Consider the following 142,066-nt stretch of genomic DNA (forward strand, 5'->3'; position numbering starts at 1 on the left):
GGTTATGTTATAGTGTGTTTTTTTTACTAACAAATCTCCTTAAGGGTAATATGTGAGCACATAAATTATGTGTAAATAGTAGTTTTTAAAATCTAAACATTCCCCGTCACATGGATCATCATTAGTACACGGAGCTACCAATTTCCGGCGGAGTTTATCCCCGTTACATGCAGAAGTTGAAGCTTTCATTTGGGCAATGTGGTGCATGATTGGGCATGATTTCCGAGATGTGATTTTTCTTACTGACTGTTCAGACTTGGTGAATATGGTGTCTTCCCTTAATAAGTGGCCAGTTTTCGCAACATACCTAGACGACATTCGGATAGACAGGGAGGAGTTTTCTTCTTTTTCTTTAATTCAAGTTTCACGAACCGCAAATGTAAGAGCGGATTTTTTGGCATGCTAAACGCGTGTATCTCTGCATTATGTTTTGTTTGTAAATAATTTCCCTTCTAATTGGCTTGTTTGAACTGATTATTTTGTTTAAAAAAAAAAATCTAAACATTTTAATTTTTTAATGTAATTTTTTTTTCACTCAATACTAATAAAGCATGACACATCACATAGCCACAATTTCATATGTTACGTGGACGTTATTTTCTCGTTCGTTTAGACTCTGATAAGTAAATAGAGACCATCGGTTTGTACTTCTCATATTTGCATATCATTCTTTGGCATCTAAAATATTTATAACCAAAGTATTCGTTTTACGTAATTAAAACAAAAGAACAAATTGCACGAGCTTGGTAAGGTTGATACAAACAAAAGCTAAAAAAAATAAATTGACTGAACGAATATATATAACGTATAATAGGAATCTTATTGGTGGAATGATTTTTAACTGTACGGTTCACAAGTGGTCTGAACAACCGAAGAAGTTTTACAGACACGTGATTCCCAACAAATAACACTCTCTGGTGACACATTAAATTTTACTTTTGTTATCTTTGTTTCTCACAGAAGTAGTAGCACTTAATAGTTTTTGTCTATACCAAAAAAAAAAACAAAAAAAACAAGTTACAGTGTTATTTTATCTTTTAAAATAAAGATGAACAAAAACATATTCGAATTTAACTGGCCGCATTAATAGATAATAAGCCGGATTATAAAATTCTAAAGAAATCATAGTTTTTTTTTCTTGATACAGAAGAAATTATAGTTTGCACACATGAAGTATCAACGTTTCTAGTAAACTAAAAACCCCCATAAAGATGAAATGATGGAGAATATATTAAAATATGTACGCAAGTAATCTAAAAGAACATGTGCCGGTAATAACTCATGGATCGAGCTAAGATCATTTCAAATACTAATATCTTACGATAACAAATGATTAAGATATTAATGCTGCTTAGATCAAAATTCATTTTGAAAGTCTACTCAAACCTCGTGCAAAGTATTGGGTATTATTTACATGGCAGCCTCAGATCAATTATGGCGGTTTGTCTTAGTTACTATAATAAAGATTCAGTTACCAATTATTCAAACATATATTTAAATTATATGTTATCGTAAAAAAAAAGTTGAAAAATCATTTGATGATAGTTTGTATTGTGGGAGGGTTGTTAAAAGGTGGGAACCAGGATTCGAAAAATATCTGGTGCACCAATAACCTACTGGTGGATTTGGATGTAATTTCCTTTTCACGGTGAAAAGTTAGAATCGATGTTCTGTAAAGCCAGTTTGGAATCCATGATGGCGGCTAGTTGGGGGTTAGTGGGATCCACATGACGGGTTGTCACGTAATATAAGTAATATGAGAACTTGTAGAAATATATTCATTGGTAAAAAAAAGAAGTGGTCGAAATTGTAATGAATAATACCCACCAATTATAGTTTTTTTTTGTCATTTATAAACAGTAAACTCATAAGAATTTTCATGAAAATATTAATAACTAAGTGGACTATCAAAATACTTTATGTGGAAATTTTATGTTATCTTATAAGTGGTATCCTTTACATTCTAGAATTCTAGTGTTCTATCAAAGCTCAATAGTAATATATTTATTCTTTGCCAAGATATGTGCTCATCCTACGAAAGATACCGTCAGAGTAGTAAACTACATTAACAATTAACAATTAACAATTTAAATGAAAACATACATTTCCACCAATCACAATAAAGTTATAACATAGCAGACAAAATGTATAAATGAGTACACATCTATATATGTGCGTATACATATAAGTTGGTTACTGGATGATGTGAGGGGCGAAACTTATATATTTACTTTTCTCTTTTTTTTTTTTTTTTTTGATCAAAATATATTTACTTTTCTCACTTATAAATGTTTATTAGGAAAAAAAAAACTATAATATATAACAATAAAAGAGAACATTCATATGATTCGATATGTCCGTTTCTGTTAACTTTCTTCTACGAAATTGATTACGACATTACTGTGCCACGTCAGCCTCCCAATCCAAGTCAATTCGTGTCAATCCACCCAAACAAAATAGTTTCTTACAAATATTGTAATGAATAAGATATATTCATATGATCATATCTAATTATCTTCAATCTTGAGGTGATCAATGATTTTGAAGAAAAAGATTCGAATATTTACACTAACAAGTCAAAATTATGTTGAATAGATCTAAACAACCGTTAAAGATATAGTCAAAATATGAAGAGATCGCATCTAATAATTTAATCATTGTCAATCGGTTATAATTAATTATTACAAAAATAATTACTTCGAATCTCAATCGGAATTATTTGATGCATCTTATATATTTTGATATGTAGATGTGCTGGATATAATAAACAAACAATCGCATTAATGATGAGCAACTTATATCTCTAGACAAACTTATATAAGTTGGAAGAAAATTTAAAGATCATATCTATATGGGAATCTCAAAAAATAACAGAAAAAAAAAGATAGAATTTTAGGATAAAAAGTTTTTGTGGTTTGCTTGGAGGCATTGCCAACTAAACAATATCTGTCTCTATATGTATGAATTATGATGTATCCCTATTCATATACTCATAGTCTCATATGCATGCACATGTTACATACACATACATACATATATATACTCTATGTATATCTTTAAGATTATTATATAAAATTGTGTTTCATTAAATTGGCAACGTAACGTGACTTCGATGCAAGAATGCGTCTTCTTGTTTCCAACCTTCCAATGATATTAGACAGCTCTATCTCTATCTTAACGACTCATTTCCTTTCTTTGGATTGTATCACACTCTATCCACACAAATGACACAACTCACTTCTCATCTAATCATATTTTATTTTTTCATGTTTTTTTCTTTCTATAGATAATTCTTACAAAAATGAAAGTATAAAAAATCATATACATGTGGGTTAGTTTAGTTATCACCGGACGCACTCGGTGTGAACTTTGGTCTCTCTCTAGTATAAACCAGTGTTCAAGAAAGCGCTAGGCGGTATCTGGACGGTGATCCAGCGTCTAGCGTCTAAAACGCTTAGTTGGAGCCTAGACGGTTTTTAGGCGGTTTAGACGTTTACAACATAAAACATTAAATATATAAAATTATACAAAAATTTATGTTATATATAAAAATAAAATAAAATATAAATTATAAACAAAAGTAAAAAAAAATATATTTATTTAAGTTATATTAACAACATATAAATGTTTATAATTACGTATATAGATATAAAACATAATAATTTAAACTGGTATAAACACTAAACAGGACCGGTCCAATCAAAATTGTATTATACCAGTCGATTTTTTTTTGTTCCTTCTATGATAAAATAATTTTAAACCTTTAAATTAAATGTTTGTAAACAACAACTTCTTAATTAAAAGAGTTTGTTTTCTTGGATAATCTGCAATGATTGATTACTAGAAACAAAACGTAGTCTAATTTTTGTTAGCTTAACCCGCTTGTCTTTTGAACCGAACATGTCTATAAATTATTTTATGTCTTTTTCAACTTTAATTTATATATTAGCAAGCTGGAAGTTTATAGTTTAATACAATTGTGGAGAAGAAAAAACTGAAAACAAACGAGGATAAGGCCAAGGCTGGGCCCAAACCGAACCTAATTTGATAACAAATCTAAATTTGATCCATTCCATAAGACTTCTGAAACTTTTGCCGTCCGGGTAACATCAGTTGGAGGAGGGTCATGCTATCACACACAAACCCGATCCGAAGTTATATTCTTGGGTTAATTAGGAGAATACCACAATTTTGAAAGTTATTTAAGAGAATACCACAACAACATTTTTTCATTGGAAAATACCATAGGATCCACGTTTTTTTTTGGAGTGAAAAGACTTAATCACCCTTTTCTGTTTTAGTGTTAGATAGAAAGAGTGAAATATTTGGTGTGATTTTTTAAAATAGCATGTAATATTTATATTTTACATGTTATATTGAACTAAATAACGTTTAATTGTAAACCCAAACCGACAAATAATCTCGTTTTAATTGTAAAATCTAAATCATAACCATCTAATTTCGTTTTAATTGTAAAATCTAAACCCTAACCATCTCATTTGTGAACCCAAACCGACATATAATTTCGTTTTAATTGTAAAATCTAAACCCTAACCATCTTATTTGTGAACCCAAACCGACATATAATTTCGTTTTAATTGTAAAATCTAAACCCTAACCATCTTATTTGTGAACCCAAACCGACATATAATTTCGTTCTAATTGTAAAATCTAAACCCTAACCATCTTATTTGTGAACGAAACCGACATATAATTTCGTTCTAATTGTAAAATATAAACCCTAACCATTTCATTTGTGGACCCAAACCGACATATAATTTCGTTCTAATTGTAAACTCTAAACACTAATCATCTCATTTATGAACCCAAACCGACATATAATTTCGTTCTAATTGTAAAATTTAAATCCTAACCATTTCATTTGTGAACCCAAATCGATATATAATTTCGTTCACAAAACAAAAATTACATGATATTTAAACAAATAACATGTAATATATGTAATGGGTATAAAAGTAATTGTATATGAAGAGAGAGAATGCACTGTGGGTCCTATGATAGTTTCTTAAATACTTTTGAAAATTATGGTATCTAGTGCATATTCCCTATATTCTTTTACACGTTACGTCATACGTTTGAAATTAAATTGCTTTATATAATAATTTCAAGATTATTATATAAGTTATCAAGAACATTTCATAATCCACACAAAGTAAATCTTGATGCATGCACTCATATCATATACTCATATATCCTCCAAATGAATCATAGTGCACTACTGCACTTTATATTCTCCCTTTTCTTTGCAACAACACAAGAAGTCAAGAATTGATCGTGTCATAAACAAACCATGCATGAACGCTCTCATTCAGAAGCGTCATTTTCCCCCGGTTTTACAGAAACTGCACTTCTCAAGACTTTATAAATTCTTTTAAAAGAAGAAACAAATTTTATAATTTTAATAGATTTTGGGATAAACAAAATTTTATCAAATTTGTAACGTAATACAAGTTAATTTTCAAAAAATTGATTAATTTTTTTTTGTAAGGACTAAAATGACTTCATATACTTATTTAATGTTCGAAGATGAATATTTAGAGGTTCTAATCATACGATTAGTTAGAATCTCGAAACCGGTTATGTCTCGGGTTACCATTAACCGTCTATTTTTTTTTTGGGGAAAAAGTCCTATTTCTCACAATAATGTATGTTGATTTTAATATATTTTTTAAAAAACTATCGTCAAGGCATCCCATGGCCTTAAATCATACTCAAGTCTCTCTAGTTTAATCCTTCTTTCCACTTTTGAACTATTCATCAATTCATGTCATTCTACCAAAACCAAAAGGCAATATGTACGTACACGCAGCATACAAACGTAGATGATAAAATAAAGTTATACTACTTGGACGTACTGTCTTCTAAAATTTGAGTCCACAACCAAAAACATTGATATATATATATATATATATATGTCAGTGACTCACTGCCAAAAGATCGTCGGGAACTAAAGGCTCCTTCATTATTTTATTTGAAACTGTGGTTTGAACTCATGATTGTGTATATCGGTCGGTCAGCGAGTCATGACGCGTTCACCTTATCAGAACAGAAACATTACGAGTTCTAGTGCACGTAGAATTCTAGTCGGATGAAGATCTCAGAGAATTATGCTCGATGACTATGAGTATAAGGCTAGCTCGTTAGTGAGTTTCCGAAACGGTAACATGTTGAACTAAAAGGAGTGTACTGTCAGTGTTAGTGTGTTACGCAATTGTTGTTCGTGCTCCTTTAATAAAATCATGACCCCAAGTTATACACAAGAGGGTCCCAAGCACGTATCAAGTTAGATTACAAAATAAATTGTGGAGGTTGCTTGGGGAAGCCTAGCAAAGGCCCAAAACCTTAAACATAAAGCCCAATACGTTATTTTATTATTATTTAATGATATATTCCGTAATTAATCGAAATTTGAATTAATTTTGTTTTTTCTTTTTCTTCTCCAGCGGAAGCAAAAAGACGAGCTTGTGCGCAGCAAAAGAAATAACAGAAACACACAGAGAAGTGAGAGAGAAAGAGAGAGAGAGAAACTAGAGAGAGAAGAAATGTCAAAGTTTCTTGGTTCTTCGTTAGTGGCGGTTACGAGTTTCTGTTGATTTCTCTTCAACCTTAAGAAAACTTCAAAATCTCCCATCTCTATCTACTCCGTTTCGTTCTATATCTCTTCTTTCTTCTTCTTCTTCTTTCTCCAAGAACCCTAAATTTCGCTCCCTCCGACCACCGTACTGAATTCTTCGGCTCGATTCTGGTATCTACAGTGGTGATAGTCAGCTATGGCCACTCCGGTTAACTCCAATTCGATTCAGGTGTGTCTCTTAGCTCTATCTTTGGTTATCTTCTTGTTCGTTAGTTACTCTGCGCGGAGATGTAACTGAGAATTTGAGTGCTCGCGAATCGTGTCTATGCAATGTGTTTGATATATCTTGGTTCAATTGCGAATCAATTCACTACTGGAGTGAGGTTTTTAGAGGATCTGGAAGATGGGATTCACTTGATTTGCGTTCTGTTAGGGTTTGTGTATGAGGATATAATAAATACTATGTTCTTAGGATTTGCGCAGTGAGGACAACTAAGATCTTTAAGATGTTGTACATATAAGATTCAAGACTTGATTTCCAATTCGTATAAGTCCATGGACGTTGACATTGGTATTACAAAGAATGGTTATATTAATCATTTACTTGCAATAGTTATGTTCTCCTAACGCTGTTGTATATTATGCTTGTCATTATTGTTCAGCGAGTGAAGGTTTATCGTTTGAATGAGGATGGTCAATGGGAGGATCGAGGAACTGGATACGTTACTATGGACTATATGGAGGTTTGCTCTAATTCCTGGATCCCTCCTGCGGCCAAATATTCTGCAGTGCGCATTCTGGAAATAACTTGTAGCTAAATGGAAACGCTAAAACATGCAGCGATCGGAAGAACTCGGCCTAAATGTCATTGATGAAGATGATAATGCGACATTGCTTGAACACCGCATAAGCACTGAGAATCTCTACAAGCAGCAAGATGGTACGCTTTGTGTATTGTGTTTTTATTAACTATTGTATCTTCGGTTGTAGAGTTTGTTTGCCTAACTGGGTATCTGTATCAATGTACAGACACAATCATCTCATGGAGTGACCAAGAGCTTTCAGCAGAGTTGGCTTTGAGCTTTCTAGAGACTGCCGGATGCACTTACGTATGGTGAGTACAATAAAAGTTCTATTGTCTCCTTTTGGAGGAGCCTCCATTCTACAGATCATTCCCCTGACTACAAAAATGGTGCTTCGTCCTATTCAGGAATCTAATATCCAGTATGCAACAAGTTCTACATTTCAATGCTCTGAACGGTAAGAGATTTTTCCTGACCAAAGTATTTGTTCAACTTTCATATCAGTCTGATTTTCTGCTTATATTTAACTCTTATATTTTCATTTTCTTATTATATGATCAATTTGTCATAGGGCTCGGTTTGAGGTTTGCATTTTAATATTTCTGTAACTGTAGTTCAAGGGGTTACCTAGATAGAGTTATGGATTTGTGTGGCCAGTTCTCATTCACCATCTGTGAACAGTTAGACTTCCGAATAGTTGACAAGAAATAATTTGTTTCAGAACTTTCACAGTGATGAAACTTTTGATCAATTTCTAGCACTAATTATATTAATATTGAATCTTGTATTGAAATATAATCATAATGATGACTGCAACTTTTTGTTTCAGCACTTTCATGATAATTATATTAATATTTTCTATGTAATGGTCACAAATTTTGTATTTGACAACATAATCATCTTTACTTGAGCAGGCGAAACGTTTGACAACGTGATCAGTGAGTTAGAGAAGCTTCCTGATGTCAACCGTTCTAATCTTCCCCTAATACTCAAGGTTCTAAGATAAGAGTGATTGTGTGCTTTCTTTGCTTGTGGTTAACTGAAAGCTATACCCTTCTTTATAGTATCTGTTGTAGTTGAGACTTTAAGACTGTTTTTCTCTCGATTACTTTTGGATACCTACTTTTTTTTTTTTTATTACTTTCATTTGTCTTTTCATCGTCTGGAGTATTACCCATTTTTCAAAGTTTCTTATGATAATTTGTATCTCCCAGAACTACGATTGTATGTTCTCATCTTTATTTACGCTCTCAGTGCATTTATGTTCAATTGATAAGTGGACATTTCTTGTGTTAAGTAGTGCCCATTATTATCCTGATTTTGCATTCTAGGTCTCTATTTTGTCGAGGATTTGATGTATTTGTTTCTTTCTTCCCTGCAGATTGTTACTAAATATGGCAGCGCCGATAAGATACGATTAATCGATCTTATGTTGAAGGATGTAAGTAATAAGTGCATTCCAAAGTTCTACTGTTTCTTTTTGTATGAAAGAAGTGGGTAGTCATTCTCGTCCTCTCTTCATTATTATCCTTAATTTTGTTCGCCCTGGGTAGTATACTTTTACAAGAAAAGGTTTTTGGTATCTGAGCTATTTCGTCTTCCAGTTATAGCCGAGTTGTAATCTTGTAGTGCTTTCATCACCTTTTTAGGTTTTTATTCTTGTTAATTTTTTCAAGGACTGACACTGAAACCCTCCTTAACCTACTTTCTTTCCTGATATCTTGATGCAGGATGCTTTCTTTCAGAAATTGATGGCTGTATTTGAAGCCTGTGAGATCAAAAACGATGTTGATGGCCTTCACATCATGTTCAATATAGTCAAAGAAATCAGTTATTAATCACATACATCTCAACACCATTTTTTCTTACCAAGCTTCAATATTTTGTGTTATAAGCTGCTATCTTGTTTTTATTTTTATGCAGTTTCGCTCAACAGTTCTCAGATCCTGGAGATTATCTTAGGGGATCAACTCTTGATGAAACTTATTGGGTGCCTTGAGTGTAAGCTTCAAGACTCTGGTTGAACGTTGATGATTATAACTTTCAGACGAAGAAGGGCATGACAAGTAGCATGTAGCTGTTTTGTATTTATGGGATAAATGAGAGCGTTTAATAATATATCATGTGGACTTAAACTGGGAACTTCTCACCCATGGAGAGTGAAATATTTGCGTGCTCTTTGGTGGACTGTTTTTTCCTATCTCCTGTTAATTAACATGTTACCTAGGGTTTGAATTTGGAACCGCAAATGTTATAGGCCAAATTTTTTTTTCGTGCCCTCTTCGTAATCTTTTGAGCTAACGGATTCTAAATGATTTGTTTCTCCTCACAGATAATCCCGATGTTCCCAAGTCTCAACAACACCGGACTTTTCTGAGAGAGGATGTTGTTTTTAAGGAGGTAACATAAAGTTCTCGTATGTTCATGATTCCATGTAATTCTGGACCATATTAGCATGAACTGAGCTTAGGGAACAGATAATTCTGGACCAACATTCTGTGGGATTTTTGTGGAAAACATTGTTATTGAACCTCACTACTGTTTGCAGGTTATACCATTTACGAATCCACTGGTTCTCTCGAAGATACACCGAACATATAGAATTCGTTATCTGAAGGTTCAATCCCATGAAATCTGCTGAACACAGTTTACGAAATTTGTTTTTTTTTTGGGACTTTGGTCTCACCTTTTTCTCAACATTCTGCAGGATGTTGTTTTGAAGAATGCACTAGATGATGCTACATCCGCAAATCTAGATTTAGTAATCAATGCAAACAATGCTGCTGTAAGCCATCTAGATAAACAATCTCAAACTTAACGCATTGAATGCAATACTTATGCACCTCATATGTTGCTTTATTGATGACTATGTTCTGTAGGTTGTTACACTGCTGAAGGATGACATCCAAGAATTATTTGCAAGGCTACAGTCACCTTCTACATCTGATGAATCAAGGAATAATTTGGTATTTCCTGCATCCGTCATATCTAAGATTATGGTCTTTATGTAATTCATTGAGTATTGTATGAAAATGGTTATTTTAGTTGAAATCCATGAATAGCCCTGCCAGTAAGATTCTCTGATTTTAGGCAGGGTCCTGTCATTAAGATTCTTAGATGCAAAAATTCCAAACATTTGTGTCTATTCAAATATTAAGGCATTGAAAGGATACAGCTTAATTCAGAGATTTTTGGGGACAGCAGTGATGTCTCTATCAACAAAATAAAACTAATAGATGCATACTATATATCTTCATCAAAACCATATACAGTTTCTTGGGTGAGTTTGACTGATGTTTTTTTATCCTCCGAAAATAGGTGAACTTTTGGCAAGAATTTTGTCTTTTAACCAAGAGATCACAGAAGGTATCGGTCTTGAGGTACGTTCTTTTCAGAAACTAATTCTGTTGTACTGAGAATTAGTCTTCTGAAATGGATCATGTATGCAGCAGTTATTGCATTATCAATTTTCAGTGCAGAAGAGAGCGTTGTCATATTCTGTATCTTATGTGGCTGCTTGTCTATTTACGTATCTTGTAGGGAACTTATCAATGATGGTCTTTTTGACATCATTGCGGATGTCTTGAAGAGCCCAGATAAGAAACTCGTATTAATTGGGTATATTATTACCTTGAACTAATTATACATGATAAATTGGTTGTGAATTCTTTTAGTTATTATTGTCTTAAGCCCTCAGTCTCATCCGGGTTCTTGAGGAAAAAACAGTTACATAATTTTCTAGTTATATACTTAAGAGAATTATTTTCTGTTGGATGCAGGGCACAAGTCCTTAGTATATTGGTGGCTCAAGATATCACCCTCCTCTGCTCTTATGTTGTTCGACCGGAAACTCCCCTCCTTGGTCTCTTGGTAATTTTCTTTAACTCATTGTTGGATTGTTTTTCTTTTCAGCTGCGAGGTTTTTCCTGTTTCTTTCTATATTAAAATGGAGTAATAACTGATTTTGGTTATGTGCAATAGGTTAAGGGAATGATGGAAGATTTTGGTGATAAATGTGTGGACATTATTCAAAATGTACTGGGATTAGGTGGAGCTCAGGTGCAATTCACCGATGATCAGAAGAAGATGGTATTCTCCTCTTTTTATATGTTCCTGTTGTATAAAAAAGTCACAGTCAAGCAAGGTCATCGAGAAAACGTTGCTATATTTCTTCTGACTTTGCATTTCTGTTCTGATTGGTTATGGTTGCATGTAATAGTTACTAGAGGAGAAATGTTACAAATGGTTTCTGTGAAGTCCACATAGAGTTAGTTTTTTCTTGCCTTCTATTGTTAATTCTTTGACACATATCTGTTATAATGTTGGGTATAAGACCGGTAATTCTCCTTTTTTCTAAACTGCAATATATCTTGATTTCTATTAAATAATCTTTGATAAAATTTCCAATTTTGTAGCAAGGGAACATTTTGGATATTTTCTGTGAGAAGCATCTACCTGAGTTAGCTGATTTCATAATGGCCTCATGTCCTGAAAGACCCGGCGATACAGTTGGCAGCCATCGTGGGGCAAAGAGCGAAGTCCTATTGGCGATTTGTGAATTGATGTGCTCTTGCGTTCAGCTGGATCCATCCAGGAAAAAGTAAACTTTATGATGATTATCATATTATTTCTGTTATATTCTCAGTAGTACGTAGCCTTCTAATATTCTTGTGCACTTTTCTCTTGTCTGCTACATGCAGTTTTCTCCATAACAATGTGACAGAAAAGGTTTTGCTTCTCACACGAAGAAAGGAAACATTCCTAGTGGCTGCGGCGGTGCGATTTGTCAGCAATCTCCTCTCTGTCCATGTAAGTAGTCCTCAATCAGCATTTTTTTCATATAATGACTTTGGCAAGACAAATATTAGTTTATCTGGATTAGCTGAAATTTAAGGCTCAGAGGTCTTTTGTAATTTAAAATAATAATAATTTTAACGGTAGTTCATGATTCTTGTGAACATGTGCTCAAAGTCATCACATAAAATTACTCTGGTAAGGTTCAATTTCAGTGTCACATGTCATATTAAAACTGAGATTTTTTTTTCCACTTGCACGAACATGAGAATAGATTATATAATGGCTACAAAAAGTTCTATGAAGACAATAAGTTATGCAATTTCTAAAATATTGTTCTATTTTCAGAATGATAATGTTCAGAGTTACATTGTCGAGAACAACACGCTGAAACCAATTATAGATGTTTTTGCTGCCGATGGTCACCGAGACAATCTGCTGAGTTCTGCTGTCTTAGCGCTTCTTGTGCACATATACAAGGTTCCTATATTTTCATCCTTTTCTCTTTCAGTTTTTAGGGGTGTTCCCTCTGTACATATTACTGTTTTGCGTGTGCAGTACAATGCAGTGTTGGCCAAATATGTAGTTGGTACATTTTGGGACCAGTTAGCTCCATTTGAGCACCTGACTTCCATCCAGGATTTCAAAACGACATATGTGGGGGTATCATCCTCGATCTAAACTCCTACTTTGAAGTTTTTTCCTACAGTATTCTCTTTATTTAACAATGTGTCATTGTGTGTTCAGCTCATAGAAAGTAGGAGACCAAAGAGCACCAATGAACAATCTGATATGATACAATATGGGAGTGCTCTGGATGAAGAAAAGTCAGCTGAGCCACAAAATTCCAATGTCACTGCTGCAAGGACTGCGATGAAAGAAGCTGAGCCTCATAGTTCCAATGTCATAGCCGCTGCAAGTTCTGGTGCTTCTAGTACACAGATGGAAGAAGCTGAGCCTCATAGTTCCAATGTCATAGCTGCAAGTTCTGCTTGTCAGAGGTATTTCTTTCTATTCTCTCTTGATAGAAATTCATGGAAGGATGAGGTGCATCATAAGCAACAACTAATAATAGTTAATGGATTTGCTTTCTGTTGTCTAATAAATCATAATAGCAAGAGGTCTGGAGGTTTGGTTGATTATGAGGATAGCGAAAGTGATGAAGACTGTAGAGAAATTGATCAGCAAGAGCAGCGTAAAAGACCGAGGCTCTCTCCAACAAGTGAAGAAAATAAGAAGTCCTCCCAAGAACAAGGTGGGGAAGCTAAGGAACCTGGAGAACTCTAGGAGCTAATGACCGATATAGCAGCAATAGTTGTAGATGGAAGAAAATGACAAGACGCAGATGTAAAGAGATGTTGAGGTTAACATCCCCCGACAAACAATAGATAGGATTTTTGGTATATCATCTCTAATTTTTTTGAGTATAGAAAGAAAGCTGTCCACAGAAAGAAGAAAAGAAACTGTGAATATAGATGTTTTGAAGACTATATCGGATGGTCCGTGTAAAAAAACGCAATCTTTTTATTGAAACTGGGGATTTTTACTTGTACTTGGTATCTTTTCCTCCACAAGTGAGAAGATAGAGAGAGGACCCAAAATCTACTTTTGTTTTTTTAAAGTATAGATGTTATCCTTGTGTTGTTTTTCCATAGTTTACGTTGGAGTTGTATAGGTTTCATTGGAAATCATATCATATCTAAAGAAAGCTCACCTAAAATATTTGGAACGTTTTCAATGGAAACTTCGAGGTTAGATAGTAGATTAATATTCACCTTCGTAATTTCTTTTGAAAAAAATATCTGATTATAATTTCTTACATATAAGGTGTTAAAAAAAAAAAATCCTTTATAAAACATATATCAAAGAAATAGAAAAATATCAAGAAAGAATGAATATTATTAGTTGGTTGCTAAATAAAGAGAAAAGGAAGAAAAAAAAGAAAAGGAAAGAGGGTAATTTTGGTAAATAATGTCTCTCTTTGAAAATATAATTAGAAAAAAAAGTTGCGAATACTTTTGTCTCTCTCTCTCTCTATCTCTATCTCTATCTCTCGCTTTCTTCTTCCTCTTCGCTGTACGCCGCCTTCTCACTCTCTCTGTTTCTCTCAGATTGGCTCAATCTTCTCCATCAATTCCCCCCTCCCAAACCAAACGAAGCACGCTCCTTCAAGCCTCATCCTCTTGGTGGTCTCTCGTTTCAAAACAAATTGTAAGTTTCCTTCACTTTCTTTTACAAAGGCTCGTGTAGATCTTGGAAATTGAGAGTAACTAGATCGGTAAAACCTAGTTTCGATTCCTCGGGATACAATCGTAAAGTCTTAGAATTACGAATCAAAATCTTATCGTGATGGTTTAGGTAGCGAACCCCAGTTTTTTTTTTTTTTTTTTTTTTTAAATCCTCGCATCAAGTAGAAACCCTAATTTCGAATCCCTCTGATTAAATTGTTCAAATTCTCACCTTTGGTTGTTTATTTGTCTTGGTATGCAGAGATATGTCTGATGCAAAGAATGAGAATACACAAGTTGCAGCTGATAGAATCAAGGCTGCAACACTCTCTGCTGCTAAAGGTCTGAGTCGTACACAAGCTGAGCGAGCAGCTGCTGCAGCGGCGAGAAACGTTAACGCTTATGGTCAAAAAGAAGAAGGTCCAAGTAGATGGCAGGAGAAAAGGGAACTAAAGAGGCAGATGTATTTGATGAGTACTGAGAAAGCTGTTAGGCTTGGTGAAAGGAAAGACAAGTCCATGTCAGCAGCTTCCGCTGGAAGTGCCTCCACGGCTTCACAGTGCCAGAAATGTTGTCAGACTGGACACTGGACGTATGAGTGCAAGAACGAGAGGGTTTACATCTCGAGGCCTTCCAGAACCCAGCAGCTTAAGAACCCTAAGCTGAGGATGAAGCCTTCTATTGATGATCTTGATGGTAATGATAATGATGATGAAGAAAGGCCTGATGCTGCAACTAACGGGAAAGGAGATGTTGAGAGGCGGTCTAAGAAGAGTAAGAGGAAGCACAGGTCAAAGTCTGATTCTGGAAGTGACAGTGAAGCCTCTGTGTTTGAATCATCTGGAGAGAGTAGTTCAGGATACAGTTCATCTTCTGACTCTGAGGAGGAAAGGAGGAGGAGGAGAAGGAAGGCAAAGAAGAGCAAGAAGAAGCAAAAGCAGAGGAAAGAAAGGCGAAGAAGGTACAGCTCTTCTTCATCTGAGTCATCTGAGTCAGAGTCAGCTTCGGACTCTGAATCTGATGAAGACAGAAGCAGTAGGAAGAAGAAGAGCAAGAGGCACAGCAACAAACGCCGTTGAATTGGTGGTTTTAGGGAATCGAAAAGTGGATGATATTTTCTTAATACCTTTCTTAGAGAATCATTTTGAGCTTCATGAAGAAATACTCAGTGCTATATTATTTCTTTTTCCTCAAGTTCAACTTTTCTTTTTGTCAGCCATTTATGGCTTTGTGTTGTAACAAACTGATGACTCTTAGAATCCCCTTAAGTTTTCAGAGCTTAATAGCTCTTGTAGAAGTTTATAAACCCAAAAGAAAGTTTTCATTAAATATTCTGGTATAGAGACTTGAGAGAGTGTGGGTTTGATTGACATGTTTATACGTACAAGGGTGGAGAAATGTTTGGGTACAAGCAGGATCGATCCATCGTCTTGTTGAAGACACCAACCTAACCCTCAACATAGAGCATCTCTGTCGAAGGAACCATCTATGTAGCCAGATATTTAGGGATTGATCCAAATTATCACTAAATTCAGTAAATTGCACTTACAAAACAAGAAATTGGAAAGTACGTAGTTGGTACAAATAAAAGAGTTAGGCTGAAATATACAAATATGAGTAAAAATGAGGGCTCATTTTCTAAATATCAATAGTTCATGTATCCTTTACATGTTTGTACTCTGTACTGTAGTAAGTAATCTTCTTTGTACTAAGTGCAATCTCTGTCCTTCCTCACAGACTGATCCCTCTTTATTTAGAGACTTGGCTGTTCGGGATTGTACTTAGTGTTCATCTTGTTTGGTTCTTACCTTTTGATAATATCTCTGTGGTTGGTATACCGGAAGTCTCATATTGCACACACAGTGTTCGCTAAAATGCCTAGCTGAGAGACTCGAACTGTAAAAGTTGCATATATATATATATATATATATACCCGGTTTGTTTCTTCAAGATCTTGATTTTTTTTTCAGATAGCGATTCATGAATATAATTACGGGTTTAATCGCATCCATTTCGTTAGTAGTTTTAATCATTTAACAGTTTTGGTTTTTGTCTCTCACCATCGTTATTTGAGTTTTAATATGTTTTTTTTTTTTTTTTTTAATTTCTAGCTGCTGAGAAAACAAAGTGAAGTGATTAGAGTATGTTGCGGAACATGATGATGCCGTGGAACAGAAGCAATCACAATGCAGTTGGATTGTTGATAAGGCATTTCGCAACGAAACCTAAACCCAAGATGAAACCAATCGAGCTGAACACACCACCTGAGCAAACCCAGACGATCACCCGAGTGATCTTTGATATTTTGAAGGATCATGGACCTCTCACCATTGCTGAAACTTGGGATCGTGTCAAGGTACTCTTTTTTTTTTTTTTTTTTTTTTTTTTTACATAGCCAGATGCAATTTCTTAGGCGTTTTGGATTGACTTTAACAAGTAGAATGAATGAGTGTTTCTCAAATCTGTTCCAAAGGGTAGAGAGTGATATCTCAAAACCGATTTGAGAGATATCACTCTTCTAACATTACAACATGCTTTCACTTTCTTTGTTCTTGAGGTTTGAGAGTGAAAATTTTCAATTGGCCAAAGGCAGAAGAGAATGTAAGGTTGATGGGTTCTATATCAAAACCAAGTGGTGATGTCACTCTTTCTCAGTAGGAGATGATCTCATTTTTCATTATTAGAGGTTTAGGACTGGAATTTAAGAGCTATAATGGCTGTTCTTAATCTGTCAACAGTCGAGAATGTGCAGTTTGATTCATTTTTTTTCTTGAAATTTGTGGCGATGTCACTCTTTCACATCAGATGCTTCCATTTTCTTTCTTAGAGGTTTTAGATTGAAACTTTGGTAGCTAGAGGTAGAGTAGAGATTGTGAAGGTTCATAATCATAGTTTCCATCTAGAATAGTTTTTGGTTAGCTTTCAAACGAACTATGAAAGTATCATTCACCGTTGATATTCAACACAAAGTGTAGTTTTCAATCTGATCATTGGTATGGAAAAAAAAATTAAACAGGAGGTGGGATTGAGAGGGCTAACGAGCAAGCGTCACATGAAGATAATACTAAGGTGGATGAGAGAGAGACAGAAGCTGAAGCTGATATGTAACCATGTTGGTCCTCACAAGCAATTCCTGTACACTACTTGGTTCACTAAACACAACCCTTCTATATTCCCTAAGCCGCCGGAAAAACTCACAGGAAAATCCTCTGGCCACCCTAAACTTCCATGAGCTAACACTGTTAATTTGCAAGGCTTTGTTTCTTGAACCTTCGTTTTACTGTAAAGAGTCTGTTTTGACAAGTTTCTCTCAATGTTTCTGCTTCTAAACACTTTTCAAGTTACACCATGTATACAAAAACGCTTTTCAAGTTTCTTAATCTTTACTAAAAAGGTGTAGGAGCGAGGATCACACATCATCATTCATGCCAACATTCTTCTTTGTTCGATTAATAGGAATCTTGTTTTTCCATCGCTGCAATAACCTTGGGTAATAAAATTTGTATCACTTAGTATAAGTTTTGTATCAATTATAATGAGTACACAACCTTTGGTATCAATTCTTTACATTTTTACATTTGGACAATTTTATCTGTTGTACAAAAACAATATTATTCTCAAATTGGATTGGATCAGCCAACGAAGATGATTCTCTGTTTCCCAAAGCACCAAATGTTAATGACCTCTCCAGTTTTTTTTTTACTTACAATTTTAAAAGAAAATTTCTCTCTAACTAACCCTAATCCTAAAATCCACTAACTGAAAAAAAAAAAAAAAAAAAAAAACCTAAAATTCATTCCTGCCGTTAAAACCAGAGTTTTAAAAAAAAATTGCAGAAATTCTAACTAAATATTTGGAAACATGAAAAGAATATCTACATAGGCCGCCACTACTATTAGGATGATAATGCTACAAAGAAGGTAGCGTGCGGTCGAACCAGTTAGAGAGATGTGATATTTTGGCTGCTACGCTTTTATTTCGACCAAAGAAAGTTTCTGCATTCGATAACATAACTGATACGTCATGTCTTAATGCTTCCACACTCCGGTAATAGTTGTTCTCAAGCCTTGATCTGATTACTTCAAGAGACAAAGGAACTGGGAACCTGCAGAAACAAAACAATGTCAGCTTCGGCTCCACCAAGGCCTCATCCAGTGTAGTAGAAAGTAGTTACCTGTTGGTGTAGCTGGAGTTTCCCACGGTCTGGCTCAGTTTTTGGAGGCCATAAGAATCCTGAAACGAATTAGTCGAGATTATTTATGTCATATTGTGATAAGCAACTAAGCAACTAAAACCCGAGTATAAAGAGTGTGATTTATGAACCAACTAAGCTAATATAAACATGGGCCTAAGCTCTTTGGGTGAAGTATGAATTTGGTGGCTAGGATCACATACCCGGGTTCTTTTGTCTGAAGTCTCTAACTTTGTTAAGGCCGAGAGAAGACGGTTTCGTTGCTCATCATCAATGTGAGGCTGCTCCCACTTGGTATCAGCATCAAAAAGCTCCCAGGGACTGTGAAGATGTGTCTCAGTAGGGTCACTCTTGTATTTAACTGTGTACCTCTCCCATGGACTATCAGGAAAATCAGGTGATTTGGGTTTCACAGCTAGAATCCGCCCTTCCCACCAACTACCATCTTCTTCCCCTTCATCTCTCCACCAAACCTTACACTTGTCCCTGCAAGTCCAGTTCCTCTGTATCGCTGCTTCATACCGACTTCTTTCCACAAGAAAATCTGGAAACGTCACCACCTCCTCAGGCAACGTAAGTTTGAAAGCTTTGTTGAACAGTTCGGAGTTTGGATCGATGACTTTAAGTATCATTTTGCAGCAGCTATCCCCAGAACCAGGAAGAGTTGCATATTCAAGACTTTCCACTTTACAAATTTCCACAGCCTTCATATTTTCCCCTTTTATTGAAGTCCAAGGAGCCACTTTCTCCTGTAGGGTGCTAAAGTTCAAGTATTCTTCATGCCCCTGAGAAAGATAAGAATAACAGCCGCAGATAAACGAATTGATACCAAAGGTTGAATAAAAATAACATATAAGATTACCACCAACACTTACCTGTCGCAAATACGCGACTTCATCCCCCATTTGTGGAATATAACGAGAACCCTCTTCATGTATCGATAATGTCAGCCAGGATACATGTTCTATTAACTGCTGAGGCTTCTTTGTTTCAATAGGTTTAGTTTCACTAAAAGGATAAGTAGACTTTCTATTTCTTGTGGATCTCAAACGAAGTGTTGCCCCGGAAGCGGATCTCAGTTCTTCTTGAGAATTTTGGTTTCCACGTGAATCACTTATTTTATCTTGGATGCGTGTCAAACTGCCTTCCGACTTCTCGAATCCATTCAACTGACTTCCATTGAACCCATTAGACGCACCTTCATGGGACTTAGAGCCACTACCTTGATCCTGACTACAAGAACCTGGACTGATTTCTTTAGTAAGAGTAGCATCCCTATCAAAATTGTTCTTATTCTTTCGTCTATAGACAAAATCAAACATCCTTTTAGGATGTGACTGTGACACAGGAACATCATTAGCAATTGAGAGAGCATCACTGATCTGAGGATTTAATTCCCGAACACAATCATTCCGCAGAGATATCTCTGTCCCAACCACACCATCCTTTTGACTATCCAATGCCAAATCACATCTAGCGTCTTCAAAACCATCACTTAATGCATCAGGGCCACCAGTCTCTTGATCTATTGATGAAGGTTTTCCCTCTGGCATCAAAGATGCATCGGAAGCCCTTGAAACTCTCTTGGATCGTATCCTCAAACTCCTAGAGATTGGTGGAAGGCTATCTATTAGATCTTGCCGATGACCGGTTACGTCCTGATAACCATTACAGGTCCCCTCATCAGCCAATCGACTTGGCGACCCATCCAGTTCTGGATATCGTTTCCCACCATTTGGAGTACCATTCGAGATCACCGTGTTAGTGTCAACTGTCATGCCATCTATATCTGTTTTCAATTCCAAACAAGTAGATGCCGTAACACCATTTCCATGGTGATTTGCATCTTTGGTAACATTATTTTCTTTTCCCTCCGGGTCAGAGCCATTAAGTTCATGCGATACTATTGCTTCACCTCTTATTCGCTTTGATGTACGAGCCTTAACCATTCCCCATTTTACTTTACTTACATCTATCCCTTCAACATGATTTGTGTGAATTTCAAGGTTCCCAGGAATCCTTGAGTCTTCAGCACAGCCGTTCCCTAAAGTTGGAGTTGGAACATCCGAAGACGATCCAGGCAGGTTCTCCAGCAAGGTAAGCTTATCTGAATTCCTAACAGGAAACCTAAGAACCAATCTCCTCCTTTCAGGAGGATGAGTTTCTCTGATATCACATTGCTGAGCCCCATCATCTGAATCACATACGAGAATATTCTTCCCTTTTGATTGCTTCCCATGCCCATTTGACAAAACTACATCAAGTTCACTATCCCCAGTGCCTGATTCTTGTGTTGTCGATTCACTTTCTGATGAATGACTCAATTCAGAGACCTCCTCCTCTTCTGCGTCTTTAGATGTACCTGAAATCTTAGAAAACCAAGAGAGGGCATTTCGAGCAGCTGCTCGCCTTGGTCTGGCCGATTTAGATTTTGAAGACTTCTTCTTCGATTCCTTACGACCACTCCTAGATTTCCTCGTTCGTTTTTTGTTGCTTGGAGCTCCCTCGAGCTCATCAAAGTTTCTCTTTTTGACGCGCCTACCCGAAGAAGTCATAATCCCAGCCTGGTAAAGAGGTTAAAAGGGATTAGAACCCTCTTTAGAAGGCGCAAGATCAAAGAAATATATACAAAATACTCACTTCTTTCTTATGTTTTTTCCTTTTGGATCTTCGAAGGCTATTCTGATGATCATCATCCTCATCGCTTTCACCGGAACTGGAACCTGACTCCCCAGAGGTTGAAGAATTTAAACATTCTTTCTCTTTTCCAGATGAATACTCCTCTGGCACATTGTATTCAGAGTCGTTTTCATCACTTAAGATATCGACTTCTGGTTCCCACTCCATTACATCTATAAATTCTGGCAACGGTTCAGCTAAGTCTAGATCTGCCAGAGGTGGCATTTGGTAATCTTGGTCTAAAGTGATATCTGGCCCCACAGCAAGCTTCAAAGAAGATGGTCGCCATTCTTTGCCTAAGGCGCCGAGTCGCCGTTTCTGAAACATGGTCTGATATGGCTCTTCATATGGAATCATCCCTACAATGCAGAACAATAGAGAGTGAATGATATGCCCATCCTCAGTGAAAGGATCCAAAAAGCATTAATAATCATAGTAAAAGAAATTAAAACCTGAATCACAAAGAGGATCCTCCATATTTCGGCGATAAGGTTGAAGTTGAGATTCCTGAATCAAAGTTTCCAAATGCCAATTAGCGATTAAATTATGCCTATAACGAGCACCATTATAAGTAGAACCACTAGAAGGGGAAGAAAACACGATCCCCTTACCTGGTCAAGGACATTACCATATATGTCCTGAATTAATGGCCGATAATCCCCCAGGAAAAACTGCAAGGTATAAGAAAATTATATTTTTGCATAAGCTATTGATAAACAACGCCAGCTCTCTTAGGCGAGGTCATTGGGGCAATTAGAACTAAGATACTTCTATAATGTTTCCTATATTTTATCTAGGTTTTTCTTGGTTTTACCCTATATACAGAGATTTTTACTGTGTATAGAATGTTTTGATCAAAAGGAGATTTCTTTTCTTTTCGATTAACGGAACTAGGACATATGTGAACCTCTAAAAGCAAACTTATCCTGATAAAATCCGATCTAGGTTTCTATCAGAAATGAAGACAGTAGAAGTACAGTAATGAAGCTCTCCCCACGATAAAGTTATATTGGTACCTGGTCATACTTAGCGTCCTTTTGAGAATCCCCTTGGCCTGTACTTAATATGTACAATTGGCCCACATTATCTGAAAGTATAATTGAAGTTCCATCCCTACATTAACAAGATATAGATTAGCAATCAGATGGAGTAGAAGCATAACGAGTACAGCCAAAAAACTATTTGCTTACGGTGAAAACTTCCCATCAACCAACTTGTAGTTTGAAATCTCATATATTTGGATAGGTATGCCTTCCCATATCTAGAAGAATAGAACAAGTGCTTTAGTAATATAGATGCTGAAGAAGAAGGAATTAGACAGTGAGGAAGGTAAAACTTACATCCCACACTATTGTTTTTCCATCATAGCCAGCGCTCATAGCTATACGAGGATTGAAAGGATGGACATCCATAACATATGTCTACAAACAGTAAGTATAACACGTTAAAAAAGGTAAATACAAGGAACAAAGAGGAAATCATGCCTGGAACACTAAAACAAAAAAGCAGACTAACTTCACTAGTCATACTTTTCAGACAATACAAGGCATAAATGAAATTAGGCAGAGTTGGGAGTGTTTTCAGAAAAAGAAAAGAAATTAACTTATGCTCAAATAATGCAGAGCAGGGTCTTCTTAGCAGAAAGATGATTTTGGTATTCGTTATTTTTAGCATGGGCAGCAAATTTCTTGTTATTTTATCTTTTAAGTACACAGGTCAAAAGTCTTTGCAATTCCCAAACTTGCCTTAAGATAGTCTACCGAATATATTAAAGGGATCAGGCACTCACAGACTGTGTGTGACCAGTCAAAGAATGTACCAAGCTACCATCAGAGGCATTCCACACGCATATTCTACAATCTTAAACATAGAAAAAGATTCTGGTTATCAAGAGTGGAGCGCTCTAGAAATCGGCCTGGATAAACTCATAGCCATTAAGAGTGTCAAAATAGTCTTACCCATAATAGCGGCAAGGACAAAACGATTATCTAGACTCCAAGCAATCATGTTAACCCCACGGTGTGTAGGTAGGATCCTTTGACGTGGGCCACCTCTAGGAGGTTGAGGAGGCATGGGCGGAGGTGGAACCTTGAGATGATATGCTCGTGTCCATCGGCTGCTTTTTCCCTGAAAGACATAAATAAATATCTGGTTCTCTGCTCGTATGAAAAAATGTATTGAATGAAGTGCAAAGTCGCAGTCATTTTGGCGAAATTAAATATTACATGCGATCTCCTTGATCTTGGGATCCAAATGATTGCACTACCATCACGAGAGCATGTAACAATGTTATCATGGCAAAACCTAGAAAAGACACCGTGTCAAACACACAAAAAAAAAACTTTGGAAAAAGGTGAAAAGTTAATAGTAATTGCATGATTATCTACTTGGAGCAGAGAACACAAACCAGGAATTCTTAAATTTTGGAACGTTGTCGTCTTTTGAGTAGTCAGTTACAGATATTTTAGATCCTGCAGCACAACCACTGGAAAGCAATACAGCAAATGAATAGGATCAGACAATTAGGATCTCATGAGTAATGTAATTTTAAAAGTAAATAGCCAACCTGAATTGAACATAGTTAACATCATTCTCATGTCCAGCCAGAACATCCATCTCATGATTCGGCTGGTCCGGATCATCGTTATTAATCTTATTAGCACTCCAAACCTGTAACCAAGAAAGAACTTTTGTAATTAAGTGAACCCTATAGAATTTGGTAGAAAAAATGTGGATTTGCAATTTTGAACTCAAACCAACATACAATTAGGAAACATTTTTCATTACCGAGTATACTCTAGCAAAGTGGTCAGAGCTGCCAGTGACAAAGACAGATCCATTAGCATTGAATGCACAGCAAGAGATACTCGTCTGAGTATTACTAGAAGAAGGGCCACTGTTCTTCCCTGGAATAGGAATCCCTAGTCAGGTCTACAGCTTCCAATAAGTCAAAGCAAAAATAATTTAACTAGGAACGTGAACAATCACCATCAGGAGTAGGAGGCTTAGGGACATATATCCGGGGAGAAAATTGGGCACCCCGAGCATCCCATATCCTACATGTACCATCATCGGACGATCTGCAGAGATTTAACAAAGGCTCGTTTAAAAGATGCCAACGAAATAAAAGCACCTTTTTCGAAACACGCAAATAGAACCTCAAGACAACATAAAGGCACGAGTAGTGACATAGTAGAGAAAGATTCCACGGCTTAAATAATAAATTAACATCAAAAATTTCATCTGAGGGAGTATGAATTCCATATAAAGGCACGAGTAGTGACATAGTAGAGAAAGATTCCACGGCTTAAATAATAAATTAAAATCATAAATTCCATCTGAGGGAGTATGAATCAGAATGCATTTAATTTTCCAGCTTCGTGACCAAAGTGGTTATTAGTTGATTCAAATTTTCAAAACAATAGACATAGGCAAACACCAAATCAACAGCATGTAAGAAGATGACAAAGCATAGTAATTTATTAATTATTCTCCAAAAAAAACCGAGAAAATAATGCACCAGATAGCGTACATAATGCCAAAAGAACAATTTGAGAAGAATTCTTACGAGAGAAGCTGGTACGGGGATCCAGGTCTGGGACTAAATGCGATAGCAGTAACAGTTCCGGTATGTCCACGGAGAACAGAAATTGGTAAGCCATCTGGCAATCGCCACTACAAAAAATTCAGATGGGTGAAGTCATGAAGAGGCTAATATTTGGAAGCCATAATGGAATCATATACAGAAAACAATACAAGAAACTTACAATGCGGATCACACAATCATTTGATGCGGATGCTATGAAAATGTTGTTCGAACTCACAGCAAGATCAGTTATGTCACCCTTACAAATGCACCAAAAACACAATTGTTAAGCACCACTTAAATATACAGTAACAAAATGATAGCATTCTCGTAGAGTTCTTGGAACTCACTTCATGCCCTCGACAGCTGGCCAGGCAGTATGCAGTGTCCATTGACCATACTTTTACAAGGCGGTCATCTGAACCAGTGATTACATACCTTCCTGAGCGATCTAATATAGCTGCAGAATTTACAGATAAGTTCAGGTATGCAGTTCATCTAATGGATTAGTCTATTATTTAGAAATGGAACTTGACACTAAGATTCATCCCTAAACCATTAAATATCATACCACAGTACACAGCGTTTCTGTGTCCACGTAGCCTCTTGATGTTTTGCATCTTTTGTACCATTGAAGATGGTTTTGCAATGGCATAACATGCTGCACGTATTGATGGGGCACGATGATGTCTGGCAAAACCACCACCAATCTCCCTCAAACTAATACCACGAACCTGATCAGCATGCATATGAGGCCAACGCATCCCAATAGGTGGTGCTTTGAGATCACTTCCAACTATTTCCTTGTCAGCTGCCAAGCAAAACGAAATAGCATATAGCAAACCAAGATTTTCAAAGAGAATTTAGTACATGATAAATTCTTAAGCCCCAAATAATTTATTAGAGGTATTGATATTATTAAGATGTGATTATATCCGTATGCAAGTATATATACGTATGTTTGTGTGTGTGTGTGTCTGTGCATGTGTATGATTTAAACTCGCCAATAAAACAAGAATTTCCTTTCGAAATCACCTACAGCTCAAAAGGGAGAACGAGCCAGTGCCTAAAAGTGTTGGAGCACCAGCTCCAATCATTTTATTTCCATCACCAACCCCTCGTGAGGGACTAGGCCTATTTGACACAAAGACCAATTGCTTTAGAAGCTCCACCAAGTGATCTTTTTTTACGTGAGAATACCTGAGGGTGCACATACAATGCCAAGAAACAAGTTAAATATTTGGGGTGGGAAGAAACCCCAAACCAGTCATTAACAAATTAGAAAATACAACGATATCATGATTAAGTTATTCACATAAAAATTCATTTCAAATTCACAGAAGTACTACAATAAGTGAGAGCAACACTATAAGTTACCTTTGAGCCAACTCAGTATAGTTTAAAGGAAAGGAATTGCCATCATCACTCTCCTCCCCACTACGCAATCCACTCCTCGAGTACCAAGCATGATATCTTCTAGGAAGAAGCTCATGTTCAAGAAGTTCATGTCGCAACAGTGCATAAGTTCTCTGGCATGGCCCAGATGAAAGTAAGTGGAGCATCAAAAAGTAAATTTCCCGGAGGTCCAAATCAATGTTAGGCGCAACATTTTGAGGAATATCTGGGACTGGAATCTGCACATTCCCTGGCAATTTTCTGGAGATATTCAAAGGCTTCATAGGAAGTGAAACTGAATCGCCTTTTGGAGTATTTTTCCTAAGAGCCATTAGACCCTGTCAATTTGCCCGACACTGACGTCAATCATCAATGCAAACCGAACAGCTAGAACATGAATAGTCAAAGAAAAACAACAAACATATATAATACTTGCAACAAATAAGAAAAAGTAAAATCAGACCCTGGGAGATTTTCTTTTAGTCCTACTATCCGGAAAATTACAGTTGGAGAACACTGGAAATCTAGGGTATTGCAGACAAGATAACACTGAAACCTATGAATCTCCAAAATTTGAGCGTGCTCAACCAAGTATTCCTATTTAATTCTTCGCAGCAAACTCTCTAAACCACTACATGATACATGATAAATAAAAAAAGTGGACAAACCCGGCGTAGTATCAATCCTTGTACAAATGCTTAATACTGTCTACTCCTAATGTTTAAAAATAAAATCTTTGGTGAGTCAAAAGGATCATTATGGGAACCAGAACGAACTTGAAACTACAAAACTCAAGCATCCAAGATCAACAAGTCCATTGAATAACACTTCAGTATCTTAACTAAAATATAAAAAGGTTCCATAAAAAGTCCTGATAACTAAACAATACCCTAAACCCACAACACACATACAAAGCTTTCCATGAACAACGGTACAAGAACTCTACAGCCAATCAAATGCAAATTAACCTACGATATGAATAAGAGGGCTTAGAGCCAAACAAATGCCAAGTTATCTTTGATATGAATAAAAAGGGCTTAGGAAGTGTACCTCCTCTGGTGATGCCGGGTGAGCAGAGGAGAAGTAAGATCACAGAGCAAACGAAACAATCCTCGTAAGAACTCCAAAACCATAACACATTGTCTCTGCAAAAGCAACAATTAACAAAATAAAAATAAAACAAAAACCCTAAATTAGAATCGCCCAATCTCTAACCACCAAAGAATCCAAACGCAAATCAAATCCAAAACAGAATTAAGATTGAATACAGCACATGCACAATGCCAACATCAGTTCCTCTATACAAATTTAAGAACAAACAAAGAATCTCCCCCACAAGTCAAGGAGATTGAAAAAGAGAGAAAAGTTTGGCGAACCTATTGAAGTCTCTTCTCTGTTAGAGAAAAGGCGGCGGTTAGAGAGTCGTCGAAACCTCTAAGTTTCGGTTAGGATTTGGAGGTTGAAGAAGATTGGAGTACCAAAAAAAAAAAAAAAAAAAAACCCAAATACCGAGAAATTGATAATAGGGTATTGTGAAGAGAGAAGAGGATCAAAAATCCAAAAGAAGCAGTTAACGTTTCAAATCTTTTGTAAAGCGTTTAGTAGTTTGCGTTATTCGGTTTTTTAGTGAAAATTTCGGCAGAAGAAGACGAAAGGATTGGGGAGAGAAACGCACTGGATAGACAGAGAGAGAGAGAGCGACGAAACAGAACACAGCACCAGAAACGAACTCGACCCAAAACGCTAAGTTTTCTTGGATTTTATTCATTGGGTCTAGTCCGGTCACGTGCCATGGCCCATTAACAGAACAAAAAAGGTTATATTTTGGTTTAACAGATTTGAGTACCAAAGTGACTGTAGTTTAGTGGTAAGAATTCCACGTTGTGGCCGTGGAGACCTGGGCTCGAATCCCGGCAGCCACATCCTTTTTTGTTTTAATCCCCGGTGCCACATCCTTTTTTGTTTTAATCCCCGGTCAAATATTTCATTCATTACGATAATAGATTACTTGTATCAAAACTATTTATAAATTATTTATTTCAATATTTGGAAAATTTTGTAGTGTTATATTTGGGAATATTTATTTTGATACATATAAATTTTTTTTTTATGTATGTAAGTTTCCAGAGTTCAAGCAACTTGTTATTATTAGCTTAATTATTAATTTCTTATGTTTTAAAAATTAGCTTAATTTTTCTTTTCTTTTTTATTTTAAATACATTATTTACAAAATGAATGAATTGGTAATCTCTTCAAGCTATGTTTAAAACAAATAATATTGTGTTTAAATTCAGCTCTTGGTGGTTAGAGTTAAGACTACATAAATGTGTCACCAGATTCTAAATACATAATATTCACCAGGTTCCAAATACATATTATTACGGAGTAGTTTTTTACAGGGTGGGCAAAAAAACCAAAATCCAAAAAACCAAACCGAACCAAACTGAAATAAATGGTTTGGTTTGGTTATGGTTAAATCTATAAATCCATTTCGTTTTCATTTTAATTAACCATTTGGTTTAGGTTTGGTCTGGTTAAAAGCCGTAAAACCGAATGGTTTTTTGGTTTTTTATAAAAATTTAGGATAACTAGATATAATTACTAATTAGTTTTTCAAGCTTATAAACTTATATTGTATAACAATATCAATAACTTTTTTTTTATTGAGCTTTACTTATTGATCTCCTATTATTCTATTGAATTACAAAACCTTAACCTAAGTCTCTATTCCCTAACCTATATATATATTCATAATTACTTTAATGCTTATTTTTAGTTATGTATCAACTATTTATTTATTAAAAGCACGGAATAACCGTTAAAAACTGGAACCAAACCGAAACCGAACCAAACTGTGATACATGTGGTTTTTATATGGTTTCATTTTTGATGATACCGAAAAAACCGAACCGTAACCAAACCGAATTACATATGGTTTCTTTATGGTTCCATTTTTATAAAACCAAAAAAACCGTAAACCGAAAAAATCGAACCGAAACCAAACCGGAAAACTGAACGCCCACCCCTAGTTTACTTTTTTATTCTCTTCCAAAATTGTGCAATAGACCATGGTGTGGATTGGTTCCTAATTTCATAGTAATATTGGCAGTCTATCATGTATTGAAAGTTCTACTCTACTGAAGTTCAATGGTTAAAAGTAAAATTTGATAAGTAATGTCCACATTGATAAGATCTTAGTTAATGATAAAGTATGTGAACCGTAATGTACGATCAAAACATTGTTCTTACATCTTTTCGTCTATTTTCTATTTTTGATTTGATTTTATGTCGTTATGATTAAAGATTTTAAGACTCGAAATCACCAGAAAAAACAGCGACATAACCCAAATTTTTTGTTTGAAGCAACACCAATGGTTTTTTAAATCAAATTATCATTATAAAAAATTTAGAGTACATTTTTATCTTTTTGTTCAACTTAAAAAGTAATTTTCAATTAGGAATGTATTAAATTTGAAGTTATACCTTTAAAAGATACTACTTATAATTACAAAAAAAAAAATCAAAACAAAGTACAAAACTCTCGATAATGTTTGAGCTACGTCCAATCAGCTTATGCTCAGTTATTTACAAGATAGTCTCCAAAGTACTCTGCAATAGACTTAAGAAGTTTCTCCCTGAAATTGTGTCGGAGACACAAGCTTTTGTCTTTGGTAGGCTTATCTCTGATAATATTGTATTAGCTCATGAGATGGTCCACGCTCTGAGAATTCCCCACTGTGATGAGGATTTTATGGCCATCAAAACGGAAATGTCAAAAGCCTATGATCGAGTGGAGTGGCGATTTCTAGAAGGCCATCAAAATGGACATGTCAAAAGCCTATGATCGAGTGGAGTGGCAATTTCTAGAATTACTCATTCAGTTAGGTTTCCATATCAACTGGGTGCAATGGATTATGAGCTGCGTCACTTCTGTTTCTTACTCAGTGCTTGTCAGTGGATCGTCCTATGGTTATATTAAGCCAGGCAGGGGGATTCGTCAGGGTGATCCTCTATCACCTTTCTTATTCATTTTATTTGCTGAGGCACTAGTACATATAATGAATAAAGTAGAGCTGGAAGGTCGGATAACAGGGATGAAATTTACCCCCGATTGTCCATCAGTCCAACATTTGCTTTTTGCTGATGATAGCTTCTTCTTGTGCCAAGCCACACTGCCTGAATGCGCGAACTTTTTGGATTGTTTGAAGGTGTATGGTGATGTTTCAGGACAGGAGATCAATTTTCAGAAGTCCTCTATCACCTTTGATAAGAAGATTGACCCATATATGAGACGTTTGCTCGGTCTATTCTCTGGTATAGAACAAGAAGGAGGGGATGGAAAATACTTGGGTTTACCTGAGTGTTTCAGCGGTTCTAAAAGGGACCTCCTCAATTACATCACTGACAGATTAAAATCAAGACTTAATGGATGGTATGAGAAAACATTATCTCTGGGAGGCAAGGAAGTTTTGTTAAAAGCAGTGGCAATGGCATTGCCAGTTTATGCTATGTCCTGCTTTCGACTGACTAAGCATCAATGCAAGCAGATTACTAGTGCTATGGCTAAGTTTAGGTGGAATGAGACTGAGGATAAACACAAGATGCATTGGGTTTCATGGGAGAAACTATGTCAAGCTAAACACCGTGGAGGTCTTGGCTTTTGGGATATAGGACGCTTCAACCAAGCACTCCTTGCAAAGCAAGCTTGGCGGATTCTCGATTCCCCAGAGTCATTGTTGGCTAGAGTCTACAAATCCAAATATTTTGTTGGAAAGTGCTTCCTTGAGGCAAGAATTGGATATCGTCCGTCATACGCTTGGAGGAACATTTTGTTTGGACGAGAACTACTAGAGCGTGGTCTTATGAAGTCAGTTGGGGATGGTAAGAACACTTCTGTTTGGTTGGATAAGTGGGTTTTAGACGATGTTCCACGACAACCTTTCAATAAGGAGATGACAATTGACCACAACTTGAGAGTGTCTTCTCTTATAACTCCATTTGGGTCGTGGAATGATCAGTTGCTGCAAGAAATGTTCCCACATGTGATGTTACTCATATCAAATCTTTTCCCCCGGAACAGAGTCTCCAGATCGTAGTACATGGGGTTTTACAAAAGATGGGAGGTACGCTGTTAAGAGTGGTCACTGGTTGCTAATGAGAGAAGTGGAGATTATTAATCCTATTCCATAGGGGGAACTCAACCTAAACCAGCTAAAAACGAGGATATGACGAATCTTTACAGAACCAAAGATACGTATGTTTTTATGGAGAGCTTTGTCTAGAGCGTTAGCAGTTGCGGAGTGCTTGCAGACTCATGGTTTGCAGGTCAATCCGCTTTATCAAGAATGCCACGTTGAGGAGGAGACTATCTCTCATGTGCTTTTTGGTTGTGTTCTGGCAAGGGACGTCTGGTCTGAAGTTCCAGTTCCACTTCCCCAAGCTGGATTCTCAAGTTCGGTTGCAGAGAATATCAAACATGTGTTGGAACAGATGGAACGGTCCTCATTTCCAGAGCATGTTAGGAATGTGATACCGTGGCTTATTTGGGGTATATGGAAAGCTAGGAATGCAGCTATTTTTGCGAACAGAGCTCATGAACACCATATTCTCATTGCTACAGCATTTGCAGATTCAGAAGAATAGATTAAGCAACAACAATTGGTGTCTCAGTCGATGGTGCGTAAAGGCAATCCTAACAGGTTTTCAGTTCACCATTGGGTTAAACCGGCTCCAGGTATGTTAAAATGCAATGTCCACTCTACTTGGCTGACTGATTCATACTATTTTGGTGGACCGTGGATATTATGCGATCATATGAGGAATGTCAAATTTCATACTAGAGATGTTTTTCCCCCAAGAACAAATCGGATATCGGCTGAAGTAATGTGCATCTTATGGTGTCTGCAAAGCTTACATGCGCTGCATATTTCATCATGCGAAGTATGGACGTATTGTTATGCGGTATTAGCAGCGTTAGAGACGTCTTTGGAATGGCCGAAGTACCGCTCAGAGGTGGAGAAGATCATTAGAGTAGTCCGGGTGATGGGGGAGTTTCCTTTAACCTCTCTTCACCGAAAGCCAATGCCTTGGCTAGGGAGATTGCTTCTAGTGTTACACGTGATGGGTGGCTCAAGTCTTATCTTGCTTTAGGAGGTCCGGCCTGGCTTCATGATCGAATTATGGAAGAGCAGAGAGAGTAACTGGAGTTTTGATGACATGTGAATGTCTTATTTTCTCTTTTACAAATTATTTTCATCATCTTATTTCATTATGTCCACTATTCTTAATTTTAATATGAATCAGAGTTAAAAAATAAAAAAGTACAAAACTCGTATCTTTTAAAAACTAGTCGTTGGTGAGAGTCGTACGACTTTTAGAAATATCAAAATCTTACTTAACAGATAAATGGTCTTATGAGTAACATGAGATACTATCTGTTAAATCATGATTTACCAACATTTTTGCTTTGAATTTGTGAGATTTGGTATCAATCCTTTAAAAATAAGAAATTATATAAGTTCAATATTTTAGTTAGTAATTCTTTTAACTAGTACTTTTTTAACTTTAAAATTTATGTTTTATAAAAGTAAAGAGAATTTTAATTTTTTCCTACGTCTTTAGTCTAGGGTTAGGTATCGAATTTTGCGAGGTTAATAAAAAAGACACTCTTTAAAATCTATTATTTTAAACATATACAAAATTAAGCAGACATATTTAAAGATCTTAAACCTAACTTATTGAGAAAAAATATCAAAATATATCTAACTAGTTGATGATACACATATATGACAAGTTCATGTTTGACAAAAAGAAAATAATAATAATATGACAAGTTCATTACTTAGAGCTTTGTCACATGTCAGATTTTAGCAATACCCTTAACTCTCCAATTATACAATAAAAATAGTTTGCCTAACTAAATTTGAGTCATGTAAAGATCACACCATATTCTCTTTTATCCATTTTATGGACGTTGATGTCATCTGCATCCTTATTATATTATGGTAGTGTGGCTTTGTAATATTAATATATATGTCGGTTTGAGTAATAAAAAGTATGCAAAAGTAAAATAATGTTTAACTTTTGTGTTTTGGTAACACAGTTTTTTGTTTTGTTTCAACTAAACATATAATTAGAAAATGACTGCAAAGTTGATTGTCCATCCCGTTGGATAAGAATTTATAAAAGAAGTTTTAGAAATTAAAGTTTTCAAAGAATGAGCAAGATAGTCAGTCTTTACATTTGACGCACACGCGATCCTGATAAAAAAGAAGGAAGGAAAGGATGTTTTGAGCAAACTGAAATCATCCAGCAAATTAGAAAAAGCTAACCATTCGTCAGGAGAATTTAATATAAAGAATTTTGAATAAAATAATGTTTAATTTTCTGTTTTAATAACTCAGTTCTTTTAATACGGAGAATTTAATGCTTGAAAAGAGTAATTTTATCCTCTATGTTTTATAATCGTCCAACTCCCACACGTCACAGCCTCATATTTAATAAGTATATTTCATACTAAGCTTTATTAATTTAATATTGTCAAGATAATTCACTGGGTGGTTTGGGACAAAATGTGTAGAGATAAAACTGATGGAGGTTTCGGGTTTTGTGACCTGGATAAATTCAGTGATGCGTTGTTGGCTAAGCAGTATTGGCGTTTAATTCATTTTCCGGATTCTTTTTTTCTCGGGTGTTTAGGGTCAATATTTTAGAAACAAGTATTCATTGATGGCAAAGAAACCATACTCTCCCTCGTTTGTGTGGAAAAGTATTTTCTCATCTAAAAGTTTAGTAGAAAGAGGTGCACGATGGATGTTATGGTCAGAGTGTAATATTTCGATTTGGTGCGATCCTTGGATTCCTGACCAACATCCCCGACCTGCAAATGGTAGGGGCCGACAATTAAATCCAAATTTAATGGTTAATCATTTGATTAATTCGATGATTAAAGAATGACATTTACCTATTCTCCAGGAATTTATGGATCAGGAGGATATCCAAATTATAAGAAGTTTGCCTGTTAGCAAATCATTTAAACCAGATATTTGATTTGGCATTATACGAAATCTGGAACATACTTAGTAATTTTATTGAAAAATGATAGAATGGCATAAGTAGTTTTATTAATAATTGTTACAATGATTGCATAAATGAATTCCTTTATTTTCTTCTCGCTTATTTCATTTTTAAAATATTTTTTGTGATTTACAGTGTCGGCAAACAAAAGTAGTATGAATTAAGTTTAATTACATTGCCAACACATTTTTCATTAGTTTGTTGTATTTGGTTTCGAATTTAACAAAATTGCATGCAAATCAGTAAACAAAGTTAAATTAGTAAATTAAACAAAAAATTGTAGCAAATATGCTATTAGGTTATTATTTTTAAATTGCTATGTTCTAAATAAAATAACATCATTTGACAATAAGTATTTAATTCAATGCAGCAATTCTATGTTATTATTATTTGATCAATAAGTTTATCAAATTATTTTTTATTATTTTTTAAATTAAAATTTAACTATAATTAAGGAGTAGACATCTTTTTATGTCTTCTTGTTGACGTCAATTTGTAATCCACCTTAAAGAAATCTGTTGCAGACTTCCTCCGGGTTACATCTGTCATTTCGGCTTCTGTTTTTTGCTTGGTTGTAAGGGAGTCAACTGTAATTTCAGTACCTTTAGTGGTTATGTTTCTCAAATATCGAATATGGGATCTACTATTGCATTCAAGACCAAATAAAGGTCTACAAAATGCAATTGTCCCAACATAATAAGACCTATAGAAGAAGAACCTAAAAAGTTTCTAAACTACCCAACCAACGAAACCAAGTCTATATAATTTACTTTTTTTTTTTTTTGGCTCAACATCAACTCTTCATTAACCAAAGGTATACATCCAAATTCAAGATACATAACATTCCCCTCCATAGAATTAGACCAAATGCAATGATTTGATCTAGTATCACCCTGAAACATTAGACGGATCCAACGCTACCTGACCGATAAACTATTGCCTTTTTTAAACCACGATGAGATAGATAACACTCTACAACTCAGAGTGAAATCATCTCTTAAAACCACCTAAAATTAACCCTATGGTACGAAAACAGCTACTAACACAGAGAGTACCAAAATCTATACTGAAGATCAAAAACAATTCCAAGCTATTTGAACCTCATGATATGCGTGTAGAACTTGTTCTAATAGCTTCAACACCCAGAGGCGCAAAATCAGAAAGACTTGGTTTCTCCGGCTTTCATTGTTCCGATCCTAAGCCAATAGCGGACAAAATATCCGACTGACCCGGCCAAGGGACGCGAAACAAAACCAGCAAGATCCGAGACTTCTTCGAACAATCACTTAATGACCAGAATGCTAATCACCTAAGGATAAGAGATTGAAACATAGAATAGCAAATCTTCACCTCACGATGCATTTCCGGATTGGCCACATCACATCTGCATGTTGTCTCACTTCTTAGTCGGACTGAAACAAGAGGTTGAGGAAGCTCTCAAGAACACCAGCTTTGAGGATAACCTCAAATCTCGTCCACCGACATCCAACGAATCCTCCTCAAGAAACCGGTCGACTCTAGGACTCTACTCCACCGAAAGCCTCCGGTTTGCTAGGGTCTCCGGCAAAAGTATGGGGGAGCAGGAGGGCGCAACTCTGGAACCCAGATCCGACGCCCTGAAACTGCAAAGATGGCCGCCTGGAGCAGCTTCGAACCGCCACCAACCTCCCGGAAAAGAGAGACAAGCCGAGATCTCTCTCTGAAAGATCCGCCACCGCACCATAACGACGCAACAGAGGAGTGACTCCTTGCGCTGCCGGAGAAGGGATCGCAACAGGGGAAATCGAGTCCTTTTACCCTACCACTACAAAAGAAAAAAGGAAGAGCAAAACCCTTTCATACTGCCGGCAAAGTCTCGGACGGCAGAGAGACAAACGGAACAAAAAAAAGTGGTGTTCTATAAGATTAGAGTTTTCGACGCTCTTTCGTTTTTTTTTTTGTTTTTCTCGTTAGAATAATGTTTATATAATTTACCTTTAGTACTCTAGAGACAAGACAGTACGTTCACCTATAAGAATATTTTATTTTATATGTTGATAAATAAAAATAATATATAAGTGAGCAGAAGGGATAAGGATGATGCATTTTATACTATATCTATAAATATATCATGGCCATCTTCTAGTGTCTTTGTATTTTCATTTCAAAAGAAAGTACCAAAGTAGGGCTGGCTGAGATAAGACACACGCACAAAAGTAAAAATCAAATGGAACTTTTCTTTTAAAATGGATAATTTTCTTTATTAATATAATTGTCAACCATGTTATAAGCGTAATCTCTATATCCACGACCACGAACCAATTTATAATAGTCGTCATTGCTCCACGTTTAACCTTTCATATTCCTAACGATATAGTTTACGTACGGTTCTTTCTAAATGTGGTACTTTTTTAATCCTATTAGAAATTCACATGGTTTTGTAACTTAAAAAAAAAAAAAAAAACTTAAAAATTTAGGCTTAGTTGGAAACTTTTTTTTCTTTCTTAACATAGCCATTTACTACAAGTCTACAACATTACCCACTGACATGAACTGAACCAGTTTCGTACCTTTTTCCAGGATGTTCTCATATTAGAGAATCATGTTCGATGTTCATTGGATTTGCAAATTTGGACAAGTACACGTAATTAGAAAGTTATAGAATCTTGTTTTCTTGGATATTTCTAGATTTATCGTACGACTGTGACACCTAAAATACACAACGAAACAAATGTTTAAATGCAAAAAATAAAAGAATAGTAATTACTGGTCTACCTGTTAAGGAACAACACCAAACACCTATTTAGCTGTTATGTCCTACTAAAAATAAATAAAATAAAAAAAAAAACCAAAAAATGTAAAAATGTTATGTTTGACCAAAACTATTCTTTCTTCTCCCATTCGTCATATTCGATGAATCTACCCTTCATGAATATATTTCGGATAATCTTTTGTAATGTAAAATATTTAAAATTTTACAAAAGAGAATATATATTTTTATTTTTTATTTTTATTTTTATGAATGTAATCTATAAATAAGAGCAACCTAATAAGAACAACTTCTCCCACTTTCATCTTTTTTCGATCTTATCCTTATCTTCTTCCTTGTTCTATTTCCCTTCTAACTAATCTCTCTCTTAATACCAAACATAATCATAAAGATCCTTCTTGTTTAATTTTGTCCAGATCCTCGTCAATCACAGATTCTTGAAAAAAATATTGAGAGTTCTTGAGTTATGAAATGACAATGGACAGTGTTAAGAAATGAGAAACCTCAACCAATTCTCACGATTACTTGTTTATCATTCCGTATCCGTTGTCATTCTTCATTGGTTTTACGTTATCTCTTGAAGCAGATTTTGATTAGACAACACACAAACATGGCAAACGCAGAGAAGACAACAACAAGTTCAGGTTCCGACATAGACGAGAAGAAAAGAAAACGCAAGCTATCGAACCGCGAGTCAGCCAGGAGATCACGTTTGAAGAAACAGAAGCTAATGGAAGACACGATCCACGAGATCTCGAGTCTTGAACGACGAATCAAAGAGAATAGCGAGAGATGCCGAGTTGTGAAAGATAGGCTTGACTCGGTCGAGACGGAGAACGCGGTTCTTAGGTCGGAGAAAACGTGGCTTTCGAATTACGTTAGCGATTTGGAGAATATGATCGCTAAAACGAGTTTGACGCTGACGCAGAGTGGTGGTGGCGGTGGGGATTGTGATGAGGATCATAACGCAAACGCGGAAATAGCGGTTGGAGATTGTAGACGACGTAGACCGTGGAAGTTGAGCTGTGATTCTCTACAACCAATGGCGTCTTTCAAGACATGATGAGATTTGTGTATTATTAGTGTGTGTGTTTTTAATTTGGTCATTTTTTTCTCGTTTAATTTGTAATCGTTATTTTATATCGAATTGTTTCTTCTCATTACATGATGATGATACAATTGTTTTTTTTTTGTTCTTGTTTTCAACATTTTTTATTTAACATTAAATGATTTTAAGTGGTTGACCAAAAAGAAAAGAAGAGATTTTCCGTGTCATATATGTTTTAATGGGAGAGTTTGTGATAATTGAAGGAAAAATGTGGGCAAGTAATTTGTTCATAATTGAGTAAGATCAGTTGTGGTACTAGACCCGACCGATCGATTAAAATTGCATTGATAACATGATTTGTTGTTTAATGGACAATTCAAAATGACGTAAATAAATGAAAATGTCATCGAATGACAATTATCAGTTTTTTCCTATAAACTTTTATAAGAAGTTTTTTTGACATATAGAATAAATTTAATTCTTTCAAATATGTTTGAGACTGGACTTTTAGCTCTAGGTGATGTGTCGTCAATTCATTTTTTGGAAGGAAAAAAAAAACGTATTAGAAAATATTTCACATTGGTCGATAGGATAGATCTTTGGATATAAGTACGAGGCAATCCTCCTTTTTTAAGTTAGTGTTTGGATGTTGGTTAGGCCCAAAGGCCCCAAACTGATAAAATGTTTCTTTAAAGTGAAACAATCCGTATAGACATGAGGTCTGCACAACAAAATGTTTCTTTAAAATTTTCTAATGCTCAAGTTAGAAACTATGTGCCTCATAAGTCATAAATGATCAGAAAACAAAAGGTCGGGAAGTATGTGATCTTATATACACGTTTACTGGCTTAGTAAAATAAACGAGACCTTTTTTTTTTTTTTTTGTTAAAGGGTATTCAAATTAAGGACAAGGGGGAATAAAAAGTTTACAGAGCCGGAGTCCAGATTAAAAACTCAAATAAGAAAAGTTCAAAAGCTAGTTAAGACCCATAGTTCAGAAGGAACCAAAGTGAACCAGAAATAAACCAAGCAAGTTAAAATCGAACCAGAAAAACGGTTGGCAATTAAACTCTTCACCCACCCAAAACGGTTGGCAATAAACCAAGTCTTCTTAGATTCCATCAATAGAGCTTCTTCTTCGACGATTTCAATTAGGGTTAGCCACCAGTAGAAGATGAACGAGACCTTCTTCGAAGACCTTCTTCCAAGATGAAATCGAATGACTTCCAAGATATTTTAAATAGTGTTCGAGAATAATGCTCTAGGCAAATCTTTTTGTTATAAATAAAATTAAAGTTTGTTCTCTTAAGTTGTTGAAATTAAAGAGTTTTATAGGCATATTTAATCTTCAATCTACGTCAAAATTAAAAATAAATATTAAACTATTTACTAATAAAAGGAGGTTATAAAGCCATCCACATGAGCATCTTTAAACTCTTCTACAAAATGCCACATCACCTTACATGTTTCAGTTTCAACATCAGCATAAAAAAAATTAACCTTAAAAAAAGAAAATAGTGTATACCCAAGTTAATCTCTTCGTCTCCTCCATCATGATCCTTTGTGTCGATTTAATCACCTAAATTAATAAAGGTTGCGTTGTAAGTTGTAACCCCTTTTTCTTCTTAATCACCCAATGGTGCCAATCTCTTCTCCTCCATCATTATGTTGTATATAAAGATGGCTCGAACAGTAGTGTTTTCATGAGACAATTGTTGTAGAAACGATGATGGAGGTTATTGGCGCGACATGGTTTTGGATCTCCTAGTCGGCCGATGGCCATAAATCGTTTATCAAACAGAACTAACTAGGTTTGCTTTTTCAACTTAGGTTTTTGATTTAAACCCTTGCAATTTGTTTTCTCATTTTCAGATGCATATATATTCAATCCATGCGATTTAGGTTCGGACATATATATAGTCCTGGTATAATACTCTAGAGTATGTTTAATATCTTTGCTCTACGATTTTTTTAATCAGTATCCTTCTTAATACTCTGAGGGTTGTTCATTCTTATATTTACATAGAAGGTCTGTAAATTGATCATGAGTCCAAATGAATTGGTATGTTTCTTATGCATGTGACATTGGCTTTTTAGTTATGTGTTTTAACTATCATATAGTCAGTTTTTCTTGGTGTTCGAACCACAAGAAGACCGAGGTATTAGCACAATTACAGATTTACAGTGCTTATTAGAATAGTGGTCTCAACTACTAAATATATATTTTTCACGATTATAGTTTGTGTCATGATTTTTTCATTAGAATAATTGATTTTGTTGGGTTTGTCCCATGGCTAACTATTGCATAATTGTTGACTGTTTCAATCTTTGCCAATATCTATTGACCACGCAGTTGCCGGCTTAGATAAGGGGACAAGCGGTGCAACCGTCCCGGGTTCATAGATTAAAGAAAAAAATAACGAAAGATAAAGGGACATAAAAATAATAATAATGCAAGATAAAGGGGCACAAAAAAATAATGCAAGATAAAGAGGCACAAAAAAAATAATATAAGATAAAAGAGACAAAAATAAAATTTGTAACACAAAAATAGTTCATTGAAGTATGTTTTAACGATTTATTTTTACGAGTCAATAACCAAAAAAACTCTTTATCTTCCATAATTATCTCAACTGAGTCCAACTTAGAACGAAAATATATTTTTATAATCTTATCAATTGTTTATATATTATCAAAATTAAATCCATATTTTTTTTAACATATAACAGAAGTTAAAAAAAAAATTTGGTCTTTTATTCCAACAAAAAAAAAAATTGCCCAGGGGCCCCTAAAAACCTTGAGCCGACACCACAAATTAGTACATCATATTGGCTATGAATATGATACGTACCTTCTTGGCAAAGAGTCCTGAGAGCATGATTATCGGACATACCCAATAGAGGGTCAAAACAATAAAAAAAAAAAATTAAAAAATGAGAAAAAAAATGGAGAGACGAGAAATAAGTGTCTCTGTCCAGAATTATTAAGTTACTGAATCTACACTTGTTTTCATTTTATTGGTTGCATAAATTAAAAAATAATTAAATAATCAAATTCAGTTAAAATTTATTAAATATTTTTTTGACACCTAAGACCATCTACTTTAGAGAAACGGTAAAGGTTTCTCAGAAAACTAAAAAAAAATTATTTTTATTACACATTTTTATTTTTTATTTATTTTTAAAATATGTGTCAATAAGTGAACGACACGTGTCGAGAAGCGTTTTTCAAAGCGTTCTCAAAATTCTCCAAGTAACGTTACTCTTTCTTTATTTTTCTCTCTCATCTTTTTATTATTTTTTTAATAAGAGTAACTACATGAGCAACCTCCATTATAAATGTCCTAAGTGGTTGTATAACTGATAATCATGCTCTTAGGACTGAATAGTTGGTGATGGAGATGGTTACGATCGAGCATGGAACATAGGCTGATGAACAATGGAGAGAAACATAAATGTTTCTAGAAAAATTATATATCATTGAGAGCATTTGTAAGGTAAGGTCATGGCTGAAAAGTGAGAGGGGATATAATGGAACTCATCCATCACCCTCTGTTTATTTTACTTTTCTTTCTTCCAACTTCTGCATCAACCTCATTTCATTGATGTTTTCATGTTCATACCCTCTTGGTGTAATATAGAATAGACGTACTCTCTTCTAATGTTTTAGAAATAAGTTTAATAATTTGTCTTATATTTTCTTCTTTAGTTATTTTCCCATAATCTTTACCCTTGCATACAAGGTTTAGAACTATATAAGTTAGTATACATTATACGGTTTGGAAACAGAACTTTGAATAAGGTGTGTTATCGTTTTAAATATATAAAATCAATGGTGGTAAAAAGTTTAAAATTTATAAAAACTTATTAAAGGATTTTCACACATTAATTAAACATTATGAAAATTTAAATTATGTATCAATGTATATAAAAAATGGAGTAGTACTTTAATATTTGTATAATCACATATGATGGTAAACTGATAATCTTTCATGTTTTTAAAATTAAAATTATTAATCGTGACAGACAGGGCGTAGCCCGGATTAACTTCTAGTAGGAACTAAAGTAAAACATCAATTTTTAAAATTAAGGAAAAATTTTAAAACTAGTTACTCAAAAGAATATACAGTATTATGAATATCACCAAACTACTAATCATATTAAAGAAAACGTATACAAGTAATCATTAAAATAATACAATTTACACCAAACAACCTATAGCGACTTTGATAACTATGTAGACAACGTGTATTGCTTATATCAATAAGTTATCATATATTCATATCCAATCTAACATTATTAGTTCCCTTAGAACGAAACCAATATTATGTTATACGAAAATTAATGCCGCATGCGTAAGCATATATCAAAAATGACAAAACCAAATGTATCATTCTCCCATACGGCCATACCTAAAAACTTGAGAATAACACAAACAATAGACTGATAGAGTAGAGTGTATTCAGTCATTCGAAATTTGCTACCGATCTTTTCACAAAGTCGCTACGTCCCTATATGTTCAAAAAATATGTCTATAACGATGAATTGCGGCATCGGCTAGACATGCCAAATGTTAGCTTGGTTATGCGTGATATGCATTACTATCGTTAAAAATGTTTTTAACTAGGCAATTAAATACATATAGGAGTATCAGTGAGATAGTGACACTAGTCTTTTAGAAGAAAAGTGAATGAAACATATTGACATTTGCAGAAAAAAAAAAAATTCAAAAGGTGACATATGGATGCAAATATATAGTTGTGTGGAGCTCATCTATATATGCACAATAAATCTTATCACTTTACTTGTATAGATACGAACGTAAGTTTCAGTATAACTGATTCACCCACTCTCACTTCCATAAGAAAACATAAGACAAAGAGTTCTTTCTTTCCAGTTTCCAATATTTCATTTCTTCATAAAAGCCATTTCTTTAAATTTCATGTTTCTTTACATTTACCTATTATGTTTACGCTAATATCATCATATAATAAAGCTATATCAGTTATCTAACTTTTCAAATACTTCAAGACCTGACATTAAAAATTCTTTAAAAAAATGTTTCAATGAATGCTTGCTTGATTCACAATCCCATCTTTAAAATAAGTTGCTGAATCTTGAAGACAAAACAGCCAAACACCAACGAGGACGACATTTAAACGACCCATCTTATTTTATGGTCTTAATAAACTAACCACGTTTTGCAAATTAAATTTACAAAATATTACTGTTAGGTGTTAGTTTTCTTCTTCTTTTGTCAATGCAAAGATTGAGAAATTAATTTTTGGGTAGAAAGAAGTTGTGAACTAACTACCTTACCAATAAGCCCACATGACCCTGATGATGATGATGATGATGATGATCCCATGTACCTGTCCACCATCACTGTGATGTGAGAAGCTTTTGTTTCCCTCCCATTTCTCTATATTAATGCTACTTCCTCTCTAAAACCATCCCTCTCTCTCTCTCTACCATCAATTTATTCTCTCTCCCTCATCACTACTGACTCGACTCGGGTCGTGACCAGGTCTGTTCTCTTTCGGATCGAACAATTCGTATAAGCTTCTTTAGATCTGTCTTGAGTCCGATCCGTGTTTTTTCATCTTAAAGTTTCGATATTTACGAGGAGGGTTGCGTAAAAATCGGAACTTTCTTTGTTTCTTTTTCAATCCTAGATTCGTTTAATGTAGTGATGAGATCTAGTGATTAAGTGATCCGAATCGGAATTAGTGTGAAGTAGTCTGATTTCTTATCCCTTACTCTGTTTCGTGTTCGATTCAGGTTCTCTCAGCATTGAAATAAGAACATTTATATAGCCAGTGACATTGTCTTGTGGATCTTATGATAATTGTCTCTATGTTTGTTTGTGATTTCTCAGTTTTGAGCTATGGCAACGGGACAGCTTTTTTCTCGGACTACACAAGCTTTGTTCTACAACTATAAGCAGCTTCCTGTTCAACGAATGCTCGATTTCGACTTCCTTTGTGGTATATATAGCAAATTGCAGTGTCTAGATTTCGTTGACTGAGATCAATGTGACCGTTTGAGATTTTGATGTTTAAGATCATTTGCTTTTTTGACAGGACGTGAGACTCCTTCTGTTGCTGGAATCATTAACCCTGGTTCTGAAGGTTTTCAAAAACTCTTTTTCGGGCAGGAGGAGATCGCTATCCCTGTTCATGCCGCGTAAGTTTGAAGCATGTCATGTAAATTAGCTATGTGCAAATCTTGTTTTTAACTTTGTTTTTGTAATGCAGCATTGAGGCAGCATGTGCAGCTCATCCGACCGCAGATGTATTCATCAACTTTGCATCTTTCAGGAGGTTTGTATGAGAAAATTTCATCATTTCCTGGAACAAACTTAGCATGCCTCCATATACCAAACTTAGTATTCCTCTTTGTTAAAATGTTTTAATTACTTCTTGTAATCAACAGTGCTGCTGCTTCATCCATGGCTGCTTTGAAGCAGCCAACTATTAAAGTTGTGGCAATTATAGCTGAAGGTGTTCCAGAATCAGACACCAAACAGCTGATTGCTTACGCTCGTGCAAACAATAAGGTGTGTTTTTGTGTGATGATTAGCTTCAGTTAACCGTATGGTAAACAAAAGTTGTGAGACTGATTGGGTTGGTTCAGGTTGTTATTGGACCGGCTACTGTTGGAGGTATTCAAGCTGGAGCCTTTAAAATTGGTGACACTGCAGGAACAATTGATAACATTATCCAGTGCAAGCTATACAGACCTGGATCTGTTGGTTTTGTCTCCAAATCTGTATGTGCTGAATTTTCAGAACTTTATACTCTGGCGAAAGCTCACTGTGATGTCTGACAGCTTTATTCATTACTCTTCTTTTCCCGCAGGGTGGAATGTCTAATGAAATGTACAATACTGTTGCACGTGTGACTGATGGGATCTATGAAGGTGAGTTTTGATGTAAGATAATCTACTAATGGACGTATTAAGCTGAAGATTCTTAACTCTGTTGTTTATTTGGGGCTTGTTATAGGCATTGCTATTGGTGGAGACGTGTTCCCAGGATCAACTTTATCTGATCACATCCTTCGGTTTAACAACATCCCACAGGTATATACTAATCTTCAACAGTTTAACATATTGGTTGCTGAAACGATCCTCTGCGGAATGTTTTTGAGTGGAAAAAATTACAAATGGTTTCACATTTCAATCATTCGATTCATCTATGCCTTATAATTCAATAAACTATATTGCAGATTAAAATGATGGTTGTGCTTGGAGAGCTTGGAGGAAGAGATGAATACTCTCTTGTTGAAGCCTTGAAACAGGGAAAAGTCAATAAACCTGTGGTTGCTTGGGTTAGCGGAACTTGTGCACGGCTCTTCAAGTCTGAAGTACAGTTTGGTCACGCAGTAAGTGGCACGAAAGAACCTATTAAGCAATGCCCTTTTTTGTCTGTTTTCCAAGTCAAAATATCTTTTGAACATAATTATATATATAGGGTGCCAAAAGTGGTGGCGAGATGGAGTCTGCACAAGCCAAGAATCAAGCTCTCATGGATGCTGGAGCTATTGTTCCCACTTCATTTGAAGCCCTTGAATCTGCAATCAAAGAGACTTTTGAGAAACTGGTCAGTTTCCCTGTGTTCTTTTGCTAGCTGGCGTTGCCTTTTGTTGCAATCTTATGTGTTCATTTCAACTCCTCCTAAAAGGTTGAAGAAGGAAAGGTATCTTCTATCAAGGAAGTCACTCCTCCACAAATCCCAGAGGATCTCAATTCCGCAATTAAGAGTGGGAAAGTTCGGGCTCCTACTCACATAATCTCCACCATCTCTGACGACAGAGGTATTGTTCTGGGAACTAAACTATATTCATATGCTCTTTTCTACTGAAACAAAGAGTACTGGAAGAGTTACACTAGATTCACATGCATCTTTAGCTCGTTTTCTGATAGTTGACAACAACGTGCCACAAATTAATTTGCAGGGGATGAGCCGTGTTATGCCGGTGTGCCAATGTCTTCTATCATTGAACAAGGCTATGGAGTGGGTGATGTTATTTCCCTTCTATGGTTTAAACGTAGTCTTCCTCGTTACTGTACAAAATTCATTGAGGTACTGATTTCTCTCTTTGCTTTTTAACATATTCTTTCCTTATATACAATGTTCTCATCTCTCTCTATCCCTTTATACATATGTACATTTGCGTTGTGAGATTTGACTCTGGTCTCTGCCACTTTTGAAAATTGCATTGAACTAGATATGCATAATGCTGTGTGCTGATCACGGTCCATGTGTCTCTGGCGCTCACAACACCATTGTAACAGCAAGAGCAGGCAAAGACCTTGTCTCAAGTCTTGTCTCTGGTAAGTCAACATCTTTTTTCCCAACCAAACACAATAGTTTTCTTTATGGTCCAGTATTCTTAAAGACTGTTAAACCTTCCAACAGGTTTACTAACCATTGGTCCCCGATTTGGTGGTGCCATTGATGACGCTGCTCGATACTTCAAGGACGCCTGTGACAGGGTAAAAGGCCATTTCATTTCGCCCAACTCCCACAGTGGATATAAATTCTTGAATTCTGATCACTCATTGGTTGCTTTGTTTCAGAATCTCACACCTTATGAATTCGTGGAGGGAATGAAGAAGAAGGGAATCCGAGTCCCCGGGATTGGACACAGGTAGAAAAGAGAACATTGCAAGAAATAAACAAATCTGCACCCGTTTGTCTTGTCTGAAACATGTTTTCTTCTTTTTGGTAGGATCAAGAGCAGAGACAACAGAGACAAAAGAGTAGAGCTGCTTCAGAAATTTGCTCGGTCTAACTTCCCATCAGTGAAGTACATGGAGTACGCAGTGACAGTGGAGACTTATACGCTCTCAAAGGCAAACAACCTTGTACTCAACGTTGATGGAGCCATTGGATCTCTCTTCTTGGACCTTCTAGCTGGAAGTGGAATGTTCACCAAGCAAGAGATCGACGAGATTGTTCAGATCGGTTACCTCAACGGTCTCTTTGTTCTTGCTCGCTCCATTGGTTTGATCGGGCACACGTTCGATCAGAAGAGATTGAAACAGCCACTGTACCGTCACCCATGGGAAGATGTGTTGTACACCAAGTAAACTCATCGCATGGCATCCTATTTTTGTTATTATTTTAGCTTTTAACATTCTTCTGAGAGATGTTACTAAAAAAAATGCATATCTATATGCTCTTCTTCTCTTATGGTCTCTTTTGTTATGATGTTTGTTTGTTTACTTGTTCGTCCATTTATCTAAACTTTCTTTGTCTTTCTTCCTCTGTTTACACCCAAATCAACAATTTTTGGGATTCTTACATACCAAAAGTTATATTCTTTTTCTTTTTGAGGTTGAATTATATATGGACAGAGCTTATCAGTTGAGATCTCACATGTTCATAAACGAAACCAATCCTGCATAACTCGAAGCTCTCCATCACTTGATGAATCTTTCCAATTTAGTTCTGATACAGAGGCCATTCCATTTCTCGAAATATGCTTGTGATGGCTTATGAAACTTTCCTAATTCTCTCTAAAGAAACAAACCGTCAAATTAATAATGGTATTCTTTGAGAGTAAAATATGTTTGAATTTTGATAGTTAAATACTTAAATCCATATTCTTCATATTCAAAGAGATTCGAGATCTTTACTTTGACCACATTAAACGATAAATATAGTTGTCGACTTCCAAACTAATCATTTCAATATTCAAATATATAGCATCATGAAAAACATAATTTTGAATTGATGAAGAACATGGATGTAATTGTCAAAGGTGAATTATATTGGTTACCAGGAATAATTTTTGTTTACGGTAAAGTTACAACAAACCGACATTAATTTGGTAGCATGAAAGCTAGCTAAGGTAGTTATTTCATACTAGAATTTGAACCCACGCGCGTGATTTTAATTTAAAATATTTTTTTTATCAATATAAATTTTTGAGCTCAAATATATTTATTGAAACTTTTGAGTATAAATCTATATAAACACTAAACTTACTTTACTAAGTAACATACAACATATATATTATTGAAGATAATGTTTATTTGTTATATTTATTTATGAGGAATTTTAATTTAAATATTTTTAGGAATAAGAATCATTAAATATAAATATAATTAATCATTTGAAGTTTAAAAGATAAATCCAAATAAAAGTCATACTTATTTTACTAATCTATATATAATATATATATTGTCTAGTGTCGCAATAATGTTTTTCTGGTAAATCAATAATATATCACGTAGTAACAAAAAATAACTTAAAAATCTCTCTCGAAGAGTACATTCCATATTTATATCCAATGAAAACATCATTTTAAAATTTATAACGCCAAAGGTCGATCATTGACCTAATTATAGAGATCATTTAAACATATCGATATTCCACATTAAATGCAAATATATAAAGTCTCATGAACATTTTTAATGTTATGTCGCTACAACGGAGTTATCCAAGTGCATTACCTGTCATAATAGAATTTTCGACCAAGTCAAGAATGTTTAAATGGTGAACTGATTAAATCCGACATCCGTTAACCAATCCAAGTTACATATATATCTAAAACCCTCATATGTTATTTTCAGATGTTAATTTTGTGATGTAACCTTAGGTTCGTCTTCTAAAAAAAATATGGTGTACTTTAATAATATGTTATTTCTGGCAATTTTTTTGGTTAAAAGCATTTGATTATAAATTGATAAAATCTCAAGTTTGTTATATATATATATATATATATATATATATATATATATATATATATTTTTTTTTTTATCATGTTATAGAATTGTAGCTCCGGTTGATAATATGCATTCTGAGAAATGCTATACATGTCATTTTTTTGTAATGACTTACATATAATTTTTTTTATACTTTGTGACCATTGATTTTGTGTTTTTTTAGATGGATTAATTTTTCAAGATTCTTTTTCATAGTTTTTTCCAAAAAAAAAATTGTGACCATTACAATGTCTTCGTTTTAGATTAAAACTTTTAAGTTAAGTTGAGTAATTAATTTTTTATTTTTCTACAAGTGAAATTGTTCCTTAGAAACTAATGTTTCACTTCAATTTTATTTTTATGTTTAGAATTTTATAAATACAATTACTTAATTTGTTTTTTTACTCCACCATGCATTAAAATCTTACTTATATTCTAAAACTTATTAATCCATTCTAAATTTTGGAATATGATCATTTTTGGTTAAAATTTGAATAATAATATTATTACTAAAATAAATCAATAGTATTATTTTTACTATTTTAAAATATTCATTTATTTAAAACATTTAGGTTTAATATGGGTTTTTAAACATTTAGCTACATAGTGGATTAGTGTTTAGGATTAGGCCCAAATAAAAAAAATGAGTTGGTGATGTGGCAGCATGAGGATGAGGAGTGAGGAAATGTAACTTTATATAGATACTTTAATAGATACCATATTCTTAATACACACTGCTCCTCGTGGATATGCGAACGAACTAAAGTTTATAAACAAAATGAAAATATGATCAAACTTGATATAACATGAGTCATGCATGTCTATATCTTAACCGTGATTTGTCGTTCGAAATTGTTGGTGATCTACCAAACTACCAATTGGTAGTCCAATATCAAGGCGATCGAAGATATTTTATATATTATCAACTCAAAGAATCTATAACCTCTCCTCTGTTATATGGATATAGATGCGTCGACGACGTTCTTTACTTAAACACTACTTGTATATGTGGCAATATAACAACCATCACTTAAACACTACTTGTATTATTTTTTCAAGTGATTAGCTTTTTTATTTATTTTGCATGGCTAAATTCAAATTATATGACATATGTATATATATATATATATATATATAGCATCCCACCTTTTCCCTCGTTAGGTTAAGGATCCGGTCCTTGTTTCTATTTTCAGACACGTAATTTGTTTGGTACCATACTCGTTTTTTTGACCAACTATTCTATTATCTTATATGAGTATAACATATACAATATCTACATATATAAGGTCATATATCTACAAAGATAGATACATATAAGGCCCAAATACATACTTAAATGGGATCTAGTTGTTTCCTCACCACTCACCACATAAATTAATTTTTGATTAGGATGGGTGACGAACTGTCGAGTCTTCTAAGTATCCGTGACTTGATTTTTAAAAGTGTTGGTTATCAATGAATATTATGTGTAGATTTTACAGTGACATTATTGCGAGTCTACATGTAACAAGAATGGTCACCGGATTATCTATACTCATATAATTGATGTAAACCAAAAATAAGAAAATGAGAAAAAAGTAGAGAGAGTGGGAAAGAGTTGACATTTGGAGCCAATAAGAGCTCAAATGCACGCAATCACAAAAAATTAATTAAATTATAGATGAGGTGTATTCATTGTGTGAATTAAATTAAGCATGTTCATTGCAGTGAGAACGACGTTAAGATGCATGCCAAAGCTAAATCCTTAGAAACATATATTCGTGGTAATTAGATATAAATATATATATCATAAAATGTGTTAAAAAAAACAAATAAATGTCCTAGATTTCTTGTTTTTTGGGGTTAAAACACCTTAGTTTTTTCGAGTATACAATTTACTTTAATTTGTAACTATTTTTTTGAGTATACAATTCACGGGTTATTTCTGTATGTTAAGTGCTTTCATGTATCTACTTTTGTTTTGAGAGACACTTACAAAAACATGTTTGGTTATAGTTAATTCACCAAAATAGCATACTCTACAAGACTACAAGTATCTAAAACGGAAGTGTGTATAGTTTGTATCACCACTAAAACTAAGCTACAAGAAAATAAATAACTCTTTTTATTCGAGGAAGTTGTTTTGGTTTACTGATTTCCATTTTAGAAAGGAGTTGTCCAGTTCCGGCTTAATTAGGAGGACGGTCAGTGCGACCGCCTCGGGTACATAAATTAAAGGGGCATATACGTATAAGAAAAGAGACAAAAAAAAAATTTTGTAAGTTAAAAAGGCAAAAAATAAAATTTTGTAAACTAGAAAAGGGCACAAAAAAAATTTGTAAACTAAAAGATACACAAAAAAAACTTTGTAACCTAAAAAATAGCACAAAAAAAAAATTGTAAGTTAAAGAGGCACAAAAAAAAAACTTTATAAGTTAGAAAAAGGCACAAAAAAAAATTTATAAGCTAGAAAGGGGCACAAAAAAAAATTATATGAACCAAAGAGACCTAAAAAATAGTAAGTTTTTTAATATGTTAAGGGTCATTTTTTTTTTAGTTTGCCCAGAGGCATGTAATATGTTTAAGCCGGCACTGATTGTCCTGTTGGGTCAGGTCAGGGATGAATTCCCCTCAAATGTGAAAATGCTAGTTAATTCTGTTTGGTTAGGACCTTTCACCCAGTCTTCTTTGGATCCTGGGGAGATTAAGGCCTCGGCTCTGAACCTCTTGATTAAAAAAAAAAAAACTCTTTTCACAAAAAGAAAAAAAAAGGAAAATAAATAACTCATATATATAGAAAGAAAAAAAAGTAAATAACATGAACGACAAAAAAAAAAGTTTCACATCGATGATGATTTTGTACGGTCACAATGAACAAAAAAAAAAAAGTCCAACCAATGGGAGACTTTAAATTTGAGCTTACCAAAAAGATAACTTTTATTTTGTTGTTGCTTGAGCAATTAATGGAATGGGGTTGCATGCAAAAATTAATTGCGTGGGGTCTTCTATTTAATGATATCTCCTTTAAGGTGTTTAGTAATATCAAAACACTAAATATAATTATGAGATTTCTAACTAATTTAGCTTAATTATGATTTTTGTTATTTTTATTTTATTTTATCATATAGTAGTATGTTTATTTATAATTTTGTCCTTTACGTTATTAAATAAAAATCAAGTCATATTTTTAGGTTCAAAATATAGGCTGCCTATAATAACATTGAAGACAAATCAATCTATTTCCATGTTTATCTGTTTTTTTCTTTCCAAGTCTTCACTTTTTCTTTTTTTTTTTAGTATTTCTGAGGAAAAAACCAAAAAAAACCAAAAAAAAAAAAAGACTGTTATGAAAGTAGAGTTTAGGGATAAAGCTCTTGTGTTTCTTATTGATAATTCCCAAGGATTACATGCATATATATAGTAGAGTACAAAGCTTAGGGTTAGACCGACTAAAGAGTTAATGGCCGAGTAAGGCTTCGGCCCGTGGGCCGAAGCTATATGGACTGAGTAAAGCCTATGGACCGAGACTCCATAGCTTAGTACATGGGCCGGTCTAGTGAGTCCACTAAGTGTTTCACAACACTCCCCCTTGGACGAACGACCGTACCAATGTTGGATGGGATCGCTGCAATGTGCTTAGGGGATGCTGCCTCATTAAAACCTTACCAGGAAAACCCATTGGGACAAAACCTTGGTGAAGGAAAAAGAGTACAACACACATTGCTCCCCCTGTTCCAAACATCACTCCAAGTCCCTAAGTCTCCGCATTCCAATCTGGTGCGCGAGCTTCTTGAACGTAGTTGTCGGTAACGATTTGGTGAAGAGATCGGCTGAATTCTCACTTGACTGAACTTGCACAATAAGAACTTCTCCGGCCTTCTGTAGATCATGTGTATGAAAGAACTTTGGTAATATGTGCTTCGTCCGATCTCCCTTCATGTAACCCTCCTTGAGCTGTGCGATGCAGGCTGTGTTATCTTCATAGATCACTGTTGCTTCTTTGCTGTCCTCCAATCCACTGTCCGTCCGTATATGCTGAGTCATGGACCGCAACCAAACACATTCACGGCCGGCCTCATGCATTGCTAGTATCTCTGCGTGATTTGATGATGTTGCTACAAGTGTTTGCTTCATAGAACGCCAAGAGATTGCTGTACCACCGTGTGTAAATACATAACCTGTTTGTGATTTTCCATTGTGTGGATCGGAGAGATAACCTGCATCAGCAAAACCAACTAAACCATCTTTGTTATAGTTAGTGTAATATAGACCATAGTCTGTCGTATCCTGTAGGTATCGCAGGACGTGTTTTATACCATTCCAGTGCCTTATGGTCGGACAAGAACTATATCTTGCTAGGAGGTTCACGGCAAAACTTATGTCCGGCCTAGTGTGGCTAGCCAAGAACATTAACGCTCCTATAGCACTGAGGTAAGGCACTTCAGGTCCGAGAAATTCTTCATCGGCCTTTCTAGGAGCAAATGGATCCTTATCCACTTGTGTACTTCTCACAACAATGGGGCTAGTCAATGGGTGAGCTTGCTCCATATTAAACCTCTTGAGTACTTTTTCTGTATATGCCTTTTGATGCACAAGGATACCATCGTTTCTGTACTCAAGTTGCAATCCCAAACAGAATTTTGTCTTACCTAGGTCTTTCATCTCAAATTCTCTTTTGAGATATTCTACAGTTTGGGCGATTTCCCCAGAGGTTCCAAGGATGTTCAAATCATCCACATAGACTGCTATTATCACAAATCCTTTGTTTGCAAACTTCTTAATAAATATACATGGACTGATTGGGTCGTTCCGATAGCCTTTCTTTGCCAAAAACTCGCTTAATCGGTTATACCACATTCGACCACTCTGTTTCAGTCCATAAAGCGATTTGTCTAGCCTTATGCAGTACTGTTCTCGAGAACCACTCTTATCTTTGAGTTCTATTCCCTCTGGTAATCTCATATAGATTTCATTATCCAGTGGACCATATAAGTAAGCAGTTACAACATCCATTAACCGCAAATCCAGTTTTTCCCTTACAGCCAGACTTATTAGATATCTAAAAGTCGTTGCATCCATCACAGGGGAGTATGTCTCCTCATAATCTATTCCTGGTCTTTGAGAGAATCCTTGTGCTACAAGCCGTGCTTTGTATCTCACGATTTCGTTCTTCTCATTTCTCTTTCTTACAAAGACCCACTTATGTCCAACTGGTTTAATTTCATGTGTTATCCGTGTGATCGGACCAAACACCTTTCTCTTCTTCAAAGAGTTTAGCTCCACATCAATAGCTTCTTTCCATTTAAGCCAATCTTTGCTTTGAGTGCACTCTAATATAGATGTGGGCTCTAGATCGTCATTTAGTTCAAGTGCTACCTTGTATGCGAAAATATCATCGACGTCGATATCCTTACGGTTCCAAGTAATTCCAGACATGATATAATTGATCGATATCTCATCGTTATCAATATTCTCAGGACCTAGAGGTTCAGCGTCCTGAACCCCATCCGGCTCCTTATCATTTGCCGCGGCCATGTCTGTACTCTCGGTAATTCCCTGAACCTCGGTCTGTTTTGCACCTTTAGTCTTTCGAGGATTTTTATCTTTGGAACCTAATGGTCTACCTCGTTTCAAACGGGTTTTAGACTCTGTAGCCACTTGAGTATTGTGTTCCTTCTGAACATCAATTCGTACTGGTGCATTGCAAGCTGGTATGTACGATTTAGTCACTCTCTTTGGGTCAGCAAAGGAATCTGGCAATTGATTAGCTAGCTGCTGTAAATGTATAATCTTTTGAACCTCTGCATCACATGCTAGAGTTTGAGGATCTTGCCAATTTAAGGATGTTTGATTCCATGTTAATTCCTTGACCAGCTTGCTGTTCTCACCACCCATTACAGGGAATTCGGATTCAATGAATTGACAATCCGCGTATCTGGCCTTGAACAGGTCTCCTGTCAGTGGCTCGAGATACTTGATGATGGTGGGAGACTCATATCCAACATATATTCCCATCCTCCTCTGAGGTCCCATCTTAGTTCTCTGTGGTGGAGCAATCGGTACATAAACGGCACAACCGAATGTCTTGAGATGGGATATGTCTGGCTCATGACCCGTTAATAGTTGGGATGGTGAATACTTATGTTCACTAGATGGCCTGATGCGTATGAGCTCTGCTGCATGCAATACTGCGTGTCCCCAAGCCGACACAGGGAGCTTCGACCTCATTAACAATGGGCGAGCTATTATTTGTATTCGTTTAATGAAGGACTCAGCCAGTCCGTTTTGTGTATGGACATGTGCCACAGGATGTTCCACACTCACCCCCATGGACATACAATAATCATTAAACGCTTGGGATGTGAATTCACCAGCATTATCTAGACGTATAGTCTTAAGTGGAAAGTCTGGAAAGTGTGCTCTTAGCCTTATAATCTGAGCCAACATCTTTGCAAAGGCGAGATTTCTTGTGGATAACAAGCAAACATGCGACCATCTGGTTGATGCATCTATCATCACCATAAAATATCTAAACGACCCACTAGATGGGTGTATTGGTCCGCATATATCTCCCTGAATTCTTTCCAGAAAGTTTAAAGTCTCTCTTGTGACTTTTACTGGTGAAGGCCTTATAATAAGTTTCCCTTGTGCGCATGCTACACACGTGAGATGTTTAGGGATAACTTTCCTTTCACTTAGGTTGTGCCCATTCGAACTCTTAATTAGTTTACGCATCATGTTCGAACCCGGATGGCCTAGCCGGTCATGCCATAGAGTGAACTCTTCATTAAACATTCTATGCTTTGCCAAGTTAGCCTCTATCATATTTATCTTAGCATGGTATAAACCAGAGGCTAGAGCAGGTATAGTCTCTAGGACCTTCTTTTGTCCATTCACATTTTCTGTAATGTATAGGAACTCTCTAGTTCCTTCACCCTTGGTTTCCACATGATAACCATTTAATCTTATATCTTTAAAGCTCAACAATTTCTCTTGGAGCTGGGTGAATATAGGGCATCACTTAATTCAATGTGTGTTCCCTTAGGCAACAACACGTGAGCCTGGCCGTAGCCTTCTAGAAGGTTTGCTATACCCGCAATTGTACTAACATTGGCACTTTTCATGGTGAGGTTTATAAAATATCTTTTATCTCTTAAAATAGTGTGGCTGGATCCACTGTCCACCACTAGTTCACTCATATCCTCAACCATTTCTATAAAACAACATTTGTGTTTTAACTTAATAAGGCAAATAATTTATAAAATAAAATAAATCCTTGAATTTAAACCAAATAAATTAACCCATACATAGAAATCAATCAAAGCATAAAATTAAACCAAATTAAAACCGAAAAACTATTCATCCTTTTTAAGGAGGTCGGAAGTCTCTAAGGAGTCATCATTCTCATGACCTTCATCATCGAGATGCACCATGTTTGTTTCTGCGTTTTTCTTCAGGATCTCTGAAAGCCATTCAAACATACCCACATATGTCTTGAAGCTCCTTTCACGAATTTGCTGCTGCTGTAGTTCATCATCAGTGTGAAAGGTTGAGAGTGTCTTCTCTATCAAGTCCTCTTCAGTAACCTCAATACCACATATCTTTAAATTTGTTGCTATCTTAAATAGCTCTAAGTGGTATTCATACAAGGAGTCAAAATCATCGATCCTTATTGTTTCCCAATCCTCTTGAGCCTTTGGGAGTACAATCACTTTGTACCCAAATCTGTTTTTCAACGCTGTCCAAAGTTCAAGAGGATCATCAACATGGAGGTACTGCAGCTTGAGGTTTTCATCCATATGGCAGCGCATATAGAAGTGCGCCGTAGCCTTGCTCCTTTCGGAACACTCATTCTCACTCTCTATGCATCTGAAGAGGTCTCTTGCTTTCAGGTTAATCTCGGTGTCTAATGCCCATTGAAAGTAGTTATCACCGGATTTTTTCAGGCTAGCATACTCTAAGCTCTTAAGGCTTGCCATCTGCATACAACAGAAACAGACATCCGAATATTAGCATGCGATATTTGAGATCGAACCATGCACTCAATCAATAGGACATGCGATATTTGAGATCGAACCATGCCTTAGGCCATGCGATATTTTAGATCGAACCATGCCTTTCCATATTTGGTTTTAGGTTTAAATTCATGCATGCAAGACAACAAAAGCAAATAGACTAATGCATGCAACAATCTTAAATAGGAGTTCCTTTTCCTTAAGTTTCCTTTTTACTCTAGGATTTAATATTCTAACAACTTAGGATAATTGCTAAATTAGTTTAGATATTTATCTCTAATATATTTTAATTCCGAAATCAAGTTTAACAATTATGGAAATTTAACAAAATAATTTACTTTGATCGGATTCAATCCTAGAACAATGCTAGTTCGAAAATCATGCAGCCTATTCAATCATCTTAAACAATTTCGATTTCTATATGCATGATCAATCCAAGTTTTAATTCTCCTAGAACAGTTAGATCAAATCCTATCTCATGATCCTAACAACATCAATTCTAGGTTCTTATGCAACATAACAATTCAAGCAATCTTAGACTATGCAATCAATAAATTCGGATTTTAAAGCTTGATGTATATGGTGCAATTCTCAATCAATCTAACAGCCCTAACAATCTAATGATAAGTTTTAAGATTTAGGGAAATTTAAGGTTCGTTAGATTGTATACTTGGATGTTTTAGGGTTCCATAGTTTTAAGTTCAAGTTCGATCATAGGGTTTTGAGGAGGTTCGAACTTTTGTTTACCTTAACACCTTAGGGTTCTGACTGGATAGGATCTGGGAGCTAAAGACCTCAGATATCACGAACCACGAACCTCGAACAGCTTCCCACGAACTTGAGCTCCTTGCCGCGAACTCGATCTGCTTCCCGCGAACTACTCCTTGCGCGCGAACTCACCCCCGAACCAAGTAACCGTGTAAACCTCGATAGGGTTTCGAGAAAGCTTGATCTCGAGCTAAGGATGCTCGAGTATCAACAGAAAGAACTTCGAGATCAAGAGATTCTCGAAGAAGAAGAAAGAACAAGAGGCGGTTTTAGGGTGTTTAGGGAAGAAGGATCGGCGGCTGCCTATTAGGGTTTTAGGGTTAGAGACTCGTGCTGATAACGTGTTATGAAAGTAGAGTTTAGGGATAAAGCTCTTGTGTTTCTTATTGATAATTCCCAAGGATTACATGCATATATATAGTAGAGTACAAAGCTTAGGGTTAGACCGACTAAAGAGTTAATGGCCGAGTAAGGCTTCGGCCCGTGGGCCGAAGCTATATGGACTGAGTAAAGCCTATGGACCGAGACTCCATAGCTTAGTACATGGGCCGGTCTAGTGAGTCCACTAAGTATTTCACAACAAAGACCTGCTTAACCCAGTCAAGCAGCCAAATTTTTAATTTAATTCCAAACTAAAAACATTTGATCAAACCACTAATCCAAACAAAATCTGCCTAAATCTAAACAAGTGATTAACTATTTTGTTTATTTTTTTTTTAATTTTAGAAACAAAGATCTAGATTATTTAATTACATAATCTCTCCACTATAAACAAAAAAAAATAAACCACTGTTAAAAAGTTAACACAATAATAATTAAAACAAACTTAAAACTGAGAGAAACCTAAAACAAGAAAAAAAGGAATCAAAAACTTAAGAAAGATAAGCAAAGAAGTTTTCCCATCATTTGTTGTTTGTTTGAGACTCTCTCCAGAAGAAATTGTTTTGTTTTCTTTCTTTCTTCTTCAAGCTTCTCACCATTTCCGCCGTGATTCATCATCTTCTCCGATTCCAACAACTACTCAGATTTGATCTCTGTCTCCGTTATACTATCCGCACTGGATTTGATTTGATTTTGATTTCCGCAAATGGAGAAGACGACTCCACCGGCGGAGGAGCTTTTGAAGAAGATACGAGAGTTAGAAGAGAGCCAAGAGCATCTGAAACGTGAGATGACGAGGCTTAAAGTATCGGCGGAGATGAAGCAGCGTTCGCATTCAGCGTCGCCGCAACGCCCTGTGAGGAGACACAGTGGAGATGGTACTCCGATGTGGAGAAAGAGCGGTGCTGCTTCGTTTCGTCATGCTTCTCCGTTGCGAAAAGAAAGCCATGCGAAACCGAAACTCTCCGGAGCTGGTGGCGGCGAGGGACAATCGGCAGGCAAGTTCACCGATAAACAGTATTTGAATATTTTGCAGTCTATGGCTCAAGCTGTTCATGTCTTCGATCTAAATGGCCATATTATCTTTTGGTGAGTACTAGTTTGTGGATTTGATTCGTATAGTTTTTGTTTGTAATGTATTTATTAGTAGCTGATGTATGTCCCAACTGATATTCAGATTCAAAATTCCAGGAACTCAATGGCGGAAAGGCTTTATGGCTTCTCAGCTGGAGAAGCACTTGGGAAAGATCCGATTGATATTCTTGTAGATGTTCAGGATGCTTCGGTTGCACAAAATATCACTCGGCGTTGCAGCAGCGGAGAGAGTTGGACTGGTGAGTTTCCTGTCAAGAACAAAGCAGGAGAGAGGTTTTCGGTCGTGACTACCATGTCTCCTTCCTATGATGATGATGGTTCTCTTATTGGGATCATATGTATCACAAATGATTCGGCACTCTTTCAAGACCCGAGAGGCCCTCCGGCGAAGACTAGGGGGCAAGAAGGGGAAACGAGCTTTAGCCGCGTGACTAGTAGTGTTGCATCTAAGCTTGGTCTTGACTCGAAAGAGGCTGTTGTATCGAAACTCGGCCTTGATTCTCAGCAGCCTATACAAGTTGCTATAGCATCAAAGATATCAGATTTGGTTAGTCTTATTGTAGGTTGCATATACTCTTTCATCTTTTAGTAATACTGTCGTTTGACTAGTGTAGTCAAACCTTGCAGGCATCTAAGGTGGGCAACAAGGTCAAGTCGAAAATACGAGCAGGTGATAATAATGCTTCACACCTTGAGGGTGGAAGTGGGGACAGTCATCAGTCCGATCAGGGTTTCTTCGATTCTGCTTTCTTTGAGCGGAGGGAAGATGCAGCAACAAGTGGTGCTAATACACCGAGGGGTGATTTTATTCAATCTCCTTTTGGTGTATTTTTGCGCAGCGATGACAAGGCTTCTTCAAAGCCTTTCAGAGATTCCAGTGATGAAAGTGATGGAAACTCTATTATCCCTAAAACACTGACCTCAAATGCTGAAGAGTGGATGTCAAAGAAAGGATTATCATGGCCATGGAAAGGTAATGAAAGGGAAGGTTTGGAAGGAAGGCGTGGTCATTCTGTGTGGCCTTGGGTGCAGAACGAACAACGAAAAGAACAAGCTTATCAAAGTAACTCTAATCACAGTGTTAAGTCGGAAAGCCAGGCATGTGAAAGTATTAAGGCTTCGAGTAATGAGCCTATGGGGTATTGGTCTTCCCCTGTTAATGTGAACAGCACTAGCAGTACTAGCAGCTGCGGAAGTACCAGCAGTAGTGTCATGAACAAGGTCGATATGGATAGTGACTGCTTGGATTATGAAATCTTATGGGAGGATTTGACAATTGGAGAACAAATCGGGCAAGGTGATGTACTCCTTTCCGAGAGATGACAAAAACATTTCCATCCTTCAAGTCATCTGACGATTTATGTGGTTTTCTTGTCTCTATTCTGCTAAGATGCTAAGACAGTTTTCCTTTTTATACATACAGGTTCATGTGGAACTGTCTATCATGGTCTATGGTTTGGATCTGTACGTTCTCGCTTTTTGTTGATGTTGTAGAATATGCATCATCGATGCTTACAAGCCCCCATGAGAAAATCATGAACAAAGAGGCTCTTACTGAGAGTTGCTACTGTCACTGCAGGATGTGGCTGTAAAGGTGTTTTCCAAACAAGAATATTCAGAAGAAATCATAACATCTTTTAGACAAGAGGTATTATGTTTTCTATTATATCTCTCATATTTGTAACAGACAACTGATATTTTTGGTTGGTTTTTAGTGACACCTGCCTTATTTTAGAAAAAGTATTCCCAAAAAACATATCACAATTTTCCCATCTGAAATCTTCTTCCAAACTGCATATACCTGGAAATGTAATCATTTCTAAGACCAGCCAAGCTACTCATTCTAATTCTGTACATATGCTGGACTTGTTTTATTTTGAAGGTATCATTGATGAAAAGACTTAGGCATCCGAATGTCTTGTTATTTATGGGAGCCGTGACATCTCCTCAGCGTCTCTGTATAGTGACAGAGTTCCTTCCACGGTTCGGTTTCACCTCTTTGGCTAATATTACACTTCCTTTTGTGCATTTTGAACTCCGGGGCCAATGGTCTGACTCACCCTATCATATAACATATGCAGTGGAAGTCTCTTCCGTTTGCTGCAGAGGAACACGTCAAAACTGGATTGGAGGCGACGTATCCATATGGCCTCAGATATCGTGAGTATTAGTCACACACGTGATTTTCCAGTTGTGGGACTGCATACCCACTGTTTTCTAAGTAAAAGCTGTTCAATTTTGGTTCTTGCTTGCATTTGTCTTGCACCAGCCTTAGTAACATTAGGTGCATATGAGCTAGAAAGTTTAGAAAGAATTGTTCTTTGGACTCTTTAATTCAGTTGCTGTATCCTTTCTACAATATGTTGCACATTTTTCTTACATACTTCTTCCCACAGGCTCGTGGCATGAATTATCTTCACCATTGTGCTCCACCGATCATTCACCGAGATCTGAAGTCATCAAATTTACTGGTCGATCGAAACTGGACTGTTAAGGTATTGTTTTCATTTTCGAAGTCATATAATTTCCCTTTAGACGGGACATACTAGCTTTTTACCATGCCTTTGATAATCTCAATAGAGCTAAAAACAAGATAATTACTATATTCCTTACGAAATACCACTTTCATCAGATTTCGGAGGTGAAACGATTTCAGTGGATGAATTATATATGGATGTCTCGAATGAAATTTGATTTATTTCCTTCTGTTTGTGACGTGGGTTGAATATATTAGTCTAGGCACAACAAAATAAATTTATTAGGTCGAGTAATTCTGTTGTGTCAGAACTATACTTTGATAGATAGACATTGACATTCTACTCGTCAGACTTTAAAGCAGAATGGAAAATCAGAGAAAGATATTTTAAACAGCAAATGAAGCTTGAGATAATGATTCGTCGTAGATATACCAGTAAAAAGAGGCTTGGTTCTTAATTGCAGAACTAGAAATTAATTTTGACCAAAAAAAAAGGCTCTGCTTGTCATAGTGGACTTACCGTGTCATCTCTAACAGGTTGCTGACTTTGGTCTGTCGCGTATTAAGCATGAGACGTACCTCACTACAAAGACGGGAAGGGGAACGGTACTTAACATAGCTCTTACCGAATTGATTCCTCTATTTTATGATGTCAATTTTTCCTAGGATGAATATTCCACTGGTTGTTACCTGTGTTGCAGCCTCAATGGATGGCACCAGAAGTTCTTCGAAATGAGGCTGCTGATGAAAAGTATATTCCCATTCGCTGCTTGGGTTAACTTCCTTTCCAAATTTCTGTTATAGCCTTCGTCTCTGAAAATGTTCTTCCTACTCTTTAAATTACAGGTCTGACGTTTACAGCTTTGGAGTAATACTATGGGAGCTGGTGACTGAGAAGATCCCGTGGGAAAATCTAAATGCTATGCAGGTATGATTTTCATATTTAGGTAAAACTGGTCAAGCATTGTCCCCAAATTTTTAATTTGACTAGAGAAATCGAAACTTGGGTTATGTCAATGTTACAAATACTGCAGCTATATGGTCGCTGTTAAAATGCATCTAGTTTCCATTAACCCTATCAATAAGCTGTACTCAGTAAAGAATATTAGTATTGCAGACTAAAAACAATGTAGTGAATACTTCCTATGTCTGCAAGTCGAGTAAGTTGATTTTTTTTGGTCAAATTGAAAGGGTAATATTTTTACGACGGCAAGTCCAGTGAGTTGATGATCTTTCTTTTTTGGTCAAATCGAACGGGTAAATTTGTATGAATTAGAGCCCTCTTGTGTTGTGTCCATCGCAAAACATCCCTTCTGATTAAGAAAGTTTGGAAATTATGGCTCATCATAGTTCCTAATATGTACACACAAAGTGAACCAAATATGAAGAGAAGTCTATTTAGGATACTTGCAGGTGATTGGAGCTGTTGGGTTCATGAACCAGAGGCTGGAAGTTCCGAAAAACGTTGATCCTAAGTGGATTTCTTTAATGGAAAGTTGCTGGCATAGGTATGTTTGGTCTCTTTCACGGCTATGTTTGATTAATGTGTTTTTGTAGTAGATGAAGTAGCAGCTAATATGAGTAAGATAATTTTTTGCAGTGAACCGCAGCACAGACCATCGTTCCAAGAAATTATGGAGAAACTAAGAGAGCTTCAAAGAAAGTACACTATACAGTTCCAGGCGGCTCGTGCTGCATCAATAGACAACTCTGCCCTCAAGGGAAAATAAAAACTATTAAAATGGACAGAGCAGAATCTGATTATGCATATTGCGTTTGACGAAGCTGAAAGCTACAGAAGCAAAGCAGAAAGGTGTTTTTTTTTGTGTTTGTATTGAAGCGCAACAACGACGAAGCACCAAAAAGAAAGAGTTTTGGAATATGCCACAATATTCTCTCTCTCATTAAAAGAGCCATTCTTTTGTATGGAATTGATTCTGATAACGTCATGTGCTTGCGAGGCGAGCTAGAGAGGTTATTTATATATATCAAAAACATTATGCCTGAGACAGACCCAATTTTTTTTAAGAATAGTCTGTACCGGTGTGAAATTACGAGAGAGAATCAAGATTTGTACCACTGATTTTGAGTAAATATTGTAACTTTTTATTTGGTTCATGACTTGTTATTGTTTGTGTGCGTTTGGGAAGTCTCTGTTTGCTTTCTTAAAAAACACGTAACTCAATTTACAAGATAAACTAGGATGAAGCAATTACACAATACCCCAAAATCCAAACAGCTTACAAGACATGAATATCTAATGTATGTCAAAATGCCTTCTGTTCAGGGTGAAGAATGGATTTTGATTTCTTTAATCCGAGGAGGCGTCAACACATCTAATGTAACGTCCGGTAAGAAAAGAAAAAATGATTTAAATAATATTCATATATTTTGTATAGTATGCGACTGTGCGTAGTTGAAGTTAGAAAATAGTGTGACGACGACCAGAAAATATAAAATCATAAATTTATGCGATTTTGTGTCGATGACTTGTCCTTTTATTGAGCTTGGTGGATACTCACTTGTTACTTACCCAACATTTGCATGGTAAGTACTAAAAGTAGCTAGCTAGCTATATATTCAAAACTTGGACCTTTACAAATAAAACAAATAATCGTACGTGTGGTAAACGTACGTACACCACTGATATTAGACACGTGAACTAAAAAAAAAAATGAAGCAAATTGCAGTATTTTGATCTCAATCCACACAAAATAATAAATGATTCCACATGAAAAAAGATTCTAGTGATGAAAACGAACATACTTTGTTACTAAAAGACTAAAAAAAGTTGGGTCCAATATAAAATTGAGGATCATATTGCTCTCACAAAAGACCTTTGCGATTGATTCTAACATGAAAAGACAAAATCAAGTTTCTCTATGAATCAGATACCCCTCACACCAGTCACTATTTCGGTGATGTCATCCACTACGTACTTCCGAATCCAAAAATATCCAATGATATTTCACTTTCCTTAATGTTTATTTTTATTTGTAACCGACTATAACTATTTTATATATTTTAAAACTTGTTTTCTTCTTAACAAATGTTAATATTTAGGATAGACAGGTGTAAAATAATATATTCCTGTTTATAAAATATTATTTTAAACCAAAAAGTTGAAGTTAAAAATGACACTAAATAGTATAAGTTTTTGTTAGTTTTCTTTTGTCTATAAAAAATAATTACTATGCAATTTTTTATTAATTAATATTATTAACTTATAAAATTAAAAACTACTAACTAAATAGTTTTAATGAGCAATATAGAGTGTCGGAAATAGTATATTTATAATCAAATATTAAATGCTTTTAATTTGTAGGAACAAAAACAGTATAAAATACAACTACCATTATTATTACTCTATTATTAAACACTCAAAACTTTGACCAAAATTAAATAAATAATAACCAAAAGAATTGGGAGAAACATAAATAAAATAAAATAAAGTAACCAACCTTTCAAAGGAAGCTTAAGAGAGATACACAGTCAAACATTTGACTTTTTGGAGCCTCCTCTCATTTCATTCTCTTCCCTTATATAAACCCTACGCTCCCACACGTCTCTCTATAGCTTCTTTCACAATCTCAAACGCCACTTTTTCAAAATTTCAAAAAAAAAAAACTCAGAGAGAAACAGAGATGTGTCCTTCCGGTAGAATCGCGATTCCGATAACCACCGCCACCGCGACCGCCGCGAAAAATTCAGATTTCCTGCCAGCTTTCGAAATCATAGACGCAGATCGCGACGGTAAAATCAGCAGCGAAGATCTCCGAGCATTTTACGCCGGAATCTCAAGATCTTCCTCCGGTGAGAAGAACCACCATGACGAGACGATGATCGGGACGATGATATCAGTGGCGGACGCGAACAAAGACGGATTCGTCGAGTTCGACGAGTTCGAGAGAGTTTTAGAAGAAGCAACGGCGCCGATGTATAGATCTGATGACGGGTTGATGAAAGATATGTTTACGGTGATGGATAAAGACGGAGATGGGAGGTTGAGTTACGGAGATCTCAAGAGTTATATGGATTCCGCTGGTTTGGCTGTTACAGACGACGATATCAAAGCTATGATTCGATTAGCCGGCGGTGATTTAAACGGCGGCGTTTCGTTCGACGGTTTGCTTAAGATTTTTGGGTGTTAACAAATAATTATTAAAAAATGGTACACCACATGTTTCTTCTTCTTCTTCAGACTTCAGTTTTGTTTGTTTGTTTGGAGGTGTATTTGTGTCCACCACCACCAGATTTTGTTTTGTGTTTTTTTATATAATTTGTTATAAAAATGTGAGAAAATTAAATTTTTTTTTTTTTTTTGACCTCGTGAGAAAATTAATTTGTTGGAACGGTTATTATCGTATATGATTTGACTTCTAATATCATATTATATGGTTTGTATTAACATTTGCTGAAGAATAGTGCTGTAAGTCGGCAAGACTCCAAAGTTGAGTGTTAAATAAAGGGTTAAAAAAATATCTTTGGTTTAGCAAAAAAGTTTTGGAAGATCCAAAAGACATATTTTCCCATCAGAAAACGATCCCAAATTTGATCTTCATGTTTCTTACATGAAGATGCCATATACTCGAACGCTCGAGCCAGTTCTCGCCTCATATTAATTCTATTTCCTTTTTTCGTTCTTTCTTTCTTTATCTGGTGGGATATATGCGGAGATAAACGCAAAATGAGTTAGACTACGCTATCTTTTGGGATTTGTTCAAAAAAAAAAAAATGTTATTTTTTGGGAAAGATTGATTTCTATTTTATTATTCCGTGTCAAATGTTACTTTTTTTTTTTGGTGAACGACCAGGGGAAGAATCCCCCAAGATTTTATTAAAAGAATTTCAAATAATAACTACATACGGATTCGCCTATAGCTTTGAACACCACACGCATCATCTCGCAACAAAGGTTCCACTAGACCAGGAACTACATCAAAAATATGAAAACCACAAGGTAAAGAAAAAGCATAGTTGGCTAATCCGTCTGCTAGGCGATTAGCTTCCCTATACACATGAACCACTCAGACTATCTAGTCCCTTGCAAGAAAGCCTTGGCACATACGTACCAGGAACGACAAAGGATGCGATTCAGCAATCCCGTATGTTAAAAACCCTACCACCGTCTCAGAATCCACTTCCAACTCCAAACATTGCACTCGGTGCTCCCATGCTGTACACAGACCATAATACACCCCCCAGAGTTCTGCGAGTTGTGCTGTACACCTACCAATGATGTAACATCCGTGAACCAGAATCCCGGTTTGGGAGTTGCATCGGTCGATGCACCATCTGCATCGGTCGATGCATGTTCAATTCTGTGCGTTTTGACTTAAGTCAAACGCTGCGTTTTGGGTTAAGGAAAACCCTTAGATGCGAGTTTTTGTCTCATTCGTGGTTGTGTGGCCGTTTTTGAGAAAAGAGAAAGAGAGAAAAGTTGTTCCTGAGTGTTCTTGAGAATTCTGGGAGATTGAAGGCGTTCCTGTAGAGATCTGTAGCTGGGATCGTTGTAGGAGCTTCCTAGAGGCTTGTTCTTATTTGTTTAAGGTTCAGATTCTTTTGTGGCAAAGGTAAGTGCATGACCATGGCTTATCTAAGCTAGAGATCTCTCTGATTTGCTTGTTATGTGTTGTTAGGCTGGTTAGATTGTTATTTGGGACGTTGGGAAGCTTTCTTGTGGCTTGGGATCGAGTTTCGTGGTTGCAGGAACGAAGATCCGGCGAGAAGCTTCGGAGGAAAATGATGCTCGGCATTGCATTGGTCGATGCACTTTGTGCGTCGGTCGATGCAGATGCGAGGACGGCGCGTAAACTCTAGGGTTTTCGTGTTATGTCGAGCATGCGTCGGTCAATGCATATCTTGCATCGGTCAATGCAAATTAACCTTGCATCGGTCGACGCAGATCTTGCGTCGGTCGACGCAACCTCCAACCTGGTGTCGGTCGATGTATGTTGGTATCGGTCGATGCAGAGTCCTGGTTTGTTATTGTTGATTGTTGAATGTTGTTTGATGGTTAGAGATGTCTCTATTGCTTGTGTGTATAGCCCAGTAGATGGGAGGATTGCCTTACTTAGTATTTATAAAATAGTCATGCATTGCAATATGTGTTTGTGGTGCAGGTAAAGGCAAAATGTGATCGTGGAATCAAGGCAATGAAGAGGAGGATGTTCTAGGGACTCGGTTTTATGTTGTCTGGCATTGATAGGTTGCTAGAGTTGGGTCATTAGAACATTGCTAGGTTGCTGGTTCTATGATTCCTGTTGTTTTGGATATTGATTATGTTGGAATATGGTTATATTTTATTATTGGATTATTATTAAATATTGGTTGGTTATTTCCGCTGTTGAATGAGTTTGTGGTTAGGTGGCTAGTGGGTATGAGACCACTAGTTGTAGTTTATTTTATTATATTATATTATATTTATTATTTATTATTATATATTTTTTTTTAAAAAAAAGAAGGTCGGTCGTTTCATTTTGGTATCATCGCCCTTACGGTTCTAGGATTGGGTTCACTAGGTTTCTGTTGTAGATGTTTGGGATTGCATGTCTTGATTGATTATGTGAGTTAGTCAATTATGTGTGGCATGGAGTCCTAGAACATCCTCTTCGAGCCGAGTGTGTGATTCTACGGTGAGTTTATATTTCTGTGTTATAATAGAAATTGTTTGCTTAGCCTTCTGTTCATGGTAGTGCAGATGGTTAGAGAGGATGCTGTGGCTGGTCGAGGTCGTGGACGCGGACGTGGTCGTGGACGCGGACATGGTCGTGGTAGGGGCAGAGTCCCAGTGGTTAGTGAGACCGAAGACCAGAGCGTGACAGCTGAGGGTGTTGGCGAGTCGCAGGGTGTTCCGGGGGATTCCGTGAGTGTGGCAGGAGGGGGCGGTGTTGATGCTCCAGTGGCCGGTGATGCTCGGGTTCTGGGTGTGGGAGTCCCAGCGGGTGGAGTCCCTGGTACTGAATTTGCGGCTATGCTAGCACAGGTGTTAGAGCGGTTACCACCAGTGGTACCGGCTCAGGCTCAGGTAGTGCCACCAGTGGTGGCGGAGGAGCGGCAGCTAGTGGTTGCGGATGTGGGAGCACATAGACGTTATTTGTCTATGCTCAAGGAGATGAAGGATCTGTTCACTGAGAGGTTTTCGGGTGGTACAGATCCTACTGTTGCGGATGCGTGGAGGACGAGTGTGGAACGTAACTTCCATATTCTGAGATGTCCTGAGGAGTTTTGGGTGGACATAGGGGTCTACTATTTGAGTGGTGATGCTGAGTTGTGGTGGAGATCAGTGGCTGCTAGGAGAGTGCAGCGGGAGATGACTTGGGCTGACTTCGTCTTGGAGTTCAACCGCAAGTATTTTCCTAGAGAGGCATTGGATCGGTTGGAGGTGCAGTTCCTTCAGTTGTCTCAGGGGACACGGTCAGTGCGGGAGCTGGACTTGGAGTTCAGTCGACTTCTTTGTTATGGGGGTCGGGCTTTGGAGTCTGAGGAGGCTCAGATCAGGAGGTTTTTGAGGGCTCTACGTGATGAGTTGAGAGTTCACTGTAGAGGGCGGAGTTATGCTATGCCTGCAGAGTTGGTTGAGACTGCAGCAGAGATTGAGGAGGATATCCAGGCACAGTCAGTGGCGGTAGCTCCAACAGTTCAGCCTAGTAAGGCTCAGCAGCAGGGTGGTTCTAGCAGGGGCGGTAGGCATGCTCAGGGAACCAAGAGGAAGTGGGAGGCTACGCAGAAGCCGAATGGTGCGGGTTGCTTCGGTTGTGGGAGCAAGGATCACAGGGTTGCTAGTTGTCCCAAGAGGAGTGTTCCGACGACAGGACCTCGGGTATGTTATCATTGTAGGGAGACAGGGCACATTAGGCCTTTTTGTCCCAAGTTGCAGCCGGCAGCAGTGGCAGTGTTGCAGCAGGTGCAGCCTGGAGGTCAGCAGGTGGCACGGATTGAGCAGACGCCACGTGCTTACACGACAGTAGAGACTGGTGGAACCAGTGCCGGGGCGATCACAGGTATAATTTCTGATAATTAAACTTTGTGAATTTTAGTAGGTTCAGATTGTATATGTTTCCTGTGATAAAGTGTTAGGTTCTCAACACATGAGGTTTGTGTAGGGACCTTGTTGGTGGGCGGGTTTAAGTCCCATGTTATGTTTGATTCTGGAGCTTCTCATAGCTTCATTACTCCGGAGTGTGCGGGGATCAGCGGGGATCCTGGAGAGCATGCAGGAGTTGTCAGGGTTGCGGGAGGTGAGTTCCTGAGAGTGATTGGACGAGCTAGAGGAATTGATATTCATATCGCAGGGGAGTCGTGGCCAGCGGATTTGCTTATCAGTCCAGTAGAGCTATATGATGTTATTCTCGGGATGGATTGGTTGCATCAGCATAGGGTGCATTTGGATTGCCATCGGGGTAGAGTGGAGTTTGAGCGTTCAGGAGGGAAGTTGGTTTTTCAGGGTATTAGACCAACTTCAGGGAGTCTCGTGATCTCAGCCATTCAGGCTGGGAAGATGATCGAGAAGGGCCGTGAGGCTTATCTGGTTACTATATCTATGCCAGAGTCAGTGGGGAGGTCTATGGTTAGCGGTATTCCGGTAGTGGAGGAGTTTGAGGATGTGTTTCAGTCTTTGCATGGATTACCACCATCTCGGTCGGATCCTTTTACCATTGAACTGGAACCGGGGACGATGCCGTTATCCAAGGCTCCTTACAGGATGACTCCAACAGAGATGGCAGAGCTGAAGAAGCAGTTAGAGGATTTATTGAGTACGGGATTCATCCGTCCTAGTGTATCACCGTGGGGAGCACCGGTGTTGTTTGTGAAGAAGAAGGATGGGAGTTTCAGGTTGTGCATCGATTATCGGGGTTTGAACCGGGTCACTGTGAAGAACAAGTATCCTCTTCCTAGGATCGATGAGTTGTTGGATCAGTTGAGGGGTGCTACTTGGTTCTCTAAGGTAGATCTGGCGTCCGGTTATCATCAGATACCGATAGATGAGGCAGATGTGAGGAAGACTGCTTTCAGGACGAGGTATGGGCACTATGAGTTTGTGGTGATGCCTTTTGGGTTGACTAACGCACCAGCAGCGTTTATGAGATTGATGAACAGCGTGTTTCAGGAGTTTCTGGATGTGTCTGTCATCATTTTCATCGACGATATCCTGGTTTATTCTAAGAGTCCTAAGGAGCATTCAGTACATTTGAGAGCAGTTATGGAGAAGCTGCGGGAGCAGAAGTTGTTTGCCAAGTTGAGCAAGTGTAGTTTTTGGCAGCGTGAGATGGGCTTTCTGTGTCACATTGTTTCTGCTGAGGGGGTTTCTGTGGATCCAGAGAAGATTCAGGCTATCAGAGATTGGCCTAGACCGCATAATGCCACAGAGATCAAGAGTTTCCTCGGATTGGCAGGTTACTATAGGAGATTTGTGCAGGGGTTTGCAAGCAGAGCACGTCCTATGACTAAGTTGACAGGGAAGGATGTTCCTTTTGTTTGGTCAGAAGAGTGTGAGGAAGGCTTTGCAAGCCTAAAGGAGATGTTGACTACTGCGCCAGTGTTGGCTTTGCCTGAGGAGGGAGAACCCTATGTGGTTTATACAGATGCATCTAGAGTTGGTTTGGGTTGTGTTCTGATGCAGCATGGGAAGGTGATTGCCTATGCTTCGCGGCAATTGCGGGTGCATGAAGGCAACTATCCTACTCATGATTTGGAGATGGGTGCTGTAGTTTTTGCCCTGAAGATTTGGAGATCTTATCTTTATGGTGCAAAGGTACAGGTGTTTACAGATCATAAGAGCCTGAAGTATATATTCACTCAGCCTGAGGTGAATTTGAGACAGAGGCGATGGATGGAACTTGTGGCGGATTATGATTTGGAGATAGCCTATCATCCTGGTAAGGCTAATACGGTTGTAGATGCTCTGAGTCGGAAGAGGGTAGCTTTGGCTCAGGAGCAGGAGATGGAGTCTCTGGTAGGGGAGATCAGTGCTTTGAGCTTGTGTGTTGTTTCACCAGAACCGTTGGGTTTGGAAGCAGTAGATAGAGCAGATCTCCTGAGTAGGGTGCGGTTGGCTCAGGAGAAGGATTTGGGGCTGGTGAATGCCTCTAAGGATGTGGATTCAGAGTATCAGGTCTCAGATAATGGTACTATCTTGGTGCACGGTCGAGTGTGTGTGCCCAAGGATGAGGAGTTGAGGTAGGAGATTCTGAGAGAGGCTCATGCGAACAAGTTATCTATACATCCATGAGCGACTAAGATGTACTGTGACCTCAAGAGGTACTATCATTGGGTCGGGATGAAGAAGGATGTAGCTAGTTGGGTTTCGAGGTGTGATGTGTGTCAGCTAGTGAAGGCTGAGCATCAGGTTCCTGGCGGTTTACTGAAGAGTTTACCCATTCCTGAGTGGAAGTGGGATATGATCACCATGGATTTTGTGGTAGGATTGACAGTGTTACGGACCTTTGATGCTATTTGGGTCATTGTGGACCGGTTGACTAAGTCAGCACATTTTCTGGCCATTAAGAAGACTGATGGAGCAGCGGTCTTGGCTAAGAAGTATGTGAGAGAGATAGTCAGATTGCATGGGGTGCCAGCGAGCATTGTGTCTAACAGAGATTCTAAGTTCACTTCGGTGTTCTGGAAGGCATTTCAGGCAGAGATGGGCACTAAGGTGCATATGAGTACAGCTTATCATCCCCAGACAGATGGACAGTCTGAGAGGACGATCCAGACGCTGGAGGATTTGCTGAGGATGTGTGTGTTGGATTGGGGTGGCCATTGGGCAGATCACCTGAACCTGGTAGAGTTTGCTTACAACAACAGTTATCAGGCGAGTATTAAGATGGCTCCTTATGAGGCTTTGTATGGGAGACCATGTCGTACACCATTATGCTGGACTCAGGTGGGGGAGAAGAGCATGTTTGGTGCTAGTTTTGTTCATGCGACCTCAGAGAAGATTCGGGTTCTGAAGCTAAACATGAAGGAGGCTCAGGATAGGCAGAGGAGTTATGCTGATAAGAGGAGAGATCTTGAGTTTCAGGTAGGAGACAGAGTGTACCTCAAGATGGCCATGTTGCGGGGTCCGAACAGGTCATTGTCAGAGACTAAGTTGAGTCCGAGGTATATGGGTCCATTCAGAGTGATTGAGCGGGTTGGACCAGTAGCATATAGATTGGAGTTACCTGAGGTGATGCGTGCATTCCATAAGGTTTTCCATGTGTCTATGTTGCGGAAGTGTCTCCGTGAGGGTGAGAAGGTGTTGGCTAAGATTCCTGAGGATCTTCAGCCTAACATGACTTTGGAGGCGAAACTAGTGAGGGTTCTCAAGAGGAGGATCAAGGAACTTCGGAAGAAGAAGATTCCTTTGATGAGAGTCCAGTGGGACTCTGATGGTGTTGAGGAGCAGACTTGGGAGCCTGAGGCAAAGATGAAGGCAAGGTTCAAGAAGTGGTATGAGAAGCAAGCCGCAACTTGAGCTTGTTTAGCCTGGTCCCATCTGTAATCCGTGGCTGGAGCGGGAATGAAGTATTCCAGCCCATCTCTCTTGTTACTCGGTCGCTTGGGGTGGTTGGTTGTGCGACTCAGTAACAAGATGAGTTGGTGTTCGGGATACAAAGTTTCCGTGAGGCGGGGTTTTGGAGGAAAGTTTCTTGAAATATAAGTTTCCAAAAGTGGGAAGTTTCCAAAAATGGAAAGTGCTAAATATGGAAAGTTTTACGGGAGTTGGAATTTGTCCATTTTAGCGGTGGAGAGCCTTGGGGGGCTTGTGTGTGGCCTTAGTGGCGGACTTTTGAGTCAGTGTGCCGTGTGTGGCAGTCTTTTTAGACATTGTGTGGTCTTTGTGACGGGCTTTTTAGCCAGAGTGTCTTTGTGACGGTCCTCTTTAGGACATTTGTTTGGCCTTGGTGACGGTCCTCTTTAGGACATTTGTTTGGCCTTGGTGGCGGTCCTCTTTAGGACATTTGTTTGGCCTTAGTGGCGGTCCTCTTCAGGACATTTGTTTGGCCTTTGTGGCGGGCTGTTTAGCCAGAGTGTCTTTGTGACGGTCCTTCGGGACAGATGGTCTTTGTGACGGTCCTTTGGGACAGATGGTCTTTGTGACGGTCCTTCGGGACAGATGGTCTTTGTGACGGGCTTTTTAGCCAGAGTGTCTTTGTGACGGTCCTCTTTAGGACATTTGTTTGGCCTTGGTGGCGGTCCTCTTTAGGACATTTGTTTGGCCTTGGTGGCGATCCTCTTTAGGACATTTGTCTGGCCTTTGTGGCGGCCCTTGTGGCATGTATATGATCCTTGTGTGGTCATGTGGTATTCCAGTGAGGGGATATGTGGTTGGTAGGACATTGAGATGTTTTACGTGAGCCACGGGAAGGAAACCTGGATAGGGATAGGACTCCGACGTGTTCAGAATCGTTTGCTCGCGACTCTTGGGGGACTTAGGTTCTCCTAGTACTGCCATATTCAGAGACTTTGTGACTTGGGAATATGGTTGGTATATCGACTTCGGATGACGATCCGAGGGCGCGCTGTAGGGTGGCAACCCGAGAGACGAGTTGGATTTTCCTTATATATTATGGCATGCGGGTCTAGGCCCGATGAGGAGCCAACATTATAGCATGCAGACTTAGGTCTGATGAGGAGCCAATAAAAACTCAAGGTTTAGGCCTATGAGTAAAGGAAAGTTCAAAAGTCGAGAGCAAATGACGCCTGGAGCGTGAGTCTATCGCCTAGAGGTGACCTTCTGTGGATCAGTCGGAGGAGTGCGGGCCGTGGAGACGGTTGCACGGAGTCCTTGGCTGATGGTTGTTCGAGATTCGAGGACGAATCTAGTTTGGTGGGGGAGAATTGTAACATATGTGAACCGGAATCCCGGTTTGGGAGTTGCATCGGTCGATGCAGATGGTGCATCGGTCGATGCATGTTCAATTCTGTGCGTTTTGACTTAAGTCAAACGCTGCGTTTTGGGTTAAGGAAAACCGTTAGATGCGAGTTTTTGTCTCATTTGTGGTTGTGTGGCCGTTTTTGAGAAAAGAGAAAGAGAGAAAAGTTGTTCCTGAGTGTTCTTGAGAATTCTGGGAGATTGGAGGCGTTCCTGTAGAGATCTGTAGCTGGGATCGTTGTAGGAGCTTCCTAGAGGCTTGTTCTTGTTTGTTTAAGGTTCAGATTCTTTTGTGGCAAAGGTAAGTGCATGACCATGGCTTATCTAAGCTAGAGATCTCTCTGATTTGTTTGTTATGTGTTGTTAGGCTGGTTAGATTGTTATTTGGGACGTTGGGAAGCTTTCTTGTGGCTTGGAATCGAGTTTCGTGGTTGCAGGAACGAAGATCCGGCAAGAAGCTTCGGAGGAAAACGATGCTCGGCATTGCATCGGTCGATGCACTTTGTGCGTCGGTCGATGCAGATGCGAGGATGGCGCGTAAACTCTAGGGTTTTCGTGTTATGTCGAGCATGCGTCGGTCGATGCATATCTTGCGTTGGTCGATGCATATCTTGCATCGGTCGATGCAAGTTAACCTTGCATCGGTCGACGCAACCTCCACCTGGTGTCGGTCGATGTATGTTGGTATCAGTCGATGCAGAGTCATGGTTTGTTATTGTTGATTGTTGAATGTTGTTTGATGGTTAGAGATGTCTCTATTGCTTGTGTGTATAGCCCAGTAGATGGGAGGATTGCCTTACTGAGTGTTTATTAAATACTCATGCATTGCAATATGTGTTTGTGGTGCACGTAAAGGCAAAGTGTGATCGTGGAATCAAGGCAATGAAGAGGAGGATGTTCTAGGGACTCGGTTTTATGTTGTCTGGCATTGCTAGGTTGCTAGAGTTGGGTCATTAGAATATTGCTAGGTTGCTGGTTCTATGATTCCTGTTGTTTTGGATATTGATTATGTTGGAATATGGTTATATTTTATTATTGGATTATTATTAAATATTGGTTGGTTATTTCCGCTGTTGAATGAGTTTGTGGTTAGGTGGCTAGTGGGTATGAGACCACTAGTTATAGTTTATTATATTATATTTATTATTTATTATTTATTATTTTTTTTAAAAATAAAAAAGGTCGGTCGTTTCAAATGATCACTGCAAACCCACCACACCAACCACCAGACTCATTTCTCATAACCCCTCTGCTGTAGCTAGATCCGGGTTGCCCCGAGAGGCTCCATCCGTATTCATTTTGAACAACCCAGAGACTGGAGCATTCCATCCGACCTCACTATCTGCACGTGCACCACAAGCATCCCGTGAATGAATATGCGTATTAGCCGCGATCACCTCTGCTGCCAAGTCCTTAACAAACCAAACTCGATCTCTGCACAGCCTATGCTCACCAAAAACATTACAGCACCTCCACTTCCATCCCCACCATACAGCAACAGCAAACAACGTAGGCCATGCTCCCGCACACCCACTTCCTCGTCCTGCCAGGTTATCAAATTTTAAGAGGCTCATTAATAACCTTCGTATGTGTAGATGTGGTTATAATGATTCAAGCCTAAGATATAAATCTTTATTTGGAAGCCATATGTTGTTACATTGTTTATATGAAGTATGAACACAAACCTATATGTTGCAACCTTATTCATTCCATTGTCACAGACTTAGGGTATAGATGTTTTATGTGAACATTTTAAATCGAGTTTTAGGTTAACATTGTTTATGTGAACTAGGTGTTAGTTCATGTTACGCATGGGTCGTTACATAATAGTTATTATATTTTTTTTTTAGAAATAACATAAATTAACATGTTTGCTAAAAAAAAAAAAACATAAATTAACATGTTGTTATTATTTATTTTTCTTGTGTACGTCAAAATTTAAAAACTATGTAGTATGAGTTTAAATAAACTAAAGAAATCAATTTTTCTTTTGACGATAATATATTTGATGCAATTAATTTCTATTTTAACTTACATGCCATATATTTTTGTAGTTGTAGTCAAATTTCAAAACCATTGTGATCCATATTTTTAATAAAATTTATTTTGTGATGTTAGTTATGCATTATTTTTATTCATTTATGGTGATAGCTTAAATATTATAAAATGTTTCAATAAAGAAAAAATTAAAATAAAGGTTTTCAATGTCTCATGCATATATAACTACGTGAGTCTAACAATACATTATTAGACTAATACATTTTCCATTAAAAAAAAGACAGCAACTATTTTATTAGGTTATTATCTTAAAGTCTTCACTTGTGTATGGAGTATGGACTATGATTTATATAAAATGAGACAGTTTCATTTAGAAAAAAATAAATAACATTTTATGGCGTTATAATACATAAACATAAATTTGATTTCTTTTGTTAATAAACATTAAGACCAATAGAGGTGTCAAAATGAGTCAATTTTGATGGATCAACTCAACCTATGAACCCTAATGAGTTAAAAAAAAATTATCCTAATGAGTTCATGAATAAAATGAGTTAGTTGGTCAAATGGTTTTATGGATCAAATGAATTGAGTTGTAATGGGTAATGGTTTAACCATTTAATCCATCAATTATTCTTTATATCGAGTCAAATTGACTCAAATGTTTAAACCGGTTAAATATAACCAAAACCTTTAAACCAATCAAATGTGTAAACCGATCAATGCTTTGATTTTATCCCCAAATCAAAGCATTTGGATTCACGAACCATCATTGTAAAGAGCTTCATCGTGATTTTTCCCACAACTATTCGTTTCTTTTACGAAATCGAAGAAAAGTTTTTGTGTTTTTGATTTGGAAGTGAAAGTGTAAGAACTTGTCCAACGAGGGAGTGAAATCGGAGAAAGAGGACAGACCTGGCCGCATGTAATTTGATTGCTTTTAAGTTTTAACCTTAACATGTTTGATATACAGTATTTGCTAAATTGCTTTTCTCACTTTTCCAAGAAATGAAGAATCACATGTTCCTTTGATGCCATTTTGCTGAACATGAATGTATCGTTATATGCTTGTCAGTTTATGTCTACATTGGTTTATGTCAGGACTGTGATATGTGTTAGAGATTCGATTGAACAAAGATCTGAGAGAATCCTTTTTGGTTTTGTGTAAACCATTATTGATACGTAAATTTCAGGTTTAATTTAATGTAATTTGTTGAGTTAACCATTTAACTATTTAATTTATTAAATTAACGAGTTTATGGGTTAACCCAATTCATTTAAACAAATAAGTTGGATCAATCCGTTAATTCATTCCATAACTCATTAGGTAATGAGTTGATTTGAGTTGAGTTCATCATTTTGACATCCCTAAAGACCACCAATAGAACTTAAGTTTTCTCTTTTCAATCTATAATATATATTTCTATTATAATATTAAAATTTGACATTTTACTATAACTTTATTTAGGCTATTGTCTAATAATAGTATGTTAAGTCATCAATTTTCTAAAAAATAAGAATCATCAAAATAAGACCAGAATTCGGAATTTAGAAATGTAGATACTTATATATAGTAGCCAATTTTTTTTTTGAATGTATATAATTGAGAACAAAAAAAATGTAAAAAAATGGTTTATATTAAATAATTAACGTAATATCAAGTCAAAAAATCTTATTATTGCACCAACTACACTAGAGGCGCAGTGAACCGTGAACCACCAACCATTCTATCGTGTGGATAACTAGTTGAAACTATCGAGGGCATTGACTCGAAAGTTCGAGGCCTTAAAAAAATAAACCCAAAGTATTTCTAACACATTATACGCCTCTTAGAAACAAAGCAAGACGATGTGTAGATTAGGAATGTAGGTTGTTTAAATATCTACTTTGATCTTGTGTTGTATATTGGTTCACTATATAATTTTTTTGTTTTTTCATTCTCTACGTACATTTTTTAAATGTATACTAGGAGAGTTACCCGCACGCTTGTGCGGGCAGAAACTGAATAGAAAAAAATAATAATTTAATTTTTTAAAATATTGAATCAAAATTTTATTATATTTTAAAAATCTGTTTAATTTTTTTAACATGGTTTATGTAATAACGTCCAGCAAACTCAGACCTATAAATATATTAAGTGTATGAAACAAAATTATTTTAACATCATACATAATCATATATAAAGTGTATAAAGTTATTTTTACATAATCAAATCTTACCAGTCCTTCAAACTGTGGTTTAAAAAGATCTTCGAAGAGGCTAATGTATTTTCGATACATGGTGCACCTATAAATATTTGCAGAATGAATATATTAGTTACCTTATGAGGATTATATCAGAACTATTTTATGTTACATACCTTCATATTTTCCGACCTTCACAAATCGCATTACACAAAACTCAGGTTCAGATTTGTATATGAGATGACACTTGTTTGATTGCCATTTAGACATGAATTCAGAAGCGTAGTTATCTTTGACACGACACTTCACAGTTTCATTCCTACATGTTTATTAAATTAATCAAAAATCTTAATAGAGACAATCTTAAAACGTAACTATCCTAAAGGTAGAGTAAATGTCTTTTACCTGCAATTCAACAACGTGAAAACAACTTCATTACTTTTAATGGCACTCTCAGGTCTTCTTTTATCTTCCACATCTACTATACACTCACATACATCTAATTGGGGGAAAAGATAGAATTTAGTTTTCCAAAGTGTTGCAAAGTTACAAAGCTAGGACACAAAGTTATAAAGATTACAACATTAATTCACAAGGGAGGGGCCAATACACAAAGTTACAACAAATCCTATAAAGATTATAGATTCCCGAACACAAAGTTACAATTAACTATACTCACGGATTGTACCATATCAATATTAAATTAATTAACGGAACACTTACCGAAAGAAATGAAATGATTTGTTCTTCCACGATATATATCATCCAAATCCTCAAATCAAAAGTAATTGTTGGACCATCGTCATAGTGGTATCGTCCATGAATTTAATTTGATAAGGATGATGAGTATTCCTCTCATTCAGGGTTGGATTGATTACTTTGAAAGTTCTAATATCATATCAGTTACCAACGTCGATATATTTTCGGAGTTTAGCGAGTGTATTTGGTAAAAAAGTAGCTTCAATTGTGTTACCCTTCACAGATTAATAACAATTGTGTAAGAAGTCATATATATATATAAGAACTGTTAAAAATTGAAATTTAAGTAAGAATGATGTTCAATTAACGACGTTAACCTCTACATCCACAAAAAGCAGTACTCTTTTTGTAAAGAACTCGCTGATACTCCAAGAATGTAAGACCTTGGCGTGTATACGCCAATTAATTCTTCCGGGAAGAAGATCATCAATTTTATGGAATCTCATGATTTTCTCAAATTAGGATTTTTCCTGTTTCTTCTCTGTTATCAAAAACGAAAAGTGGATTCCGGATTTGTAAGAATACAAACAGTCACAATTAAACTTTGCGTCTTAATCATTTTAGTATCTCACCTTTTGTTTGACTATTAAATATTTTTAGTATTTATTATTATCTATATATAATAGCAAACTCACTTTTGGGGGTCAAGTTTAATCTAACGGGTGAGATTGTTTCTACTATCTCATCTAACAGTCTAGAATTATTGATGATCCCATCAGTTGCAAGTATTTTTCAATAATCGTGTACCCCATCTTTTAATTTTTACACTTTTTTGTTTCACAGCTCTTTATTTTCACAGCTCTTTGTTTTTATATATATACAGATTTTTATGAACTTTGAAAAAGTTTTTGTTCTTTGAGTATTATATTATTAATGATGTCACCATTTGTTAATGATCTCAAAAGTTGCAAAGTTTTGATCCAACAATTGTGTTTCTTTGTCGCACGCCCATTTTTCTATGTTGGCACCCGTTAGTTTTCACACCTTTTTATTTTGCACATTTTTTGTTTATATAAAATTGCAGTGTTTTGATCCAATAACAAACCTACTTTTGGGGGTCAACTTTAATCTAATGGATGAGATTGTTTCTAATATCCCATCTAACGGTTTAGAATAATTAATGATCCCAACAGTTGCAAGTCTTTTTACCAATAATCGTGTTTCTTTGTCGTACCCTGATTTCATACCTCTTTGTTTTCACATTTTGTTTATATATATATATATATATATATATATATATATTATACACAGATTTTTTTGAACTTTGAAAATTTTTTTTGTTCTTTGAGTATTATATTATTAATGATCTCACCCTTTGTTAATGATCTCAAAAGTTGCAAAGTTTCGATCCAACAATTGTGTTTTTTCGTTGCTCCTCCAACTTTCCATATTAGCACTTGTTAGTTTTCGCACCTTTTTGTTTCACACATTTTTGTTTCACACCTCTTTGTTTTCACACCTTTTTGTTTATATTTATATACAGATTTTTATGGACTTTGAAAAGAGTTTTTGTTTTTTGAGTATTATTAGTGATCTCACCATTTGTTAATGATCTCAAAATTTGCAAAGTTTCGATCCAACAATTGTGTTTCTTCGTCGCACCCCCAGCTTTCCATGTTGGCACCCGTTAGTTTTCACACATTTTTGTTTTACACCTCTTTGTTTATATAAATTTGCAATGTTTTGATCCAATAACTGTGTTTCTTTGTCGTACCCCTAGCTTTCAATGTTTGCACTTGTTAGTTTTTGCATTTTTTTGTTTCACACCTCTTTCTTTTTATATATATACAAATTTTTATGGACTTTGAAAATATTTTGTTCTTTACGTATTATTAATGTTCTCATCATTTGTTAATGATCTCAAAATTTGCAAATTTTCGATCCAACAATTGTGTTTCTTCGTTGTACCCCCAGTTTTCCATTTTGGCACCCGTTAGTTTTCATATCTTTTTGTTTTACATCTTTTGGTTTATATAAAGTTGCAATGTTTTAATCCAACAATTGTGTTTCTTCGTCATACCCCTAGCTTTCAATGTTTGCACTTGTTAGTTTTTGCACCTTTTTGTTTCACACCTCTTTGTTTTCACACTTTTTTTGTTTTTGTTTATATACAGATTTGTAAAGACTTTGAAAAGAGTTGTTTTTTCTTTGAGTATATTAATGATCTCACCCTTTGTTAATGATCTAAAAAATTTCAAAGTTTCGATATAACAATTGTCTTTCTTTGTTGCACACCCAGCTTTCCATGTTGGGACACATTAGTTTTCACACCTTTTTGTTTTACACCTCTTTGTTTATAAAAAGTTATAATGTTTTGATCCAACAATTGTATTTCTACGTCGTACCCCTACCTTTCAATGTTTGTATTTGTTAGTTTTCGCACTTGTTAGTACTCATATCTTTTTGTTTCACACCTTTTTGCTTCACACCTCTTTGTTTTCACACTTTTTTGTTTTTATATATGTACAGAATTTTATGGACTTTGAAAGAAAAAAATTTGTTCTTTGAATATTATTAATGATATCACCATTTGTTAATGATCTCAAAGTTTGCAAACTTTCGATCCAAAAATTATGTTTCTTTGTCGCACCCCCAGCTTTCAATGTTGGCACCCGTTAGTTTTCACAAATTTTTGTCTTACACCTCTTTTTTATAACATTGTTTATATAAAGTTGCAATGTTTTGATCCAAAAATTGAGTTTCTTCTCGTACCCCTAGCTTTCAATGATTGCACTTGTTAGTTTTCACACTTTTTGTTTCACACTTATTTGTTTTCACACCTTTTTGTTTTTATGTATATACAAATTTTTATGGAATTTGAAAAGAGTTTTTGTTCTTTGAGTATTATTAATGATCTCACCCTTTGTTAATGATCTCAAAATTTGCAAAGTTTTGATCCAACAATTGTGTTTCTTTGTCGTAGCCCAACTTCCCCTGTAAGCACCAGTTAGTTTTCACACCTTTTTGTTTTACACCTATTTGTTTATATATAGTTGCAATTTGATCCAACAATTGTGTTTCTTCGTCGTAACCCTAGCTTTCAATGTTTGCACTTGTTAGTTTTTGCCCCTTTTTGTTTCACACCTTTTTGTTTCACACCTCTTTGTTTTCACACATTTTTGTTTTTATATATATACAGATTTTTATGGACATTTGAAAAAAGTTTTTGCTCTTTGAGTATCATTAATGATCTCACCCTTTGCTAATGATATCAAAATTTGCAAAGTTGTGATCCAACAATTTTGTTCTTTGAGTATCATTATTTATCTCACCCTTTGTTAATGATCTCAAAATTTGCAAAGTTTTGATCCAACAATTGTGTTTCTTCGTCGCACCCCCAACTTTTCATGTTGGCACCCGTTAGTTTTCACACTTTTTTGTTTTACACCTTTTTGTTTGTATAAAGTTGCAATGTTTTGATCCAACAATTATGTTACTTTGTCATACTCTTACCTTTCAATGTTTGCACTTGTTAGTTTTCGCATCTTTTTGTTTCACAGCTTTTTGTTTCACACCAATTTGTCTTCACATATCTTTAACTTTATATATATACATATCTTTATGGACTTTGAAAAGAGTTTTTGTACTTTGAGTATTATTAATTATCTCACCTTTTGTTAATGATCAAAAAAGTTGCAAAGTTTCGATCCAACAATTGTGTTTTTTCGTCGCATCCCCAGTTTTCCATATTGGCACCCGTTAGTTTTCACACTTTTTTGTTTTACACATTTTTGTTTATATAAATTTGCAATGTTTTAATCCAACAATTGTGTTTCTTCGTCGTACCCCTAGCTTTCAATGTTTCAACTTGTTAGTTTTCGTACCTTTTTGTTTCACACCTCTTTGTTTTCACACTTTTTTGTTTTTATGTATATACAGATTTGTAAGGACTTTGAAAAGAGTTTTTTTTCTTTGAGTATTCTTAATGATCTCACCCTTTGTTACTGATCTAAAAAATTTCAGAGTTTCGATATAACAATTGTGTTTCTTCGTCGCACACCCAACTTTCCATGTTGGGACACATTAGTTTTCACACTTTTTTGTTTTACACCTCTTTGTTTATAAAAAGTTATAATGTTTTGATCCAACAATTTTGTTTCTACGTCGTACCACTACCTTTCAATGTTTGTACTTGTTAGTTTTCGCACTTGTTAGTATTCACATCTTTTTGTTTCACACCTCTTTGTTTTCACACTTTTTTGTTTTTATATATATACAAAATTTTATGGACTTTGATAGAAAAAAATTTGTTCTTTTATTAATGATTTCACCCTTTGTTAATGATCTCAAAATTTGCCATAAAGTTAGTCATTTTAAATTTTCATTTTCCCGTACGATAACGTATGGGCTGACATCCTAGTATATATAATTACAGATTAAAGGTAAAGTTTGTAGTTAATAGATATAATGTAAAATTATATATACACTTTATGATACATCTAACAATTATATGTTTTCAAACAACATTGTTGAAACCAAATAAAATATAATCATGTGAAAATTTTAAATAATATGTTCTTAGACCATCTACAATGTGTTTTTCTATTATTTTATAATATAGAATAAGTCTAAATTAGAAAATAGTTTTCTCCAATGTGAAAGTTTATATCTGACTATAAAATAGAGGTAGTGTTAAAGATATTTAAAATCACTATATTCAAGAGAAGAAATATAATTCAAGTCTAAATATCCAAAACGATTATCCAGCTACAAACCATCATTATACAGTCTCAAATACCTCTTTGAAAATAACATTTAAGTGTTTTATTCTGGCATTTTCCATCTTTATCTGTAATTAACACCTTTAATTTTTTTTCTGGTTGTGACTCGAGAGAATGCAACATAAAGCTGTCCATGCGTGAAAACCGGTTTCGGTAGAAACAATCCAACATGTTCTAGCGTCTGACCTTGACTTTTGTTTATAGTAATTGCAAACGCCACAGTAACAGGAAACTGTCGTAGCCTCATACGAAAGGGAAACTTTGCATCAAGTGGACTAACATACATCCTAGGGATAAGTACTCTATCACCAACCTTTTTTCCTGTCAAGATTCTTGCTTTGATTACATGATTGGCCATCTGAGTAATAATTAACCTCGTACCGTTACACAAACCTCCTTTAGGATCTATATTCCTTAGCAACATGAAGGTGCTCCAATTTTCAACGTTAAAACATGGCTTGGCAATCCAGAAACTTGTATACTGTTTAGAAATTCCTGAGTGTAGATCATATTATCATGAGCACTTGTATCTGACGTTTCAATACTATCAGACCTAAGATATCATCTCTCCTCACCTGTAAATAAAAAAATAAAGATGGAATTTTAGATATGTATTTAATATTAGTATTTCTTAAAATTATTACTTCAATATCCATATGAGGAGCTTTGCTTCTCTAATTAAGTCAGCAAGATCTGATTCGGCATCGATAGTACACACATAATATTCATTAAGATTGATTGGAATATCAATTCTTGAATGAGCCGTTCTACCACCTTCCAAAAGCAAAGCAGCTATACCACTTGAAGCAACATTTTGAACAATATTACCTTTAGAGCTTATATCAGCACCAAGAATAGTCCACAAGAAAGTTTTCCAATACCACCAAATCCATGAACAAAAAACATACCACATTTGTCGTGATTCACAGAGTGAATGATTTCTTCATAACCAAGTCTTTGCTCCTCAGTTAGCATAGATAACAACTCACAATTCATGTATGTTGTTTATGAGGCTTATATATTCTCTCATCTGCGATAAGCCTATTTATACATGTGTTCATCATACTATTATCTGGTTTAGGCATTTTCTCAAAAGTCGTAAAAGACGGTCCATTCGATCGCAAAATCAATTCTATTTCAGTTAAACATATATTTTCTATCTGAGCATGTTTCGACATTAGACCTACATCAGTAAAGTTAAACACTGATTTATAATTTTGTTTAAATTACATTCAATTAACCAAATAACAATTTGACTTGTGCGGGAAAAAACTTTTTTAAAAAGAATTATTGTCTAAACTGTTTTTGTGGTCAAATATATCACTAATTCAATTCTTTTATAAATTTGTGTGGGCAAATATATTTTAAAATAATAGTTCAACTAATTTAATAAACCAAAAAGTAAATTAATTATAAGGCTAAAAAGGATTCCAACAAAAATGTAAATGGAAAAGAATTAACTAAAGGAGAAGCTATAATTTAATCTTCAAAAATAGTATTTATTTTCTATTTTTAATAATTTAAATGGGATTCAATTATTTTGTTTTTGAGATTTTCTAATTTTCGTTTAAAACATAATAATTCGTTTTTTAAACAGTTTATTTTTAAAAGTGAAAGAAAAATAATTTATTAAATTTACTCGTTTATATTTTCAATATATATACATTTTAATTGTCTGGACCTTTTGTCTTATTTAGAATCTTTGTTCCTCCTTTTAGTGATAGAGTATCCAGCCGGAATAACATGGGATTTCCGGGGATTAACATCAACCCTATGAGATTTTTTCGAGATCACAAAAGATTTGAAACAACCCGACTTTTTTTTTTCCTTTTTAATAATTAAATACAATATATAATTAAGTACCCCATACTACTTAATTAAACAAACCATCCCACACACAGTAGCCAACCAATAATAAACCAACATCCAATTACATGCACAGCGGAAACATATCAATAATACAAAACCAATACAATAACATTTCTATCCATTCTATCCAGCAACCTAACATATCTCTATCCAAGGTTCCATCCTAAACAATATAACAAAGACCAACAACACACAAACGAGACCCTAGTTCATCCTCCTCCTCATCGCCATGATTCCACGTCACATACCTGCACACCACAAACAACAATTGAGATGCGTAAGTATTATCATAAATACTTAGTGAGGCCGTCCTCCCATCTACTGGGTTATACACACAAGCATATGAGACCCTCAAGTTTAAGCAAAACAAACAACACACAACAATACATCAAACCAGGAAACAAGTCTCGACTGAGACCAGTGTCGACCGATGCCTCGCGGTGTCGATCGATGCTACAAACAATGGTGTCGACCGATGCTAAACAGTGTCGACCGATGCCACTCCAAATGGTGTCGACCGATGCTTCCTAGTGTCGATCGAGGCCTCCTCTGCAGACACGATCTGCGCGAAACCGAACATCGAACTCTCCTTCCCAATCATCTCGCATCCGTCTCAAACTCACCCAATTACCTCAGAAAATCACTGGGAATCACAAAAGCAACGAACCCAAGCAACAAAACAACACAAACAGCAAAGAAAACACACAAACAAGAGAGATCTCATGCTTAGATCAACCATGGTCAAGCACTCACCTCAAGAACAGGAAGATTGAAATGAGAAACGTGGAAAACAACACCCCCAGAAGCTCCCCCTTCGTGTCCAGCAACAGCTAACACTTCTACTGCCTCAGATCTCTCCAAAATCTCCAAGAACAAGCCCAGAAAAACTCAAGAACGTTTCTCTCTCTTTTCTCTCTTTCTTTCACTAAGCGGCGACCAAATATCTTCCCAAAAAACCCTTAAACTCGTCCTTAGACGCTTATAACACGATTTAGGGATTTAATTGAACCAAACCGAACCAATTCGGCAATTAATCAAACCGGCCGAACCCAGAAATTAGTGGTGTCGATCGATGCCACTAGGGTGTCGATCGACACTCCTTTCAAAATCACAAAATCCGGTTCGCGGATGTTACAATTCTCCCCCACCAATATGGATTCGTCCTCGAATCCCGCAAAACCGTCCAACTGTCAAGGACCTCCGTGCCACCGTCAACACGGCCCGCACGTCCCCGACCGGACTAAATACCGTCAGCCAAGGTTTCCTGTGCACTGTCGCAACAGCCCGCACACCTCCGACTGAACCACGAGGTCTCCCTCTAGTCAATATACTCACATCAAAGACACTATTTGCTCACAACTCAGTGCTTCTCCCGTCCGTGGTCGCAACCAACGAATCATGCCGGCTTGCTATCAGGCCAACCGCCTTAAGCTACGGCATCCAGGAAGTCACTCACACACACACTCCCCCCGCTCTCAGGTGGCAACCTTCGAGTCATACCGGCTCACTGCCAGGCCACAGCCTACAGCTACGGTATCCAGGGAGTCTCACATGCCCACTCCCCCCGCTCTCGGGTCGCAACCCTCGAGACATACCGGCTCACTGCCGAGCCACGGCTCACTGCCGAGCCACGGCTCACTGCCGAGCCACGGCTCACAGCTACGGTATCCAGGGAGTCTCAAAATCCCGCTCTAAGGTCGTCACCCTAAAGCGCGCTCACGGATCGTCATCCGAAGCAAACATACCACTCCCACTCTCTGGCCACAAAGTCCATTGATCTATCGGTATCACATGAGTTGGGCCCACACAATCCTGAGCAAATAAGTCCGATGTCAACGAGTATCTCCCGACTAGATCTACCTCAACACTTTCCATTTCTGGAAACTTCTATTTTTAGAAACTTTCCATTTATAGCAACCTTCTATTTATGGAAACTTTCCATTTATAGACTCTCGTGCTATTTCCTTTCCAGTGATTTTTCACAAATCCCAAAACCAAAGAACTCCAACTTTTATTAGAACCTCAAATGCAATAATCGTTTACAACTCCAAATGAAAATACATAATGAAAGAAAGAATACATAAGCTAAAACTAAGCGCCGGAATGGACACCCGGTCCTCCCTTCGGCTGCGCCGCAACCTCCATCATCTGCCTCCTCTTAGGACAGAAAGGCCTGATATGCCCTTCCTCCCCGCAATGATAACACACTCGACGGTACTCCTGCGAATCACCTCCCCTGGCCCCGCTTTCCGACACGTGATCCATGCTCCCGCTCCCATAACCTCTCTGGCCACCTTGGTTTGCCACTGTCGTCTCTTCCCGCTTCCTTTTACGCCTTTGCTCCAACTGCCTATCCTTGTTTGGAATGCTCTGCTCCAATGTCTCCTCTGAACGAACCGCTGGACTGACCACCACTAACTGTGACCTCAAATCATCCTCTATCCCAGCTGCAACCTCAACCAGCTCCGCCCTTGTGGCATAGCTCCTCACTCTGCACCGAGTCCTCAGATCATCTCGCAAAGCCAGCAAGAACCTCCGCACCTGAGCCGACTCTGGCTCCCAAGCCCGGCCTGCATACCCCACAAGCCGACTAAACTCTGCATCCAGTTCCCGCACTGTACGGTCCCCCTGAGTCAAACCCAAGAACCGTGCCTCCATACGATCAAGAGCCTCCTGAGGAAAATACTTGGAGTTAAACTCCCCCACAAAATCTCCCCAAGACATACCCCGCTGCACCCTCCGTGCTGTCACCGACCTCCACCACACACGAGCATCTCTTGACAAGTAAAACACTGCCAGATCCACCTTGTACCGGTCGGGACACCTAAGCGAAAGGAAGATATCCTCCATCCGCTCTCTCCACTCATCCGCTACACTCGGACTTCCTGAGAAATACCCAGCTCCCACATGCCGCAGCTGCTCCATCATCCGCACATACTGAGCATCCACTACCTCGGCCCCCGGCTGCACACCTGCCTGCAAACCCGCCACAGGCTGCACCGCTGGACCCTGCCCACCACCCACTGGCGGCACTACTGGACCCTGCCCACCAACCACTGGCGGCACTACTGGATCCTGCCCACCAACCACTGGCGGCACAACTGCTGGAAGTCGCTGCAAAACCTGAGCTAGCAAGTCCATCAAGACATCCTCCCTGCCTGGAGCACCTCCCGCTGCAACCCCCACACCCGGGGCAACACCATGACCGACACCGGGCCCATCCGCCCTGCCGTCACCCAAACCAGCCTGGTCTCCAGACACACTAGGATGAACCTGTGACTCCGCCACCTCCTCACTGGCCATGCTCTGGGCTACACTCACACTGGCCTGAAGAACCTGACCTCGTCCCCGACCACGACCACGACCACGACCACGCCCACGACCACGACCGCGACCAACAGCACCCTCTCTAGCCATCTGCACTACCCAGAACAGAAGGCTAAGCACACAATTCAAAAACCGCACATAGAGTACACATCTTACCGTGGAATCTCATTGAAGGCTCGAAGAAGATGATACTAGGACTCCATACCGCAAACAAATTGACTAACTACTCATAATCAATTCCATCACACAACATCATGCATCAAGCAAAAAGGAAAATAATTCACCCAATTAAATTCCTAACCGCTCTAACCATCCATTTAACCATCCTAGAACCGTAAAGGCTCTGATACCAAAATGAAACAACCCGACTTTTTTTTTTCCATTTTAATAATTAAATACAATATATAATTAAGTACCCCATACTACTTAATTAAACAAACCATCCCACACACAGTAGCCAACCAATAATAAACCAACATCCAATTACATACACAGCGGAAACATATCAATAATACAAAACCAATACAATAACATTTCTATCCATTCTATCCAGCAACCTAACATATCTCTATCCAAGGTTCCATCCTAAACAATATAACAAAGACCAACAACACACAAACAATACCCTAGTTCATCCTCCTCCTCATCGCCATGATTCCACGTCACATACCTGCACACCACAAACAACAATTGAGATGCGTAAGTATTATCATAAATACTTAGTGAGGTCGTCCTCCCATCTACTGGGTTATACACACAAGCATATGAGACCCTCAAGTTTAAGCAAAACAAACAACACACAACAATACATCAAACCAGGAAACAAGTCTCGACTGAGACCAGTGTCGACCGATGCCTCGCGGTGTCGATCGATGCTACAAACAATGGTGTCGACCGATGCTAAACAGTGTCGACCGATGCCACTCCAAATGGTGTCGACCGATGCTTCCTAGTGTCGATCGAGGCCTCCTCTGCAGACACGATCTGCACGAAACCGAACATCGAACTCTCCTTCCCAATCATCTCGCATCCGTCTCAAACTCACCTAATTACCTCAGAAAATCACTGGGAATCACAAAAGCAACCAACCCAAGCAACAAAACAACACAAACAGCAAAGAAAACACACAAACAAGAGAGATCTCATGCTTAGATCAACCATGGTCAAGCACTCACCTCAAGAACAGGAAGATTGAAATGAGAAACGTGGAAAACAACACCCCCAGAAGCTCCCCCTTCGTGTCCAGCAACAGCTAACACTTCTACTGCCTCAGATCTCTCCAAAATCTCCAAGAACAAGCCCAGAAAAACTCAAGAACGTTTCTCTCTCTTTTCTCTCTTTCTTTCACTAAGCGGCGACCAAATAACTTCCCAAAAACCCTTAAACTCGTCCTTAGACGCTTATAACACGATTTAGGGATTTAATTGAACCAAACCGAACCAATTCGGCGATTAATCAAACCGGCCAAACCCAGAAATTAGTGGTGTCGATCGATGCCACTAGGGTGTCGATCGACACTCCTTTCAAAATCACAAAATCCGGTTCGCGGATGTTACAATTCTCCCCCACCAATATGGATTCGTCCTCGAATCCCGCAAAACCGTCCAACTGTCAAGGACCTCCGTGCCACCGTCAACACGGCCCGCACGTCCCCGACCGGACTAAATACCGTCAGCCAAGGTTTCCCGTGCACTGTCGGAACAGCCCGCACACCTCCGACTGAACCACGAGGTCTTCCTAATCTTCCTTTATCTCTTTCCTTCTTGAAAATCTCTGAGATATAAAGTCTCGAATCCAATTAATATTCCTTCCTTATTCTTTCTATCAATTTAAGAGAAAGAAGGAATATTAGTCACAAATATTTATGAAGATATATTAGTCACAAAAATTTATTTAAATATTAGTCATAACAAACATTTAATTTATTTGTAAATAGAAAGAAATCAAATTTTTTAGAAAATTACCATAATTTTTTTTATGAATAGAATCCACCATAATTTTGTGTAACTATAATCATTACAAAAAATATTAGCAACAATATTATTTTAAAAAATTAAGGATTTTGGTTAGCAAAAATTAATACTTGAATTTCATTATATTCAATTTTGTAGATCCACAATTATGATCAATGATCATCCATGAATTCAACTGAAACAAAAAAAATTATGTAATAGGTTACATATAAATAGAATTATAATTTAAATCTTTTTGTAAACAGAAAGGAATCCAAGTTTTGAGAAAATTACCATAAATTTGTTATGAACAGAATCCACCATAATTTGCAACAATATTATTTTAAAAAAATAAAGATTCAGATTAGCAAAAATTAATACCTGAATTTCATTATATTCAGTTTTGTAGATCTACAATTATGATAAATGATCATCCATGAATTCAACTGAAACATAAAAATATTTATTAAGTTACATATAAAATTTTATTTCAAATTACTAAACTACAAAACAAAATATAGAAAATAATACAACCTATATTTTTTAAAGATGGAGAATCCATAGACAAAGTCTATGATTGCTTGATCTTGCTTTCCAAACAACCACTAAAAAAAACATAAAAAATAGAATCCGATGAATCATATAAAATTGTCAAAAGTTGTGTTTGCTCATTTGCTTGTTGAATAAAAAATCATGGAATAAAAATATGATCATGTTTAACCAAGAGAATAAAATTGAATAACAATCACCACTATAAAAAAAAAACAAATAAAAACAATTATTAAAAATACTTTACCGATTTGATTTTTTTGCTTGCTTCATCAACTTGTTCTTCCAATCTTGTTTTTGATATACAAAAAACATCCATGGTCCATGGAAGGTACACCTAAAACACAACCAAACAGTACAAAATGAGTAAAACTCTTGATATGATTCAACATAATAATTAAAAACTATAGCAGCATAAAAATTAATCATGCAAAGCACCAAAGCATATGGATAGTACATCAATATGAAAAAAAAAAAACATTAAAACCAAAATAATACAAAAGAAACATTATACTCTCAAAATATAGGTTTAGCTTTATGAATCCGACTTCTACTATTTTGGCTGAGCCTCTATATATATATAGTTTGAAAGAAAAATCGTCATAATTTTCTTTACCATTTTAATATTTTAAAAAATAGATATTTTCTTTAAACAAATATTCGTAATATATTCTAATATTTATATTCCATTTTTAAAAAAAGAGATATTGTGTAAATATATTAGATTTTCGATTTTGTAAAACAAATTTTGTTTTTTTTTTTAAATTTTCGTTTTTTAATTTTTTAAAACTTAGAAAAGGGTAAAAATGTCCAATTTTGAATCTCATTAATGGCAAATTAGTAATTTTAAGTCTGAGGATGAATGTGGTGCGTTTCAGCAACCTAAATAGAGAGGAAAAGCTTCTACGAAATATTTTTAAGGGTATTTTTCATTAAAGGCAAAGGAGGTCAATTTTTGTGAGATTGGTTGTAAGCTCTCTCGACTTCTCCTTTAATATATTAGATTTTGATCTTGTTTTCAAACTTTTTTCATCCTTATATAGCACTCATGCTATATAGGTCAACATGTTTTATGCGAACAGTATAATTCAAGCTCTAGGTTAACATGGTAACAAGAAAAAATAAAAAGTGATCATATAGAACTGTTTAGAGCATATCCAAGGGTTACTTGCTATTTAGAGTTTTCAAACATCAAACATAAAGTATAAGGGATTTTTTCTTTAAGAGTATACTTCAAATATGAAGCTTTTAAAATATGTATTTTTCATTATATTGTTCATAATTATTTTAAAATCATAAAACTTTTATAAATAACTCTAAAACAGACATTAAAATGTTATACACAATATTAACTCATAAGTCATAAAACATTAATTACAGTCCAAAATAATTTGAAAGATTAGTTATGAAATATATAATTTTAGGGATTGAAATGCAAAGAGTACCAATATTCAAAACTTCAAATTATGAAGTATCAGAGTCTTGGAGAGCATAAAATTTTAAAATTTGAGTATCTCTTGGATACTCGTAGTGCATGAAAGTGTGATCGGGCCTATTGCCCCCAATCGGGCATACTGTAGGCCCATTATAACTTTATACTAAATTGAAAAAGAATAAATGTTTTTTTTTTCTTTTGTTGCCTTTGCCAGAAAGATATCCTCTGCACTCTCCATCTTCATCGTTCGCTTCAATTGATTGATAGTTGTTGGACATGGGCTGCGCCCAACATGCCACTCGGCCCAACAAGACAAGATAATTGCGATTTCGGCCCGACAAAATTGGATGCAAGTCACTAATGATCCGTAAAGGGCAATTTCGGGAATTCACGATGGAAACCCTAGAAAACCCTCGGTCAACAGTCCACTATACAAAGAAACAGTATCCATTGGGAATCATCATCAGACTCACGTACAATACCCCGAGAGCAAAACTTTGCGTCTAATCACAGTTATTGTTTTCTGTATAATTTCCGTTAGCTTCCGAACTCGTCGTGACTCACTTGTCGGTTCTCCTGTGAACTGACGAGCACGATCTTGACTCGTTTTAGTGACGACCTCATATCTTTATCGTTATAAAAGAACAAACTTCACTCTTCCCCCAAAAATCATTATTGTTTAGTGTTGTGCAATCCTCAGTATAAACAATAGTGATAGGTATCGTCTCCCTCCCTTCACCGCCTTCTTTTTGCCGTTGGATTCCATGGATCATTTTTCAGTTCCAATAATCCTCTTTATAATTGTATTTGGTTTCTCTTGAATGTATTTTTTATTTCTAGGGTTTTTTTTTTTATTGTTATCCGATGGCTTCAAGTTCAACGCGAACTCTCCCTTCGGGTATATCTCGATCTTTTTAAGTCATATCCGATAACTGATTTTTTTTTTTTTTTTATTCTTAAATTGTAGTGATTTTTTCTTTTTTTGGTCTGGATTTTGTATCAGTAGTTGATTTGATGCATTCAAGCGAGATTAAATCCAATGCTTTATATTTCCAAGGCATGGCCTGTCTTTTCGATGTAACTCCCCTTTTTCTATTCTTTGTTTATAGATTTATATATAATGTAAGTTGGTCAAAATATGCGTTTTGTTGACGGTTTAAATTAAATTGGTATAATAGAAAGCAATCATCAAGGAAATGACTGAGAAAATGGATAGAGATCCTGGATTTATCCAATTAACTGAGGAGCTTGGGAGAAATTTCCCAACTGCATGGACGCAGGAGGTAACTGTTCTGAGTTTGATCAATTACCAACACAATGCGTCAAGCTTTGAGTAACCCTAAAATTAAGAAAATGACCGAGCGCCTTCGTAACCACTTCTTGGTTCAGGTAATATAGAAGCTCTGCTTTATTAAAGTCTTTTAACTGTTTTTTTATCCGTTGTGTGTGGGGTCTCGAATCCTGACATTTTCTTTGTCTTAGATTTCAGAAAGGGCTCTGTCTCTGGAGACTCTCTGGAATACTGAAGCATCAGACAAGTGTATGGCACGAATGAAAAAAGATCCAGAGTTGGAACCTATACTATCTGAAATAGAGGCTGCTGGCCCTTCTGCTATGTTCAAGTACTTTTGTTTTGTTTTATATCATTAGTTTTTTATAGAAACTACTATAACGTTTGTGTTCTGTGTATAGCTAAAAGAATCTGTTTCCGGGGTGTTAGGTACTGGAATGATGAAGATGTGTTGAAAAAGCTGGGTGCAGCAATGGATACTTTGACTCTCAGTGATGTCGAGGTAAACTACTTTGTCTGAAATTTTTATCCTTATATTTGAGGATTACTGCCCGAGGGTAGCTCGTAAACTCATTGTGCATTGATTTATCTTAACCAATCAGGGTCTGAAAATGTCCTTGGCATCTGGTGGTAACAAAGATGAAGAACTCTTCGAGGGAAGGAAAGCACTGGAGATTGTATGTGAATATGCCAAGGTATGTCGTTCTCTTTGGAGCATTATAATTTCCCCACTGCATCGTCTATGTGATTTTAGTGGGAAGCTCTTTTTTGGTTTTTGTAAACGAGCAATCTATATGCCCTTACCATGTGGGTTTATAGAACGGGTTTGGACCACCTAACTAACTTACCCTGGTTGAGTTTGTTCCTAGATGAAATGTTTTAAAGTTCTTCTGGATGCTAGAGCAAAAAGGTCAAGTCGGTTGACAAAAAGAAGAAAGAAAAAGGAGTCACCATTGCATTGTGCTGCGAATCCTGCGAGGAAGGAATGTGTAAGCCTTGATGATTCAGTGTAAGTTTGCAACAAAACAAAACTCTCTTTCAAACAAACTTGTACATGACTCAGTTATCTCATGTATATCAACTTGTCTTTGTAGCACTGCAAAACACCGAAATTAGTAAATATTATTGTGGGTATCATTTTAGCATTTTAGTAAGCCTTTGGAGTACGGCTACTAATAATTCTATAATCCTTAGAGAAATTTGAATATTTGTTTACTCTATTCCAAATCTGATGATTAAAAAAAAAAAAAAAATGACAATGCCAATCGCTGAATATTTACCATTTTGTTACTCAATCAAAAGATTATGAAAATGGTATGAAGTATGAACTATGAAGTTAGATGAAGTGATGCTATCATATCTTTATCACCTTCATGAAGATATTGCAGTCATACGTGGACAGTGGACAGATTCAATTCAGACGTGAAGCTTTTAGATCTGGAATAAACACATATTTGAGATTACCTATCTGTTTGAGTCAAGTGGCCTTAACTTTATTATTATTTATAGGATTTTTTTTTTGGGTGGTAAACTTTCATTTCGTTTCTTTGTTTTAAATTTTCACACCACTATAAATAAATAGTAGGGATATTAATATGGTAATTTTTCAAAAAGAAGAACAGTAATTTTCAAATTACTGTAGTAAAAAAATAAATAAATAAACACGTATATCGAAATTAGCTTGCTGTTGGAGTTAAGTGTCCTTAACTTGAAATTTTCATATTTTTCATCTTTTTTTTTACTTTTTCATGTCTTTGTTAACTCGAATGTTACTAAACAAAGTATTCATTTTCGAAATTATCTATCTACAAATTAGTAATGTAAAAAATTTAGGGTGACTTTTACTTTAATGAGATTTAAGTTACGTGTGGAGGACAAAAGAAAAAAATTACGTGTTGACAATTGATATTGCTGGTTTACATATTTCATAATTGTAAAGGGGATGATGAATTGAATTGATGATCTAATTGGCCAAAAAATCGTTTTCTCTTCCTTTGACAAATATTTTGTCGTCAAGCCTCTTGTCATGTAATCTGATATATTATATTCCTTCTTCTCGTCAAAACATTTTATTATTATTATTGTTTGGGCAATGCAATTAATTATCTATATATTCTCTTTATATTCTAACTCAAAGAGACCCAAGAAAACAAATACATCGCATTTTGTTCCAACTGCATCTTTCTTGCTCAGAAGAATGGCTGACGAAGAACCAATCACCAACGTAATCTTCACTGTTTCTCTTCTTCTTCTTCTATCATTTTCAATTTTTGTAAGTCTGTGTAATGATCTAGGGCTGGTCCATCCAATGTTAATTATTGACTTATTTTTACGAATGTTGCAGCCTGGTTCTGGTTCTGGATCCACAACCGCTTCTGGTACAGGTTCTGACTCAGATAATTCTACTGACTCCATTGACTTAGAATGCACAGCATCTTGTGTAGCGATTCAATGGAAGGTCCAAGAGGCTTTCCTTGAAGGAAAAAGAGTCGCAGCAACTACAAATGCAAACCCTAACCCAAACACAACAGTCTACAACAATCCGCCAGGGATCCTACTGGACAACTTTAACGAGGGATGGAATCGAGGTGTCGACAATGCAGGTCTAGTCCATACCATTGATTTCCCTCAGGTTGTGAATGCCTTTAGGTCTGCCGCCTACAAGGCTGGGCTTATCTTAGAGTCATTGTACGATGACTCGCCCAAAGCTTTGCCGACATCGGACTACCAAGAACTTGTCTCTGCATGGGAATTAGCTGGTTACTACGCGGGGACGTAAGTATATATTGTCTGGGTTTCCATTTAAACAAATATGTTATTTCATACATATGTCCTTAATCCGTTTTTTTTTTTCTATTTTTTTTGTAGTCACATGATGGAGCAATACCATTACGAGAAGCACTTGCACATCGCCACTTTCATGGATTTCTTCACTAATCGAAAATTCTGAACACACGCTTCGGGGAAAGGCTTCTGCCTTTGAAAAGATTCTGATTGCTACTACCTAGTATGAAAAGAAAACAATAAGGTTCTTAGATATGCATGGTTTTTAGGTGTTCTAATAGTATGAGTTCACCCTTAATTATTAAGTTGATCCTTCGTAATAAGTTAGTTTGGAAACACCACAATGTTCCACTTTAAGACTCTTTAATAGTAATTAATCATATATATATCTGCCATGTTCACCAATCATCTAATTAGGCCACTGCTGATGAGAGAACATCAAAGAGACACATATGACTAAGTTGTTAACTGGCAAAAATAAGAATGAGAAAACTGTAGCTACCAAACATGACGAAAGAGTTGTGAGACCCAAGAACGACCTCAAGAAGTTCTCTGGTTTACTTAAACGGGACACTCTCAAAGTTTTCACCACCAAGGGAAATTGAAAATATAGATCACCGAAATCAAATGTGACCCTCTAAGCTGTATACAAGAGAAGTTTTCCATTATAATTGAATGCTATTCATTAAACTTTTACATATGGTACATGACGTTTAAAATTCGTAGATCTCACTGTTACAACGCACTTAGATGCCTATAAGTATTAATACACAACTTACTGAGAGAAGGGTTCATTAATGTTGAACAGTACTAGGTTTAGCCACTTTATTTCTTAAACTTTCTTATTAACTTTGATTATACACATTACACTAATATATATGAGCTTCCTATGGTTTTGTAAACATAACAAAAACCATTTACGTTAGTGGGCTAATATGAAATCTGGCCCAACTCCATTTCTCTTTTCTTCCTTAACCAAAAGCCTTCTCACTTGTCTCTTCTCCTTCTCTCGTTTCTTCTTCTCTCTTGCTACGATCTCTGTCACAACTTCATCACTTTCTTCTTTCAATATTCCTATTTACCAATTTGAAGATTAATGAAAGATTGAATTTCAACAATTAAGATATGTACCTGCATTGCAGAACAGAACAGGTAGGAGTATTAATTACCAAAGGATCGGATATCGGCCATACTCTCAACAAAATTCCTCTGCCAAAGTAAGCTAATTTGCAAGGTTAGGTACACAACATGCATGCATACATGGCATCCAGCACAGGTAGCTAATATCGGAAAAACTAGTTGGCAGGAACTTCTATTGGTAGATAATGATGATTATCCATCACTATCATCTTTAATTTGACTGTTTACTTCACCTTTAAGTATTTTATTTTTACCTTCATCTTCTCTTTATCCCTCAAGTAATTTACTTCTTAACCACTATGAATAGAAGGATCAATGTACTAGTGGAGAAAGTAATATATCTCTATTATAGTAAAAGAGAAGTACAACTTACCTTTCAGAAGAAAATGTCCCCGGCGACCAAAAAATACAATGTCTGACGGCCCGGAAATTTGAAATCGGGTAATCGTAATCAACAGAAATGGATCCGGGTCAAAAAGATCCGCGTCCTCTAAAACGGGTTAACGGGTGAGTTTTTTTTTTTTCAGTTTTATCCCAATAAACATAATTTTAAAATCTCATATGTAATGTTAAAAAAAAAAATTCTCATATGTAAATTGGAGAATTCAAGTTCCCTTTTCCCTCACGATTCATCCTTCGTCAAAGAAGGACGTCGGAGAAGGCACTTACCGGTGGTGATTCACCGGAATTATGCCATGTTTTTATTTTTGACTCATAAATCAATGGTTAATAGATAGATTTAACATATTTCTGTACAGAACTCATCAAAATCGTGAAAAAATCAAGTGTTAGAGTGAATTTTTTTTTTAATAATCAGATCTGTAATAGTCGGATCTGAAGGAAGAAGACAAGGGTACTTTTGTAATTTATTATTTACTAAAAAATCAGATTAAAAAATGGGTTGTAAACTAGACCAAGTAAAAAAAAACTAGACCAAGTAATTCATCGGACTATGTTAAATTATAGAGTTTAACTTAACAACGAACTTTATATTCAGCTTACAATGGATTAAAATCTAAATAAAATAAATCATTAATTGCCGCAACAAATGGTAAAAAAATATTCCATAAATATTTCAAATTAATATCGAAATATTGAAAGAAGAAAGAATTTAAATAATATCCATAAGTGACTGTAACCAAAAAATCTAAATGGTGAAGATTTTGTATCTAACGTAACAACTACTATTATATTCAAATCCTAAAAATATTTAATGTTAATTATTTGGATTATGAAGAACTAACCATATTTAAAAATTGTTTAGAGATAATAAGGAAATTAGAATATAATCAATCACCCAAATAATTAGCCTTGACATAACAATTAAAAAATAACGATAATATAATTTAAAAATAAAATCTATCCAAAATTTTTGGAAATCATTTAAAGTTTTTACCATAAAATCAAGCTATTTTAATTTGGTGACATATTTTAATATAAGTCGTTAAATTAAAATCAAGCATTTAAAAATCCAAATTTTACATATGTAAACATATTTAATACAGTAAAATCAAGCTATTTAATTTGGTGACATATTTTAAGATAATTTGCTAAATTAGAATCAAGCATTAAAAATCCAAATTTTACATATGTAAACATATCTAATACAATAAAATATTGTGCATCCCATATATATAATCGAAACAGGTAATACACAATATTCCACATATATTTTCATTGCATTATATTTTTAAATTTCAAAAGATTTGATTTTATTAAATCTAATTTTTGATCATGATTAGCCGACTCTTCTTAGCCTATAAATTGATAATTGATAATCGATCATTTGCATCTTGAAAGTATCTCTTTCTCATTTTTATTATCATAGTTGTTCATCTATATTATAGATAATTTATCATTTGAAATTTTTTTTTATTTTGAATTTGCAAGAAAATGATTTATTATTTTCATTGTTTAGTACATATGTCATAGCTAAACTTTTTAATTTTATAATCTTTTCAGGTGTAGAGCAAATCACTTCTCTTAAGGTAATATAACTTTTTAATCGATTTCATGTAATTTTTTCAATCATTTTTTATAGCTATTTGTTTAATTCATGTACCTTTAATCATTTTTTATAGCTATTTGTTTAATTCATGTACCTTTAATCATCCCCTCTATGTGTTTGCAATAAGTTGTTTATCCAATATTATGTAAATTAATATTTTTTAGTATTTTGCAGGAACATCAAAAATTGTAATTATATCAAACCCATATATCAAACTACATATATTTTTTAGTATTAGATATATGTAGTTTTTCAGTGGGTTAGAACATCTTAAAATCTATATATAGGTCTACTTTGCCTATAATAATTATTGGAGTAATTAATCAAATTCATTTTGAAGATATATATATATATATATATATATATATAATTTTCAACGGCTCAGAACATGTAAAAAGATTTAGCTCACTGGTGAGTGTGTAATTTTTACGAATGCAATCTTTACATTGTGAATGTGTAATTTTTAGAAATGCAATTTTTACAATTTTTTAAAAGGTTCTTTTTACAAATATATACTCATATTATGAATTATATGTATCTCTGTAAATATTCTCCCGCGCTGTCTGATCCTAGTTCACTTGTATAGAAATAGACACGTATAGATTTATCTTATTGTTTTACAATACGTTATTCATCATCACGATGTAATCACCAATTGAGTTTTTACGTGATTAGGTAAAATTATATTATATTGTTAAAATGTTTCTGTTTATAATAACATAAGTTTCAAATGGTGAGGTGGTGTGGGACAAACAATTATAGAAATGTAAGGCAGTTTTACTACGGCAAAGTTGAACAAGTGCAGTTAATATATAAATAAGCAGTGCCACACAATATTGAACGGTGAAAAAACTATATGCGATGCGGTAAAAATATTTAAATGGTAAAAATGTGAAAAGCGGTACGTAGTATATAATACCATTAATTTGTTGTATTCCGTTGGCTTGTTTATTCTTTGTAATATTATTTTTATTTTACATTGACTTATTAATAAGGTTACTTTTTTGAATTATTGACTTACATTTTATTTTTTCAACTTAATTTTCTTCTCAAGTGACATATATTAAAACTGTCAACTTATATTTTGGTTAATTGATTTTTTACATTGTCGATTTTTTTTATTGATTTATTTGTTACAAATCGCGATAACTATTTTTGTTTATAATATAAAAATTAACATATTTTTTAAAAAACAACTTCAAATTTTATTCGTAATTATTTTTAAAATAAATATATTTATAACGTATTTAAATAAAATATATATATTATATATATATGTATATAATTATTTAATTTATTATTATCATAACTGTGAGTTTTAAGTTCATCATTATCTGACATTTGGACCAAATAAATAATATTTGTAAAAACTAGTTAATCAAATTACTTTTTTTTTTGAATTTTTATTCAAGACTAAAATGTCATTTCCAGTAAAACATAAGGTGTACCACAAGTTCTTTAAAGTTATACTGTATTTTTTAAATTTCTAAAAAAAATTCGAAATATTTTTAGTTTGAATACTCCATCTGTTTCACAAAAAAGTCATTATACATAAACTCATGTGTTTTTAGTTTTTACACCAAGTTTCCTAATTTACCCTATGTTTTTACACTCTTTGCCAAAGTTCTTTTTTTTTTTTTTGGTAAGTTAAATTTGCTAAATCTAATTTAAAACTAATTTGGTGGTAAAACCCAAATCTTACAAATAATTTGAAATCTATATTATTATTTAAAGAATTTGAGAATATACCTTGTATTTTCAATTTTTTTTTTTTTTTTTGACATTGTTGCCTTAATTAATTACTAACAATTCAGAAAACAACAAAAATATTGAAGGACACCACTCAACTTTTATCGAATTATTAAAAGTTCATCATATATTAGTTTTGTTAACAAGACAATGCAGATTCAGTCGGATGGTGCAACATCGATTATACTAACACAAACATGAAAAAGGTGTTTTTTTTTTGTCTATCATCAACAAAATACCAAACTTGAATTTGGATGATAGCATAACTAGTAACTACAACGACAATAGTCCAATCAATAGACTATAACGTTACACATAGAAATTAGTTAAATACATAACTCGATTAATGTATACGGAGATCACATAATCACATATTTTATCCCTTTTATGTCCTAAATTAAATTTCCCTTAAGCACACTTTATATTTTACCCACGCATTAACACTTTATAGTATTTAGTGTTCATAGTTATGGACTGGAAGAAATTACTCGTCTCGGCCACCAAACATTCCCATCAGGTCTTTACCCGAACCCATCTGCTTCATGAGACTCTGCAAACCACCCATGCCACCAATCTGTTTTAGCATTTGAGGTGTTAGGACCTTACTCAAATGCTGCGAGTTTTTGTTTCTCGAGAGTGAGCTCATATTTCCTTTCTCTAACATCTTAAGCCCTTTCACCTTCCCCCACATTGTTGCTAGCCTCTTGTACTCTTCCAACATGTCCATCACTTCTGTTACAATCCTCCCTGACCCTCTTGCTATCCGCATTATCCTTGACCCGTTAAACACCTTCGGATTTGAGCTGTCCAGTTCTGCACAACCACCCATCACTTATTCTCAAAACTAGCATTACTTTTACAAAGAACAAAATTTCCAAATAAAAACATTGTTCTTACCTTCATTTGTCATAGAATCCATCATTGTCATGTATCGCTTTATCTTCGCCTGGCTTTCTTTCTCATGTCCCTCTGGCATCATTTCAGCACAAATTCCAGGTAGCATGGAGAAAACCTACACACACACCAACACCGTATTCTGTCTTATCAGCATCATGGTGTGCTCTTCAGCCCTAATAGTATTTGACAAGAGATTCTGACCTCCTTAAGTGGGCCCATGTTCAGTATGTTCTGGAACTGATCGTACATAATTCTCAATGTAAAGTTACCATGAGAGAGCTTTTCCAGAAGTTCAGGCTGTTGATCTTTAGGTACCACCTCTTGTAGTTTATTTACGAATCCAGACCAATCACCATTTCCTGTTGCACATATACATTATCAAAATTCTGAGTCAACAACAAACCATGGTGAGCCTTTGATTACTCTTCACAGTTAGTCAATGGCAAGATATTTACCTAAGAGACGGCTGACAAATGGTTTAGCGTCAAAAATTTCAAAGTCATCCATATGCTCTCCTGTTCCAATGAATATGACAGGACTTTTTGTAGCTGCAACACTAACAAGATGAAAAAAAAAATGATCACATTCACTTGCCCAATTGGAAAAGCGAGCAAGATTTCCATATCAACATTTCGAGTACATGACCACTCAGCAACTACAAGAGATACTTACGCGCTAAGAGCACCACCACCCTTGGCATGGCCGTCCATCTTAGTAATAATTACAGCTCCCACTGCAACACTTTGTTTAAATGCTTGAGCTTGTTCAAACGCAGCTTGACCAATACTGCTATCCATAGCAAATATAACAAGATCTGGTTTCTGTAAAGTGAAAAGGCCACGATCATGGCCTCCAACATAATAAACAGTGAAACAGAAGACTTAAAGAAAAGAGAGCAAACCGTTGCTTCAGCAACTTGACGCATTTCTTCAAAGAGAGAAGCTTCTTGTTTATGGCGACCACTGGTGTCAACAATAATAAGATCACAATTTTCTTTCTTGAACCTATCAACTCCCTCAACAGCAATTTTCGCAGGATCGGATTCCGTGTAGCTGCGAAGAATCAAAAATTAGCATAAGCACATTCTGCTATCAAAGTATGCTTTAGCAAATGGTTTTACACAGACACTTCTGTATGGGAGCTAATATCCTTTGGAAATGCAAACACTAAAAAGTCTTACGACCACACAAGAAGAAAGCTGATACTAGAGAAACCTTAACACAAAGAAGGGGATAGACAAGACAAGAACAAGTTCACATAACACAAGAATGGTGTTGATTTGAGTACCTTCCATAGAAGGGGATCTTGGCCTTGGTGGCATTCTGTTTCAGCTGATCGAAAGCACCAGCCCTGAAAGTATCCGCACACACTAGAGCTGGTTTGTACCCTTTCTTCTGATGATAATAAGCATACTTGGTACAAGTTGTGGTTTTTCCAGCACCTACCCATAGTAATCTATATATATAAAGTAGACTTTGCTCATTCCTTGTGCTGCCACCTCAGCATACCAATGTGTGTAATAAGGCCTTAACAAATCGAGTTAGCCCATTTTCGTTCTCGATTATTTCCTTCTTCTGTGTTTCCAAGCCCAGTTCATATTTTCTCTCAGGGCCCAAATATCATTATCCGTTTGCTTTGTTCTCCAAATAAACCCTTTCTGCACGAATGTCTTCTCCACCGTCTTCTGCTGTGCGACCTCAACCTCCCCGTCTTCATGTTTCCTCCCTTCTATCGTTATCGTTTGGTTTACCTCTGAAACCGCCTAATCTGTCCTTCAATGCTTTCTCTTTCAATAGTAGTCCCACTACTTCTCATTCAATTTTGTGTTCCGCTTAATCATTCCTTTAATGTTTTCTCTATCAATAGTAGTCCCACTACTTGTCATTCAATTTCTGGTATTTCAATTCCTATATAACGCCATCTTCTCCAATTTCATTCTTTTTACAATTCCTCCAATATCTGAAATTTCTATTATCTATTATGGATTCTAATGTTCTTTCATTCGCTAATCTGAAGGCCGGACGCCTACACCAACAGATTATAGGGAGGATGCAAAGCATATAAAGTGTTCTGTATGCGCTCCAAAGATAGAATCATATATAGGCTCTAATTTCGAGGGCATATTTGTTTAACTTGCGGGCAGGTTTTGTCGGACAAAGGCTATGACGGAGCAGCAGCAGATATCTGGTCTTTTGGTGTAATTCTATATGTGCTCATGGCTGGTTACTTGCCTTTTGATGAGCCTAATCTCATGACATTATACAAACGTGTAAGTTTTCTCTTCCTCTGCTTCTTCTTACTTACTTTTCCTCAGTACTTTCTTAATCTCATCTTTGGTGTACTTCAGATATGCAAGGCTGAGTTTAGCTGCCCACCATGGTTCTCTCCAGGTGCCAAGAGAGTCATTAAGCGTATTCTCGAACCCAGCCCTGTAACCATAAGCACCTCTTACATGAATGCATAACTTGAGATGTGTCAACCATAAGATCAAATGGTCTAAAATGTGCAAGAGCTTAACAATACTTCTTTTTTTCTGTCTATATTGCAGAGAATAAGTATTGCAGAGTTACTAGAAGATGAATGGTTCAAGCAAGGATACAAGCCGCCATCATTTGATCAAGATGATGAGGACATTCACCATAGATGATGTTGATGCTGCTTTCAATAACTCCAAGGTAAAAAAAAACCATCCGCGCCATTTTCCCAATATTCTTTGTAGTTCATTTACAGTAAAGCAACTAATACTACTCTGCTGTGCATGTGTTGTTACTATAGGAATGTCTTGTGACAGAGAAGAAGGAGAAACCGGTATCCATGAACGCTTTCGAACTTATCTCTAGCTCAAGAGAGTTCAGTCTTGAAAACTTGTTTGAGAAGCAAGCCGTACGAACTCTTTTTCTACTTACTATTTGTTTCGATTGTCTAATATTATCATATGCATATATGGGGTAGTCTAACTAAAGCTGTTCTTTTATTGGTGTTGCAGCAACTTGTGAAGAGAGAGACGCGGTTTACATCTCAACGATCTGCGAGTGAGATAATGTCGAAAATGGAAGAAACAGCAAAGCCATTAGGCTTCAATGTCGTAAAGACAACTACAAGGTTTGTTTGTTCGTCTTCTTTATTTTGTCTGTGTCAAATTATGTCTTTGTAGCTCCAACATTATAAAACATTTGTTTGATAAAATCGCAGATAAAAATGAAAGGAGACAAAAGTGGTCGTAAAGGTCAGCTCTCCGTAGCTACAGAGGTAAGAAGAAAGATAGGTTTTGGTGATAACAACACTCCGGTTTGGTGAATACTGTTGTTTATCTAACTGTTTTGGTTTGGTCATCGATTTAATAAGTGTTTGAAGTTGCGCCATCGTTGCATGTGGTAGAGCTTAGGAAAACCGGCGGTGATACCCTTGAGTTTCACAAGGTAAATGTTTCAGTTCAATCTTTATCCGGTTCAGATCCGGTTAACACCTCGAGTAATTGGTTTATGTTTGAAATTATTTTTTGCAGTTCTACAAAAACTTCTCATCTAGATTAAAGGATGTAGTCTGGAATACTGATGCAGCCTCTGAAGAACATAAGCAATAAGATATAATAACAAATTGTTTATCAATTCAGATTTTTTTAAAAATTAAAGTCGAACTTGTATAATGAATAATTAGTAAAATTTGGAGTTGGCAAAACTAAAATATATTGCTAACAAAAAGAAGCCGAACTTATTAGAAGTGGGCTTATATGGAGGAGGTATAGATCCATAAGTTAGCCTTAGCCATATGCGATCTTCCTCAAAACTCGGTTTTGGCTTACTTTTATGTTTGACTCAAACGTCCAAGTCAAACAGTTAAATTAGTCAAACGTCCAATAAATGAAAGGGATCGTTGCGTCATAGTCGGGAAGTTCACTAATCGAGTATAGTTGAAACAATATTGTCACTTTATGGCTACGGTTTTGGCAAGTGGCAACGATTCACACTTCACAATAACACAATACCGATATGGAATACAATGATAACAAAATAAATTAACTGGAAAACAACGTACAAAGTGTGGATCTAGATTTTTTTTTTAAATAATGGATTGGTTAAGAAACTGCAATTCCAAAAGTTATTTTTATGCTTTATAGATATATATTACACACACACACAAATGTTGTATATATAACCAATGATAAGACTATAAATTGTCCATGTCAATGATAAAAACTTAGAAAGAAATTGTGGCGGATAAAAAAGACCTGAAAAAATTGTCGCTACTTTGTTGCTAAATCCATAAACTTTTCAAAACAGATGACTATGATTTGGCAACAGAAACATGTATAACAGATAAATTGGTTGCGTATTAGCAATTTAACATAATCAATCTATAATAGTCGATATAAAAAGAAAATCAGTAAACATTTTGTCGTGGCGTTGTAATAGATTAGTACTGTGATTTAATATTATCCATTTAAATGGTTTTCAAACAAACACTGTATCATCTACTTTAATCGTTACAAACAAAAATTTAATTTAAGGAGTAATTCATACTTTTTATAGGAGTTAAGCTAAGCCTACACATCTGTTATCATTCAGCGTACTAAGTACTACAGTACTATGCATATGATATTACACGGCCAAAATAAACCCTTTTATCAATATCGTTTTCAATAGACGAAAAGGTTTCTTCCATCTCTATTTCATTTATCACTCCCTCGATTAAGGAATAGTTATCTAATTTGTGTGTTTTTCCTCTAGAGTTGTGTCATCCAAGGTTCGATCAATGTTACCCACCTTGCAAAATTTGAAGACTCGCTGCGTGATGGGGGCCTATATATTATGTTAGACTTTGAAGTCATCATAAGCAACTCATGTTTCAAGCTTACTTCAATATGTTTCATATCAACTACTGTTTTTGAAAAATTTGATGTGTCTTTTGGGATTTTCCCAAAAGAGTTTTTCAGGTTCCGTACTCATGAGTAGTTGATTTCTCTTGCCAACACCAATACTGATCTTCCAAGTCTGTCTTATTTTTAAACCTTTCAATGTTTCCTGCTTCCAATATTAATTAGATCTCTTGAAGCTCAGTTCCATAATCGATAGTCTGTGAGCTCGCTGCTTTTAGATGGGTCAACCTAAAAAAATGTAGACAATATTAAGAGTGGGCGTCTTCAATTTCCTTTGTAGACCAAAAATCACTTCTGTTGTTTTGTCAAGTTAACCAGTTGTCCCCCCTCATGGTTGCGTCTTAACTTTCCCTCTCTGCTCCCTCATTAGATGTCATGGGCCAAGTATGTTCAAGCATGGCATATAGAAATAGAATCACAGAGACCTTGGAGAGGATGTTAGTAGTCCTGTCCCTTGAAAGGTTTGACCCTCTCTGACTTACACCTACTTCCGTGTACGCTGAATACAGTTCTTACATTAACCCTTTTTATTGCTTTTACACTTGTATTTTTTGTTTGGAAGCGGGGAGAAAGTTCGTCTCATTGCTTTTGACGATCACGCAACTTCACTTGAGAAGGTTTTGAGGGAAAAAGAAGGCGGGGCTAACATATTGTTGGCTACTAATTTCAACCCAAAGTTATTTGGAGGTATGTCATATTTAAAATCCCCACAACAATTCAGACTGTTTCCTTTACTGCATCTTAAACTAGGATGTCCACTAACGATAAGCTATTCACCAGGTGAACTTTACCTCAATGCTACTTCTGGGACCAAATTTTATTCAGATTTAGACTTCACAACAACTGCTCAGTTTGCCGATAGGTAGTGATATGTTTTATCCTGTAACGTTTTAAAATACTAATTCACACTAACTTCGACATGTCCCTTAACCATATTTTCGTCCATTAACAAGCAGGCTAAAGGGGAAACAGGAAAAAGACACCAACTATATTGCACCAATCCATGGTATTTCGAAGATTGAACATATATCTACCGACATCTAGATCACGGAAACAAAAGCTCAATCTTATGCAGACAAAAAGGTCTCCTCGATATCAAGAACCCAAATATCTTTACAGTTGCTGGAGAATTTCACGGTCTTGGCAAAGATCAAAGCTTCGTCAGAGACTCTCTACACAGCCGTGGCGTAGCTTTGACCCATGACGTTGTTCTTAACGTAATCGGCACACTGAACCGAAATCGATTCCCACAGGACAAGATTGTTCATCCCCGCCATGATTTTGTAGATCGTACAAGGCAAAGCGATATCTTCTTCACCTGCTTTCTTGTGCATTCTTCACCTGTTTTAAACGTAACGTCTTGCCATCAAAGTAAAATAAGTAATTTTATTTCAAACATGTATAATTTTATTCTATACATATAGCAATTTAGATTTAATAAAACATAACACATACGGCACTATAACACAGCTCAATAACAGTTTATTCTACTGAAATGCAATTTTTTCAAAAGGATAAAAGTAAAGCGTGTACACTATGAAGGTCTGTTGCTGAAAAGATCCTGGGAGAAAAAGAAAGCAACATGCATATATACGGTAGAAAAAAATAAAATTCTTACACATTTTTGAATAAAAACAGTTTCGACACAATACTAACTGTAATTAGTCAAATTATACATATACCCACATTAAAATTTAATTTAGTTTTAACCAAAAAAAAAATATTTTACATATTTTGACAAAATACCAACTCATTCGAATTTTTCTAGACTTTAGTATAACTAATTTTCATATTGAGCAATTTGTTATACAAATAATCCTATTTTAATATTTTATTTTTAAAAAAGGAAAATAAATTATACTTAACGCAAAACATATCTGTATTACAAATATCAAACAAAACAACATAAGCAACCAAAATCAAATACAAAAACCAAAAAAATAATAAGCACACCAAAATCCAAAACAAATGCCTCAAAATAATAACTAATCGAATGAAGCAAAGGAACCCGGTTATACGGGATCAAGAGAGAAATCAGTTGGATTTAAAATAGCAAACAGTTTATGAACAATGGTACAATTAATATTCAAAAAAATAGCTTAAATAATCCGGTTCTTTGGTTTTCAGATTCAATGCTTCATCTTCCAAATTCATATATTATATATTACTTCTTACATCATACTATAATATTATTTAAAACAACCACAAGCCAGCGAAGCTCAAAACAACCAAAATATTAACAACATATATAAAACAATCTTCTCAAAAAAAAAAAACAACATTGCCATTCTGTAATTATCATTGGCTAATTCATTAAGCTATGAGTCACCAAATTTTACATATCTACCGTTGATTAGATGCAATCTAATGGTCGAAAATCAACACTTACCTAACCCTTCTTCTCTTATTTTATAACATGTCGAAAAATTTAAATTCTATTATTTTCCATCAGGTTTTTAATCTTCGACGCTTGTGTGCCAGATCCAAAAGGTTTAGTTCGTTTTTTCACAATCACTGCCAAAGGAAAAAAGGGTAATACGTTTCTTGATTGTTCCAACTCTTACGATTTCCTCATTTCCCTTTTGCTTCTCTTCTCCTTTTCAGGTTTTGACTCTACAAATCTTATAGTTTCCTTTTTTGTTCAATAGAAATCTCATGTACCAGGTTTATATTTTTTTAACTCTTTTGGTCAATTTATTGTAATAGATCTTCTCTTATCATTTTTAGGTTCTCGATCTTCTCTTTTGGTGAACCGATTTTAAACATATGTAATTTTTTATTGTATTGAGTTTCTTAATTTTGTTAGTATTAAATTTCTTTATTTGATTGTTTTTTAAAAGAAAAACAAAAAAAAAGGAATCATTGCTATCAATACAGAGAGGATTTCAATGGAACCAAAATCTAACAAAAAAACGAAAGTATAAAATAAATATACAATACCAACATAATAGTATATACAACAAAACTGATAATACACTTTAATCCAACTACCGTGCGTAGCGCGGATCCATTACTAGTAATAAATAAATAAAAAATTACGACAGATTTAACTATGAATATACAAAAACTGCAATCTAACTACTCAATAGAAACACCATCAAACCAACCTCACCTTGTAATCCGACAAACAGTACTACGCTAGGTTTGGTCTTTTTGGGAGCAAAGGCAGACTTTCCTGGATCCAGCATCTTGCAGAGTTCACAGAAGATAGCCTGAAAGGGGAATCATGAGCAATTTCCATCGAAATAAGGAAATAGAGTTGCATGCAGTAAAAGAACCTGCTCAATGATACGCCGCTTGTTGTGGCCGACTGCTAGATCCTCAAGATTGACGATTTTCTTAATATTGGTCTGCATCTCCTTCACAAGGTGGAAAGAAACATCGGACTGGAGCAGAGCGCGAGTGATCTCGTTCAAGCAATCATTCAGAGCCTTTTCATCGACAATTGTCGCATTTTTCATCTGCTGTATGGCGCCGGTAATCCGACCGCACAGCTCCGCCAACACCATTATTCGCTTATTGTTGATCAGAGATTTTTTTTTCTTTTTTTTTTTGGTTGTTGTTGTTGTCGGATATTGGAAAGATCGAACGAGACGGAAGAAGTTGAGTATCTTACTTAATTTCTTAATCATAAATGTAAATCCCCTTACTAAACAGATTAGGATCAAAACGGTGGGTCTATAGATGGGTCGCATGCCTTAATTATATGGTTATTTAATTGTGTTTTTCCATAAATTTTATTGTCACTCCAATTTATTGGTTGTAGAATTATATAATAAGATGTTATAGGGGTATTGAAGTTGATATTTTAAAGTATTCTAAAGTATTCTTAAAATCTTTTATTATTCAATTGAAGATTTTAAAAAATCTCATGAAATTTTATGTTATTCAACTAAAATTTATATAAAATCCTTTAAAATAATTTAGTTACTCTTGCTATTCAATCAATAGTTTATAAAATCAAATTTAAATATCTTGTTATTCAAAATATCACAATTTTTTTCAGAATGCTACTTTGAATGATTTTAGGAGATTTTTTTTTTTAGTTGAAAAATACTTCTCTCAAAATCATATCCTTTAAGATAGAATTTTGAAGGATTTCATAAAAAAATTGTCTAAGCCAAAACTAGAGAGCGAGAAAAGCTCGTTATCTTTTTCTTCTCCACCGTCTCCAATGTCGAGAGGACCAGGTCGTTTAACACATAATGTGGCACAGTTTGCTGATGCTCAGTTCAAGCAACTCTCCACTCTTTATGGACAACAAATCATCGCTGGCTCCAATCAAGCTTGTGTTGTCTCCTTTCACTCTTGCCTTTGACATCGCTGGTTCGGCACCTCGTGGCTTTAGCTACGACTGCTTTGTTGTGCCTTTGTACTGTCTTCGGTCAAGAATTAATTCCGGTTCCTTTGCAACACCCACGTCCATCATAAATTGAGGCAAGGAAAGAGCAGATGTAGGAGGGTTAGGACAAAGTTTTAGCTGACTAACATGAAACACATCATGTATGGTGGTTCCACGTGGTAGAACAAGTTTGTAAGCAACATTTCCTACACGGTCGATCACACGAAAAGGTCCATAGAAGCGAGGTGAGAGCTTTTGAGGTACCTGTTTGGTTTTGAGAGAATTCTGTCTGTAGGGTGGAGTTTGAGATAGACATGATCTCCAATAGTTACTAATTTACTTTCCACATTTGTATCATGAAATTCAATTAGTATAACCTGTTCATAGTTAGTATCACATACGTTTTTTGTTGATCTCCGTCAAGGAGTTGTGTGTCACATTCAAGTTTGTTTCTCTTTGCTTCTATTTTTTTCTCACATTCATATTTGCTTATCTCTCTTTCTCAAGTTTGCCTCTCTCTCTATCACATTTGCTTCTCTTTCTCTCTCTCTCTCCTTACTCTGTTTTTGTTCTTGTCTAGATAGACAGTCTTTAGAGTTTATGATAGGATACAAGGAGAAGGTTCTGGTGACATGGGCTCAAAGGAGGTGGTCGTAATAAGAAGATCAGCAAGGCCACATAAGCGGAACCAAAAGTACATCGTTTGAATAAGTCTCACGACTTATCCCTTTGTTTAATTGTTCAAATAAGAGAATGAGTCTCCCTTGTTTGTAGGCAACGTTCTCCACTTTTCCCAATTCCTGCATTGTAGGAGTCGATGACTCCACTTTCTGTTTCATTTGCTTCTTGTACTTTGGCTATTTAAATCAATGAAAAACAACAAAAATAGGTAGTCTAAACTACCAATCAAACAGCTGAGTTCTTATTATCTTCTCTTGCTTTCAAGAGTGACTGAAATTAGCTTAAGGGCTATCATTTTGGTATCAGAGCACCTATCCTTCACGACCCCTATATTTTTTTTCATCGCTTTTCCACCCATCAACATTGCTAGAACAACATGAAATTCACAACGATTGGTCGTGACTCTAGAGTCAATGGCCAATAGCAAGGAACAAATCAAGAGTCTGGAAACCAACCTGGGTTTAGTCCGTGAGGAAATACGCGATCTAAGCACCATCATGGAGGAGAAATTTAAAACCATGGGCGACACTTTCCAGCACTAGATGGAGGAATCCCTCAATCGAATGACGGATACAATGCAGACAATGGTCACCAAACCGTGATGGTGGATCTAGAGACTGCCCCCGCAGTACAGATCCATCATTATATGTGCCGGTGCTACGAGGAGAGTACACACTAGCCCCAAATCGGGTATCAAACTGGATTTTCCTAGGTTTAACGGAGGGGATCCAACGGAGTGGATGAGCAAGGCTAAGCAGTATTTTGCCTACCACGAGATGCCGCTCAATGAACGGGTGGTTTTTGCCTCCTACCACCTCACCGAGGAAGCTAACCTTTGGTGGCAAGCCAAGGCAAAGGCAATTGGTCTGCCGGTACATCAGATTTCCTGGAAACGGTTCGAGAGGGAGTTATGGACCCGATTTGGACCCATCGACGGAGAGGACTTTGACGAAGCGCTGTGTCATATCCAACAAAAGGGGTCCTTGCTTGAATTCCAACGGGAGTTTGAGCGACTTCAGAACAAAGTGGAAGGCTAGACCGAGAGAGCACTAGTCGGAGCTTTCATGGGCAGTTCGCACAAATCAATTTCTAGTGGTATACAACTCTTCAAGCCGCGATCGTTACTAGAAATCAGTGATATGGCGAGATGGCGTGACGACCAGTTACAGCAGGAAAAGCGGTGGTCGGGACCACGACCATATCAACCAAAACCACCACAATCACCTAGCCAGCTAGAAGGGCCACCTCTGAACACTGAGAAACAAGTCGCTGCACCAAAACGTCCTGAGTTGGGATGAATTAAAAAAAAAACGGACTTTGTGGCTCAGTTTCAGCTGCGACGAACGTTACTCTCCCGGCCACAGGTGTAAACAGCCACAACTGTTCATCATAGAAGCAGCAGAGGATAATAATTTGGAGAGCAAGGAGGGTACCGATGGTTCGCCACAACCTGAAATCACCCTTCACGCGTTGAACGGTTGGGACGCTTCCACGACGACCCGTCTCCGTGCCAAAATCAAGAACCAGAACTTGCTTGCCCTTGTGGATAGCGGATCCACGCATAATTTTATCAGTGAGAAAGCTGCGTAAGGAATTAAGCTGAAGGAGACGGCGACGACCCCATTCACAGTTAGCGTGGCGAATGGTTCGCCATTGCAATGTCGCCGTCGGTATGACGATGTCTCAATTCAGTTGGGCAACGCCTCTTTCACGGTCACATTGTATGCCCTTCCTTTGGTGGGCTTAGATTTTGTAATGGGGGTCCAATGGCTAGAGAGTCTTGGGCCTATGTATGTGATTGGAAAGCCCAAACCCTTCAATTCCATTGGCAAGGCAAACACATTCTGCTTAAAGGGCTCTATCCACCAGTGATCCAACAAACTACTCACCACAATGTTGAGAAGGCGCGTCGTCAGGGACAAACCTTATTTGCGATATGTGCGACGGAGCCAACGACAGAGCTGAAGCCGTTGAGCGATGATATTCGTGTGTTGGTAACTGAATTTGAAGATATCTTCCAACCACCACAGGCCTTGCCTCCACCTCGAGCCATCGAACATCGAATCAACCTTAAGGAAGGTACTAATCCCATCAATGTTCGTCCTTATCGTTACACTTATTTTCAAAAGGACGAGATTGATAAGCAGGTTTCGGACATGCTCCAATCTGGCATCATCCGCCCAAGCTCAAGTCCCTTTTCATCGCTTGTCCTCCTTGATGTGAGCACAGGATCGAAAACGCATCCAGGACGCTCGAGCCAGACCTAGACACCTCTCGGACACTCATATCACCCGCGGGACAACTTGGAGCAAGCATGCCTAGGATCATTCCCGGTACAACCACTCAGACCAAGAACTCATCCAGGACTTCAAGACACAAGATCAACCACTTCGTCCAAGCATTCGTCCAAGAAGACCAAGAGATCGACTCGGCCAAGGCAACCATCGACGAGATGGTCTTCGTCCTTACCCAAGGATGAGGGCGCCAAAGACGTCAGGATCATGACTCGTACTCTTTTTCCTTACTTCGGGGTTTTCCCATGAGGTTTACCGGAGAAGGTTTTAACGAGGCGACGAGTGCTGACGCACAACACCGCGTTTAACCCAAGGATGCATGCAACACCGCGTTTAATATCAATGATGTGCATTCGCACTCAGCCTAAGGACGCAGCCTTTCTTTCTGTCTTTTTTCCTTTATGCTTTGCGTTTTGAACATTTCTAGATTCTTCCCATGTGAACGTTGGAATAGTGTGACGTGTGTGGACCTTTTTAAACCACGTAGAGGGCGTCGTGTTCACCGTCTGTGGAGACGCGTCAAGGGCAACGTGTGCGGACCAAAGCGAGTTCGCATGTCCCTAGTTCCCTCTAAACCCTTACACTATTTAAGCTCCCAAAGCCGCTAGCTTAGGTCCTTTAGACTTAAATATAGAATTAATTTCACAAAGAGAGAATCTTTGTTTCTTGTCTCTCCTTTCTCCTTTCTCGCAAATTAGTCTGGAACTAAGCTTGAAGGAATCCCTAGGAGATTCACGAACAGTGATCTCCTAGTCCGACCGTATCACGAGCCGAGCCATCTCTCGTGAGTCGTCGCATCGATCCACCGTTCCGTCCGCTGCGTCCGTACTTCCGTCCGTACGTAGCTTCCCTTCCATCCATCTTGTTGAGAATCGATCGGGTCGAGTTTCTTACCAAGACATTCTCCTATCCGTCCATCCGTTGCGTTCGACCGTCCATCCGAATTACCGTCCGATCATCCGTATGCGACGTCCTATCCATCCGTCCATCATTTCTGGAGATCGCCGAGTCGAGTTTCTTATCGCTCGATCCCCTCTGTCCCATCAAGCCTTGAAGAGAACCGACCAGTTCGGAGACTGTACGTCGTTCCGCAACCAGAGATCCGCGTCCGACTGTCCGCAACGATCGTGCGATCATCCGCAGCGATCATCCATCCGCAGCAATTGTCCGTCCGTCCGTAGCAACCGTCCATCCGTATGTCTCCGCAAACGACTGCGACCCGCGCTCACATCATTGGTATCAGAGCTAAAAGTTCTTACAAGATTGTATCTATTCTTACTTTTCTGTTTTGCATCTTCATAAAAACCCAAAAAAATTGCATCTTTTATCATCCTTTGGATTCATTGTGCTCTAGGTTGTTAGTTTCTATCTTGTTCTCTTGTTGTGTTCTTGTTTGTTCTTGTTTGTGTTCTTGAGTGTTCTTAGTTTGTTTGTGCTAGATCTGTTTTAGGTTGTGTTGCTTTTCGTTTTGTTGTTATAGGGTGTTAGATCAGCTTTTGCTTTTGCCTTGTTGCTCTATTGCGTTTTCAAACCTTTTGCTTGGTAAATTTTTGGGGTAAAAGTCACTTGGTTTCTACCACTTGTTTTTTGCTCTTTAAATCTTAGCCAAAAGCGTTTTGAATTTCAAAAGTGGTCAAAACCACGTTTTTGAAATATTGTGTGGTCTAGGTTTAGTTTCCTTTTGTATGATAGAGGATTAGCCACCTCTAAAGTTCTTTTGGTTAAGGCCACCACATGTGGACGTGGACAGCCATCTTTAAACCTTGTAGTCTATGGGTGAGTTGTCATCTTGGCCTTTAGTGACTACTCTAACCAATCATTGGTTACTTTTTGTTTTTGGCTTTATGTGTTAAAATTGTTTGTCTTGTTCTCTTTTATTAGCGTTAGGATTATATTTAGTTTCCTTTGATCATTTACTTAGTCCTCTCTTCTTTTCTTGATTGCAAGGTACCATTACCGCGTCACCAACCGTAATATAGACAAATTAACTTTTCTTATAAACCTTCTATTTTCAGACCCGCGTAACTATTTCCTTAGCCACCCGTCGTAGAACCGTAAGGGCTCTAATACCAAAGTGAAACAACATACTCATTTTTATGTATAATAATAATAATAATATAATTAATATTTAATTACAGACCAAACAATAACCCAACAACAAACCAACATATCCAACTTCAAATAACATAAACCATCCATTAACATACATAACGGAAACATATAAACCAAAATAACAAATTTAGCACATCAATTCTAAAGTTCCAAATATAGCACCATATTTCCAATTAATTTTTTTAAAATTAAACTCTAAATTCTAAATACAAAACCCTACCCCTTCAAAACTAAATCCTAAATGTAAAATATAGAATCCAAACCTAATTTTTTTAAAATGTGTCAAATAATGTTATTTTGGAAGTTTATGGAGTGTGTACTATAATTGTCCATAAAATTTGTTTTAAAGCTATTATAGGATACTAGGTTAGTACCCACGCTACGCTGCGGGTTTGTTTATATAAATTTTTTTTTATAATTTCTTTTGTTTTGTACTTTTAAATATCATAATTCATAGGGTAATCGTTGTAAACATGTTTTTATAGTTTTGTTTTCTAGAAAAAACTCGCATCTATGCCACATAATCTAGCTTTCAAATCTCATGAGTCTTATGCACCAATGTTCTAGCTTCTTCTAAATCCAAATCTGTAAAACTTCTCAACTGTTTTAGCCTAATCATCAAAAGACTTCAATTTTATCTTAAACACAGTCTTCTCCACAGCTGACTCACTCGAACTACTACCACTATATCCCTGATTCAATCCCGCCATGATCCCACCAGCACCAGGTTTCATAACAACAACGGTTCAGAGTTTTCTGATGGCGACAAGGAAAAAGACTAGAATTTCTACACAGAAAAAGACTGGAATATTAAGGTTCAATTTGGCAGCCAAATCTGAAACATAGCATCAAGTATGAGAGACTCGTAGCCTTCACTTGCTTCAAGCATGGTTGGAGACTATTGTTCTTTTCTTTGGATGACATCCGATTAGGGTTTCGATGTCCTCTTTCTTTCCTCTGGTGTTGAGTGTGCGTTGCTCGTCACCTTCCTCAGTTGCCATACACAGGTTAATTTGAGTTCTTTTACTGTTTTTCTTGGATACCATAATAATTGGGCTGGACCCATAAAAGAAAGCAGAAGGAATGATGTGGAATGGAGAAGAATTATTATTGGACAAAATCTTGAGCTGTATTAATCCTTATAATTTAATTGGCTAACTGTTTTAACTGATGTGTCAACTCCTCCTTCAATTAAAAAGTTGAGGTGTCAACAATAGAGAGAAACACATTCAGTTTTTATTGTATTGTTTTCTCATTTTTAATGATGTTGTTCCTTTTTATAAGAATGTTACATATTATAAGGTAAAACCACATGAAAATTTTATAAGCTATCTCATATTTTATCTCTCTTTTGTTTTGTCATAATGTAACTACGAGGCCAATTGTTTTTAAAAAAATCCATGTGTATAACTTAGAACATATTAGGTATTGTGCATATATATATTCTTCTTTTAGTTTCTTGAGATTATGATATTTGCCTTCTAATTTTCAAGATATCATAAGGAACTTGAGAAAAGATAATGAGCTTATATGATTCTTTATTAATTTAGGATAATGTTAGTATAGGTTTATTTAAAATTAGTCAAGATTTATGCGAAAATGGTTTTATTGTGTCATTTTTTGAAAAATACTCCTTTTAGCTATCCACTTTCAAAAATATCCCTCATCAAATCAGAAAAGTTTATAAAGTTTTATAAGATTTAGAAGGTACTTCTTGATGATTGGAGACTCTCGATCCAAGTTTTTCTTAAGTATAAAAAAGTTTTTATAAGGTTTTACAAGGTATTTTAAAAGGCTTTACCAGGCTTTTTATAAAGTATTTATACGATATTTATAGGATATTTATAAGATTTTTTACATGTCTAAAGATAGTTTGTGTATGTTCTTATAAGGTTACACACTTATTTGAGTTGATCTCAATTTTTAGAAGCACTTTGGAGAAGATTTTTTAAAAGAGGCATTTAAAAAAAAGGGAATGGTATGGGAATTAGGCATTTTTTAAATTTCTCTTTATTATTTGGACATGTAGTAATTTTACTGCATAGAGACTAAAATATATGGATTAAATATATTTAAGATAATATTAGTTTTTCAAATATGAGACGATTTTAGTTTTCAATTTATTTACTTTGATAATTATGTTTTATTAATTTTTTCATTATGTTAATACTAAGTATGATATGAAAATACAATGCACATACTATTTTGATATGAAAATTATAACCTTACTCATTAGGGTTGAGGGCATAGGATTAATTGTCAATTTAATTTTAAAGTAATATACAATTAAATTATATTGTAAGATGAAGTGTTTAACTCTAAATCCAATTTTAAAAGTACAAAATATTTAGAATACTACTTCAAATATGACATATATTTTTTAAACTCATGAATTTTACGGAGACCTAATCTAGAAAACAAATTGGCGACGACGATATAATTCTGATAAATTATTTGTTTCGTATTTATTACATTATGTTTTTCGTTAAACAAACAAATAAAACTAAGACACACAAAAAATAACTTTGTATAGTCATCTCCGTAGTTATTTTCTACTCCTTCCGCCGTTCTCGAACCTGGAGGGAAGTTTTTCCGTCCATCATTACACAACCATTTTTCGATTGGTTTTTACCTTTAATGACATTTTCTGATTTTTCTTATATATATATATATATATATTATATTTGTGATGTAAGCAAATAAAGTAATCTGACGTAAAAAGAACATGTCATTAGACAAGATAATATATTATTTGTACAATACAGGTGCATATCCAATGCTGTTTTTAAAATTATATGTAGTAATTAGTAAATGATCCAATATAAATACAAATTTTCGATATTTTGAATGAGCATTACTAGGTTCAGTGACAAGACTCAAAATATCTTTATAAAAAGATAATACTCAAAATATAAAACCAGTGATGCAAAACTTAAAATAGTTGTCTGCTTACGCATATGCGATCAAATTGATTAGACGAGCACGGAGCACCTATAGAACATTGACATCCCATATAATTTACATCCTTATTAATTCGAATTCAGATTAATCAATAAATAAATGTTAAAAGAGAAAATAGTGGGCTGGTTCATAATGAGTTAGGCCTTAAACCCACTGAAAAAACAGCGTCGTTTGACAGTTATTGATACGGCGTCGTGTTGCTGACCACTCCTTGGTTCGTCGCTGGTTTCACTCTCTCTCTCTCTCTCGTCTCGTCCCAAGAGTCGAAAAGTACAATCGAGAACGCAAGTGTCGAAGCTTTAAAAACCCTAAATCCCCAAATCGGAAACTGAGATTGAGATTCCGATTCGATTCGCAGATGTCGTCTTCTTCACCAAGTGGAAGCGGTGGCGATTTGACAGAGAGAAGAGGGATTCCTGCCGCCAAATTCATCCAAGATGTGGAGACTTATCTCTCTCAGTCTGGCCTCGATCCTAACTCTGCTCTCGCCTTTCATCAAGAAAGGTTTCCCCTTTTCATATTCTCTCTCACTCTCGATTCTCATTTTCACTCTTTAAGTCTATACATTTATCTGGGCATGTTGTTCTTTCGTAGCTCATATCCAAAAAACTCCTGATCTAGTTTTTACTTCAACGCTCATATTAGTGATTTTGTTTTCTTTGATTTTAGGCTTCAGCAATATAAAGTTGTTGAGATGAAGCTTCTTGCTCAGCAAAGGGATCTTCAGGTCCACTTCTCCTTTTATTTGTTGTCTCTAGCTTTTGAGGTGGATCCTTAATGTGTGATAATGTCTTACAGTAGTGATAGAATCTTGCAGGCTAAAATCCCAGATATTGAAAAGTGTTTAGAGGTTGTTGCCACTTTGGAAGCTAGGAAGGGTACTGGTGAGGTTCGTCGTTTTTTCATTTCTAGTCTTTCTTCACTGGCTTTTTTGCATATATGCTACGTTTTAGTTGTGATGTTGTGATCAGTGTCTTGCTGCTATTTTTGAGATGGATGGTGACCAAATATAAGTGTACTAACATTGTTATTTGAAATTGGATATTCTATAAGGTTGAAATTTGTTGTGCTTTGATTTCTTACCAATGTTAGAATGCCAACTTTGTATCCATGTGAAGATTTGTTTCTTTTCTTGTGTGAGTTAGGCTTACTTTAAAACATTTCCTTAGAACCTCATAAGCCTTATTGCATTTGAAAGTCTGTTTTTTGAAGATCAAGGTTGATTGGTTACAAAGAATATGTCTATTATCTCCAATCAGCTTTATTCTTCCTATTGGCCCTTAAATTATTGTCTTATAGTCGTGTTTGATGGTGACAGCAGAACATGTTGTGTCGAGGAACATAGTTCTAGCTTTGCTGGAAGTATCACTGACACAGATTGTAATGGGCACAATTTTTTCATCTTTTTTAGATTGAAGTTGCTTTTGATGTACAAACTTACTGTTGATTCTTGTGTTCTTCATCAATGTTTACTCACATGGAATTCTTCTTACAATGTAGGCGCTTTTAGCCGATTTTGAGGTCTCTGAAGGAATATATTCACGGGCCTGCATTGAAGACACAGACTCAGTGTGTTTGTGGTTGGGAGCTAATGTCATGCTAGAATATTCCTGTGAAGAGGTCCATTACCCTGAAAACATATTCTCTTCGAGTTTTAAGTCTTCTAGCACCTGGGACCATAGAATAAGTTCTTTTAATCTTTGTTCTTCCAATAGGCTACTGCTCTTCTGAAAAACAATCTGGAAAATGCTAAAGCCAGCCTGGAGGTTCTTGTAGCTGATTTACAGTTCTTGAGGGATCAAGTCACAGTTACTCAGGTACACAGATCCTTGTAAATTTATCTCATTTCAGCTGAGTCAGCGCCTAATTTCGTGAGAAATAAGTAGGGGCCTGCTTTTTAGTTTACATAACTCTAAATTTGCAGGCAACCCAAATTTGCAATTTAGGCAACCCGCAACCCGTAAAATCTTATCAATGTAGATGCTTTCAAAGATTGTGTAAATAGTAGTTTTATCTTTCTTGACTATGAGACTTTGTAATGGACAGGTAACTATTGCACGTGTTTATAACTGGGATGTTCATCAAAGGAGGGTTAAACAAGTTACCCCTACTGCTATTGCTGCTGCAGACTCATGAACCACAGAGCCAAATTGTAATCGTGTGGGATTAAACGAGGTGATATGATTATTGGAATACCTTTTGCCCCAACCGGTTGTTTGTAAACTCTTAAGCTTTGCTATCTTGATGAAATTTTGTTGCTGCGACAAACCTATGAATAGAACATTAGCATTGTTATCGTTTGTCTTCCGTGTTTCGCTACATATCTGTCGAGTTTTGAGAACAGCTTTTGTCTTCCGCGATTGAAGTACTTACTACTTGTTTAAGGATGTGACAGATATATCAAAGTATATGTAGAATCTGGTGGTCTTGATAGATATGTTTCTAGAAGTAAAAGAATGAGGAATACCAAAAAGTCAAGTTGTGTCGTTTTCTCAAAATTGTGTCAAGTTTTTAGGTTCAATATTGGTGCCGGCTTATGCTTTTGTTAGCAAAAAGTGGAAATGAGAAACAAAATCGTGTTCAAATCGAACCTTTTTATTTATTTGTTATTATTTTTTCTCATTAGTGCATATGCATTTGAAGGAATAAGATTCATTTTCTGAATAATAACATCTTTCCTGTCACTGATATGACGTTTTATAGTAAATAGTTTGGGACATTATATAATAAATAGCAAATATAATTCCTATTTTAATGATTTGGTCATCCATTTAGGTTGTGATTTTTATTAATGTTCTGTAAAAAAACCTGACTTATCAAGTTAAGAGTATTTTATGAACATTTTGAGTTTTTTCGTCGTTTCCATATTAAGAATATTACGAGAAACAAACAAACGTAATAAATAAAGAAAATGTAAATGGAGAAAAGTTTTTGTTGATGGTTAGGGCATGAGTTGACCCTTTGAAAATTGACCTCTATCTCAATTATTGACTTTCATTTCTTCTTTTCTCTTTTCACAATTTAATCTAATTTCTTTGTTTTCTACTCCATACATATACTTCATCTTGGCCTCATTTAAACTACACTCTTTAATTATGCCGATAATTTCTATTACACTAGAGTCTATATATTATATATTGTACATTATAAATCCCAAAAGCATTATTCTTCTTAGGATGATGATTATGCTCGACTTTCGACGATCCTGAAATAGTTTGGTGTCTGGTTACAGTTAGAAATAAAATAGTTTGGGAATACATGGTATCTTATTTTTAGATTTAGGTTATATACATGTCGATAATGACATGTAAATGCATTTATAGCTCTCCCACAAAAGACATAATTTGGTCTAACAACTTTAATGTATTGAGCAAAAGGTTTTTACCTATGGTTCCATATTACAGATCAATCCTACTACACTAATACAACACTACAATGGAAGTGTGTTGAATCAAGAAAATAATTTTTATGGATTCTGTCATTTCGCTAAGTCGTACTAAATAACGAGCTAATGAATTTCCTTATTTTTGCCACTGAATTTCCCATTCAAATTCATCGTAAGACTCATAACGATCAACTTTACAAAGATCCCATGATATTCCGGATGCGCATAGCATTGGTCCGGATAAACCCCAATTTATTGCTTCTTCCCCACCAAACAATCCCATATACGGACATGAAATTTCAACTCTCTTTACAATTCAAAGAAATACTAGTATTTTTGGGGATGTTTTTCCTATCTTTTTCAACTTTGGATGCATTAGACGTATTAAGGATTCGAATTGACTCAAGTTGACTTTCTTATAGACTTATACGATACTATCATAAATGTTTAATATAAATATATCGCTATACATAAGATCGGGACGATAGCATCATTCGTAATGGTTAAGAGTTAGGAGTTGCTCAATTTAGATAAATCAAAACCAATTCAATCCAAAAGAAAATCTAGATAGGAATTGAACGATGCTATGAGAAAGTGGTTATTTATTTGATTTGGATAAGAATTATTTTTTTTATCTATCAGTAAAAGGTGAATCAAATTAATTATTTATGTGACCATATAAGTATTTTGTAATGTTTAAGAAAGTGGTTATTTGATTTGGATAAGAATTATTTTTTTTATCTGTCAGTAAAAGGTGAATCAAATTTAATTATTTATGTGACCATATAAGTATTTTGTAATTTCTTAAACATCAAATCGAACTAGAACATCTTCTGTTCCGAATCATATAAAGATGTTTATAAGTTTATAACCTACAAATAAAAGTTGTAAATATTTAAATGTCTTAAGTACGTATGTAAAAACATATAAATATTTAGTATAGAAAGTCTAAAAAAAAATGAAAATAGAATTGTAGATAAACATCGTAATCGAAAAGAACAGTGAAAAAAAAGAAGAGAGAAGCGTACACGGAAAACGAGGGGGATTTTGGAGAGAAGCAAAGCAATGCAAGTGAGCAGCTGTCTGTCCCCTTCTCAGACTTATTAAAGTGTTTTTGTCTCTTTGTGTCTGGTCTGAAATAACGCGTTTTAGGGTTTTGCGTTACAAATATTATTATTCCATTCTAATCAAATCAAACTTTACTCATCTGTTGACTTTGACCTTTTCTTTTCTTCTTGTAATCTTCTTGGAGCAAATTAAAAAAAAAAAGTTTTGGTTTTGTAAATAAAAATTATAAAACTCACCTATGCCGCAATCATCGGTAGATGTTCTCACTTGACATCTGATTTCCTAAGTCAACAGGTTGTTTTTCCCGCGCTCCTGCATTTTACTCAGATCGAATCTTCACCTTTATTCTTCATTTTTTAAGTTTAATTTACACTAATCGATTAGAGATACAATATGTTTTCTTTTCATTATCTTTATAACCACATCTACACTGCTAGCTAGTATATCATTTAGATATAGCTGAGATCTACCAAATTCATATACAAAACATCACCTTTTGTTTCTTTAAAGATAAGATGGATTAGTGCGAAGAAAACTTGTTTTTTTTTTTTCTTCCAATTTATGTGTTAATTTGGATTAGGTTTGGTTGTTAGTTTCTTTTAAGACGTAGCTCTGACCACGCTACTAATATATTTTTTTCCACTGATCATATTGTGAATTTCTTCGGTCTCTATATCTTAATTTGCTCCGATGCCATCAATCGTATATATATCCTTACAAATCTATAAAGCAACTACTTTAGAATATACACAACGGACTTCAAAGTCAAGGAATACATTTTACATATGGACCTTACAATTACACAAACGAACACATGGCTCATTTGGCTTGGACCGACGATAGCTAACTCTTTTGTCCTTTATTCCTTTCAGCATTGACAAGTGACATGACTATCTTTTTCAAAACTTTACAAATTTAATTTATAGCATTTGAGTTTTGAAATTGTATTATGGTCAAAGGATATTATATCAATATATAGATAAGTCAGCTCGACATTATTTCCAACTATATATATTGTGGATGGTTGGTTCGAATTGCTGTCCTAGATTTTAATACCGAATAATTTTTGTTATATAGGCGTATTTGTTGTAATTAGAGGTTTCTGTCTATTAAATCAAAACACTATATATTGGTGAATTTTATCGTGGATTAACCTTTCATTGTCCAAATTTCTACAGTCGATCCTTACCACCCCTTATACAGTTATACTTAATACTGATCGATGTGATTATTAGATTATTAGAACATGCATACTTTACCAATAGACCAAAAAGTTTTAGTCTATTTGAACTCCCATAGGGGAAGGCAGTTCAGAGGGTTCAACCACCTTTTGTGGGATTGGGAATAAACCTACAATATTAGGGTTGAACATTAATTATGCCACCACCTTCTCCTGAATTTATTCATTTTAAATTTTTACTATCAAGCTCGAAGAAATTGTAGTTGTACAATTGTTACTATCTATTGATATGAAATTTTATTTTCAGCTGGAATGCTAAAATTTTTGTATGAAGAATTAAAATGTGAAATGAAACTGCAAGAAAATAACACCTACATAGTGATCACTTGCAGTCACTCGAGTGTAAAGCTTGATTGAACAATTGATGGTCAAGACCTTTGACTTTTGACCATTTCTTCTTCACCCATAAATGAAATATATATACATTTTCTTAGATCTGGTCTCGTGAACTTTAGCAGTTAACTAGCTATGATCCTGTGGTCAATCATACCCATTGTCTTTATTTTTTTAAGCTTTGAAAGCAATATTTTCTATTCGCGGTAATATAATAAATCTAGTAATCTACAAAACTTAACAAACCCCGATCTCATCCATGTCCCATGTGCACACACATGAATACGACATACATGCTACATATCTAGCATATATATAAAATATATAGTTTTGGAAAGTGAGATTAAAGTCAGTACGTATGGCACTAAAATAGTATGTTTTTCAAATAACATTCTGAAGTATTAATTAGTCTATTAGACCCTTTTATTCTAACTAATCGCACTACACTTGCATGTGTGTGTGAACGATAATTATGTTATTTGTGAAGATACAATTCCCTGTCTAATTTGTATAGTATATTTCCTAGTGAAAAAGAAAAGAATATTATTATTATAGACAATATTGTATATTTGTTGCAGGATACGAAATGGAGTCGTTGGATACACAGATGTTGATAAGTGTGTACAAAATAGATATATTATAAAACAGGACCGAGTGGTTTACAAGTATTGTATAATTTGTATTCGCAATTTGGCTATATATTTCGAATTGCTTTATTTTCTTAATCAAAACGTAAGAAAAGGGGGTGTGTGGACGTACGTCCTTAGTTTGCGGCTACTAAACTTTTAACGAGTGGACCATGTCAAACCAGTTCTTATATCAATGGGATTTGGTTTCCATCATTATTAATTTATTACTGTATGTATCACCTCGATACGGTACATCACTCAATATACCTGTTGAAGGTTTCTGATTCAATTCCTGATTTGATCTTGGTTAGACGTAACCGGCATTGAGAAGAGTTGAATTGGGTGGTTATCTCCGGTTTGGAGAATTTTGACTAAACCATAAAGAAGAAGTTAAATTGCGAAGCTTCTATTTGCAGTGGAGGGTTCGTTGATATATTGAAACGCTGAGTTTCACTTTTCTTTTAAGCTTCTTCTTCTTTTATCTTTGTTCGAGAGTTTGTTATCGTTAGAGAGAGACTTAGAGAGAGAAACCACCATTGTTGTAAGCTCGAGCTAGAGCTGAGATTCATCTTGCTTGATAGTGAATTTGCCGGATTGATTCGGTTCCGGATGTAGGCTTGATCACACCGATCTTGCTGAACCGGGTTAACAATCGTGTGTCTTGTGTTCTTGATTACTTTATCTTCATTCTTTGATTTCATATCGATTCCGATAGAGAGAGTGATTCGTGAGATTTGTGAGGTCGATTCATATTGTTCTTGGTTCAAATCATAACAAAGTGGTATCAGAGCGAGGTTCGCTTGTAAAACTCAATCGATCGATGGCAACAACTACGAGAGTTGAGATCAAGGTGTTCAACGGGGATAGCGATTTCTCGCTATGGAAGATCAGAGTACTAGCGCAGCTTGGGGATCTTGGTTTAAAAGGAATCCTCACTGATTTCACTCTGACGAAGACTGTTCCAGTAACTAAGGATGAGGAAAAGAAAGTTTCTTCAGAGGAATCATCAGAGTCTTCATCATCTCAGATTAAGGAGGTACGAGATCCAGTCAAGATCGATCAATCTCAGCAAGCTTTGACCATTATCATTAATCATGTTGGAGATAAGGTACTTAGAAAGATTAATCACTGTGAGACAGCAGCTAAGATGTGGTCATTATTGAATATGCAGTTGTATATGGAAACCTCTCTACCAAATCGAATTTATGTGCAGTTGAACTTCTATTCGTTTAAGATGGCTGAGGCTCAGACTATCGATCAAAACGTTGATGACTTCTTAAAGATTGTTGCTGAACTTGGTAGCTTGGAGATACAGGTTTCAGAGGAAGTGCAAGCTATATTGCTGTTAAATTCTTTACCAGCTAGTTACGCACAACTCAAGCATACTCTCAAGTACGGTAACAAGAGTTTGTCAGTTCAAGATGTTGTTTCTTCAGCTAAATCCTTAGAACGAGAGCTGGCAGAGTCAAAGGAGTCAGTAAGGTCTACATCTGCTGCTTTGTACACAACTGAAAGGGGAAGACCTCAGCAGAGAAGTCAGCAGAGTGGTTTTACAAGTAAAAGTCAAAGTCGATCAGGCTCAAGATCGAAGGTTACCTGTTGGTTCTGTAAGAAGACTGGACACCTGAAGAAAGACTGTTATGCTAGGAAAAGAAAAATGGAGAATGAGGGCCAGAACGAAGCAGGAGTTATTACAGAGAAACTGGTATTTTCAGAAGCTTTGAGTGTTAACAATCAATTGATTAAAGATCTGTGGATTCTTGATTCTGGGTGTACATCTCATATGACATCTAGAAGGGATTGGTTCAGTAGTTTTGATGAGAATGGTGGAACAACTATTTTACTTGGAGATAATCATTCAGTGGAGTCTCAAGGTCAAGGTTCTATACGGATTGAAGCTAATGGCGGGTCAATCAAGGTTTTGAACAATGTCAAGTATGTTCCAAATCTGAGAAGGAACCTTATTTCTACGGGTACTCTTGACAAGCTTGGGTATAAGCATGAAGGTGGAGATGGGAAGGTGAGGTATTATAAGCACAATATAACTGCCTTGTCTGGAAAACTGCAAAATGGTTTGTACATCTTTGAAGGTAAGACCGTTATCAGTGAGAATTGTAATGCAGAGGGTAAAACAGATAGTACAGTGTTATGGCACAATAGGCTTGGTCATATGAGCCTTAACAACATGAAGATACTGACTGGTAAGGGGTTATTATAGAAGAAGGATATTAAGGATTTGGCATTTTGTGAGCACTGTGTTATGGGAAAATCGAAGAAACTAAGCTTTAATGTTGGTAGACATACTACTGAAGATGTGTTGGGATATGTTCACGCTGATCTATGGAGCTCACCGAATGTCACTCCGTCACTTTCAGGAAAACAATATTTCTTATCAATTATAGATGATAAGACCAGAAAGGTATGGCTTATGTTTCTTAAGACTAAAGACGAAACATTTGATCGATTCTGTGAGTGGAAGGAGCTGATTGAGAATCAAGTTGGTAAGAAGGTAAAAATTCTTAGAACCGATAATGGTTTAGATTTCTGTAACTCTAAGTTTGATGAGTTTTGTAAGAAGAATGGTATTGAAAGACATAGGACTTGTACCTATACTCAAGAACAAAATGGAGTAGCTGAAAGAATGAATAGAACTCTTATGGAGAAAGTCCGATGCTTGTTGAATGAATCAGGTCTGGAAGAAAGGTTTTGGGCTGAGGCTGCATCTACTGCTGCATATCTGATAAATCAATCACCTGCATCAGCGATAGATCATAATGTACCTGAAGAGTTGTGGTTAAATAGAAAACCTGGATATAAGCATTTAAGAAGGTTTGGATCAATTGTCTATGTACATCAAGATCAAGGGAAGCTTAAATCAAGAGCTTTAAAAGGAGTGTTTCTGGGCTATCCTCAAGGAACTAAGGGATATAAAGTTTGGTTGCTTTAAGAGTTGAAATGTGTGATCAGTCGGAATATTGTGTTTCACGAAGAGATGATGTACAAGGGGCTGACAGGTAAGATTCAGGATGAAAAGTCAACTGAGGCTAATGGATGGTGATAAGGTGTTACTTGAGTTCGGTAAGCTAGGATTGGAACAAGGAGAAAGTTCAAGTTCAGGTGGAGCTAATATCGGAGAAGTAAGTGACTCATAAACAGAGTATTTTGAGCCTGAGGAACAAGCTCCTACGCCTATTGCAAGTTTAAAGCATTATCAGTTGGCAAGAGATAGAGTAAGAAGGGAGATTAAAGCTCCTTCCAAGTTATCAGATTATTCACAGTTTGCTTTTGCATTAATAACTGCAGAAGATGTAGTTTGTGAAGACCCTAAATGCTATCATGAAGCTGTTTCAGACAAGTACAGTAAAGAGTGGGGTGCAGGAATGTCTGATGAGATGAGTTCTTTGAAGAGAAATGGAACTTGGGAAGTTGTCGATAGACCTGAGAACGAAAAGATTATTGACTGTAGATGGCTTTACAAGAAGAAGCCTGGTATTCCTGGTGTAGAACCTGAAAGATATAAAGCTAGGTTAGTAGCAAAAGGTTTTACACAAAGAGAAGGAATCGATTATCAGGAAGTGTTTGCACCAGTGGTGAAACACATATCCATCAGAGTCTTAATGTCATTAGTTGTTAAAGACAACCTTGAGCTGGAGCAGATGGATGTTAAAACAGCTTTCCTTCATGGAGAGCTTGATCAACCATTGTATATGGAACAACCTGAGGGTTTTGAGGAGAATCCAGGTAAAGATCAAGTTTTTTTGCTGAAGAAATCTTACTTAAGCAGGCACCTAGACAATGGAACAAGAAGTTTAATGCTTTTATGATCAAACAAGAGTTCATCAGAAGTGACTATGATCAGTGTGTATATGTTAAAGAGGTATGTCTTGGAGAAATTGTCTACTTACTATTATATGTAGATGACATGTTGCTTGCTGCTAAGAGTATGACTGAGGTAAATAAACTCAAGGAATGTTTGAGTAGAGAATTTGAAATGAAGGATATGGGTGCAGCAAGTAGAATCCTAGGGATTGATATAACTCGAAACAGGGATAAAGGAACTCTGACCTTGTCTCAATCTGGTTATTTGGAGAAGGTGTTAGAAAGGTTTAATATGAGTAAAGCTCATGCTGTGGAGACTCCAACTGGGGCACATTTTAACCTGAAGGCTGTTAAGAATGAAAGTGAGTGTTTATCTGATAAAACTCCATATGCAAGTGCAGTTGGCAGTGTGATGTATGCCATGGTGGGTACTAGACCTGATATCGCTCATGCGGTTGGTTTGGTGAGTAGGTTTATGAGTAAACCCAGTCGTGTTCACTGGGAAGCAGTTAAATGGTTGCTGAGATATTTGAGAGGAGCTAGTGATCTGAGTCTGACATTTACTAAGGGAAATGATCTGAAGATAGAAGGTTTTGCGGATTCAGATTATGCAGGTGATCTGGTTCGAAAGAGGTCAACTGGTGGTTATGTGTTTACAGTTGGAGGAAACACTGTAAGTTGGAAATCGGGTTTACAGGCTGTTTTTGCATTGTCAACAACTGAAGCTAAGTATATGGCTCTTACTGAGGCTGTGAAAGAAGCTCTGTGGCTGAAAGGATTGCTTAAAGATATGGGTTACAGTCAAGAGAAAGTCACAGTTTGGAGTGATTCACAGTCAGCAATATGCTTATCAAAGAACAACACTTTTCACGAGAGGACAAAGCATATTGGTGTGAAGTACAACTTCATCAGAGACATTATAGAATCTGGGGAGGTTGATGTTCAGAAGATTCACACTTCAGTGAATCCTGCAGACATGCTTACAAAAGGTATTCCTGTGCAAAAGCTTTTCTAAAGTTGCTCAAGTTCGAGTAAGATGTAATATCATCGTTGCTGAAGGTTAAATCCAAGTTAGTGCAAGTTCATTGAGCAAGAGAGGAATCAAATCAAGGTGGAGTGTTGAAGGTTTCTGATTCAATTCCTGATTTGATCTTGGTTAGATGTAACCGACATTGAGAAGAGTTGAATTGGGTGGTTGGTTTGGAGGATTGTGACTAAACCATAAAGAAGAAGTTAAATTGCAAAGCTTCTATCTGCAGTGGGGGGGGGGGGGGTTCGTTGATATATTGAAACGTTGAGTTTCACTTTTCTTTTAAGCTTCTTCTTCTTTTATCTCTGTTCGAGAGTTTGTTATCGTTAGAGAGAGACTTAGAGAGAAAAACCACCATTGTTGTAAGCTCGAGCTAGAGCTGAGATTCATCTTGCTTGATAGTGAATTTGCCGGATTGATTCGGCTCCGGATGTAGGCTTGATCACACCGATCTTGCTGAATCGGGTTAACAATCGTGTGTCTTGTGTTCTTGTTTACTTTATCTTCATTCTTTGATTTCATATCGATTCCGATTAAGAGAGTGATTCGTGAGATTTGTGATGTCGATTCATATTGTTCTTGGTTCAAATCGTACCTTTTCGTACAGAAAACATCAGTGCACGCGTCTACACACAGAACCTCACAAGTACGTTTGGTACGTACGCGTGAGACGCTAAAATGTACATTTTTTATATTCATGGTAATTATTAGCAACTTTGAGGTTTAATAATAGTACGTATGCGTGAAAAAACTAAAATATACATTTTGACTAGGGTCGATGATGACAAAACTTTTTATATTATTATAAGTAATATGCAATTGTGTTTTTCCTTTTTTCTAAAGTTAAGAAGTATTAGCAATTCTGAGAATTCGTACGAATATGTGTGAAAAACTGAAATGTACATTTAATTGAATCGATATATAGTAACTAAGCAAAATCATAAACTCATTACGGGTACTATATGTCTATATCCGGACCAAGATCAAAGAGTCCCATTGGCCACTCTACCACCATACGTAGGTTCGATCATAACTTTTGTTTTAAGTGGTAAGTATTATGGCAACGTAGCATTTTTATAATTTATTGGTTAAAAAAGCAAAGTAGCATTTGATTACGCGTTTTCGTATTTTTCACCACATTTTAAAGATCTACTAATTAATTGATAATTTATACTGATGGTCCAATATCTCTTTGTTGTTTTTTGTTCTGATGGTCCATTTCCAATATCATCCATGCATTGACCTGTGAAGTTAAATAAAAGAAACAAAAAGTAACGTGTCTAGTGAAAAAATAAAAAAGGAGAATGGCTTGAGTTGGAAGCAACCGACATGAAGGGAAGGGAAAATAATAAAAACAGCTAATAACGCGTTATAACCACACGTGCTTATGACAACCTTCTCAATCCTTTGTGAAGTTTTGGCCGTTTGATCAGACCATATGTCATATTTAACAGCTGCTTGATATACGAATTTTTACAGTGTTTAAACTTTTGGGTCGGACCGGGTCCGGTAGGTCCATGATCTTGACACTCCATTCTCCTCAGACACAAAAAGTTATGTTCTGGGAAAAGCGTGTAACCCCCACCTCGCAACAAAAGTTTTCCTGATATTGTAACGAAGGAAACAAACCTGAAAATAAAATAACACTTTCCCAACCTTTAAAAGAGGTAATAGAAAGTAGTAAAATATAAACCGGTAAATGTTGTATAGCACTTTACTTTGTTACGGTTTAATTAGTTAACCGATTTATCGATCTGGTGAGTAACATAGAAGATTAGAAATGGTACGTACACCTTTTACCACAACGATAACTCGATAAATGAGGGGTGGACAGGGAGCAAATATCCTGAATCTTTGTGGTCTTTGTGATCCAATTCGTCTCGTATGAAATAAGTATTTATTTTTTCGTATTTACTTTCTTAGTAACTGGATACGCTTAGTAGATATTTAAAAAAATGTACAAAATCAAAATTTGATTAAAATGATAATGTTTGAAAATGATATTTAATATTTCTTTAATTGAGTAGTTAAAAAATTATAATTTATAATTTGTCCAAAAGAAAAGAGTGAAAAAATTAAGTTAGAAATATATAAAATATATAAAAGGGTAAAATTATGATACTTATGATTTGCTTCGTTTCGATAAGTAACGATATTTAGTAGTATTTAATTTATTGTTCCGGACATTCAAAGTTTTCGAATCATATAAATATATAACGAATTGAAGCGAATTGAAGCGGATATCTAAGAAATGATGGGTGGAGGCGTGGAGCAATAAATAGTTAACGGGATTTTTTATGACCGATGACTTGTCGGAGAAGAAGCAAACTCTCTCTCTCCTGACGTATGCTTTGTGTCACCTTTATTTTCGAAGCTTCTTTCTTACGCGTTATTCCTTTATTTTAAAAAATTTTACTTTCTTGCTTTTTACTGTTTCTCATTTTGTTTATTCATCAGCTAAATATTTTTAATCAAGCAACTTCTAAATTTCTTTGTCTCTTTCTGTTCGTTTTATCTTTCCCTCAGAGCATTTTTTTTTTCTCATCTTATACGTGAAAGTATGTGCCTCTAATAAAATTTCCTTATTGAAAATGCCGATATCTTAGTATGTACTGTATCATCATGGGAATATAGTTAAGTAATCAAGAAAAATGTACTCTCTTCATTGGTAAATGCGTTCAAATAATTTAAGAAAGGTTTATAAACTACGTGTTTAATTATCATAGTTATTGTAGTGATTACTTTAATCATAGTTGGTCCCTGCCATATTAATCTTTTAATAATTTTCACAAAAAGAAATTGAACAGAGAAATAAACTATTGCAACTAAACTATTGCAACTGTAATATGAAAAGAATCGGCGACAAGACGTCCAAGTCAAAATAGAATTAGGCTGAAATGTAAACAATTTTACGTCAGGAGAGGATCACAAAAAAAGTTGCTTTCCCGTTAAAAAAAAAAAAAACAATTACTTATATTGGAAAGTTAAAAAATCAAACAAAGGCCGCGAGAGATGAGGCAGCAGAAGAGCAGAAGAGAAGAAGAAGACCCACACCTTTTCGTTTCCTACGTGTCTGCCCTTACGCGCCTCTCCTCGTATCCCTTTGGTCATCACGTCGACCTTTTTTGTTACCGATTTTATTTATTTGTAGTACAATACAATACAATACAAACTACGCGTAAATACAAGAGTCTTTTTGCTAAAAGATTATTTGAGTCAAAGACTCAAAGTCTAGTTTAAAGTTGATACGAAATTCTTTAAACATATATATATATATATATAATTATATATAATTTGAGAGGTGACTACAATAATTTCCTAGGATTTAAATTCTTTTTTCCTTTGCATTTAGTTTGTCATATTTTTTCTCCACTAAAATGTCTTTAATATCTAATCAGCTGACATGTTAAGACGTTATGGCTTACACAGTTACACTACATTCTAAAAATTTAGGAGATGCTATTGTTTGTCAGTTTCCTCAACTATAATTTGGTTTGGTGTGTTGTTTACGAATCACGATCTAGTAACAGTAATATTTTGTTTGTCTATTTTTTTTATATACTATTTACCTATATGGTTTTGTGATAGATTCCATATACTCTTGCAGATTAAGAAGTCTTTATTTTTAACAAGTTCAACCAATCAGAAACAATACTACATAATATAAAATACTAAACTAATCTAAAAGTTGCATTGAAATTTGAAAGCATCCTATATTATGAAACAACAAACTTCTCCAAAACATCTTATATTTTGAAACGGAGGGAGTATATGATGTCCATCAATAGTGCGTTTTTGAATTTCGCCTATACAAATTATAAATGATACAAAATGTAAATATTATTGGAATTTGATGAATATATATATATATATATATATCTATATATATATATTAGAAATCTGATCAAACGGTAACCCGTCCGTAGCTTATGTCACAGTAATCATTTAGAAAGAGATAGTAATTCTTCTGTTTTCACGCTCATAGTACTAAAAATGAAATGTAACGAGCCCGAATTATATTTTGACTAGAAGAAATGAAACCAAGTATAACAAATGAGAGACCAAAATTGTAACTATGCCGTTTGGGGACACGACACAATGTGGGAATAAAGAAAAAAAAAAAGAAACAGAAATGAAGGGACAAAAATTAAATGCCCGGCAGAGGACGGCACCGTCTTGATCCATTCACAACCGTACGCCACACCCATCACCGGCGTTTACCGGTGTGCAGTGTTTTTAAAAAAATTTCTCCTTTCTATTATATTTTAATTCCATTTTTTTTTTTTTTAATATTCCTTTGCCCGCGTAAATGAGACGAAATAAATCAATAATAATATAAAAAACAAATGGGAAACCTCCTAAATCCAAGCTGTTTTCCAGAAGAACCCAAAACTCCACAAAAGTTATATTCACACCTCTCTCTCTGTCTTTCTCTTTCTCTTTCTCTCTTATCTCAAAATCACATACCATTACAAAATAAAATAAAAACATATAATCACCCCAGAAAGCTAAAGAAAAGTTCTCCTTTTTTTTTTCTCCTCACTAAATCTCAGAAGATGACAATGATGATGATATATCTATAAAAGTATCCATCTCATAGATTCCATCTTTTCTCTCTATTACATGGAGAAGAAGATAGAAGAGGATCATCATCACCATCATCATCAAGAAAAACAACAAAAAGAAATCAAGAACACAGTGACAAAGATCGAACACCAAAGAAGACAAGAACAACAACAAAGACAACAAATCTCTCAAGCATCATCTTCATCAAACATCATGGCGAATCTAGTTACGTCATCAGATCATCATCATCATCAGTTGGAGCTAGCTGCTGGGAATAATCTCTCAAGCATCTTCGATACTTCATCTTTACCTTTTCCTTATTCTTATTTCGAAGATCAATCCTCTAATAATCCCAATTCTTTCCTCGACTTGCTCCGACAAGATCATCAGTTTGCTTCTTCCTCTAATTCCTCTTCTTTCTCATTCGATGCCTTTCCTCTCCCCACCAACAACAACAACCCCTTTTTTACGGATTTGCCCTTGCGTCAAGCTGAGTCATCAGAAGTTGTGAACACTGCACCGACTTCTCCAAACTCAACCTCATTCTCATCTTCCTCCAACGAAGCTGCAAATGATAACAACAATAGTGGTAAGGAAGTTACTGTTAAAGATCAAGAAGAAGGAGATCAACAACAAGACCAAAAGGGTACTACTACTACTAAGCCACAGTAAGTTATTCATTAACCCTCCATATTAACATATGTTTGTGATGTATTTTTTATTAATTATTGTGAGTATTTATTGTTTTCAAGGTTGAAGGCAAAGAAGAAGAATCAGAAGAAAGCTAGAGAAGCTAGGTTTGCGTTTCTGACTAAAAGCGATATTGATAATCTTGACGACGGTTATAGGTGGAGAAAATACGGCCAGAAAGCTGTCAAAAACAGTCCTTATCCCAGGTACATACTTACATATAACTCTGTATATTCATATGTATTGTAGCCCTAGCTAGCTAGATCCGTATAGAACATCTTAACTATATTATATATTCATGTGTTTATATACTTATATGTAAACAAAACATATATCTATAATTATATCTACTTTATATATATATATATATATATTTATATATACTTTATACTTCACTAGATCGGGTTTATCCATTTCATAAGGATGATTCACAATTTTGCTACATATTGTACACTATACATGTTCACTCAGATAATCTTATGTATATGTAACATACCATGTTGTATTTATATTTATAAATTTGTTTATATTTATTTAGGTGTGAGTAGAGTAGCCCTAGATTCAGTGTGCTCTACATATGCAGAGTCTATATGCATATAACATGACTCTATGTAATCATATATACGTTTACTATATGTTAATTTTATATAGACGACTGTATATACCTAATACGCGTTTTTGTAGGGTCAAAAATGTTTTGAATTTTTGTTTTCGAGAATATTTTTTCTTTTGTTCCATTCCATGAGGTTTCTGTGTTTTGTGTTTTTCTCGTCCCTTAATTTATGTTGCTTGTGTCGGAAGATTCCTGTTTCAACTTGTTGCAAACTTCATCTCAGATCTCGAGATCTTCAGATTCTCTTAATTCATATCTTTCATGTTTCTAACTAAATTAGACAAGAGATTTTTTGAAAAAATATATTCTTACTTAACTTATTTTTTTTTATTGTGATAAACAGAAGCTATTATCGTTGCACCACAGTGGCTTGTGGAGTAAAGAAGAGAGTGGAGAGATCCTCCGATGATCCTTCAATCGTCATGACAACCTACGAAGGTCAACACACTCACCCTTTCCCCATGACGCCACGTGGACACATCGGAATGCTTACGTCGCCGATCCTTGACCACGGTGCAACCACCGCGTCATCATCGTCATTCTCTATCCCTCAGCCACGCTACTTGCTGACTCAACATCATCAACCCTACAACATGTACACCAACAGCTCTCTAAGTATGATCAATAGAAGCTCCTCCGATGGTACTTTCGTTAATCCAGGGCCATCATCATCATTCCCCGGGTTTGGTTATGATATCTCACAAGCTTCTACATCAACTTCTTCTTCCATTAGAGATCATGGATTGCTCCAAGATATTCTTCCTTCGCAGATCAGATCCGATTCTGTTAACACTCAAACCAATGAAGAGGTTAAGAAATGATGAACATCGATCTCTTTTTTTTTTCCCGGGGCAATTGTTTTTTTCTTTTGGCCGGATCCGGTTATAATAGGTTTTATGAGGAGTTTTTCACCGGTTTAGCTAAACCGATGTTGGTGGCTTTCTAATGTTTTTTTTTCTTCTTCATTTCATTTAGCATCGGTTTTGTTTAATCACCACGAAATAAACAATCGATGCTAAGTAGGAACAGAGGCTTGTAGCATATGTGATATAGGTATAACTTCATTTTTGTTTTGAGTATTTAATAAAGATGTATCGTTTACTTTTTAAGACTTCGGAGAGAGAAGACTTTAGTCTATAGTTAATTATATAGTATGTGTGTAGTTTGTATTATAGTGTTTCTAGATCATCTAATTTGTAATCATGCTATCAACTCTCTAGCCCGGCTCAAATTAAATCTAACATTTTTATTCGATTGCTATTCATCCCAATCGACGTAAATAATTAACATATCATAATCATGTATTCTTATAGTTACATAGATACAATATGTGTGTAACTTCAGTCTTCTATATATCATAGTCAAGATGCAACGCTATCACACACCAAATACCATCTTGTATGACCTAAATGTGATCCTTCGCTAGATATATGAAACTTATATATATATATATATATATATGTATATATATGTGTGTAAATAATAGACCTTAAGGAACATCTACACATGATTTCAAAAAAGATAACAAAGAGCCTAAATAACAATATACTTCATATCGAATTAGTCATAAGGGCCGTGCTAAATGTTTAGCTCCATATATATTTTCATTTTTATATAAAAATAAAGGAGAGAACTCTTAGCCTTCAACTCAAAGTCTCGTTTTTAGTTTTCTTCACTGCGACTTTTATGTTAGTCTTCAATCATCACAGATGATATTCAAAGCACACACTGTTTGTGTCTACATGCGTACTTGACCCATCCATTAGTTGTTGATATGGTCATATGGACCATATATATTTAAAGATAATCAAAATTGATCATTTGTTTATTTCTCATTTTCCCTAATGCAAACTGTAATATTTATAGCATAAACTCTCTTTTCATCAAGTATATAATTACAAGATAAAAAAAAATTTAGAAGTTGAACCGCCGTTAGGGTATGTTATTATAATTCGTTATACCCATTTCTTTTAATCAATTTATGTAACTTATCCTTTGACGTTAGTTAACAAACATACACATACACACACACACACTTTTATATATAAAGTTGATGTATGGAGCTATATATGCTTTAGGTCTTTTTCAGGAAGCCGATAGCTACGCAAGTCATGTATGGCTGATATTAAATATAAAAGTAAATGAAAAAAGCATAGAGTTAGTAATCTCCATAATGGACTGTCTTTTAATCACTAAAAAAATAGAAACAGAAGGAGTTCTAACAGGCTACTCATCAACCCTACTCCAACACCAACTAAGTATCAAAACAAAGCACGCTTTGTATATTATGGAGAGTTATTACTGATGATCACTAATGTGTTTCTTTAATCGCACCATTCCCGTAAAGTTACACACATGTACACACACCCCTGCATACGTATACATTGTCCATTTAATATGGCAGTTATGTTAGGGCCTTAAATGGTGATACTAAAATAAGTTGAAAAAGTAGAAATTTTTTGAATCAAAATTTGAAATATAGAAATAGTATATAGTATTATTGTTGTTGGAAGACCCTTTGATATGATTAAGGATGGAGATGGTCTAAACCCTAAATTTGTTAATGTCCACAAAGTAATAGGTCCAACAAGCACATGTACAATAATCCTGCCCGACAAGCAAATTCTTAATTTGTACCCAAACTTTACTATATTTCACTTTGAAAACTAACGAATTATGGTATATCTTAGTTTTCGTAAACAATAATCAACCAAAAACAGAGCTAAGTTAACCTATTGGAGCCAGACAGACAACCAAAATCAAATCAGGGGTGCCCCAAAAACAGAGCCTGATCAATATAAGCTAATCCACTTTGCTTTCTTACAAACCCATGGAAACATTGTGGACTTGGAATAAATGATGTAATTATTATTATATCAACCACTTATAGGTGGGCCAGTGGTAGGATGAATTTCGGGTTGAGGGTGAGATTCCCACTACTTCCGGGTTCGAATCCCCACGGCTGCAAACACCTTAAGTGGCCACCGCAGAAAAATTTAACATTGGGCTATGCGGCCTCCAGGAACCACTCTTGCCGCCTTCGGGACGCACGCCAAACCTTCGGGCTAGTGGGCTAGTCAGGGCCCACTGGACTTTAGATACCTGGATTATCAAAAGAAAAAAAGTTATTATTATTTCAGTTTTGTTTTCTATAACGGTTTGATGGATCCACAAAAAATGCAGGAACATGATCAAGAGACTTCCCAGTGCGCGGAGCCCCAAAGCCACTCGGGGATCAATTTTCCACATACTAGAAGAGGATGGTAAACCATATGTGAAGCTGAGGCAAAGACATTTTCTCTTGAAAATTTAGCGGAAATCAAAGTATAAAGTGCTAGTTTATTCCAGTTGATATGCTCAAATTTACCCTAGAGCTACTCTCTCAAATTAAGAGATCACTGCAGTACTTAGGGGTCGAATTCCACAAGGACTCAAGACTACACAATAAATTATAGAGTTTTATAATTATGCTAAACAGATTAAATTGAATTAAAAATAGCAATGCAAAATATTAAATAAAGCTTGTTGTAAATTCAGAAGATCAAAAAGCTAGGCCTAGGGAATTTCTCAGGAAATTATGAAATATTAAATCAATCAATAAATTAGGATTCAAACAATTAAGAACAGATCTAGAACTCTAAACACTTTTGTAAATTAAATCAGTTCTCACTGCAAATAATATCTAAATTTAAAACCAGAAAAATCAAATCTCTTTGTAAAATTCTAGGTTAAAAATCAGCAATAAAATCAGGTTTAGATTGTTCACAAAATTATTAAATCAAATCTCTTTGCAAGAAATAATTTTGCTCATCAAAAGGTTTTATCAGGAAAATCAATCATATTCTCATATCAATTTATTTTCCGAAAGTATTAATTCTAGGTGATCAATCAAGAATTAATATGAAGAACAACCTAAGATGAAGATCTAGCAAGATAAAGAATCCTAAATAAACAGATCTAATAATTCATAAAATCCCTGTGAAAAACCCTAAACCTAACAAACAAATTACTCAGACATAATCAATGAAGAACAAGACATAATTCTGAATAATATGCAATTGAAATTAAAAGAGTAAGGAAGGAGTTTAAGAATTCTTCTCTCAAAGCAGTTCAGATCTCTCTCCCAAAAGCTCTCAAAATCTCACAAGGTTGCAGGAAAAATAAAACTTGATAGAATGAAACTTAAGGGTTTTGAAAACCTAAAAACTATATATATATGTCCTAAAACACGTCAGGGACTAGTCTTGCAAATATGGAAAACTTCGGGCAATTTGTAAAACTTCCAAATTTGGCTCTTTTCTCGTTGGCAACAAGGGTGTCGATCGATGCTAA

At 35.9% G+C, this 142,066-nt stretch overlaps 14 protein-coding genes, 1 non-coding gene and 1 pseudogene across 23 annotated transcripts; 13 read left to right on the forward strand and 3 right to left on the reverse strand.

The window, feature by feature from the left end:
- Nucleotides 1-6,426: 6,426 nt before the first annotated feature.
- On the forward strand, nucleotides 6,427-13,744 carry LOC104723798 (uncharacterized). 2 transcript variants are annotated; one of them, XM_010442212.3, is made up of 23 exons: nucleotides 6,427-6,824; nucleotides 7,258-7,338; nucleotides 7,436-7,535; nucleotides 7,625-7,709; nucleotides 7,806-7,855; nucleotides 8,313-8,392; nucleotides 8,780-8,839; nucleotides 9,129-9,228; nucleotides 9,322-9,399; nucleotides 9,731-9,798; nucleotides 9,947-10,015; nucleotides 10,106-10,183; nucleotides 10,278-10,364; nucleotides 10,717-10,778; nucleotides 10,939-11,016; nucleotides 11,178-11,268; nucleotides 11,380-11,487; nucleotides 11,814-11,998; nucleotides 12,099-12,207; nucleotides 12,541-12,672; nucleotides 12,751-12,855; nucleotides 12,940-13,193; nucleotides 13,308-13,744. In XM_010442212.3, exons 1-23 carry the CDS (start codon nucleotides 6,792-6,794, stop codon nucleotides 13,477-13,479), a joined length of 2,265 nt encoding a protein of 754 aa, XP_010440514.2. In that variant the 5' UTR covers nucleotides 6,427-6,791; the 3' UTR covers nucleotides 13,480-13,744. The 2 variants fall into 2 exon arrangements, with proteins under 2 accessions (XP_010440514.2, XP_019090593.2); XM_019235048.2 differs by having other exon boundaries at nucleotides 6,432-6,824; nucleotides 12,541-12,855.
- Nucleotides 13,745-14,120: 376 nt separating this feature from the next.
- LOC104723824 (uncharacterized) lies at nucleotides 14,121-15,749 on the forward strand. Its single transcript, XM_010442247.3, has 2 exons — nucleotides 14,121-14,403; nucleotides 14,683-15,749. Exon 2 carries the CDS (start codon nucleotides 14,687-14,689, stop codon nucleotides 15,497-15,499), a length of 813 nt encoding a protein of 270 aa, XP_010440549.1. The 5' UTR covers nucleotides 14,121-14,403; nucleotides 14,683-14,686; the 3' UTR covers nucleotides 15,500-15,749.
- A 366-nt stretch (nucleotides 15,750-16,115) lies between these two features.
- Nucleotides 16,116-17,813, forward strand: LOC147948764 (uncharacterized). 3 transcript variants are annotated; one of them, XM_087484630.1, is made up of 3 exons: nucleotides 16,116-16,356; nucleotides 16,532-16,776; nucleotides 17,437-17,813. In XM_087484630.1, exons 2-3 carry the CDS (start codon nucleotides 16,564-16,566, stop codon nucleotides 17,650-17,652), a joined length of 429 nt encoding a protein of 142 aa, XP_087340756.1. In that variant the 5' UTR covers nucleotides 16,116-16,356; nucleotides 16,532-16,563; the 3' UTR covers nucleotides 17,653-17,813. The 3 variants fall into 3 exon arrangements, with proteins under 3 accessions (XP_087340756.1, XP_087340772.1, XP_087340764.1); XM_087484646.1 differs by having other exon boundaries at nucleotides 16,191-16,318; XM_087484638.1 differs by having other exon boundaries at nucleotides 16,330-16,435.
- Nucleotides 17,814-18,006: 193 nt separating this feature from the next.
- LOC147948765 (uncharacterized) lies at nucleotides 18,007-28,011 on the reverse strand. Of its 2 annotated transcripts, none has more exons than XM_087484601.1 (25): nucleotides 27,649-28,011; nucleotides 27,323-27,417; nucleotides 26,255-26,610; nucleotides 25,917-26,077; nucleotides 25,449-25,688; nucleotides 25,228-25,337; nucleotides 25,059-25,136; nucleotides 24,860-24,966; nucleotides 24,280-24,371; nucleotides 24,079-24,197; nucleotides 23,858-23,961; nucleotides 23,699-23,776; nucleotides 23,517-23,595; nucleotides 23,250-23,418; nucleotides 23,081-23,151; nucleotides 22,632-22,712; nucleotides 22,482-22,552; nucleotides 22,308-22,404; nucleotides 21,903-21,962; nucleotides 21,744-21,798; nucleotides 21,253-21,650; nucleotides 19,488-21,176; nucleotides 18,816-19,397; nucleotides 18,595-18,653; nucleotides 18,007-18,525 (listed from the first exon to the last, which is right to left on the reverse strand). In XM_087484601.1, exons 3-25 carry the CDS (start codon nucleotides 26,602-26,604, stop codon nucleotides 18,330-18,332), a joined length of 5,046 nt encoding a protein of 1,681 aa, XP_087340727.1. In that variant the 5' UTR covers nucleotides 26,605-26,610; nucleotides 27,323-27,417; nucleotides 27,649-28,011; the 3' UTR covers nucleotides 18,007-18,329. The 2 variants fall into 2 exon arrangements, with proteins under 2 accessions (XP_087340727.1, XP_087340738.1); XM_087484612.1 differs by having other exon boundaries at nucleotides 25,913-26,077; nucleotides 27,649-28,004.
- A 111-nt stretch (nucleotides 28,012-28,122) lies between these two features.
- On the forward strand, nucleotides 28,123-28,194 carry TRNAH-GUG (transfer RNA histidin (anticodon GUG)). Its single transcript has one exon. It is a non-coding gene; the product is annotated as a tRNA-His (tRNA).
- A 3,334-nt stretch (nucleotides 28,195-31,528) lies between these two features.
- Nucleotides 31,529-31,915, forward strand: LOC147948767 (uncharacterized). The gene has a single exon (XM_087468470.1). It carries the CDS (start codon nucleotides 31,529-31,531, stop codon nucleotides 31,913-31,915), a length of 387 nt encoding a protein of 128 aa, XP_087324596.1.
- Nucleotides 31,916-37,323: 5,408 nt separating this feature from the next.
- Nucleotides 37,324-38,353, forward strand: LOC104723851 (basic leucine zipper 1). Its single transcript, XM_010442273.2, has one exon. The coding sequence runs from the start codon at nucleotides 37,708-37,710 to the stop codon at nucleotides 38,158-38,160; it is 453 nt and encodes a 150-aa protein (XP_010440575.1). The 5' UTR covers nucleotides 37,324-37,707; the 3' UTR covers nucleotides 38,161-38,353.
- Nucleotides 38,354-43,229: 4,876 nt separating this feature from the next.
- Nucleotides 43,230-47,411, forward strand: LOC104723862 (ATP-citrate synthase beta chain protein 2). 2 transcript variants are annotated; one of them, XM_010442285.3, is made up of 16 exons: nucleotides 43,230-43,671; nucleotides 44,023-44,131; nucleotides 44,228-44,330; nucleotides 44,402-44,467; nucleotides 44,580-44,703; nucleotides 44,781-44,915; nucleotides 45,005-45,065; nucleotides 45,151-45,227; nucleotides 45,374-45,529; nucleotides 45,619-45,747; nucleotides 45,829-45,961; nucleotides 46,103-46,230; nucleotides 46,376-46,481; nucleotides 46,567-46,643; nucleotides 46,728-46,798; nucleotides 46,880-47,411. In XM_010442285.3, the coding sequence occupies exons 2-16, from the start codon at nucleotides 44,032-44,034 to the stop codon at nucleotides 47,238-47,240; spliced, it is 1,827 nt and encodes a 608-aa protein (XP_010440587.1). In that variant the 5' UTR covers nucleotides 43,230-43,671; nucleotides 44,023-44,031; the 3' UTR covers nucleotides 47,241-47,411. The 2 variants fall into 2 exon arrangements, with proteins under 2 accessions (XP_010440587.1, XP_010440596.1); XM_010442294.2 differs by having other exon boundaries at nucleotides 43,429-43,925.
- An 8,783-nt stretch (nucleotides 47,412-56,194) lies between these two features.
- LOC147948768 (uncharacterized) lies at nucleotides 56,195-56,818 on the reverse strand. The gene has a single exon (XM_087468473.1). It carries the CDS (start codon nucleotides 56,816-56,818, stop codon nucleotides 56,195-56,197), a length of 624 nt encoding a protein of 207 aa, XP_087324599.1.
- Nucleotides 56,819-58,275: 1,457 nt separating this feature from the next.
- Nucleotides 58,276-63,692, forward strand: LOC104723872 (uncharacterized). 4 transcript variants are annotated; one of them, XM_010442321.3, is made up of 14 exons: nucleotides 58,570-58,938; nucleotides 59,040-59,092; nucleotides 59,181-59,645; nucleotides 59,726-60,395; nucleotides 60,522-60,562; nucleotides 60,678-60,746; nucleotides 60,981-61,081; nucleotides 61,180-61,258; nucleotides 61,495-61,593; nucleotides 62,112-62,180; nucleotides 62,276-62,325; nucleotides 62,421-62,502; nucleotides 62,988-63,082; nucleotides 63,175-63,692. In XM_010442321.3, the coding sequence occupies exons 1-14, from the start codon at nucleotides 58,710-58,712 to the stop codon at nucleotides 63,302-63,304; spliced, it is 2,232 nt and encodes a 743-aa protein (XP_010440623.1). In that variant the 5' UTR covers nucleotides 58,570-58,709; the 3' UTR covers nucleotides 63,305-63,692. The 4 variants fall into 4 exon arrangements, 2 of the variants coding, with proteins under 2 accessions (XP_010440606.1, XP_010440623.1); XM_010442304.3 differs by having other exon boundaries at nucleotides 58,276-59,092; nucleotides 59,195-59,645; XR_015580050.1 differs by having other exon boundaries at nucleotides 58,420-59,092; nucleotides 59,195-59,645; nucleotides 62,977-63,082.
- A 1,296-nt stretch (nucleotides 63,693-64,988) lies between these two features.
- LOC104723889 (calcium-binding protein CP1) lies at nucleotides 64,989-65,940 on the forward strand. Its single transcript, XM_010442331.3, has one exon. The coding sequence runs from the start codon at nucleotides 65,219-65,221 to the stop codon at nucleotides 65,723-65,725; it is 507 nt and encodes a 168-aa protein (XP_010440633.1). The 5' UTR covers nucleotides 64,989-65,218; the 3' UTR covers nucleotides 65,726-65,940.
- A 30,517-nt stretch (nucleotides 65,941-96,457) lies between these two features.
- Nucleotides 96,458-97,709, forward strand: LOC104723896 (uncharacterized). The gene is made up of 3 exons (XM_010442338.2): nucleotides 96,458-96,741; nucleotides 96,862-97,292; nucleotides 97,386-97,709. Exons 1-3 carry the CDS (start codon nucleotides 96,610-96,612, stop codon nucleotides 97,465-97,467), a joined length of 645 nt encoding a protein of 214 aa, XP_010440640.2. The 5' UTR covers nucleotides 96,458-96,609; the 3' UTR covers nucleotides 97,468-97,709.
- A 4,973-nt stretch (nucleotides 97,710-102,682) lies between these two features.
- On the reverse strand, nucleotides 102,683-115,931 carry LOC104723917 (signal recognition particle subunit SRP54 3-like). The gene is made up of 9 exons (XM_010442354.3): nucleotides 111,250-115,931; nucleotides 111,084-111,183; nucleotides 104,383-104,536; nucleotides 103,997-104,147; nucleotides 103,768-103,916; nucleotides 103,551-103,651; nucleotides 103,297-103,454; nucleotides 103,096-103,210; nucleotides 102,683-103,011 (listed from the first exon to the last, which is right to left on the reverse strand). The coding sequence occupies exons 1-9, from the start codon at nucleotides 111,664-111,666 to the stop codon at nucleotides 102,683-102,685; spliced, it is 1,674 nt and encodes a 557-aa protein (XP_010440656.2). The 5' UTR covers nucleotides 111,667-115,931.
- On the forward strand, nucleotides 105,552-106,739 carry LOC104723907 (CBL-interacting serine/threonine-protein kinase 9-like; annotated as a pseudogene).
- A 4,511-nt stretch (nucleotides 115,932-120,442) lies between the features above and the next one.
- On the forward strand, nucleotides 120,443-122,745 carry LOC104723926 (prefoldin subunit 3). The gene is made up of 6 exons (XM_010442360.3): nucleotides 120,443-120,865; nucleotides 121,031-121,088; nucleotides 121,179-121,250; nucleotides 121,862-121,981; nucleotides 122,077-122,178; nucleotides 122,408-122,745. The coding sequence occupies exons 1-6, from the start codon at nucleotides 120,720-120,722 to the stop codon at nucleotides 122,495-122,497; spliced, it is 588 nt and encodes a 195-aa protein (XP_010440662.1). The 5' UTR covers nucleotides 120,443-120,719; the 3' UTR covers nucleotides 122,498-122,745.
- Nucleotides 122,746-136,213: 13,468 nt separating this feature from the next.
- LOC104723937 (putative WRKY transcription factor 48) lies at nucleotides 136,214-138,843 on the forward strand. Its single transcript, XM_010442369.3, has 3 exons — nucleotides 136,214-137,099; nucleotides 137,184-137,327; nucleotides 138,078-138,843. Exons 1-3 carry the CDS (start codon nucleotides 136,489-136,491, stop codon nucleotides 138,553-138,555), a joined length of 1,233 nt encoding a protein of 410 aa, XP_010440671.2. The 5' UTR covers nucleotides 136,214-136,488; the 3' UTR covers nucleotides 138,556-138,843.
- The last annotated feature ends 3,223 nt before the right edge of the window (nucleotides 138,844-142,066 follow it).

Source organism: Camelina sativa, chromosome 2 (genome assembly GCF_030686135.1).
Source record: "Camelina sativa cultivar CO46 ecotype springtype chromosome 2, ASM3068613v1".
Taxonomy (NCBI): Eukaryota; Viridiplantae; Streptophyta; class Magnoliopsida; order Brassicales; family Brassicaceae; genus Camelina; species Camelina sativa.

Coding starts and splice junctions, on each gene's coding strand:
- LOC104723862 (XM_010442285.3), top strand. CDS start 44,032: ATGGCAACGGGACAGCTTTTTTCTCGGACTACACAAGCTTTGTTCTAC. Junction 44,916..45,004: donor TTGGTTTTGTCTCCAAATCT/GTATGTGCTGAA, acceptor CTTTTCCCGCAG/GGTGGAATGTCTAATGAAAT. Junction 46,482..46,566: donor TGTCTCAAGTCTTGTCTCTG/GTAAGTCAACAT, acceptor ACCTTCCAACAG/GTTTACTAACCATTGGTCCC.
- LOC104723872 (XM_010442304.3), top strand. CDS start 58,710: ATGGAGAAGACGACTCCACCGGCGGAGGAGCTTTTGAAGAAGATACGA. Junction 60,396..60,521: donor TGGAGAACAAATCGGGCAAG/GTGATGTACTCC, acceptor TTATACATACAG/GTTCATGTGGAACTGTCTAT. Junction 61,082..61,179: donor GTGACAGAGTTCCTTCCACG/GTTCGGTTTCAC, acceptor TAACATATGCAG/TGGAAGTCTCTTCCGTTTGC.
- LOC104723798 (XM_019235048.2), top strand. CDS start 6,792: ATGGCCACTCCGGTTAACTCCAATTCGATTCAG. Junction 9,799..9,946: donor AGGATGTTGTTTTTAAGGAG/GTAACATAAAGT, acceptor TACTGTTTGCAG/GTTATACCATTTACGAATCC. Junction 11,269..11,379: donor CTCCCCTCCTTGGTCTCTTG/GTAATTTTCTTT, acceptor TATGTGCAATAG/GTTAAGGGAATGATGGAAGA.
- LOC104723824 (XM_010442247.3), top strand. CDS start 14,687: ATGTCTGATGCAAAGAATGAGAATACACAAGTTGCAGCTGATAGAATC.
- LOC147948764 (XM_087484630.1), top strand. CDS start 16,564: ATGTTGCGGAACATGATGATGCCGTGGAACAGAAGCAATCACAATGCA. Junction 16,777..17,436: donor AAACTTGGGATCGTGTCAAG/GTACTCTTTTTT, acceptor AAAATTAAACAG/GAGGTGGGATTGAGAGGGCT.
- LOC104723896 (XM_010442338.2), top strand. CDS start 96,610: ATGCAATTAATTATCTATATATTCTCTTTATATTCTAACTCAAAGAGA. Junction 96,742..96,861: donor ACGAAGAACCAATCACCAAC/GTAATCTTCACT, acceptor CGAATGTTGCAG/CCTGGTTCTGGTTCTGGATC. Junction 97,293..97,385: donor GCTGGTTACTACGCGGGGAC/GTAAGTATATAT, acceptor TTTTTTTTGTAG/TCACATGATGGAGCAATACC.
- LOC104723851 (XM_010442273.2), top strand. CDS start 37,708: ATGGCAAACGCAGAGAAGACAACAACAAGTTCAGGTTCCGACATAGAC.
- LOC104723937 (XM_010442369.3), top strand. CDS start 136,489: ATGGAGAAGAAGATAGAAGAGGATCATCATCACCATCATCATCAAGAA. Junction 137,100..137,183: donor ACTACTACTACTAAGCCACA/GTAAGTTATTCA, acceptor ATTGTTTTCAAG/GTTGAAGGCAAAGAAGAAGA. Junction 137,328..138,077: donor AAAAACAGTCCTTATCCCAG/GTACATACTTAC, acceptor TGTGATAAACAG/AAGCTATTATCGTTGCACCA.
- LOC104723889 (XM_010442331.3), top strand. CDS start 65,219: ATGTGTCCTTCCGGTAGAATCGCGATTCCGATAACCACCGCCACCGCG.
- LOC147948765 (XM_087484601.1), bottom strand. CDS start 26,604: ATGGCTCTTAGGAAAAATACTCCAAAAGGCGATTCAGTTTCACTTCCT. Junction 24,372..24,859: donor TCCCCGTACCAGCTTCTCTC/GTAAGAATTCTT, acceptor AAATCTCTGCAG/ATCGTCCGATGATGGTACAT. Junction 18,654..18,815: donor CTTCAGACAAAAGAACCCGG/GTATGTGATCCT, acceptor AATTCGTTTCAG/GATTCTTATGGCCTCCAAAA.
- LOC104723926 (XM_010442360.3), top strand. CDS start 120,720: ATGTCGTCTTCTTCACCAAGTGGAAGCGGTGGCGATTTGACAGAGAGA. Junction 120,866..121,030: donor CTCGCCTTTCATCAAGAAAG/GTTTCCCCTTTT, acceptor CTTTGATTTTAG/GCTTCAGCAATATAAAGTTG. Junction 121,089..121,178: donor CTCAGCAAAGGGATCTTCAG/GTCCACTTCTCC, acceptor AGAATCTTGCAG/GCTAAAATCCCAGATATTGA.
- LOC147948768 (XM_087468473.1), bottom strand. CDS start 56,818: ATGGCAAGCCTTAAGAGCTTAGAGTATGCTAGCCTGAAAAAATCCGGT.
- LOC104723917 (XM_010442354.3), bottom strand. CDS start 111,666: ATGCGACCCATCTATAGACCCACCGTTTTGATCCTAATCTGTTTAGTA. Junction 111,184..111,249: donor AGCGGCGTATCATTGAGCAG/GTTCTTTTACTG, acceptor TTCCCCTTTCAG/GCTATCTTCTGTGAACTCTG. Junction 103,211..103,296: donor ACATGGGCCCACTTAAGGAG/GTCAGAATCTCT, acceptor GTGTGTGTGTAG/GTTTTCTCCATGCTACCTGG.
- LOC147948767 (XM_087468470.1), top strand. CDS start 31,529: ATGTTTTTATGGAGAGCTTTGTCTAGAGCGTTAGCAGTTGCGGAGTGC.